Here is a 144,179-nt window from a genome sequence, read left to right as displayed (position 1 = left end):
ACTGATGGTATAATCTATGCAGAACGATATTTCCAAATGCAGGTCACCTGCTACAAGACATGACCATCGAACACAGGCAACTGAGAGATCACTGCCTGACCCGTTGCGTTCCACAGGTTTTGGGGGAATCGCGACATTTCTGCAGCGGTCTTCAGATCCAGATGCCACAATCCACAATCCGTGTGTTTACATTCAATTCCTGAAAATTGGAGTATTTGCAAACTGTGGAAACAGTAGAAACCAGCGACAGAAGTAATCACAATATTGGAATTGCTACCACTGCGGCTTACCGGGAATTCCAAAGGCTGAAATAAAAGGATGGTAGACGTCCTCTATCCGCCAGATGACTGGATACACCATTTCAGTGAGAATGTGTGAGCGCTATTGCTCCTGACTCTACAGATCCGGCAGACTCTCTGAGCTGAACCTTTCCAAACGGCCACGATTTATACAGAGGATCGGTCTCCAGAGATACGATTATGACCCTGACTAGCTTCTTTCGTTACTGTCACTTGAAAGAACACTTGAATTCCGCACCGTTGACTCTGATGTAAATACCGGGCTGATTGAAGATAAGCGCATCAAAATTCGTGGGCGTTACCTTGGGCATTTTCCACCCATGTGGTGGAGCTCTAATGCCAAAGGCTGAGTTTTGTCACCGAGCAGCCACGTTCACAGAGTACACGCTTTTGATGTTTGATATTCATCTGTAAGGAGTTCACCAATACTGCCGATCCCTAACGTCTTTCTTTGCGATTTCCCAGTTTAAACCCTCCTTCTGTACTTCACATCCCTCCTGGCCACACACATTGTCCAACACACATACACGTGCACGAAGACAGACAGACACACATCACACACACACACACACACACACACACACACACACACACACACACACACACACACACAGACGAACAGAGATAAAATAGACGGAACAATGTCGTCACAGCAACGGTCAGATGACCATGTTGGAGAAAATCTGCAGATCCTGGAATTGTGGACAACATAAAGACACAGAATGCTGCATAAACTCTGCTGTTCCTCTCGCCCTTTTTGACGTTGCTGATGTCACAGACTTTCATGAGCGTCTCAAATCAGCCAGAGGTCAAACGAAAATTGAAAATACTTCTTTCAACCGGCAGAGAAATTGTAGTCCGATTAATTAACACAAATGGTACTGTGTATTTGGAGATGAAAGTTTCAGGGACAAAAGACAGCGTCAAAGAGACAGACAGGTTGACTCTTGCACTGACTGCACTGGCCACTTCACAGAACCGTCTGACTCTTACTTGCCCCTCGCTGGCCCAGTTTCCTTCTCCTACCCACCTCCGACTTTCCTCCGATCGAGGCACAAAGCACAGAACAGCCACCCCTCTCTCACTGTCAAGGTGTGTTAGAGAACAGAGAAGTGCTGACAGCTCATGGGTTGCACATTCACAGACAGAAGAGATATTTAGTCCCACACTGAGCACAAACACAAGATACATGTTTTTAATACAGCTGTTACACGCCAACAGAGGTGGCAATTATTTCCATTGTATACCATACCAGTGTCCTACAGGAGGAGACACAGACCTGGACTCCATTTACCCACGCGAAGTTTTTTTTTTTTTTGGGTGGTGGGGACAGTAACACAGCTTTCGTAGTGTCAGTGCGGTGCAGGAAAGGACAATCAGATGGGAAATTGGGAAACAATGTATCAGGTGTGAGTGGAAAGATACTGACAAGCACATGGTGTTCTGGATAATGCGTTTGTGTGGACTGACAACTAGCAGCAGTTCAAAGGCAGAAAGGGTCTCATGACAGGGGCTCAAATTGAAATGGGGCACTTTCAATTTGGGATTATGTGGTTAGAACGGAAACTGGTGGATTGGGTCTTGGTCCCCAACTGTTCGCTGTCGACATCGAAGTTTGGATATGGGGCCAAGTTTATTTTATTTGTGTCTCCTGCAGTTACAGAGCTTGGTGTCAGAATCAGTATTGCGATAGGTAGAGAGTGTGTGTGGATGCAGACAGAAGTGATTGAGTGAGCATCTGCAATTTGACAGCATGTGGGAAAACGTGATTCCATCCACTCCGAGAGGAACAAACGAGATTTTTTTTGTTTGTTTTTAACTTTGGGAAAGAGATAACGGTTCAAAGGTACATGGGGTGTTTGGAAACAAGTCATTGAGAGTCAGCGTTCAAGTTAGTGAATAATTAGAGAAAGAAACAGTTCTTTTATCCAATGATGTCAGAGAATTGGAGAAGAGTAAAATAATGGATTTGCGAGCGGTCTCAATCTCCCGGTCCCTGTTATTCTCTCCCGCTCTTTTGTCCCCGGAGCCCTCTGCGAGCACGACTTGCCGCTACAATCAGCCTGACTCTCTGAACATTGAACAGCAAAATCAGAAAGCATGGGACACTAGGGGTTAAAATGCAGTGAAACAGTGTAAATGCCAATCATGATGGAGATTTTCTGTAGCTGGCTATAGCAACACAGTACCAAGGAACACCGTCAATTATTTCTTCAGGCTTGTATGCAAAGCCCCAGGGGACACTCTCCAAACAATCCAGCATACTCACAGTCCCTACAACCACAACCGCCGTTCTCTCGGTGCAATATTTTGTTTTTAGATTCACATAGCATATAGCCACAAATCAATCGACGGGAAAGCGACAGTCAGCCAGACGGTGGCCACAGTGCTGACAAAACTTAACCATAAGCGGTCTACACACAGCTGTGATCCGCAGTGATCCGCAGGAATCATCTGGGAAAGTAAATTCCAGCAGTCCACTTCAACAGCGGATTCGAAATAACGGCCAATAGATCGTCCGCGGCCATTCCCACCAGGTAGCGAGTGACACATTTGGAGAGACCGCACTTTCCCCGGGACAGGATCAGAATCGCCACCAGGTTCGTTGGAAAAGTTTAGAAAATATTGAGCAGCAGCGAATGCAACGGTTTGAGTGGATTGTGTAATATTTCCGCTTTATTGTTGCATTTAGCGGTGGTGGATCGATACAGAATGCAGAGCGGGCGGTGACACGGAAGTTTATCAGTAAAGTAAAATCAGAACAGTCTGATTGCAGATTTCTCACTGATGACGGAAATGTGAAGTGGCAAGGACAGTGAAAACTGGGAAACTACTTTCTCTGAGTCAATGCTAAATGAACCACTTCATGTCGGCACCTTCCGAATCTCGTGTGCATGAAATCAATAAATCCGAAGATGATGGTGAGAGTTTTCTATTTCACATCCTTCATTTTACTTGACGCTCCCTGTCAGCAACAGAACAGCCGAAGGAATGAACAGAAAAACAGGAAATGCTGGGAACATTCATCCAGAAAAAACAGAATATGTGGAAAACCAGGTAAAGAGTCCTTTCTCAGAATTGTTCTGGGACAGAAAGCTGACCCGAGTGTTAACTGGTTTCTCTTTCCATACGGGCTGTCTGGAGCGTAGTGCTTTTCGAATTCCCCGTGTGTGTTTCCTATTCCCCAATTTGCCGTCTCACACATTTTGCAAACAAACATTGACTGATTCCAACAGAGACAGCGCAGTCTGACCCAGCCGCACAGACAGACATGACTCATCCCATAGAATCCATCACCAGGGGAATTCTGCGTCCTGCAGCGATCTCGGTGCCACAGTCCCGTGTATGTCACAGTGTCAGATATAGACATATTAGAATAAATTTCACAGTGTTCATAACCATGAAGCGACAAACATAGAAACATAGAAAACCTACAGCACAACCGACAGGCAAATCAGCCCTCAAAGCTGTGCCGAACATATCCTTAACTTAGTAATTGCCTAGGCTTACCCATAGCTCTCTATTTTTCTAAGTTCCATGTACCTATCCAGGAAACTCTTAAAAGACCCTATCGTTTCCGCCTCCACCACCGCCGCTGGCAGCCCATTCCCCGCAATCGCCGCTTTTTGCATAAAAAACAACTAACATCTCATCTGTACCTCCTTCCAAGCACCAGCAAGCTATGCCTTCTGGTTCAGACATTTCCGCCCTGGGAAAGAAAAAAAAGTTTCGCAACAGTTCTACACTATCCAATTATGTAACTGTGGTCGTAGTAGTTGAAACAACAACGGAATGCAAAGTGAAGTATAACCGCTGTAGAGAAAGGTAGATGAGAAGGTGCAACTTCATAGTTAGGTAGATTGTGAAGCCAACAGCACATCATAAAATACTAATCCTATAATAGTGCAAGAAATATTGTAATTAAGCTCCGTAATACGTGTTTTCAAGGTGATGTTATATTCACTTCTATATCTTTGATTTCCCCCCACAAAATAGAGAAAAGAGCGTTGATTTGAGTATTTTCAGACAGCTGTCAGCAGATATTTCACAAATAAAGTGTTAAACGTTTTCAGAAGGTAAATCGGGATATCGAGTTTGGATTCTTGTGAATTCATGCCTGACATTGAAAGTAGAAGTGCGCTTGCACATCACATCCTCCTAATTTTAATGTTTCTATGTCTGTATGTCCCTTTGGCGTAATGGACAGGACTGCGCACAACACTTTATGCAGATTATGCAGGCAAGTGTTTCTATACAGCCTGCAGAGCTACCTCTCTGGCATTCAGTACCGTCAGTCAACAGAACCAGATCTCCATTCGTCTGCTGAGTTTCCTACCGAACTAGGCTCCTATCTTCAGAGATCTGTCCACGTGCTTTCCGGGATCCCTCCAGTCCACCTTCTTTCTTCATATTCCACAATTTGATATGGATCTCCTGGCCTAACGTAGACATTTTGCCTGCATTGCCTCACTTTTTCATTGTCATATATCCTCCCGATTCAATGGAAAAAGTTTCCCGTTTTTCTTCTATCTGTGACCTTCATGACTTTTTAAAATTTCAAACATCGACCATACACTCCTCCTCTCCAAGAAAAACAAGTTATCACTTGGCGAATAATACTCAAATATTAAATTTCATATCATATCAGAATACTAACTCTAAAAGATTACCGTTTGGCGGGAATGTAATTCAGCCCCTCTACATTGCCCTATATAGATGGTGTTTGCAAGATGGCTGAATTCTGTCATAGTGCTTGGCGAGTAGGCAAAAGCTGCGAGCTCCCGTGACGGTAGGCAAAAGGACCCTGCGATCAGAAAAGCAGCGAGTTGTTGTAAGTTGTACATAGTGAGTGGGAGATCTGAACATCTCTTTCCAATGTAACATAATCTCACAGGACTCTCGATAACGAAGCTACTGTTCCTACAGGATTGATTAGATATGAGGAATAGTTTTCGTTCTACGGAGAGCTCCTTTCCACACAGGTGGCGGAATGTCAGAACAACCCACTGTGAATGAATCGCATTCCCAGTACACCAGTCCCATTCAGCCACAGTGGAGCAATTCACCTGGTCCCGGAATTGGAGAAAGTTGTTCCTGCAATCTGGCACCGGCTCTTGCTGCTCCGCATCCAAGAGAAAAGGTTCGATTCTGACCATGAAGAGGGTCTCAGTCTCAGAAGGACATAACTGCCACGGATATGGCTCTGACGCTGAACACGGTAATTTCCCTATCACCCGTCGCCACTTTCCTTCTTCTGTCACCTATCAGGGACCATCAGGGCACAAGTGTGAATACGTGTGAGATTATCCACTTTGGGTGTCAGAACAGGAAGGCAGATTATTATCTGAACGGTGTAAAGTTAGGTAATGGAGAAATACAAAGAGATCCGGGAGTCCTTGTTCATCAGTCACTGAAGGTGAATGAGAAAATGCAGCAGGCTGTGCAGAAGGCTGATGGAATGTTGGCCTTTATTAAAAAGGGAATTGAGTACAAGAGCAAGGAAATCCTGTTGCATTTGTACAGGGCCCTAGTGAGACCACACCTGGAGTATTGTGTACAGTTTTGTTTTTCAGGGTTAAGGAAGGACATCCTGGTGTAGAGGAAGTGCAACGTAGATTCAAAAGGCTAATTCCTGGGATATCAGGACAGTCTTACGCGGTAAGGTTAGAGAGACTGGGCTTGTACACGCTGGAATTAAGAAGATTGAGAGGGGATCTGATTGCAACATTTGAGATTATTAAGGGACTGGACAAGATAGAGGTAGGAAATATGTTACAGATACTGGGAGAGTCCACTACCAGAGGGCATGGTTTGAGAATAAGGGGCAGGTCATTTAGGACAGAGTTAATGAAAAACTTCTTCTCCCAGAGACTTGTGGGGATCTGGAATGCACTGCCTCGGAAGGCAGTGGAGGCCAATTCTCTGCATGCTTTCAAGAAGGAGCTGGATAGGTATCCATTGGATAAGGGAATCAAGGGATATGTGGACAAGGCAGGAACCGGGTCTTTATAGCAGATGATCAGCCATGATCTCAAAATTGCGGTGCAGGCTCGAAGGGCCGAATGGTCTACTTCTTCAACTATTGTCTATTGTCTATAAGTGCATTGGAGTAGCTCAAGGGTATTTTCAAGATGAAGGCTGAACAGTTGGCATGAGTGGTATACAGGCAAAATGAGGAAGAGCTTCACGCAGTGAGTATATAGAGTTAGGAAAGTGACTGAAGAGAAGGACCACCAAGGAACTTATCTCCGGATTACTTCCGCTAGCACGAGCTAGCGCAAGTAGGGGTGGTATGGATGGGTGGCTGAGGAGATGATGGTGCCGGCTGCAGGGTTTCAAATCCTTGGGTCATTGGAGCACTTTCTCTTCGGGGAATGAGTGATTCGTGCAAGAGGGACGGGTTGCATCTGAACGGGAGGGGAACTAATATCCTGGCCGGAAGCTTAGATAGTACTTATTGAGGGAGGGTTTAAACTAATTTTCCCGTGGGCTACGAACCAGAGCACCAGATCAAAAAAAAAATGAAGAAAGATAGATGTAAGGGAAATTCTCAGAGGGCAAAGTTCAATTGGGATGCAAATTTGTTTTAAATATGCAATTTAAAGCGATTACATTACAGAACCCAGGTTGAGAGGAGGGCTAGAATGTATGATGACTGTAACAGGTTTTTCTATGTTTAGAAAACACAGAGGTCAAGGTAAAAGAACGAGGAGCGGGACTTTTAATAAGGGACAATATTGCAAGCTGTCTTCAGGGGATACATCTGTGAGGTTCGGGATTTAGTGGCACTGGAGACGGGGAATCGGAGGTCGGTGTCCAGGCCGGAGACTGTTTTGCAGTGGGAGATAGAAGTTACAAGTCTGTGTGCCCAGAGAGACCCGAGTTCTTTGGGCGCAGAGCTCGTGGGAAAAAAAAAAAACAAACCAACAAACGACGCAACTGACTTTTGTCTCGTAAAAGTTATATCCCCCCCTCTCACTGCGGAACGGAGACACCCTTCTCCTTTCTTGGGGGAGAGAGAGAAACTGATACGTTGAATACCGGGTGAACGAGCATCGTTGGTGTACTGCAAGTCTGTGTCTTTGCTGTCGCTTTGCTCACGATTGAGTGCTCGGTGGCCGGTGCGATGAATGTTTTACTGGTGTGGAGGAGGGTGGTCGTTGTTTGCTGCCGATTACACGTGGAGACTTTGGGAATCTAACATTTAAATGTCTTATTCTTTGGGGCTTCCATTTTTCGTGAATGTTTGCGAAGAAAAAGGATTTCAGTATGTATATTATATGAAATACTCAATCATTACATTTTCCTTTGAAGAAGTTTTTGAAACATAGGAACAGGCCATATCGATTTAGCCCATCGAGTCCGCTCATCCATTCCATCATGGTTGATTCCAAACCTCGCTCCTTCCAAACTCCTGGCTTCTCTCCATGAAATTTGATGCCCTGACGAGTCAGTAAACTGCCGGCTTATTGCTTTAAATTTACCTACAGACTTGGGCTATGCACCTATCTGTGACGGAGTATTCCACACATTTAGTACTATCTCAATAAAAAATGTCCTCCTTACGTCCTTTGTAAATGTTAGCCCCTCGATTCTGAGGTTGTCCCGTTTAGTTCTGGACACACCCACCACTAGAAATATCCTCTGTACATCCTCCTTATCCGCGGCCGTGCAGGTCATTTTCCGTCTACATGTTGTAAAGGTCCGTCTCCTCAGAACATGCTGCCAACCGTTGCAACGATCTCTCACCTTACCGTCCAGTGCCAGCTGTTGCCGTGGTCTCTTGCCCTAGGGGCATGGTGCTGGTTGTAGTAAGGTCTCTACTCTTATATTACGATGCCGCTGTCGTAAAGATCTCTATCCTTACAGAACGTTGTCATTTGCTGTAAACGTGTGTACTTCACAGTGCGGGGCAAACTGTTGTGAAGACCAATGGACTTACAGAATTTTGCCGACTATTGCAGAGATGTCTGTCTTTAGTCTGGTGCCAGCTCTTTTAGATGTCTGGGTTCTTACCACATCGTGCATGATGTTGCAAAGGCTTGTGCCATTTAAACACAATACTGATGGTTTTTCTTTTTTTAATCCTAGTTGCAGTGCAAAACAGGGATTGTCCAGATATTGGTATTCAGTGTTACGCTTTGAAAAAATTCTCCTCTTGTATTGGAGTCTTGTACTGGTCCGTGCCCTTACTGACCAGGGCATCCTCTGGCCGCTGGGTAAGCTTCGAATACAGTGTAAGAACATTTACAGAGGTGTGCCCTTATTTAATAAACTGATCTTGCAGGCACAGATAGTTTACAATTCTCCTGGAGATCGGACTAAGTGTTGATATCATTGGTAGCCACGTGAACACTGCGGGGTGGGGGGTAGATCATCCATACTAGCTCCTGCTACAACATTCCTACCGTCCAGTCCCCCACTTTCTTCGGACGGCATGACAGGTTTATTTTCCTGAAGAACGTGCACAGTTCCTCTTTGAGCACTCTGATTGTTTGTTCACCCAACCCTGCAGCCACTGTGTCCCAGTCGAAACCACTGTCACAGGTACCATTGTTCCTTTGCCCACTGGGCTGCAATTCATTGAGCAATAAACTGTGAACAGTACAGCACAGGGACAAATCCCTTCTGCGCACTGTCTGTGTGCAGACCATGATGAACATTTATGCAGCATGCTTGCCTGGATGTGGCCTGAGTCCCTAGTGGACTGAATCCCCCACAGGATTTGCACATCTTAATGCACAGCACCATCTCCTCCACAGAATCTGTCCGTCTGAAAATATCACCACATCACATCCCTGATCTCGCTTTCCTCCATGTCATTCTCCTTAGTGAACATCAACGAGTGCAAATGAATATTTTTTTTACATCACATGTTAACCCTGTCAGCAGGCATAGACTCCATTTTTGTTCTTGCTTTGTCCTGTGTTCTCCCAGTAAACTGTTGTTTTCACTGTAAACATACGGTGCTTTGGGACTCAAGTTAATCCTCTTCACGGTGATCATAGAACATAGATACTTTCCGCCTACAATGTAGTGCCAACCATGTAACCTGATCTACAGCCTGCGTAGAATTTCCCTAGCGCACACCATCTAGTTTCCCAAACTCGATGAACTACTGAATAGGTTCTTAAAAAGCCGGATTGTATCCGCTTTCACCACCGCTGCCGGCAGTGCATTCCACGTACCCACGACTCTCTGTGACATCTCCTGCTGACTGCTCAGTCTCCTGATTCACAGTGTGACTTCTTTCTGGGTTCCAAAATGTTCCTACAAAAACCTATACAGTGTCAGCTTCCAAAGCTTGGATATGGCTCGGCTTAATTGTTGACCTGAATACCATATCATCCTAAGTTCCTGAATGACCCATCATTCTCCAATTTCTTCAAAGCAACGGGCAAGTACTGAAGTCTGAGCGGCTTGACGGTAAGTGTCTCTCACATGTCTGACATAACACCGGCACCCAGAGTACTCTCTGCGATTCCAAACTATTTCTTCTGTAATTAGTCTTCTCCAAATTTTCATTTGTTCCACTCCATGTCTATCTATTCCTTATCAAAAAACCTTTGAATATCTCCAGAATTCCCAACGAAAGTCCAATCAAGTCGCTAATCTTTTTTTTCCCGATACCAGATCGTGTCTCTCCCTCCGTTGTGGTTCATTTACATGCTTTTTCCGGAAAACTTCCTGAAAACATCGAACTCATAAAGCCCCATCCAGGCCTCAGTAGACGGGGATTCCTATTCATTCACCGAAGATTATTCACGTACTAAATTATTCTTAAATCAGCCCATAATCTGCTGACTAATCGGTTCCTCTCTCTTAAAGGATATTGGGAGGGCTACTAGTATAATCCCATAATAGCGACTTCATCTTTCTTATTTTTGAGCTCTACTCACCTAGGCATTCTGCTTGAGCCTGTGGGATGACCTCGCCCCTGTGTCGTACTGCCCGATCAGCAGGGGAGCTGCCCAAACTGCTATACCTCAGTGTGAACTGTCCGAATCATCTCAATCTCGCAATGTTTAGCTACCAGTCCTGCCCTTCTTAGCACCGGATATATGTAATTGATCTAAATGTGTCTGCCTTAACTGTGATCCACACTGCTGTGAAATAAACACACTTCTGGCCTGCGGGACCACAGTGGTCATAAACGCACGGCCCCACTTCGACTTCATTTTGGCATTCCGCGTCCACGTCTCTATTTTCCGCTCAACGACATTTGCTGAAATGTAGCATTGGTCTCCCTGCACACCACACACTCCCTTCTCCCGGCATGCCACATATTAAGCTTCATGCAACGCAACTCCCGCAAACATCCCTGTGAGAGAATTATCTCCCCTTCAGTACAGTTTTCACTCATCCTCCATCTATCCTGGTAGAAAGAACCGTGATCTGTGTGCCTGATACCCTCTCTATTGCTTCAGATAGTTAGCCACATATTTAACTGTGGTAACTCACTATCTCTTACTTTGGCAATCTTGTGACGTCGGAGGTAATCCGAGGTCAAAGCCCCGGTCTTCCTACTGCTCAGCCTATAAAACGTCTTGAACATTCAGTTGATTGCATGGTAATTTTGAGGGATCTCGGGTTGGCACAGCACAAGACCCTTGTTCCTCCACATTGCGATGAAATGTTCCATTTATACTCAGTAATGTAGTTAGATTTTTTATTGTGGATCACCTCACTCTTTTCCGGGTGGAAAATCCATCTGCCGCTATTCATACCTCCTCTGCACCGTGTCGATATCCGATTGTAATCTATGAACAGACTCTACACTATCCACACAAAAACACCCCTTTCGTGTAATTTACTTATTTAGAGATGCAGCAGTGACAAGGAGCGGCGGCGCCCTTCGTCAATTTAACCTTAGCCCAATGAGATTACAATTTATAATAAACGATTAATTCCCCGTGGTCGGACTTGGGAGAAACCCGCAGGTGTCAGGAGGAGGATGAACGAACTCTGTACAGATGAAACCGTAACTGAACTCCAGCGTCCCGAGCTGGAATAGTGCCGCTGTCACTGCTACGTCACCTGGCATCCAAACCTGCAATTTACCGACACACATATACAGTTCCTCTTTCAAGTCGTTTACAAAAATCAGGAAGAGCACGGTTACAGAACAGATCGCATTTAGCGTTAGTCCCTTATTCTCTGGGCAAGATAATTCCAGATTCAGTAGGTCAAGTTTCCATCAATCCCAGGGCTCCAGTCTTGCTGCCTGAGTCTATTAATGGGACTCTTGCCGCACTCAATTCCAATTGTGTGTCTGTGGCATGCGGGGGTGGGGAGTGTGTGGTGTGCAGGGAAACCAATGCTACAATTCAGCAAGGAGAATTGAGAGGAAAGTAGAGACGCGGACGAGGAATGGCAAAATGAATTCGATGTGGGGCCACGCGCTTATGAGCACGGTGGTCCCACGGGCCAGAAGCGTATTTATTTTACAGCAGGGTGGATACAGTTAAGGCAGACACATTTAGAGCCATTACAGATATCCGGTTGAAAGAAGAGCAGGACTGATAGCTAAACATTGCGGGACTGAGATGATTCAGGCAGATAGCTAACGTTTCGTCGTTACATCGGGAGTTCAGGGAACCACTGCCAGATGAGCTTTATAGCGGGGAGGGAACCGATGGGATTCGCATGAGCAGAATTTACTTGCAGAAACAAGCGGCGTCGGTGGCAGGCGGTCAGTTGGACAGTGGTCGGGTATATAGGGGTGTGGGAAGGGCTTTGGAAGGAAGGATTACTGCGCAGAAAAGTTTCTAAAATAAGAAATAAGAGATTTAAATGAACATGAGTCCGTGTAATGGATATACTGAATGCCAGCATGCAGATCAATTCGGTAGTAAAAGAGATAAATTCAATAGTGGCATTCATTTCCCGATTGCTCGAATTCGATGACTGAGATTGGCTGGAGGACAAGTCATTGGGTGTAGATAAGAAGATAGTTAACAGGTTCTTTATTGGTGAGGGGGTTAACAGTTTCTTGGGTAAGGAAGGAAATAAGGGTTGAGAAACAAAATAACGGCAGAAGAGCGCGATGGAACGAATAGCCCAATTTTATATCCTGTGTTTTAGTGGCATGTCATTCGACAGTCTGAATGAAGTATCGGGCCTTCTCCCAGAGCCTTCATAAAATGTCTTTCGGCAGCTTCTGCAATGTTGCGTTCACTAAGTTTCTTTGCTACTTCATGAAAAAAAAAACCGTCATGACAAACAGGAAGTCATGCAAAACACCTTTAAAATAGACTTCATGCAGACGTTGATTGAACGTTGTCGACGCACTCTCTGTGCATCTGAACTTCCGACTAACTTGATACCAACATAACACAACACACAAATAACGCTGGAGGGGCCTAGCGGGCCAAACAACTTCCATTGAAAAAAATAAACAGATGGCGTTTCGTGCTGAGACTCATTTTCCAGAAATGCTGTCTGGCCTACTGAGTTTCTCCAGCAGTTTGTGTGTGTTGCTTTGCATTTCCTGGATCTGCAAATTTTTCGTGTTAGTGTTGATACCAACTTAGAGAAACAGGTACACGTACAATTAAAGTCAACATCTCCGTACACAGGGAAATGAGGAAGATAGACTCCTTCCTCGCAATGTCATAAAAGCCACCTTTAGAAATTGACTTTCCACAGAAGATAATTGAAAATCATTGAGACATTCCCTGTGCTGGTACACATCTCACAAAACTGATACCAACTCATTTGAAACAAGTACACTCACCGTTAAAGTTAAGGTCTCTGAACACGTGGGTGTTTGCTGCACATAGCGTGTTGAGAGACGTGTAGATGTTGGATGCTATCAGCTGAATCTTTTTGCGGTCCTGCCAACGGTCTCGGAGATGGACCAGGTCAGATGTGATCTCCGGCGAGCTCACTGTTAATTCCGACCGCTCTAGCAGTCCGCGCAGTATTTCCACGAGCTCTTCCATTTCTTCTCCGTTCACCAGAAGCGACGGCGTTGTCTGTCACTTGACTGGTGAGCGTTTACTCTGAGGTTCGGAATTCATTGTTGAACGCTGTGACGGGAGAGATCAGCTGATGAAAGCGTAGAAATAAAAGGCAGGACGAGTTTGATAATTGGCAGGAGGTAGATTTCCTGGAAGGCTGCGGGTGATGAACGGTCTGTTCCCCTGTTGCAACTGTCTCGTCTATAAACCTGTTTTATTACCGCTGCTGCCACGTTCTCTGAAGGCAGCCAGTTCCGTAGTGCCAGGATGAAAAACACTGCGACAGCGTCTAACAAGCACTAGATATTGTGTTTATTAATTATTTGAATAATTAATATGATCGGATGCTTCGCTGCGCGGATGAACTGCTCTCTGAACTTGGGCTGAGTTACCCCATAAATAAAAGTGTTTGTGCAACAACTTAATATCAACAGCATGTCGCCACAATGTTCAAATATGTATTCAGAATCGTTGTAAGTAATTTTGTCCAGTCCGGCATTTCTGTAATAAACAATGTCAGCAAATACTAGCGACCACAGGATGATGAAGCTCCCAGAGATGGTGACAAGCAGGATCACAGACCTCCTCCTGCTCTCTGTCTCTGGGTCACTGCTGTTTTTCGCCTTCCTCTGTCCCTTCAGCCCCTTACGGACGCGACTAGTTTCTAAAATGTGTCTGACTGTCAAAGCATTGAGCAGTAATATTAACACGAACGGGAGCAATGGCGTTAGAGCGCAAGTAAGCCACTCATATCCCACCCACCCAGGATCCGTATAGTAAACGGCTTTTGTGAGACAATCCCAGGGTATGTTGTCAATCCCTCTCAAAGGATGATACATAAAAAAAAATATGGGGACATTTTTAAAACAGAGTAGAACACCGGTTATTGACAGAACCACAACAGCAGTTTTCCTCGTCCGATACTTTGCTTTCCACTTCTGAGAACAGATGGTGACAAACCGGTCAAACGTAAAAGTGACGGTGAACCAGACAGAACAATCCGTGGCTGCCAGTCCCAGCGCAGAGATCACACTGCACACTGGGGTGATGTCCAGGAACGTCCCTGGGAAGTAATAATAACTAATCCGCCACAATACGACTCCACAAATAATGGTCAATAGATCAGTGGTTGCCATGGCCACCAGGTAGAGAGTGGTGCAGGTGGAGAGGCCGCACTTTCCCCGGGACAGGATCACAATCGCCGATAAATTCACTAGGCGACAGTAATAAGGATGAATTAATTACTATCTCTGCGCTCCGTGGTTCTTAGTGCAGAGATAATCTGAGAATTAAGAACAATAAAACACTGCAGACAATTCAGTTCTGGAGCTTTAAAATATGTATAGCCGTTGTCGCTGTTATATTACATGTACATGCAGGGTGAAGGGGCACGGTACTAGGCACTGGAAGAGGAGCAGCGATTGGGAAGAGGCAGTGTCTGCTGATCACCGAGGTCGCTTTGGAGAAATCAAAATAAATCTCCTTCCATTAGGCTTTCGTCTGATTTCAAAGCAAGGATACCTTTATCAGCGGCGGTGATTGCCAACGAAGTTCTGACACGCTTGACATAGAAGGAAGCCCCGCTCCTACGCCATCTGTCCATTTACAAATTTCATAATCCAAATGAAAAATATCTCCCCTTGTCGCATGTCCTCGTCTCCTCCTCCGCTCCCCGGTAGTCACCTGCCTATATCTGCGCTGCTTGATAAACTTCTTTTAATTTCTGCAACTGTACCTACTCGGGATTCCGTCAAGCTGTGGTAAGGAATTCGATCTGACTTTCTCATTTTCGCGTATAAAAATTCAGCGCAGACCTCTGAACGTTTCAGTTATTTTGCACACTGGTGCTTAACCCATCCAATTTCCAAAGGAAAGTTAGTAAAGAAAGTTTGAAACATCTTTTGAAGTTGCTTCAAATTAATGTAGCATCATTCCGAATATTTCGACCTTATTGTTGGAGGTTGGTCAAGAAGTTTCAGGCATACAGCGTTCAAGATGAGATAGTAAATTGGATGAGACACTGTCTTTGGGAGAAACCAGAGTGTGGTAGCAGATGACTGGAGGCCTGTGACTAGTTGTGTGTCATAGGGATCAGTGTGGGATCTGTTGTTGTTTGACATCTATATCAGTAATCTGGATGATAGTGTGGTTAGATGAATCAGCAAATATGTGGATCACACCAAGTTTAGCGGACTGTGAGCAGGCTATCATGGCTTGCAGTGCGAACTGCAGCAGCTGGAAAGATGGCTTGAGAAATGGAAATTGGAATTTAATGCAGACAAGTGTGAGGTGTTACAGTTTGGTAGGACCTACCAGGGTAGGTCTTACACAGTGACAGGTCGGGCACTGAGGAGTGTTGTAGAGGAAAGGAATCGGGGAATACAGGTCTATATTTCACTGAAAGTGGTGTCACAGTTCAAAAGGTATAGAGAGAAAGATTTTGGCCCATTGGCCTTCATAAACTCAAGTACTGTCAACAATAGACAATGTTATTCTGACGTTGTACAAGACATCTGTGAGGCCTAATTTGTATTGTGTGTAGTTTTGGTCACCAACCTACAGGAATCATGTAAAAGAGGTTCGAAGAGTTCAGGGAAAATTCACAGGGATATTGTCAGGTCTGGAGGACTTGGGTTATAAGGAAACATTGAACTGGATTGACCTTTATTTCTTGGAAAGTAGAAGCGTGTGTCGCGGTCTGATGGAGGTGTACCACAGTTTTGAGGAACATAGATGGGGTAAATGTTAGCTGGGATTTTCTACTGAGATGTGGTGGGACCACAACCAGAGGCCATGGATTAAGGGTGAAAGGTGAAACGTTATGTGGATCAAGAGGGAAAACATGTTCACAGAGATGGTCATCCAGGTGTGGAATGAGCAGCCAGCACAAGTGATGCATGCGAGCACAATGACCACGTGTTAGAGGTTGGTATAGGTACCTGGATGGTAGGGGTCTGGGACTTGAAAGCGTAAATAGCTTGGCACCAACTAGATGTGCCAATGTGTCTGAATCTTTCTATGACTGTGACATGAATCTTAAATAATACCAATATTCACCATAATTCCTTTTATCAGCTGTGCAGACCAACCATACATCAAAGTAGGAAATATTTACATGGCATTAAAATTGTGGCACTTTCAGTTAACAGTACATAAAAAAAATCCCAGCTGCACGTCAACAAAGGGTATTGGTGTGAGAGTGTTTCAGTTCCTGTGGGGCCAGGCACCCATGCAGCTCAGTGGGAACAGGGAATAACACCAATGGAGAGAGTCAAACTGAGCCAGGTCACAGATTGGAGACGGCAGAAATGCCACGTTCTTATAGAGATTCAGATAATTTGATGGTCATTCCAGACACCAACAAGATGATTTCTCTCTGCAACTTGGGTTGGACCTCACTGTAACAGTCTGATGTCAGATCACACATTGGCAACTAATGGGATCTCATCTGAAATGTTGTCCTTCACCCACTGATGGATTTTGTAAATATTTTTACAGGTTAAAAATGACAAGGAAATTGTCTCTGGAAATTCAAACAAAACACGCCAGTTTTGCTGTCTCTGTCCAGATATTTAAGAAGTGGAGTAAGGGATTCTCTCAATCATCCTTCCTGCTCAGACTGTGGGGAGGGATTCACTCTATCATCTGGCTGACTGGCACGCCCATTATTTTACACAGTTAACATTCACCTGCTCAGACTGTGGGAAGGGATTCACTCAGTCATCCTCCCGATTGGCACACGAGTCAGTTCACACTGGAGTTTAGACTGTGGGAAGGGATTCACTCGGTCATGTGATCTGCCGGCACACCAGCGAGTTCACACTAGGGAGAGACCGTTCACCTGCTGTGAATGTGGGAGGGGATTCGCTCGGTCATCTGATATACTGATACACCAGCTAGATCACACTGTGAGAGACCATTCACGTGCTCAGGCTGTGGGAAAGGATTCACTTTATTATTTCACCTACGGAGACACCAGTCAGTTCAAGCAAGGGAGAGGCTGTTCACCTGCTCAGTCTGTGGGAAGACTTTCACTCAGTCATCAACCCTACTGAGTCACCAACGAGTTCACACTGGGGAAAGGCTGTTCACCTGCTCAGACTGTGGGATGGGATTCACTCGGTCATCTCATCTACTGAGACACCAGGAAGTTCACACTGGGTAGAGGCCGTTCCCCTGCTGTGAGTTTGGGAAGTGATTCACTCAGTCAGCTTATCTACTGAGACAGCAACGAGTTCACACTGGGTAGAGACCAATCAGGCTTTGGGAAAAGATCCTCTCAGCAATCTCTACCAAATGTGCATCATTGAGTTCACACTGGGGAGAGGCCGTTCACCTGCTGCGAATGTGGGAAGGGATTCACTCTGTAATCTAACCTTGCGGCACACTACAGGGTTCACGCTGGGTAGAAAGTTTGAATAAGCTGCATGTTGGATATTTGTCCCTCACCATTGCTGAATGCAATTTCGAGAGTGACTGTCGGTGCTGAACTCTGCAATTATTGCTGCTGCTCACTACGTACAGTTCTGCACCCTGGTCACTGGACGTGGGGGGAATTTCTTCCGCTGCACCTTCACCTTTAACGGGACGGGGGTTTAATATTCTGCATCTGAGACAAATGAATCAACTCTATTTTAAACTCTGTCTCCGGTACTTAATCAATTTATAACACACCATGTGTACAGTAGAGAGTCAACTCAGGCCTGCTGGACCCTGCCAGTGATACTGCTCCAGGGCAGTCCTTTTAAATCCTCCCCTGTTGTTCATCTCTCGCTCTCCCTGTTGTGATGGGTTCCAAACAGTCACCACTCTGTGGGTGAAGAGGTTTCCTTTGAATTTTCTGCAGACTGAAGAAGTTGAGCTGACTGCAGTTCTGCTTGACATGTTCCTCACCCCTCAAATCTCTGCGCTGACAGAGAATGACATTGGTAGTTAACCTCCTTATTCCGGGCTTATTCCACATTATGGATCATTTTCCCTGCTTCTACAGGATCGTTATAAAACACCACTGTCCTCTAAAGACTGAAATCAGAATGGAAAACCATTAATTGGATGTTCAACTGAGCAGGGTCAGAATCTGGAGGCGGGTCCGCACAGGGCAGAGTTTGGTGTACTGGAGGATGGTCGGTGTAAGAACGCATGACGAGAAGGGAATCAGCAGCGGGACGTGGCTACAAATGACACAGTGGAAATATTTGGAAGGTAATTGACAGAAAAAATCTTTTGTTTTTCTGACTGATGGCACAAGCAATACCTGTGGTGAGATGCTGTACTGGTCGAACGTGTGTGTTGGGAATGGTTTTATCTATTGAAGGAGTTGTTCCTGCTTGTTTATCTTATAATATTTTATCCAGATGTTTATTATGGATTGTCCTATCTGAAATAATGTATTGATTATCAAATAATGTGTAATATCTTGGCTCTAAAACTGCATCAGGCTGGAATTTATGGTGCCTTTATGAAGTGATGGAGGGTATTCATGAGTTGGTATTTTAAAGCAAGGTTTTGGTGAATGATTTTTGCCACTTGTTTGTAGCTTTGTAAGTAATCAGATTGAGTTAAACTGCTGCAGGATCCTGGAAAGTGTTGGATTGGTGTGGTTTCCCTTGGCATTTTCTGTACTTACTGCCTTGTTTGTTGTATTTAAAGTATTTTTGATTTTTTTTCTTTCTTTTGTTAACCACCTTGTCCTGTATTTCAGCAAGGAACCCCTCTCTTTCTGGGAAGAGGTCTCCAACTCTCAGTCATGTGCTCCATGCTTCCTTGTCACCATCTCATCTGATCAGATCATTGGGATGTCTCCCATGGAGAGTCATTCTCATTCCAGTGGTTAATGTTTCATTCCACAGCGATGATTCATTTTCTCTCAGTGCGCATCGCATTGAAGTTTTCTGTGCTGTATTGCTTATCACAATTGCATATACACACATGGAGTACTGTATCCTGTTCATTTTTGATGAAAATATATACTTAGTTTTATCTGACTCTTGTGTGCTTTTTTTTCATGTGTGTTATTTCTGTTCCTCCTTCTGTCCCAGGTGGTGTTAATCTAAGTGGGTTTGAGAGCAAATAGTCTTTTCTAAAGTTTTCTGTTATTATTTATCTTTGTAAATTTTACTGATTGAGATGGGACCAAAATTTTTATTAAAAAAAACAGTTAATGTCGGTATTGATGGAAGTTCGTATTGCCTCTGTTATACTTGTTAACTATTGAGCTCTATTTTGCAGCTTTTTAAGCCTTGAACTAAATTTTGTTAAAGGGTTTTTCTATAAACCCGATTTCCAGAAAAGTTGGGATATTTTCCAAAATGCAATAAAAACAAAAATCTGTGATATGTTAATTCACGTAAACGTTTATTTAACTGACAAAAGTATAAAGAAAATATTTTCAATAGTTTTACTGACCAACTTAATTTATTTTGGAAATAGATATAAATTTAGAATTTGATGGCTGGAACACTCTCAACAAAAGTTAAGACAGAGGCATGTTTACCATTGTGTTACAGAACCTTTCCTTTTAATAACACCTTTTAATCGTTTTGGAACTTAGGATACTAATTGTAGTAGATTTGCAATGGGAAATTTTGTCTATTCTTGCTTGATATATGACTTCAGCTGCTCAGCAGTCCGTGGTCTCCGTTGTTTGATTCTTCTCTTCATGATGTGCCATACATTTTCAATAGGAGATAGATGTGGACTGGCAGCAGGCCAGTCAAGCACACGCACTCTGTGTCTACAAAGCCACGCTGTTGTAGCCCATGCTGAATGTGTTCTGGCATTGTCCTGCTGAAATAAGCATGGATGTCCCGGGAAGAGAAGCCGCCTTGAGGCAACATATGTCTCTCTAAAATCCTAATATACGCCTCAGAGTCAATGGTACCTTCACATACATGCAATTCACCCATGCCGTGGACACTGATGCACCCCCATACCATCACAGATGCTGGCTTTTGCAGCTTTCGCTGATAACAATCAGGATGGTCGTTTTCATCTTTGGCACGGAGAACTCGATGCCTGTTTTTTTCCGAAAACTAGCTGAAATGTGGACTCATCTGACCACAGCACATGGTTCCATAGTCTGAGATTCGGTCCACCTGAGATTAGCTCGGCCCCAGAGAACTCGACGGCGCTTCTGCATAGAGTTGATATATGGCTTCCTCCTTGCGTAATAAAGTTTCAAGTTGCATTTCTGGATGCAGCGACGGACTGTGTTAAGTGACAAATATTTACCGAAGTACTCCCAAGCCCAGGTGGCTACAATTGTCACAGTAACAAGACGGTTTCTCAGACAGTGCCGCCTGAGGGCTCGAAGTTCACGCGCATTCAACAGTGGTTTCCGACCTTGCCCTTTACGCACTGAGATGTCTCTGAATTCTCTGAATCTTTTCACAATATTATGTAATGTAGATGTTGAAAGACCTAAATTCTCTGTAATCCTGTGTTGGGAAATGTTCCTTTTGAACTGACTAACAATTCTCTCATGAATTTTGGCACAAAGTGGAGAGCCACGACCCATCCTTGCTTGCACAGACTGAGCCTCCGATGGATGCTACTTTTATAACCAGTCATGGTACTTCACTTGCTACCAATTAGCCTGCTTAATGTGGAATCTTACAAACCAGTGTTACTTGAATATTCTGTGCACTTTTCAATCTTATTTTAACTCTGTCTCAACTTTTGCTGAGTGTGTTGCAGCCATCAAATTCTAAATTTGTGTATATTTACAAAATACTCAACCCTCCCGGTTTCACACATAACTTGCCATTTATTCTACCCCTTTCATCCCCACACTTATTCCTCTGACGTCTCATCTTTATTTTTCCCCAATCCTGATGACGGGTCTCGGCCCGAAACGTCAACTGTTTACTATTTCCCTTATATGCTGCCTGGCCTCCTAGTTCCCTCCAGTATTTTGTATATGTGTTGCTTGGATTTCCAACATCCACAGATTTTCTGCTGTTTCTGTTTTTGATATACTATAGCAAGAAAATAGTGGGAAGTTAGAGGATTGGAAAGCTTTTACATGACCAACAGGAGACAACTAGTTAAAAAAAAAACACACAGGAGAGACAAGATGAAAAATTAAGGTAAGTTAGACAATAATATCAGGTATCAAATGTTGTTCAGATATATAAAGAGTGAAAGCGAGGCAAGAGTGTTACACGGGCGTGGCGGTGGATGAACCCAAGTGCAGAGCACGGATGCGGAGGCAGAGTCGGGAGTCGTTATTGACGTAGTCGTTATTAACGTAGTCGTTATTCCAGGACTGATGCTACACCTAGAACTGGCAGTCCTAAGAACCATGAAGTGAGGTTACTTACACCGGAGTCGACCAACGTACTGGCAGCTCCTAGTTGTGCTCACAGGGTATTTAAACTGCATTTGCTGATGGAAAGTAGTTGTTTGCAGTTAGTGGAACCTGGGAATGATTGGGAACTAAACGAGGTGACTGAGGCCCAATTCTTGAGGAAAATAGCCAGGTGGGCGATTGCCAGAAGGGACCATGACAGTACCCCTCCCTCAACGGGAGCTGCCAGGCGAACCTCCAGGCCTGCCTGGATGTTCCCGATAGAAATCTTGGAAAAGGGATGGGTCTAGGATGAAGGAGAGGAGGAACGCTCTTCTGGACCATACCCTTCCCAGTCTACCAGGTATTGGAGACCCCTGCCCCTACGGCGCACATCCAGTTGTCATCGGACAGTGTATGCCAGATGGTCATCGATGATACGGGCAGGTGGGGGAGTCTCAGCCGGTGGACACAAGGGGCTGACGGAAACTCCGTTAACTGGGAAACATGAAAAGTTGGGTGGATGCGCATGGATCTTGGTAATTTTAGGCGGACATACTTTCGCCCTTGAATGGTCCCAGGAAGCAAGGGGCAAGTTTCCTATGCTCGTTCTTCAGCAGGATGTCCCTGGATGAAAGCCACACCATCTGCCCTCGTTGGTACTCGGGCACCGAAGTCCAGTTACGGTCAGTTGTCTTCTTATTACGTCTTGCTGATCTGAGTAGGGCCGTGAGTGTCTCCTCCCACACTTTAAAGCACCGATCGATATGGTCCTGAACCGATGGTACTGCAATATCCTCTACCTGCGCGGGGGACAGCGGGGGTTGTACCACAGGGAACACTCAAATGGGGACCTTCCAATGGCTGAGCTTACTACAGAGTTGTGGACGTACTCAACCCACGGGAGGTGGTCGCTTCCAGTCGATGGGTTGTTTGCAATTACACAATCGTAATTACACAGTGTCTCCTCCAGGTCCTGGTTGACCCGTTCCATCTGCCTGTTCGTCTGGGAGTGGAAGCTGGATGACAGGCTGACCGTTGTACCCAAGGCTTTCAATACCGTGAGATGAACTGAGGACCTCAATCGGAGACGATGTCTGCGGGGATTCCGTGGAGGCGGAAAGGCGTGGTGGTTGAGATTTGCGGTTTCTTAGGAGGAAGGGAGTTTATTGAGGGCTACCAAGTGCCTTGGAGAATCGATCTACCCTGGTGAGTATGGTGGTGATCTCATGTGAAGATGGTAGACCGGTGACCAAGTCTACGGCGATGTGTGACCAGGGATGACCAGGGACAGGTAGAGGACGAAGTAAACCCGTAGGTGGCCGTTCAGAGGCTTTTCGCCAGGCAGAGATAGAACATGCCAAGACATAGGAAGGGGTATACGCCTCCATGGATGGCCACCGAAAGTGTTTTTTCAGGAGCGCTGGGGTCCGATCACTCCTGGGGTGGCAGGCGAACTGAGACGTGTGCCCCCATTGAAGAAGCAGAGGCCATACAGGTGATCGCCGGGTCCATTACCGGGGTCGGGGTCATCCCATTGGGCTTCCTTTACTTTCGACTTGATCTCCCAAGTGAGGGTGGCAACCATGCAGGATGGTGGGAGGATAGTCCGTGGGCTGGAAGTGTCCTCCTTGGAGTTGTATTGGCGGGAGAGCGCGTCCGGCTTACCGTTCCTGGACCCTGGGTGGTATGTGAGAGAAAACTTGAACCGTCGGAAAAATAATGCCCAACAGGCTTGGCGGGTATTCAAACGTTTGGCGGTCTGAATATACCCCCTGGTTCTTATGATCAGTCCATACCACAAACTTTTCTTCTGCCCCCTTCAGCCAGTGCCTCCATTCTTCTTGTACTAGTTTGACTGCCAGGAGCTCCCGATTCCCCACATCGTAATTCCACTCAGTGGGGGACAGTTTGCGAGAATAGAAGGCGCAGGGGAGAAGCTTTTCACCCGAACCTGATCGTTGGGACAGGACTGCGCCTATCCCGGAGTCAGAAGCATCCACGTCGACAATGAATTGACGGGCTGTGTCCGGACGGACCAGGATGAAACGCCTCTTCAGGTTGGTTAATGCCGAGTCAGTTTCAGAGTCCCAACGGAAGGGGGTAGTAGGCGAGGTGAGCCGCGTAAGGGGGTGGCGCCACTCGACTGCAGTCTCTGATAAATCGGCGGTAGAAATTTGCAAAGCCCAGGAATTGTTGACGGCGTTTGCGGGTCGTGGACCTCGACCATTCGTCCACTGCCCAGATCTTCTCGGGGTCTGCTCTCACCTGCCCCCTGTCAATGAAACAACCCAGGAAGCTGACCAAAGGAAGGTGGAACTCACATTTCTTCGCCTTCAAAAATAATTGCTTTTCCCACAGGCTCTGGAGGACTTGACGGACATGGTGAACGTGGTCTTGGGGGGTGCCAGAAAATATCAGGGTATCATTGACGTAAAAGAATACAAAGTGATTAATAAAGTCTCTCAGTACGTCTCAGTCTGGCTCCATTTGGCTATCCTCCCGGTAGATTAGTCGATGTGAGATCTGTGTCAGCCATGGATACCCTAGAACTACCGGAGCTTGAGGTGAACGAATGAGACTGAATAGCACCTCCTCTCGATGGTTACCGGATCGGATCAAGGTCAGGGGAAGAGTACGGTGGGTCACCCGAGCCAGCAGTCTTCCATCCAAGGCCCCGACCTTCAGGGGTGTAGTTAGCAGCTCGCTAGGTACTCCAGCCTGGGAGGCCATGTCCTCATCCAGCAGGTTGTCCTCGGCACCGGAATCCACCAACGCGGATCGGGACAGAGACTGTCGTTGGGAATTCACAGTAGCTGGGATCTGCATCCGAGTCTAAGGGGGCTGAAGGGAGTGTCGTCAGACTCACCGGAACAGTAGGAGCGAGAGCTCTGCGAGGAACGGAAGTGGGAGAGTGGTTAGAGCTGGTTGAAGAAGGTAAGGTGGACCGTGGGATGGACCAAGGAGCGGAGTAACGGGTCTTCTCTCTCAGACGTTCTCAAAGTCGATGATCTAATTGAATGACTAGTGAGATCAGAGAGTCTGGACAGTCCGTGTCGTCCCTCGCGGCAAGCTCATCCGAGAGTTTCGTCCGAGATATCTGGTCCGAGAGGCCCTGTCGGGACACCTCGCGTAGGGCCTTGTCATTCCACCCAGAGTCTGCGGCCAAGGTCCGGAACTCAGTGGAATACCTGGCCACACTTCGCGAAGCCTGATGAAGAGTAAGCAGCCGTTTGGCGGCGTTCTTACTGCGAATGGACTGTTCGAAGACTTTGCTCATTTCAGCGACATAGGAGGAGGAACAAGCCTCTGGTCGGTTGCCCAAGCCAAGCCATCCCCTCATAGCAGCCCCATGATGTACGCAATCTTTGATTTATCTGAAGTGTAGGTACGTGGCTGCGGCTCGAAAACCAGGGAGCATTGTAGCAGGAAGGCCCGGCCCCTAACCAGGTCCCCTGTGTATGGTTCAGGCTCGGGTACATACGGCTCTCGAGGGGATGGTCTTGCTGATTCCGGGGGCGAAGCCATCCCGAGCGGTGCAGTTTGGGTAACCGGGCTTCTCGGAGGGGACGGAGAAAAAGAAGCGGAGACCCGGTTCGCTTGTTCACTGACCTTCAGTACATTCGTGGTCAGCGTCCCAAGGTTTTCCGTGATCTCCCGAAGTAGTTGGTCGTAGTTGCACAATAGTTAGCCCTGGCTGGCCAGGGCCTGTTGTACGGGATCCGTGTCCGCTGGGTTCATCGTAGCCAGTTCGTTCTGTTGCAAGGACGTGGTGCTGGAACGAACCCAAATGCTGAACTCGGGCGCGGAGGCCATGTCGGGAGGCGTTACGGTCGTAGCAAGCGCGGAATTGGTGCCAGGAGAGTATTTAACCGGAGTCGTGGCTTTCGTAGAGTATTCAGAAACGATGCTAGACTTAGAACTGATCGTCCTAAGAACCATGGAATGAGGTTACTCGTACACGAGTCGACCAATAAACTGGCAGCTCCTTATGGTCACAGGAATTTGACACTGCAGGTGCTGATAGAAAACACATGTTTGCAGTTAGCGGAACCTGGGAATGATTGGGAACAAAATGAGGTGATTAAGGCCCAATTCCTGAGGAAGATAGCCAGGTGCCAGAAGGGACACTCCTTGGGCAAGCATTTTTTATCCCCCTTTGAAGTTTGGAAGCCAAATTCTTACCACTGTTTTTGAGTCTGTATACAACTCCCATCACTGTCGTTGTACCCTTGCAGTTCCTCCCCTCTATTCGCAAAGAATCAGCGTCTTCCAACTCTATACCTCCTCTTTCGGATAATTTGATTTATTTTTCACCAACAGAGCAACCCCGCTCACTCTGCCTTCCTGCTTTGTTTTGATATAACGTGTATCCTTGGACTTTAAGCACCAGGCTATTTTTTTCAGCCACTATTCAGTTCAGCCCTGTATCCACCCTTATAGATTACTCAGAGACGCCAATAACATCATTCCGATTGGCAACTGTACTGCAAGTTTATCTGCCTTAGTCTGTATACTGCCCCATTCAAATGTAACATCTTCATTTCTGTATGCACGCTTTTCGATATTGTCCACCATTTGTGTTGCATCTTTTTGACTGCAATTTTGCCCTATCGACAGCCTCTCCTCACTACACGTTGCCTCTGTCTGCCCAACCAGCTCCCTCATCTCCAGCTCGTTACACAACTTTCCTCCATTACTTCCTGTATTGAAATACATGCAGCTCGGGTCAGTAGTCGCACCATGCTCAACTTTTGATTCTTTGCTCTGTCTGCAGTCTTCCCAACATCTGGCATTCTGGTTCCCATCTCCCTGCAATTTAATACAGTGTATTGTGGCTAAGGATACCTTGGACACGCCGCTCATCCGGGTCTTCCACAGGATGCAGTTCTGTTCCGCCTCAGGGGCTGCGTCGAGCACTATGATAGAAAGAATTGAGTTAAATGCTATCACAATGAAATAATAATTAGCTGACACGTGCATCCTCACGAGCGCAACTGCCGTATCTGCTGCGTTGCTGAATCCGTGGTCGTGACAGAGCCCCTGACTAATTATTATTTCAGTGTGATCGCTGCCTGCTTGCTTTCGGCCTTGCCTGAGAAATTGGACTGTTTGAGGAAACTGACTCCCAATATTCATTTTATATTAGTAAACACAAGGAAATCTGCAGATGCAGGAAATACAAACAACAACACACAAAAAATGCAGGTGGAACACAGCAGGCCAGGCAGCATCTATAAGGATGAAGGGTCCTATCCTGACGAAGGTTTTCGGCCCGAACCGCCGACAGTGCTTCTCCTTATAGATGCTGCCTGGCCTGCTGTGTTCCACCAGCATTTTGTGTGTGTTGTTGTTCATTTTACATTAAGTTATTCCTTTCAACCACACTGTAGGCTTCATTTTCCTTTTGATAATTTTAGTTAATGGCCCTGTTTGGCGTAGCGTTTATTCTTTTCTCTAACTCTGTTCGCAATAAAGTGTGTGAACTATCGACCTGCTTCAATGTCTCTTGCTCCGCACTCGGGCCATATCCGAAACTATATATATGTATATATATATTTCACAACCAGGCGGATATGATGCTGATCCCGATTGTTGCAGGATGTTTATTCCCAAATGCCAGCTGACATTCCATGCCCAGCCTGGTTGATTTTGTGACGGTGGGCAAAAACTGGCTTACATGGTCTATCTTCCAGATGGACCTTCACTCAGCCTGTTCGACATTTTACGGGGGCAGTTAAACCCCGCACGACTGAAGGAGAGAGGGGTTTGCATTAGAGATCACTGCCTTCCAGTGTGGACTGATTGCAGGGTTCCTACGTGAGTTCGCAGTCCGGAACGAGAAGGATAGTCTGGATGAAATGATTAACCTGTCTGTTCCACTTAACGACTGGATAACCGACTGGCTCCTCGCTCGACACACAGCATCTAGTCCATGGAGGGCCTTATGCAAGTAGAGCGCGTGTGCCTGTCTCAAGAGGAATCAGAGTGGAGCAGGAGAAAGGTTTCCTGACTCTATTGTGGTGATCAGGACAATTCCGGGCGCATGTTCCAAGCGTACTGTAAAAAGAGAATACCCGTCAGCAGGGAGGGGAATCCTGACGGATTGGTTCTCTCTGCAGTCAGCTTCCTCGTTGTGTAATGCTGTCTGTTTCCTTTTCACCCATCGACTGTGGTGCAGATCGGAATCTCATAGACATCTGTCCAGCTCAAAGATGGGAAGTTCCGATTCAGGAACGAAGAGAAAAAAATTAACGTCGAGGCTCTGTACGGTTGATCTCTCTGCACCGGCCATATCCACTCGTCCACCCAACCCCTCCAACTGAGAGGTAATTCACAAACACGGCAAAATCTGCAGATGCTGGAAACCACACAAAATGCTGGCGGAACTCAGGCAGCATCTATCGAAAAGAGTCAATAGTCGACGTTTCTAATTGAACCCTCCTTCAGGACTGAGATGGAATGAGGGAAATATCTCAATAAAATCGAGGGAACGGCTGGCAGGATGGTGACAGGTGAAGCCAGGTAGATGGGAAAGCTCAAGTGCAGAAGAAAATTGAATCCATTAGGAGAGGAGAGTGGAGAATAGGAGCAGTGGACCCAGACAGACGTGCTAAGCACGTGAGAGGACGTGAGAAGTCAGAGAAGAAGAGACGGAGTGGGAGGGAGGGAGATTTGTTCACCGGAAGGAGAAATTGATATTCGTGCCATCAGGTTTGGGGAGGGCTACCCAGACGGAATATAAGGTGCAGATCCTGGACGCTGAGGGTGGCAAACTGGCACAAGAGGAGGCGATGGGTTAACACGTCGGAACGGGAACGGTAATGGGTATCGGAATGAAAATGTTTGGACACCGGGAAGTCCCGCTGGGAGCGGATAGTTCAAAGGTCAATTTATTATCAAAACAGGTATCCCCGAACAACTCTTGCGTTTATTTTTCTCCAGGGAACCACAAAACAAAGAAAGAGCATGAGTCTTTCAGAGAGAAAAATCAAACTACCACCCCACCCCCGCATCAAAAAGAACGCCATCCCGATCATCAACCCCCAAACCCCACCCTTCCCGCACAAAAGGGAACAATAACATCGATCCACCCCCCAAAAAAACAATCCTACCCTGCACAACTGCAGAGGCGTTGGTGTAACCAGTGTAGAGGCGGCCGCATCGGGAGCAGTGCACACAACGGGCGACCCCGGAAGATTCACAGGTAAAATGTCGCCTCACCTGGAAGGATGTTTGGAGAACGGAGAGAGGTCGGCCGTCCGGCCCTTTCACTGTGACACCCTGAACTCCACATCAAATCCGTCCAATCGAATCTGGGGGAACTTTAATGACCAATAAATATAATTCCTCTCAGCGATCAGCTGTCTGAGTGATTCCCTGACTCTGGGAGGAAGGGGTATCTATGGTCCACAGTGTCCGGGTGTTGAGTTTACCGGGAGACAAAGACTGCAGGGACGAGAGGTTTTCTGTTGACTAATACAGTGTGTGTGGACCCCGCTGGCAATTCTGGTGTTGTGACCCGAATCGAGACAAACACCACGCTGCCCACTCCACCAACAAGACGGCACAGCCGGACACATAACAGGGGACTTTACATCTCACAACACTGGATTCAGTGATGAAACCCGTGATTAATGTTGCTGTCCCACTGAAATAATCAGAAACGTCCATTAAGGTGTTTTTAATTACAAGAATTCCCCCACAGGTGACGTCACACAGGCGAATCCACGCGCCTTACGTCACACATGGGTTCCCCACCCCGGGACTTGCCTTCGCGTGCGTGGTGTCTTACGTCACCCACGCGCTGGAGAGCTCGAGCTTTATCGGTTTAACGGCTGAGCTACCCATCCCGTGACCACCCCTCCCCCACCGCGGAAAACCAAAGCTTCAGGGGCTGCGCTTTTCCCATTGGTGCGAATCGATGTCAATCACTGGTCACAACCAGTAACGAAGATGGACAAGCCGAGTGGGCGTTACCCCGCTGAAACCGTTTCCTGCTCAAGCGTCGATATCCCGTCAGGGCGGAACAAATCCCAAAGTAAATGTCCGCTTTCTGATTTATTTCCATTTCCGAGGGAAGTCGGGGGCGTTTGTGACGCGTCTCCTGCTGCCGGAGTCTGATGTATCACTGAGAGGTAGGAGGAGACCGCTCGGCCCGTCAGTTTGATGCCGGTTCCCCGGGAAGGGAGCGAGAGGGGTATTTAATTGAAAGGATGAAGCTGGTGTGAGAGGGGGCGGACATGATGTTTGTCCCGGTGGGGGCAGGAGGGGCTCATCTGTGGAAATGTCTCAGCAGAAGGTGGTGGCGAGCAAAGGGATTCACCACAATGGAGGGCAAACTCTGGCGGACTGTTGCCCGGCAAGCGGGGCCAGTGGTCCGGGCAAAGTGACAACTATTTGAGATTTGTTGAGATTGTACCTGGAATACGGTGTAAAATCCCTCTGCCCATACTAGCACGGGTTATACAGACCAAAGAACAAAATGGAGTGGTTGAGGCAACACGGGGCTGCAGAAGATGGAAATTAATTCCATACAGGATTAGCAAAGTGTTCAGACAGTATTTGTTATAGAGAGTGCAATGAAGATTCACCAGACTGACCCCTGGAGTGGTGGATAATCATATGAAGAATGATTTGTTTTTGAAAATCGAAGTCTGAGAGGTGAACACATTGAAAAGCACAACATCATTACCGGTTGAACCAGGGATCCCAGTCTCTTAAAATTGTGGTGGACTGACCGGGACTGTGATGAGGGGAATTGTCTCCACTCTGAGGGTGGTAAATGTCTGTCAATCCCCACCGCAGAGGGCGCTCAATACTCAGTGATCGTCCTCACATAAAACAGAGGCCGGCAGATGTGTGGAGACCTAAGAGATCGATGAAATGAGGATCGCGCAGAAACATGTGGCTGAGATGGAAGACCAGCCGCCATCTTGTTGAGGGTTAGAGGGTCGGAATGGCCCACCTGTTTCTCACTTGATGTTTCAGTGTTCCTGTCCAGTGAGGCCAGAGGAATGTGAACAGTAATTAGTGTTTATAAACATAGACTGATTTAAATGAAACCTGCACATTTCCTGTGTGGGTCTGAATTGTGTGTTTGACCCGGATGGGAATCGAAACTCTAACTCTGAGACCTCTGTGACCTGGGGGTGGTGGGAAAGGGATCGGGGAAATATGGAGGGAAAAACTAAATACGTATCTGGTGTAAATATGAAAATAATATAAGGAAATAATGTGAGAAATGTGGCAGTGGGTCGGGCAGCGTGTGAGGACTGAGAAGCAGAGATAGGGTCACGTGGGAGACATAAAGTCACGTGATCCCGTTTTACCGCGGATCGGCAGCACCAGCGGGTTTGTTTCCGAGGCCCCGCCCACCACCCGATGACGCGTTATACACATCGCGCATGCTCTGTCCGGGATTGGCTCTGTTTTTTCGTCCTTTGTGGAAGCGAGTCGGCGGAGGGATCGGGATCGGGATCGGGATCGGGAGGTGTCTTCCCTCCTGGGGCGGCGAGCCGGGACGGATTATTCTCTGCGGGGCAACACCAGCAATTTCCCTTCGGTGAGTACTGAAGCCGGTCCCGAGCGGAGGGGTCTGACGGTGGGTAGTGAGTTAAACTCAAACAGGAGAAAATCAGCTGATGCGGGAAATACGAGCAACGGGCACAAAATGCTGGAGGAACTCAGCCAGCCGGGTAACAGCTAGGAAAAGAGTACAGTCAACGTTACCGGCCGAAACCCTTCGGCAGGACTGGAGAATAAAAGGTGGTGGGGGGCGGAGAGAAGCACAAGGCGATCGGTGAAACCTGAAGGGGGAGGGGATGAACCTTCCCGAACTGGCGGCATCGCCTCGCTTCCTTCACAGAATCTGCCGGGGTCGGTCCGGGTTGTGAGACCTTCACACCGAACCGTCTGAGATGATCCGCCGCTCAGCTCCTGTTGTTCTGGCCCAATTAGCAGGATGACGTAAAACATGTTTCTATATTGTTACTGACAGAGAATTACATGATTTATGTTCCCTGTGTTATCTGAATGTTCTTGCTTGTGATGCTACTACAAGTCAGTGTTTCTCCGTACGTGCACTTGACATCAAATTCAGCAGGATCTGAGAAATCTCACTGAGATTTGATCAGTGATGATCATCTCGGCAGCTCGGTAGGTCGAATGTATGGGACAGTACACTGTTTAATGTAAAACCCTGAACAGTGTTGAGGATCAGAGGGATCTCAGACTCGAAGTTCATCGCTCCCTGAAAGAGACTGCACAGATTGATCCGGTGGTTAAGAAGGCAAATGGCGTGGTTGTCTTTGTTAGTTGAAGCATTGAGTTCAAAAGTCGGGAAGTTGTTTTTCAGCTTTATAAAACTAGTTAGACCACACCTAGAGTGCCCTCATTTTCGGAAGGATGTCAGGGCTTTGGAGAGGATGTGGAAGAGGTTTACCAGGATATTGCCTGGATTAGAGGGCATGAGATATAACGAGAGGTTGGACAACATTGTTTTGTTTTCTCTGGAGCCGTGCCGGCAGGGGTGACACTGGGTAGACGTTTATAAGATTACCAGAGGATGAGAAAGGCAGCGTCCATTATTAAGGCCCTCCAGCACCCAGGGTTTGCCCTTTTGTCAATGTTACTATCAGATAGAGAGGTACAGAAGCTTGAAGGCACACACTCAGTGATACAGGAACAGTTTCTTCTCCTCTGCCATCCAATAGCTAAATGGGCATTGAACCCCTAAACACTACCTCACTTTTAAAATATATAGTTTTTCTGTTTCTTGCATGATTTTAATCTATTCACCGAAACATAGAAAACCTACAGCACAATACAGGCACTTTGGCCCACAAAGTTGTGCCGACATGTCCTGACCTTGGAAATTTCTAAGGTTACCAATAGCCCTCTAGTTTTCTAAGCCAGTTTTTTTCTTTTTTTCTCTGATGTCTCCAGGTACCTATCCAAAAGTCTCTTAATAAAGACCCTATCGTATCCGCCTCCACCACCGTTGCCGGCAGCCCATTCCACACACTCACCACTCTCTGAGTAAAAGACTTGTCCCTGACATCTCCTCTGTACCTACTCCCCAACATCTTAAACCTGTGCCCTCTTGTGGCAACAATTTCAGCCCTAGGTAAAAGCCCTTGAATTGCCACACGATCAATACCACTCATTATCTTATGCACTTCTGACAGGTCACCTCTCATCCTCTGTTGCTCCAAGGAGAAAAGGTCGAGTTTACTCAACATTTTTCCATCAGGCATGCTCCCAATCCAGGCAACATCCTTGTAAATCTCTGCACCCTTTCTAAGGCTTCCACATCATTCCTGTAGTGAGGCGACCAGAACTGAGCACAGTGGGGTGTGACAAGGGTCCTATATAGTTGCGACTTTACCTCTCAGCTCCTGAATTCAATCCCACAATTGATGAAGGTTGACACACTGTATACCGCCTTAACCACAGTGTCAACCTGCGTAGCAGCTTTGAGTGTCCTATGGACTCAGACCCCAAGATCCCTCTGATCCTCTGCACTGCCAAGTCTTACCATTGATGCTATATTCTGCTATCATGTTTGACTTAACAAAATGAATCACTTTTCATTTAACTGGGTTGAACTCCATTTGCCAGTTCTCAGCCCTGCTGTAAACTCTGACAGCCCTCAACACTGTCCACAACACCCCCAACCTTTGTGTCGTCAGCAGATTTACTAACCATTCCTCACTTCCTCATCTAGGTAATTTATAAAAATAACGATGAGCAAGTGTCCCAGATATACGTATACTGTAACTGATTTAGCTGTTTATTTTTATTGTTTTATTTTGCGTTCTCTTCTGTATTATGCTTTGCATTGAACTGCTGCTGCAAAGTTAACACATTTCATGACACATGCTGGTGATAATAAACCTGATTCTGATTCTGAGAGGCACATTCAGACAGTTCAGAGGTAATCTACTGTAAACAGAGTACAATTTGTCTGTAGATGTTTAAAAATGATTTTTATTTTCTGTGAACTTCTCTCACTGAATAATCTCCTGCAGGTTCTAATCTGTGATTAAGACAGTGCCAAATCGTCACATCACGGTAATGTTCCTTGAGAGTTGTAGCAACACCAGATTTGACACCAAGCATTACGCTCACCTCATCACTAGCAAAAGCGACAGGTATCAGTCATCAAACCCATGGTTATTGAGACAGTTCAATCGATGCTTAGCAATACTTGCAGCTTTCTGATCAGGCAATTCAATTAGATCTAAAAACATAAAATGGGGATCACCTGCCTTATCACTTTCACAATTCAAATAAACTATTAGGGCGGTCTTAATGCTTGTTGATTCATCAATGAGAACAGAAAATTTGCCAATTATCTGCTTGATACACTGGCAAATTTTCTTTTTCATGTTAATGGCTACAGTTGAAGTCTGAAGTTTACACACACTGTAGCCAATTACATTTAAACTCAGTTTTTCACAATTCCTGACATTTAATCCTGGAAAACATTCCCTGTCTTAGGTTAGTTAGGGTCACTATTTTAAGAATGTGAAATGTCATAATAATAGTAGAGGGTGTAAAAGAGGTTTACAGGATAATGTCTAGATTAGAGGGCATGAACTATAACGAGAGGTTGGACAAACGTGTTGCTTTCTCCAGAGCAGCACAGGCTGTGGTGAGACTGGTTGGACATTTATAAGATTATGAGAGGAATAGATAGACAGATGTTATGTTTTTCTTGGGGGTTGAAATGTCTGTTACAATTAAGGTGAGAGGGAATGTGAGGGGCAACTTTGTTTCTTTCCACAGAGTTCTGGGTAGCTGGAGTGCTCTGTCGGGTGATGGTAGACGTGATCCCATTTCCCCTCCCATTTAATCGCAGATGTAACAATCTCTTTGCGCATGATCACTGCCTCTGGATTGGTGTTGTTTTCCTTTCTGGTCAGTGCTGAAGTAGATTATTTTATTGGATCGGGAAAGTGTCCTCACCTCCTTGGTCGGGATCACTGTCTGCGGGCAAAAGACATCAATTTCCCATCGGTGAGTATTGAGACCGATCTGGAGCGAGGAGATCTGTTGTTGGCCGTGAGTCCCGAACTGAGGGCCAATTACTCATTTAGTACCCAGTTACCCGGGCTCGTCAAAAATGTGTAGACTTCTCTTCATCTGCATTCAATGATCCAAACCAGGAGTCCGGGCTGTCTATTTCCACAGAATTGAAAAGGAAGTCCCGTCAGCAGGTCACTTGAGGCTTCTTACTGCAGATCTGGTGCAAGATCACGTGGTGTGTTCGTACTGTCCCCGGATGAGTGGTGATGCTTCCTCTGAGTTTTGTTGGGACATCTGATGTTGGCCATTGAGTCCCGTTAACTTCCCTCAACTCCCCTCGCTTCCTTCAGCTTTATGGCTGTTGTTTCTCCCCAATTGTGGTGGGAGAGAAGGAAGAACGTCCCAGGTTGTGGGGATCTTTGATTTCACTGCCTGCTTTACCTAGGGACTGGGAGGCCTAGGGGGGAGAATGGTTTCTGTGATGTGCTGATCTGTATCCAAAGGTCTCTGCAGTTCCTCACAGTCACGAGCAGAGCAGTTACCATGCAAAACTTGAACTGTCTAGATAGGAAAGTTGCTATGGTTTGTTGATAAAAATGTGGTGAGGATCAAAGTATATATGGCAAAGTTCTTGTTGTTTGTTCTAACTTGGTCATTTTAGAATCATCTATATGGTAGTGTATGCTGTTAATTCAGTATCTGTGTATTGCTGAAGGCTCATCAGTGATTATCCTTGATCCCTTCTCCCACCTGGTTCCATCTGCTCATTCCCTGCCCATCTTGTTCAACCTCTGTCCAGCCTCCTCACTCCCACTTCAGTGATATACATCAACCATCTGGGTCAACCTCAGTCCACCCTGTATCCCACCTCTGCAATGTTATATATCAGCAATCTTTCTTTTAAACCTTTGTCTTCATTGTGAAGAGTTCTTTTGCATCTTTGGCCTTGCTGAGTTATTTCCAGAATCAGTTTTTGTTAGCTGGAATGCCAGAGGGTCATCCGGTACCAGTTGTGTTGTGCATTGGTGTGGAGGTACTAGTTTATGAACAGTGACTGGCTGACACACTGTAGCATTTTACTGGCAGCAAGGAGTACTGGGAGAGTTGGTGCTTGGGCTCTAATCCTGCGATCGACATTCCAGGCATATGGAACTGTTGGTGTTTTGGCTTTGACTTTGGTTAGTGTTTCTACAGATGGGGCTGGTTGCTTGTCCTTCTGCAATGAAGAAGATATCTCGAGAAGCTGGACATTGGTTGTGGGGAAATCCCGGATTGCACTACCCAGTCTGAGACGTGGGGATGATGTGTGAGACTCTCAGGGTGGGTAAGTGGCAGGTGCAGCTCTGTGACTGTGTGAGGTTGGATATCACAGTATTAGATCCAAGTAAAATGCCCTTGGGGATCAAGCTGTCGGGCAGTGGGAAACCACGACTGAAGATGAGGGAACAGCAACAAGTGAACCAACCCAAGGATTGAGAGCATCAACTGGAGAGAACCCATCTGACTTGGAGATTCCAGTGATTCAGTCAGGAGAAAGTTTCGTGAGTCTCATTTACTCAATCACTGGTCCTTTAGAGATTGCATACCTGTAAAAGGGAAGGTAGGGAATAGATGGAGGGAGACTGAATGTGCCCAGCAGAACCAGTTTTGCCTCTGTCAGATCCAGTTGTAATCACTGCAGGTCTGGTAATGTGCTTCCAGCAGTCCAGCCCTTTAAAAACAGTCTCATTCTGTGGAAGTCGAATCCGGATAAAGTCACTCAGACACTGTATATGTACAAACTCTTCATTCCAATTACCCGGGGCTTACAGCGCCTAAAGACAATTTACAAAATAGTCATAATGGCTTACACACACAGACCAGACTGCTGTGTCCTATCTCTGTGCATGAGTACACAAGGAGATAAGCATCTTGAAGCCCTATTGAGAAGAAATACGGCTCAGCATGGCTTAGCACATCTGTTGATCATCAGCAGTTTCTTTCAGAAAAACAGGCTGCTCCTGCTTAGCAAAGTGTTAACCCTTTTACATACATTATCATTCCTTCCTTTTGATCATTATGTACAACTATTGAGCCATAATGCAATATCATGCCCGACATATTACCTAACAGGTCTTCAACCCTTCGGTGAACCCATGTAAATCCTGCCCTACTTACTTGATGCTGTCAATCTCCTTGGCAGTGTGCTTGGAGAGGGATGTAATGTTAGTAGACTCATTAGGGATATAAGTGCAGCATTCTATGTCACTAATAGCACAGGTTCCCCCTTTCTCAGTGAGGATAAAATCTAAAGCCAAATGATTCTGTACGACTGTTTGCTGGATTGCAATCATTTCAGTGGATATTTCTGTTACTTGGGCCTGTGTTTCTGTCAGAGCCCCTGCAGTATTGTGGCCAGCTCCTCAAGTGCTGTAGCCAAATTGATTATCTCTGGTGAATTCCTGGCTACTCCACAGGAATGAAAAGTGATCTTCCAAAATCACTCAGTCTCAGTTATTCCTCTCCGCTGCTGGGCACCTGCAAGTCTGGCTAGGATGCATGTTTCCCAGTCTAGGAAGTTCTGTTTCGTCAACCCTTGTTTTGTCAACGTTTAAGCGAGGAATCCGAGGCTCTTTGGCTTGAACCTGGGACGAACCCAAACGGTGGTATGGGGAACCACAAGTCCTCTCTGTCGCCAAAGGAAATCCGGAACTTTGGCCAGAAATGCACTGCCCTCTCTTCCTCTAGCCTCTCCTATCACTGTGACTGATATCTAATGGTCCTCGAGGGGTGCATAGTATTGGCTTACCTCAGTTGTGCACCCCATAGGGTCGTACCACAGAGTCACATGATAGTTGGCCACTGCCAGAAGGGGTGCAAACGCAGTTGAGTCCAGATTAAGTGCCACCATTGGGTGGTCAGAAACTGGGGAAGATGTCGTCTGTTCACTAGTTCCAGGGTGATACCCTTGTCCATGCACAGAATCTCTTGTTTCAAAGGATAGGGCATGCTTTTTTCCTGGAAGATTACACCCCCGACTGGTGGTGACTGTAAATGAAACTTCACACCGGATCCCCCCGGAATTCCACCTGCAGTGGCTGGGTACGTGAATACGTACGTTCTGTGCCTTCGAACCCAGACAGAGGGATTGTGGTGGCTGATGGCTGGAATCCCTGTTCGGATACCATTTCCTGATTGAGAGTGTTTGTGGTTGCCCCCATATCAATCAGAAACAGAATTGGAATTCCAGCAACTTGCAATACTACATTGGGCTCTTCCTGAGGGGTGATACTCATGGTTGGAAGCATCCTTGCTTGTCAATTTCTAAGCGGGCTGTTGTCCCCACCGGTCCCTTGGTGGGTTTTTGTTCCCATTTCTGATCTCCAGATGTAGCCCCTTCGCGTCCTTCTTCCCGCTGAACCTATTCACTTTTAGTATGAGTTCCCTTCAGGATTGATCGGGATTCGAAGGTTGGGTCCCAATAATTTGTCAAAGCTCATCGCATTCGATTTCGGTCATTGTCAGCACAATCCATATTATTTGTTTTAATCACGTTGGCTAACTTAGTTGTTAAGCATCGGAGCAGTAAGGCTTTAAACTGGGGGGACGGATTTCCACAATGACAGGCTTGATCTCCTGCGAAAGTGCCATAGCAGGCCCTAAGTCGCTCCTAATGGTCCTGATTCCCCAGGCTAAGGTTTGGATTCAAGTATTTTAGTGATGTTTACGGGTTGCTGGAGAGCCCTTTCGGAGGCTTGAATAATCTGGTCTGTCTGTTCATTCTCATTATGGTTTCCCGTCTGTAACTCCTGATAGGTTTGGTATCTCAATTCTGCCTTCCAGTTCCACCCCTCATCAGCTGGGAGAATCGTGCAGCAGAGACCGAATAAATCTTGTGGAGTGGCATTACACATTTGTATAGTACTGTGGACACACTGAACAAACTGTGTTGGTTTTTCTTTTCTACCTGGGGCCTGATTCATGATCATTATCATTTCTTGAGGCTTCCAGGGTGCAAACACGGGAATCACTGAGGGCTGTTCCTTTTCCTGCTCATGGATTGGGCAGCATTCAGGTGGGCAATTGTCTTTGTAGAGCCATTAACTCTGGAGTTTTTTTGGATTCTTCCCTTCCTGTCTCGGAATAATCCTTGGTATTCCCTTTCTGGATCTCAGGGTGTAGAGACATGCCGCTATTTTACCCGGGCAGCCACCGTATCTGAGTACTGGGAGGATTATGTTTCGGGGCACTGGCTGCACTTGGCTACTGGCAAGGTGGAGGAGAACGGTGGGTGCCCACTCCTCATCATGGTCACTGTCCTCAAACAGTGTTGGGATGCCAGACACGAGGAAATCTGCAGATGCTGGAAATTCAAGCAACACACACAAAATGCTGGTGGAACACAACAGGCCAGGCAGCATCTATTGGGAGAGGCACTGTTGACTTTTCAGGCCGAGACCCTTCGTCAGGACAGCCAGATATGGGTTCAGGATCCCTTGTTTCCCTATCAGTTCAAACTTCAAACTGACTTTCCAGCCCTGCTGTCCTATCTAGAATGGCTTTGGTTTGTTTATATTGTTTTTTCCTGCTCTTGTTTTCGGCGCCCATCCACCCGTTCACGTTCCGCTGTTAGCCTCTCCCAACCTTTGGCGTTCTTTCTGCAGTACGTACCTCTATCACTTCGTCACATGCATTATTCCACCAACTTGCGAATAATATACTATTCCACTTTGCATCTGCCTTTCCTTCCATTCCCTTTTCAACAATTTCCATTTCTGTTCACAGTTCTTTTTCCATATCAAATTTACTGCTTGTTCTCATGAGGTAATATCCCAGGTTCCCCCCCAGTGGCCAGATTTTGTTCCTCAATTTCTTATTCAGCGCTGCAAACTTTTTCCTTGTCTGGAAAACTCTCACACATTGTGTCGGGCTGCTCCTGGCCCACTCATATCAATCAACTGCAATTGACCAATGTTCCCTAACTATTTTACCCGGCACAAAGCCTCCTGCTCAATTAACAATCGGATAAATTTACTAGACTGGCACTTCCTGCCCACTTAATAAATTTACCTGGCTGGAACCTCCTGCACAATTGATAAATTTACCTGGCACATCTGCCTCTTGCCCACGTCATAAAATTTACCCGGTACCGCCTGCTGCCCATTTAGCAAAATTTAACTGATACTGCCTCCTTTCCACTTCGTAAAATTTTGTCTAACTTATACGAGTCTTCCAACAGATTCTACCCAATCCCGTCAAGATATTTGATCAGCCTTGGGCAAGCGACTAACGGAGAGAGACAAAAGGTAAAATGCTTATTGGGTGCTAGACAGATGTTCATTCCTGTCCTTAACAGTGAGTCCTCCTCTCTTTATTCAAACAAGGATACAATGTATAATGTAATCAACTCTCAGTGTGTCTCTCTGCAAGCCGCAGAGAGCTGCTAGTGAGCCTGACGTGTTGTTCGTCCATCGTCATCGTCAATGAAGACCTCGATGCCATTATGATGATGATGGTGTCGAGACTAGAGCATGATTTGGATTTAAATGAGGGAGAGCTGTGCAGCATCAACCTCACTCTGACTTCCCAATTCCCATCTGGATCTAGTGGCAAGACAAGAGTCGAGACGTCCGGAGATGAGACTAGGCACAGTGGTTGACCAGGATGTCTTCTGTGTCTTGTCCTAGTCTGCACGTTCCACAATGCTTGCAGAGACCGCCTTTTTGACCGTTAGACCTTCCATTGGTCTCGTACGCTCTATCCGCTGGAGTCTGTCTTCTCGTGCTGGGATAGACAACTCCCTATCTCACTGCGCGTTTGAGACCCGTCGGCTACCCTCACCTGGTTTAGCCGGCTTGTCGTAGCCATTGCCCGGGGTGTGGCTGCTGTTGCTTTCAAACAGCTACTAAAGTCAATGAAAAGCATTCTGACGTGAGAGTTGGGGTTGTCCAGGTGGGTCAGGGCAGAGTGAAGTGCCGTGGAGATGGCGTCCTCTGTTGAGCTGTTGATGATAGAGTAGTAGAGAGAAGGAAAGAGCGAGGACAGGGGTGGAAGAGAGTGGGAGACTGGTCGAGTAGGGGTGTAACTGAGAGGGATAGGGAAGGGGGAGGGAGAGAGAGGCGGTGAGGAAGCACAGATAATTGAGAGAGGCGATGATGAAGGGATTAGGGAGAGGCGTGACGTTCAGGGAGACAGTGAGCAAGAAGGGAAGTCTGGAGTAGAGGGCCGGAAGATGAAGAGGGACTGGGAGGAGGGAGTGGTGAGGGAGACAGTGTAAGTAGTCAGGAGTGAGGGAGAAATGCAAGTAGATGGTGTGACTGATTAGAATTGTTAGACCAACTATTTATTCAGTCCCCATTTGCAATGTCATTAATCATGTCTGTTCACAGTCACTGACAAAATCCACCGTGGGATTACGTTTCCAGGCCAGGAGTTTTACCGCGTGCGGTTCTGGTCTCCATATCCAACAGCGGGGAATTTTACCGCATACGATTCTCAGTCTCTGTATTCCACACCGGTTATTTGTGTACTGCTTCCCGTCTCCGTGTTAAATTATTATTGTGCTGATTGCCACTGACCTGCTCTCCATACCCCTCCCATCCACGTACATATCCAAGTTTCTCAAACAGATGTTAAGCCCTCAGGCAAAGTCAAGAATCAAGAAGTAAAGAATGTTGAGATTAATGTCCAGTTCTTCATATATTTCAATGCAAGAAGTATTGAAGAAAAGGCATTTAAGGTCAGAACATAAATCGACAGGTTTTACAATATTGTAGCCATTAGAGAGACAGGGGCAGGATTGACAGATCTATATTCCGGGGTTCCGTTGTTTTAGACACCACAGAGCGAAGGGGGGGGGGTGGTTAAAGGAGAAGTGGTCGCGTTACCGGCACGGGAAAATACCGTGGCAGTGCTCCATCAGAACAGACTGGAGAATTCCTCTAGTGAGGCGTTAAGGGTGAAAAGGTCGGACCACGTTACTGGGGCTATATTACGGACCACCCAGCAGTCCGAGCCATTTCGAGGAACGTATTTATAGCGAGATCCCAGATTGTATAATGAAACATAACTTTGTGAAAGTAGCTGATTTTAACTTTCCACACATTCACTGGGCCTCCCATGCTCAAAATTCCTAGGTTGGATAGTGTTTGTTAAATATGTTCAGAAAAGTTTCCTTCATTAGATACTGAGACACGGCTGGTGACAGAAGATTGTGTAGGCGAAATCTTAACACCTAGCGATCACAATGCCGTTATTTTAAAAGTAAATATTGTTAAGCAACGGTCTGGCTTGTGGGGTCAAAATTGGCATCAAAATGCCAATTTTGATGGTATCTAAGAAGGCTTTGAGAACTGTGCTTTGCAACACGCTGTTATCAGGCAGTGGTGTACTTGGCGAAAGCGATGCCTTCAAAAGTGACATTTTGAGAGTTGCGAGCTTGTATGTGCCTGTCAGAATAAAACGTAAAGTAACAGGTTTAGAGAACTTTGTTTTTCAAGAGATATTGTTGCAGACATTGAAGAAATACATGAAGTAGCTTAACAGGTATTGGCAGGTAGGGACAAGTGAGGTACTTCTGGGGTATGGGAGATGCAAGAGAACACTAAAGAAAAGATCAGGAAGGTTAAAGAAGACACGGGGTTGCCCAAGGAGACGATATGACTAGAATCCGAAGGGGATTTCAGAAAAGGAAAACGCGAAATAATTGCAAGAGACAAAATTTGTATCCTGAACGGTCATCAGTGCATGAAGCCAATTGTTATCGGGAGCTGTGGGTGTTACCAGTTTCATTCGGGAGACGGAGGCAGAATCTGAAGAGGCGAAGCAGCTCATTGACCATATACTTATCACAGAGACGGACATGTTCCTGCCTTGAGGCAAATTCAGTTGACAAACTCCCAGGTCCTGCCAAGATGCTCCCTCTGAAAAGGCAGATGCAGAAACTGCTCGGGCTCCAGCAGAAATGTTTCAATCACCATTAGCGGCGGGTGAGGAAACGGGAAACTGGAGAATAGCGAATAAGGTGATAAGGTATAAGGGCAGATTTGAGGAATTTGCCCCATGGAGTCGGCACTGCCATTTCATTCTGGCTGATTTAATTACCCTCTCTGACTCAAGAACACGACCATACTATAATTGATCAGAATTAGGTCACTTGCCCCATCGTGTCGATGAGTAATGTGTAATGTTGTTCCGCTGTTTAAGAAAGCTGCTGTGAGCTTGACATCAGTGGTGGGAAAGATAGTGGACGGTATTCTAAACTATCAGCTTTGTGAGTATTTGCATGGACAGGGGCTGATTACGGATAGTCAGAACAGTTTTGCGTCCTGTAGGTCAAGTCGAATGAATATGATAGCTTTTTAAGGGCAATTTACTAGGAACGTTGATGAAGGCAAAGAAGTGGATGTTATGTGCATGGATTTTATCAAGATATTTGACAAGGTCCCGCATGGGATGCTGGTCAATAAAGTTCAGTGGCTTGGCATTCAATGAGAGGTAGTAAATTGTATTAAGTATTAGCTTTGTGGGAGAAGCGAGGAAGTAATTGCCTCTCTGACTGGAGGCCTGTGACTAGTGGAGTGCCAAAGTGATCGTGCCGGTTCCGCTGTTGCTTGACATCTATACCATTGATATGGATGACAATGTGGCTAACTGGATCCGCACATTTGCGGATGACTCCAATATTAGGGGTCCAGTGGTCAACAAGGAAGTCTATTAAATTCCAGTGGGATTTGGACCAGCTGTACAACTGGTGGATGGATTTTAATGCAGACAAGTGCGAGGTGCTGCATTTCGGTAGGACCCCCCAGGGTAGGATTTACACAGTGAACAGTACGCTGGGGTGTGCGGTGGAACAAACGGATCTGGCAATACGGGTCCTTAGTTCATTTAAATGTTGGCAGAGGTATAGGGGTTGAAATGAAAGCCTTTTGCGTACTGGCTTTCATAAATCAAAGTACTGATTACAGGAGACAGGACGTAATGTTGAAGTTGAATAAGACGCCATTGAGGCCTGACTGGGAGTACTGTGCGCAGGTTTGGTCATCTGCTAACAAGAAGGATATAAATCAGGTTGAAGCAGTCCAGAGGAAATTTCAAAAGACCTTGTCGGATCTGGAGGACCTGAGTTGTAAGGAAGGAAGGGTAGGTTGGCATTTTAATTCTCGAAGCTTAGAGGGGGATTTAACAGAGGTATAATAAATACTGAGGCATACGTATAGGACAAATGCAAGCAGGATTTTTCCACTGAGCAACACCAAATTCTGGAGGAACTCCTCAGGCCAGGCAGCATCTATGCACAATGTAAGCTGTCGACGTTTCGGGCCGAGATCCTTCATCAAGACTGATCCTGAAATGTTCACTCTTTTCAATAAATGCGACCTGGCCTGTTGAGTTCCAGTGTGTGGAATTCACATTGGAATTGCATTGTGTGCCTGTTGGTTTGACTTCCAGCATCTGCTGATTTGTCCACCGAGGTTGGGCGAGACTAAAATGAGTAGTCTTGATATATATTGACTTGACCTCTTGGTGGGGGAGCATTTTGGAGAGAGAGCCCACAACTCACTTAGCTTCAGCATAGGTGTGGAAAGGGATAAAATCAGACAAAATGGTAAAGTGCTTAACTGGGGAAGGGCTAACTTTGAAGGGATGAGGCAGGAGCTAGCGAGAGTAAATTGGAAACAGATGTTCAAAGGGGAAAGCACAGAAGTAACGTGGGAGAAGTTTAGGGAACACTTGTGCTGGGTTCAGGATAGATTTGTCCCACTGAGGCAAGGAAAAATGGTAGGAAAAGGGAACCGTGGCTGACGAAACATGTGAGGCAACTCGTCAAGAGGAAAACAGAAGCATATGTTAGATATAAGAAACAGGAAGTAGGAGGAGCATATGAGAAATATAGGGTAGCCAGGCAGGAGCCAAAGAAAGGACTTAGGAGAGCTCGAAGGGGGCATGAGAAGGCCTTGGCATGTAGAATTAAGGAGAACCCCAAGGCGTTCTCTGCGTATGCGAAGAATAGGAGGATGACGAGAACGAAGGTGGGAACATGGACAACATGCACCTGGAGGCGGACGAGGTTGGAGAGGTCCTAAGTGAATACTTTGCTTCAGTATTCACAAGTGAAAAGGATCTTGATCTGGATGAGGTCGAAGTAGAGCAGGCCTGTGTGCTGGACAATGTGGAGATTAAGGAAGAAGTAGTGCTGGATCTTCTTAAAAACATTAAGATTGATAAATCCCCAGGGCCGGATATGATACACCCCAGGTTGTTGTGGGAATTAAGAGAAGAGATCGCAGGAGCATTAGCTATGATCTTTGTATCCTCTTTGACTGCAGGGGAATTGCCAGAAGATTGGAAATGGCAGAAGTAGTTGTCTTGTTTAAAAAGGTTATAAGGAGAAACCTGGGAACTATAGACTGGTGAGTCTTATGTCGGTGGTCTGCAAACTACTGGAAAGTATTCTTAAGGATAGGATCTACGAGCATTTGGAGAAGTACAGTCTACTCATGGATAGTCAACATGGCTTTGTGAAAGGAAGATCATGCCTCACGAGCCTGATTGAATTTTTTGAAGATTAACAAAAGAAATGGATGAGGGTAGGACAGTGTTTGTGGTCTACATGGACTATAGCAAAGCATTTGACAAGGTCCCTGATGAGAGACTCATCCAGAAAGTCATGAGGCGTGGGATAAGTAGAACCTTGGCTGCTTAGATAAAAAATTGACTTAAAGGAAGAAAGCAGAGTGTAGTTGTGGAAGGAAAGTATTCTGCCTGGAGGTCGATGACTAGTGTAGTGCCGCAGGGATATGTCCTGGGACCCATGCTATTTGTGATTTTTATAAATAACCTGGATGTCGAGGTGGAAGGATGGATGAGTAAGTTTGCGGCTGAATCGAAGATTGGAGGAGTTGTGGATGGAGCTGTAGGTGATCGAAGGTTACAAGAGGATATAGACAGGCTGCAGAGTTGGGCAAAAAATGGCAGATGGAATTCAATTCGGGCAAGTGTGAGGTGATGCATTTTGGAAGGACTAACCAGAAGACTGAGTACAGGATTAATGGTGTGAATGAACAAAGGGACCTTGGGGTTCAAATCCATATATCCCTCAAGGTCGCTGTACAGGTTGATAGGGGCGGTTAAGAAGGCCTATGGGTTGCTAGGCTTCATCAACAGGGGGATTGAGTTCAAGAGTAGAGTGGTCATGTTGAAACTCTACAAATCTCTGGTGAGACCGCACTTAGACTATTGTGTTCAATTCTGGTCACCTCATTATAGGAAGTATGTGGAAACTATGGAGAGAGTGCAGAGGAGATTTACCAGGATGTTGCCTGGATTGGAGAACAAGTCATATGAAGCAATGTTAGCAGAGCTGGAACTTTTCTCTTTGGAGTGTAGAAGGATGAGAGGGGACTTGATAGAGGTCTATAAGATTATGAGAGGCATAGACAGGGTGGATAGTCAGTACCTGTTTCCCAGGGCACCAATAGCAAACACCAGAGGGCATATGTAAAAAAATTAAGAAATGGAAGTTTAGGGGAGACATCAGGGGTAAGCTTCTTTCCGCAGAGGATGTGCCTGGAATGAATTACCAGGGATGGTGGTGGAGGCTAAAACATTAAGGGTATTTAAGAGCCTCTTGGACAGGCATATGGATAAAAGAAAAATGGAGGGTTATGGGTAGTGTGGGTTTACTGTTTTGTTTAAGGATTATATGGGTCGGCACACCATGGAGGGCTGAAGGGCCTGTACTGTGTTGTAGTGTTCAGGGGCGACGGATGAACGTTGAAAAGCTGAAGAGGAAAATGAGCTCGTTTTCAACGTTTCAGAGAAGGTTGGATAGACACATGGATGGCAGGGGCATGGACGGCTGTGGTCCGGGACAGGTCGATGCGAATAGGCAGTCCTGTTCACAGAATAGATGGGCCGAAGTCTGTTTCTGTGTTGTACGTCTCTATGAATCCGTACATTTGCATCTCGTTATTGGAAGTCAAACCCACATCCAACTTCCATCAGTTCCCACTCTCACCACCCTCTGATCGAAGAGTTTCCCCTTATATTCACCTTATATATTTCAGCTTGCATGTCACACTTAACCCATGACCTATAGGTCCAATGACACCCAACTTAAGTGGAAAAAGCCTGCTTGCATTTACCTTGCCTACACCCCACAGAGTTGTATGTACCTCTGCACTGTTCCCTACGCCCAGTCCAGGTCTCAGTAGCCCACGCTGCAAACACTTTCCTTGAAGCTAACTGTTTCGCAATCTCTTGCACCCTCTCCCCCAGCTTTCTGTTCCTCTCTGCCTCCACCTGTAACCACCCTCTCCCACTTTCACTCACCCTCTTCAACATGTTCCCTTTCACTCTCTCACCGTCTATCTCCTCTTTCCCTCCACCCTCTCCCTCTTCCACTCACCAATCTCCACTCATTTCTGTTTTCTCTCTTCCTTTTCAAATCTCTCTCCTCTCTGTCTCTATTTCTCTTTCCTCCCCAACTCTCTCCATTCACTACAGTCTCTGTCTTCTCCACTCACTCTTCCTGCCGTAGATCATTGTCAGTTTGCGAATGTCATCAGCGCTTTGGCCTGCACTCCCTTAAATATTTTTAAATTGGAAATCATTCCCTTCCTGGGTCCCATTTTCCCTACCACATAACTCCCTGACTGGTTCCAATTTTCAGTCACTCCATCATTCCCCCCTGACAGCCAGGTTAACTGCAGTGAAGATTGTCAGTTTCCCTGTCTCTCCCTCCCCGATGGCCACTCCAATAACAGTGAGGACATCCATCTCAAGGTCGTGCGTCACCCCCTCGATAGCGCCCATTTCCAAACAACCTCTCACTCCTTACATTTGCACATTTTCTGTCCATTTGGAATGGGTGTCTGTTAAGAAAGATAAATTTCTCAAATCTTTCAGGCGCAGTGTAAATCAACAACCCGCTCGTTAACCAAAGCCAAAGGTGTTTCTTGTGGCAATAAACTCTTCACAATACTAAAAGTGATGCCTCACCCGGGCCTTGTTAAGCACATCCTTGTTCTTGTATTCTAGACCTTTTGAAATAAATGCTAACATTGTACCTTCTTCAATACCGGCTGAACATGCAAAGTAAACTTCTGGGGGTTCTGCACAAGTCCAGCTGCATTTCAGATTCCTTGATTTTCTCCCCTCGGCGTTATAAAAATATAGTACGCACATATATTTCTACTACTAAATTGCACGACCATGCATTTTCAAACATTTCCCACTTACTTGCCCATTCTCCTAATATTTCTAAGTCCTTCTGCATCAGACCTGTTTCCTGAACTCTACCTGCCGCTCCATCAACCTTCGTATCATCTGCAAACCATCTATTCTACCATCTAAATCGTTAATGTACATCAGAAAAAGAAAAGCTGCCAACACCGACGCCCTGCGGAACACCACTGGTCACTGGCAGCCAACCAGAAAAGGACCCTTTTATTCCCACTCCTTGCCTCCTACCAATCAGTCAATGCTCTAACTGTGTTAGTACCTTTCCTGTTATACTAGGGCAGGGGTCGGCAACGTTTACCACTAAAAGAGCCAATATGGACCCATTTCCCACAGAAAAGAAAACACTGGGAGCCACAAAATGAAATAACACTGCATACAACGGGTTTTTTTTGCCTTTATGCTATGTATAAACAAACTATAATGTGTTGCATTTTTGAAATTGATGAACTCCTGCAGAGAAAACGAAATTACATTTCTGCATGCAACAAAAACATTTTGAACTCCGAAAAAAAGACGTTGGGTTGAAGGTTACTACATAGGTAGCCTACCTTGGATCGAAGAATTAAAAGAAAGCGCGCACTGGCGGGTGTCAGGCATTGGCAGTTGTGATGTATATTAATAGCGATAAAAAACACGTTGTAGCGGTGTAGCGCTACACGCAGCGCTAAAATAAAGACTGCAGCCAAAGGTAACTTTATTCGAACTAAACAGCCTTGCTTTAAAGCCTCCCTCAACCCGTCCCCGTGGGCGCGGATGCTCCAAAAGACACATACTCACAAACCCCCGTAGGCTATCTCCCTTAGTCGGAACGGTGGCTAATTGTAAGCCGGTTCGGATGTGCCAGGAAACGGTGTCTCAGCAAAGTTTTCATATTGTACAAGATCACCATAATCTTCAAATTTCGAATTACATTTCAAAAGCTAACAAACCACGGGGAGCCGCATCACAGAGATCAAAGAGCCGCATGTGGCTCTGGAGCCGCAGGTTGCCGACCTCTGTACTAGGGGCTCTTAACTGGGTAAGCAGCCTCATGTGTGGCACCTTGTCAAAGTTCTTCTGAAAGTCCAAATATACAACATCCACTGCATCCCCTTTATCCATCCTACTTGTTATCTTCTCAAAGAATTCCACCAGGTTCGTCAGGCAGGATTATCGTGTACTGTGTCACCAACTACATTATCATTTCTCTTTTATTTTTAACATACTTAAGAAAAGTTTTTACTATCTACTTTGATATTATTTGCTGGCTCGCTTTCATATTTTGTCCCTTCTAAAGATTTTTTTCGTCGCTTTCTGTAAGTTTTTAAAAAACCTCCCAATATTTTGCTCTGTTGTGAGCCCTTTCTCTTGATTTTGCAATAGCTTTGACTTCCCTTCGCAGCCACGGCTGTATTAGTTTGCCATTTGAATATTTATTCATTTTTGGAATGCACATGTCCTGCGCCTTCCTCACTTTTCTCCAGAAACGCACATTTTGCCATTCTGCTGACACCCCTGTCAGCAGCTCCTTCCAATTTACTTTGGCCAGCTCCTTTCTCATAACACGGTAATATATCTTACTCCACTGAAATACTGCTACATCAGATTATCATTCTGCTCTTCCAGTTGCATCCCTTGCAATCCTTTTGTTCTGATCATGTTTGTGGAATCCTCAATAATTCTCCTTCACCTCGCCTATTAGAGGAACTTCATGCCTTCTAGCCTCCCTTATTTCTTTCTTCAGCGTTCTCCTGCACGTATTACACTGCATAAAGGCCTCATTCTATCCAACTTGCCAATCTCTGCCATGCACCACCTTTCTTCTTTTAACCGGCACTTCAGGAACACTTGCATATCAAGGTTTCTACACTTGTTATCCTGACCTTTCATTCTGCCAGACACTTGCAAGCTTGTAGTCTCAATATTTCGTTTTTGAAGGCCTCACACCTTCCAAGTACACTTTTGCCACAAAGCAGCAGCGTGTCTCAATCCACACTTGCCAGATCCATTCCGATACCATCAAAATTGTGCCTTCTTGAATTTAGAATCTCAACCCACGGGTCAGGCCTAACTTTCTGTACATTTACGTGGACATTACGGGCATCGCGCTCACTGTATGCAAAGTGTTCCCATACGCAAACTTCTGCCCCCTGCCCTGCCCCATTCCTCAATGGAAGAGTCAGTATTGCACGCTGACTGTTGGAACTTCTGCGTACTGATGAAGGAGAAGTTCTTCGACACACATGACAAACTCTATCCCACCTAGTCCATTTACAGTATGAGATTCCTAAGTCATTATGTGGAAAGTTAAAATCACCAAGTGTTAACAACCTTAAGTTTCTTACAACAATCTGCGATCTTACAAATTTGTTCCTCGAAATCGCTAGGGCTGTTGGACTGTCTTTTATATAGCCGCATTAATGTGGCCATACCTTTCTTATTTCTCAGTTTCACACATATTGCTTCGCTAGCTGAGTTCTACCGTCTGTTTTGACAGAGCACTGCCTGGTAACGCCACTTCTCCTTCATTAATCCTGCTCCGTCATGTCTTAAATAATTGCCCTCGAAATAGCTGTGACGGGTGTGGAGTGTTTGAGTTGAAACTCGCCCTGCAGCGGATATCCCCGTTGACAAAGGGGGTGGAGCCCGAACCTGGCTGGATCAAATTCACAGCTGGGACAGGCTGAATTAAATGGAGAAGCTGGTTGCAACAGGAGAATAAGGAGGAAAAGTAAGATCTGTATGGAAAGTCCAGACAGAAACTACTTGCGACGGCGAGGGAAGGTTCACACATCCTCTGTAATTCTGTCTGTGTTTGCTGCATTTGTCCGAGTCCCCTCTCCTCCCGCTGACCGACTTGTACCAGACCGGTGAGGAGCTGTGCAACCAGAACTGCGGACTGCCTCATTAACCCCGGATCATCCGGACCTGTCTATCTGTAATCAGCGACTGACTCTCCATAACCGAATAGTCCCGGGAGCAGCAGCACCGGCTGAATTCTCGGTGCATGGTCGGCAGATTTGTCATCCAGACAGCACTGAACTCCGACTGGTTTCAACATCAGAGGTAAATTCTGTCTCCGATTCTGCAAATCACTGAGAGTTTACAGCGGGGCTCGGCTTTTGTTGGGACTGGAAATCCACACAGAACTAAACTCCGACCGGTTTCAACATCAGAGGTAAATTCTGTCTCCGATTCTGCAAATCACTGAGAGTTTACAGCGGGGCTCGGCTTTTGTCGGGACTGGAAATCCACACAGAACTAAATTCCGACCGGTTTCAACATCAGAGGTAAATTCTGTCTCCGATTCTGCAAATCAGTGAGCGTTCACAGCGGGGCTCGGCTTTTGTTGGGACTGGGAGGAGTTCTGGCAAGATCAATGAACTAATTATTGACCAAATGCATTAAAGGAAGCGACCTTGTTACCTTCAATCATACACATTTTCTAGGGCGGTTTCCACTGAGTCAGTGCAGATGAACCTTGTGCACGGTTAGTGATATCCAAAATATTCCCTGCGACAAGGCTGGGTCCCCTCTCCGATTTCTCTCTCTCTCTCTCTCTCTCTCTCTCTCTCTCTCTCTCTCTCTCTCTCTCTCACTCACTCTCACTCTCACTCTCACTCTCACTCTCACTCTCACTCTCACTCTCACTCACACACACAAAAACTAACTACTCAGAATAACAGAGCGACTGTGAGATTTTACTGTTCGGGACGTCGCAGTGGAGAATGCCACAGAGCAACATTTAATTAAATTGCTAATTATGATATTAAAGCTACACATGATAGGTGTTTGAGGTAAAATTAAATGCTAGAATCTCACAAAGTCTATTAGCAATTGTAACAAGTAGTCATTCAGATTGCAGACACTGTGGAACTTTCTTTTCCCTACCATCGGGTATTTATTGCTTTATTTTCTGTAACAGAATTAATTTAGTACAATATCAAGCCAACTTGGTGCAGTTTAAGGGGAGTGTCGAACTGTTCTGTTTAGTTTCAGCAGAGGATCTGCCCTGTGGACAGGCTGCAGCTTGCACACAGAAATATACCACGGGTCAGTGACCCGTCACCGATCTCTCTCAAACAAGAGAAAATCAGCAGATGCTGGAAATCCCAGAAACACACACAAAATGCTGGAGGAACTCTACAGGCCAGGCATCATCAATAGAAGCAAGTAGCGTCGACCTTCGAGACCCCAGCTAATGTACTTCACATCGCGTCTTTTACCTGTAGTGGAAAGGCTTAAACTTTCTTCACATTTTAATGACAGTGTTTTGCTGCACCGGTTTCGATTTGATTTCAGCAGAACGGCCGCTCCCTGTTCTGAGGAATGTGCGTGGACAGGCTGCTGCTTGCTCGCAGACCCTGAGCACCGAGTCTCACAGAACAACAAGCCGCACTTTCCAAATCAGTCGATGCTCTGCCCTCTTCCCCTTTCCATTCTAGTCCTGATGAAGGGACTCGGTCCGTGACGTCGATTGTTTATACCCATCCATAAATGCTGCCTGACCTGCTGAATTCCCCCGGCACCCCGTGTGTTGCCATGGTTACGAGAGATCCGTACGGGGAGGTGGGCGGAGCTATTTGTAAGAAACGACACACAGTATTCTTGGGGAATTAATGTGAGAATAATTCCGCTTCTGATATTTATTGCAGAACTTTATTTTCAGTCAACCATTTGTCTGTGCATTGGATCAGCAATCAAGGAGATATTTGTTTCTTTTTAAGCCACTGGCTGTGGTGCCTTTTGCGTTCCAACTGTTTCCTGCTGGCATGATTTACGTTTTCCACAGGTTAGGTAAAAATCATGATCAGCTCTAGAACAACGGCCACCTGTTTCAAAGCAAGGGTGCGAGCTCTGTACAGCAAACGCCTGTCCCCTTTCCATAGTTTCTGATTTCAGACGAATACATCTATTGTTCCTGTGTTGATTGTGTTCAATTTGAACTCTTCTTCTGAATGGCCAGTGGAAGAAAAAACTGTAATTCTGTTTCAGCCCGGGATTCTTGATAAACAGTGGGTTTGATGTGTTACAGGGATGGATATGAGGGAATAAGTAATGACACTTTAGATTTGATCACCCATGATTCAATGATCTGTAGCAATCACAAGGGTTCGTGTGGTCCATTAAGCGTATGGATATCTTGACTAGAGAAGGTCTGAGGATTTATTTAATGTTAGCCGTTGTAATGACTGTATGCGAAGGAAGGTACTATTTTATTTATGTATTTGAACTGAAATCAAACATTAATTATTTACGTCCAGCTTTGTGCGTTATTTATGTGCCCCAGCTGCGTTAGGGGATCGAACTGTTGACTAACTTGGAGTGCTGGACAGCACGGTATCGGACAGAGAGAGTTCCCTGTTAACCCCATTGCAAGCTCCCTGGGGCTGTCGTGGCTCCGGCTCACCGCCCCCCCCCCCCACTGCCCGACACGCGCTCTCTCGCAGAGCTCGTAACGCTCGCGCCCCCAGGCTCACACTGAGACGATTTGGGAAATCTTGCGCACCCGTCATCTGCCAGACATCTGTCATCAGGTGATGTGCGAGTTATTTGGTTCCCATTGGTGCCGGAAAATGTCAATTCATGCCTTATCTCAGTCTGAACTGTCCGTGCAGGTTAAGCACACCGGGCCAGATCCATTGTCGCTCACCCGGGAAGTCAGACTGTGGTTACCCGGGACCGCACTGAACGCCATCCGGTTACAGCATCCTATATCAGTTTATGGGCTTTATCGTTTTCCTTGCAAGAGAAAGGGTCAAAGCGAATTTGCCCATTCCCGAATGAGAGTGAGTTGGTGGATAAATTGGATTTAATTTCAGTAGAAAGACCACTCTTTTGTGAGGAATGAGCGCGGACAGGCAGCTGCAGAAACACAACCCCGAGTCCATCAGAACCACGACCGACGCCTCCCTAATCAATCAATCATCTGGCCCTTCCCCCTTCCTTTCCTGATTAAGTTTCCGACCCGGTACGTCGACTGTTTCTATCCACGGATGCTACCAGGACTGCTGAGTTCTTCTTGCAATTCACGCATTGCCATGGTTACGAAAGAACAGGGAGGTACCGCGTGTGGGGCAGAGTGCAGAATAAGATGAAATTAGGAGAAAGGAACGATGGATATTGAAATCATACCCACACTGTCAGAATATTCCTGGGAAATTAAGAAGAGATCTCCGCGGAGCCCCCAGTGGCCGGATGTCCCCACATTGGTCGGAAGCCGGAGAGACAAGATGTGGGCTCGGCTGTCCGGCCCTTTCTCTGCGACACTCCCGGCTTCTACATCAACTCCATCCATCCGACTTTGGGAAAACTTTAACAATCAAGAAGCGTAATTCCTCTCAGCGATCAGCTGACTGAATGCTCCCCTGGATTTTAGGACTTAAACGCTGCAGGACTGAGAAGTCTTCTGTTGTCTAATACACGATGTGCAGACCTGGCTGGCGTTTCTGGTTTGCATTGGTAAACAGTTGTTTTTCAAAATACTGAACAACAAGATACTGCACCAGTTAAAACGATAGGAAACAGCATCAGCCTGGAAGATCCTCCCCCAAAAAACTGGGATTTTGTGACCCAACTCGAGACAAACAGCACACTGCCCACTCAACAAGTAAGATAGTTCAGCCGGGCGATTCCCATGATTGATTTTGTTTTCCTTTGGAAATCAAATTAAACATCCATTCAAGTATTTTAAAGCACAAGTGTCCCTCCCCCCACACCGAGATCTGTCGTCAAATGTGCGGTATCATACACTCGCTCCCCAGCTCGCGCAGAGACGACTTAATGGCTGAAGTACTAATCAGTAACTTCTCCTCCAATGGCACTCTCACGGAGTATTCACAAGCCGTGTAATTCACCTTGACGCAAAGAGAGGTCATTACTGGTTACACCCAAGCGGAGGCGGAGTAGCCAAAGGAGCGTTATCTCTGCTGATCAATATCTCCTCCCCCCACCAACTCCCCGTCAAAGCGGAACAAACCTCATAGTGAATGTCCCGATTTTTGACTTATTTTCATTTCCCTCCGAGGGAAGTGGGGGAGTTTGCGAAGCGTCTCCTGTGGCCGGAGTTTGATGTATCACTGAGAGGTAGGAGGAGACCATTCGGCCCATCAGCCTGATTTTGTCTCCACGGGGAGGGAGGTATCCCGGAAGAACAAGGAGGGAGACAGGGGGGATTTTATTGAAAGAATAAAGATGGTGTGAGAGGGGGCAGATGGGACTCATCTGTGGAAATGTCTGAGCCCATGGTGGTGGCGAGCAGAGGGATTCACCTCATTGGGGACAAAAACCGGCACACTGTTGACCTGCAAACGGGGCCAATGGTCCAGGAAACGTGGGGATTGGAGTAGTGTTGGGGTGGGGCAAGGGTGGACTGGACTAGCGTCTTATTGAATGACAGGGCAAGCTAGAAGGGCCGAGTGGCCTGCTCCTGTTCCTGTTGTCTGTGTGTTTAAAGAGAAGGAATAACCAGACCTTTGTTGGCCTTCAGGATGTCAAAAAATGTGTGTTGTAGGGACAGTTCGGATCCAGTCAACTGTGTCAACAATTTGGCTGAGAGAGGAAATTGAACATTTCCAGTCTGTTAGACTACACCTGGAGCATTTCATACTGTTCTGATCGCCCGAGTCTGGGGTTTGGAGAGGGTGAGAAGAGGATTACCAGGATATTGCCTGGATTAGAGGGCATGAGCTATATTGAGAGGTTGGACAAACTTGTGTTGTTTTCTCTGGAGCAGTGCAGAAAGTGTCAGGTTACTTCAAGTAACACAGTGTAGTGAGCTTTCCATCTTATCACACTGGGGGCATTCAGTTTGCTTATAACAGCAGAATGGAAACCGTCCTTGAGCCTGGTGGTACATGCTTTAAGGGTTTTGTAGTTCACCCCCGATGGGGAATGTGTGAGGTGAGAATGTCCCAGGTTGTGGTGATTTTTGAGTACAAGGCCTGTTTTACTGAGGCGGTGGGAAGTGTCGCCAGAGGCCGTGGAGGGTTGGTTGGTTTCTATGATATACTCAGCTGTGTCCACAGCTCTCCACTGTTCCTTGCAGTCATGGGCAGAGCAGTAGCCAGATGGAGGTGTCAGGTATTTGGACGGGATACTTTCCATGGTGCGTTAATAACATTTGGTTGAGGGAGAAGGGTATTTGCCAAATCCCCTGTTGTTCTATCTTGGTCATTTTAGAATGACCAAGTACCTACTATTAATGTAGTCTCTGTGTATTACTGGGGGAGCATCAGTGACCATCCTTGATTGCTTTCCCATCTGCTTCCATCTGCTTATCCCCTTCCCATCTTGTTCAATCTCTGTCCAGCCTGTATCTCACCACCTCAGTGGTATTTAGCAGTCATCTGTTCAACCTCAGTCCAGCCCGTATCCCATCACCACAATGAAAAACATCAACAGTCTCTCTTCTACCGTTGTCTTAATTGTGAAGTATTTTGTCTCTCTGAGTTATTTCTGAAATCAGTGTTTGTTACCTGAAATTACCAGATGATTTATTCAATACAGCACGAGGCAGGGTAAAGACAGCCATTACAATTTTAGTTTCAATGTTAACAAATGACCGCTGTGTTAATCTTTGTCAGACGGAGACTCTCAGCGTTTAAAGTTGAGTCTGTTATTTTCTGTTTTGGTCATGTTTGGAGAGTCACGTTCTCCGTGGCCAGGAACAACCACAGGATCAGCAAAGAGTGGTGCGCATTTTCCTCTCTGTGTTCAATTCCCCTCAGGGGGAGTTAGTGGCCTCGGGAGTAGAAGTAACAGATTGATAGTGGATTGGGGAGAATGTAGGGAGGACTGTATTAACCCTGTATTGGATTGAAGTGAAAACTAATGAATGTGGGACTTACATTCGTGCGACTTTGTTCATCACAAACATCGTGTACTCAATCAATAGTTGTGCATCATTTAAAGTAAAAAGAGAAAATGCTGGAAACGTTCAGCAGATCGGGCAACATCTTGGACAGTTCCAGTTCTAACACAGGGTCTTCTACAGTTTCTTTTTCCACACATCCAATCTGATGTACTGTGTTTCCAGCAGTTTGCATTCAATTTTGTGTTAAAAACATTTTATTCCTGTTAGCCTGCAGGAAATGTGATCATTGCGTAGGACAAGATCCCATTTTCTTCAACTCCAGATATGCTGAACCCACTGTGAGGACATTTATATCTCACACGAGGCTGTAATTCTCCGTGTCCTGACACCTACTAGCCCTTCCCAATCTGCACTCGCTGACAATGACGGTGACAGATGTCCCAGACTCTGGGGCTCAGTAACAAACACAAAATTAACAACTAGATTAGACAGTAACTAATATGAAGAAAGTAGTGTTGCTTCCTGAAAGGACACACGAGCTGAGCTGTCTGATCCAATGGACCAAATCCTCCCTTGTTCACAACTTAATTGGCCAAGTGCCCATTCTGCCCGAGTCACGCAGCATCTGATACGCCCAGTATCCCACCCTCCCTCTACCCTGCCAATCGCCCCACATCCTTCCCACCATTCAGCCCAGACCCATACACGTAGACTTATCCCCTTCACCCACATCCACCTTCCCAGCGAGGGGACACAGAACTAACTGATCCCACAATCCCGGCTCAGGCGCAAAACTAAAATCGGGGCTACAAGACTGGAGAGCCCGAAACTTCTAGCTGTCCAGCAGAGCTCGATCCGGATCATTTCTCTTTGCAAACGGCCCTCGATTTACACATACTCGAGATAAGCCCCTTCCTCACCGGCACCCGAACAAGAGTACTGTACCGCCGGTGACACCGCGCATGGGTTTTGCAGGAGGTTCGCCGCGGCATCATCCGTGGCCAGAGCGTTCGGCTGTACGGTTCCTTCACTGTGGCACCCCGAACTCCACATCAACTCCATCCATACCACCCTGGGCAAACTTTAATGGCCAACAAACATAATTCCTCTCAGTGATCAGCGTTCTGGATGATTCACTCACTTTTAGAGGAAGGGCTACCTACAGTCGACATTGTCAAAGTGTTCTGCTTCTCAGGAGACAAAGACCAAGGACGAGAGGTGTTCTGTTACCTGATGCAATCTGTGATTTCCCTGCTGGCAATTCCAGTTTACATCAATAAAACTGTCGTTTATGAAAATCCTGAACAATGAGACACTGCAGCCAGTCCATCCAAAAGCAGACTACCCTGGGCAGTCCCTAGACCACTCTGATGACGCATTGATCACATTGCCATGCTCATATTCCCAGATGGACGGGGGTTTCTATTGCATTCATTGTTGCAGCGGCTCGGCGGCCGATGATCTGCAGTTTCGGGATCGCGACAAGCCCCTCGGTCCTGGGTGAAGGAGCCGGGGGTTGGATCACTGACTGCATGGCAAAGGCATAAAGTTCACATCGTTGAGTATTGAGACCAGTCCCGAGTGAGGAGGTCTGATGCTGGGCAGGGAGTCCCGTTAACTCACTCGAACTGGGGGCCTTCGCCCCGCTTCCTGGACGGAACCTGCCGGGGTCCCGGGTCCTTCACACCTAACCGCCTGGGATGAGCTGCCGTTCAGCCCCTTTTGTTCTGCTATTCGGGAGGGGTGGAGATGAGGCGTTGATGCTGGAAGCACACCCTTCTCTCGCCCGTTTGGACAAGGCAGTGAGATCTACATCCGTCACGTCCTTTCGTTGTGGGTGGGGAATATGCTTTTCTTGACTCCATTCCACTCTTATAGCCTGCCGAAATGCAGCCAATGTTTCTGGGTGTATTACCCATTTATGTGAGAATTTAGCCTTTTCTATTTTTCTGAGATTCTCAGAAAGGTGTACACATCTGAGTATTGAGACAAGTCCCGAGTGAGGAGGTCCGATGCTGGGCAGTCCCAGGATCCTGTGTCCCACGGTGGGTTTGATTTCACTCCTGCTCACCCCACCCCCACCCCAGCACTGATGATATAACAACCAATGTCCGCATGCTCACTGTTCCTCGTTGGACTGCAGCTTCCTTTCCATTCTGCGTTGGGATTGTCTGCGAAGTCGGGATTGGGAGAGGACCCTCGGCCCCGGGGGCAGTGAGCCGGGAGAAGCATTACCAGCACAGGTTGAATTAAATGCAGCACGAAGCAGGGTAACAGGAGCCATTACAACTTTATTTTCATTGTTATGAATTCAGCCGCATTACTCTTGGTAATGATTAAACTCACAGTTTACAATGAAGAGCTTTGATATCTGCCTTTTTTTTTGTTTTTGGTGAGCCACGTGTTCATTGACAGCCGACGAAGGACAGTTGCATGTTTTTTTTTGCTCTCTGATCACTGTCCCTCTGTGAAGAGACAAGTGAGCTCAGGAGCAGATGAAACAGATTGGCAGTGAGGTGGGGAGGGGGAGTATGTGGTGAACTCTGACTGTATGGAATGAAGAAAAGACTAATGAACATGGGCATTGCAAAATCTGTTCAGGACGTCACAAACAGCTTGAAATCAGTCAGTGTTTGTGCATTAATTAAAATAAAAAAGAGAAATTGTTGAAGATTGTGGCAGACCTCCAACCTCCTAGATAACCACGTCTGCACCAGGTGCACCAAGCTGCAACTCCTCAGAGAATGCGTTAAGGAACTGGAGCTGCAGCTCGATGTCATTTACCTCATAAGGGATGCTGAGGAAGTTCAAAGTAAAATTTATTAGAGTACCTTTAAAATGATCATCCCCTCAAAACTAATCGGTAACTCCAAGATCTGACCTCAACAACTCCTTGTGCAGCTGGATCCTGGATTTCCTCCCTTGTAGACCCCACTCAGTTCAGATCCGCAAAAACATCTCCAACACAAACTCCATCAGTACCAGAGTACCACAGGAATGTGTACTTAGTCCCCTGCTCTACTCGCTTTACACCTGTGACTGTGCCCAGCTCAACTACTATATATGTTTGCTGATTATACCTCTGTTGTGGACTCTGTCAAAAGGGGTGATACTGCACTGACTGAACCACCTCAGATCAGATCACACTGGTAAGTCCTCACCAGAAACATCTGAGGTTTGGGGACCCAACTCAAAAAAGAGGCCACACTGCCCACTCCATCAACAACATGGGGAAGCCGGGCACATAGCAGGGACTTTCCCTAACACAACACTGGCTTCAGTGATGAATCCTGTTAATTCTCCTTCTTTTTTTACCCTGAAATCTTTAAAAAAAAAGTTCATTGAACAGCTTTTGAAAACAAGCTCTCACTCACACGAGACGTCTCTCCGCGACACCACACTGGGATCTGGCAACAGTTTGCAGCCTCATATGCCTAATGTCACGTATGGGTTCCCCACAACTGGATCTGACGCCCGTCTGCGCCCCCACATGCCTGACGTCCCGTCTTCAGTTCCTTCGTTCACACTGGCGCTGAGACAGTTGAACTTTACCTGCTAAGCTAACAATTACCTGACCAACCCATCCCACTCCATAGTCAACAGAGGAATTGCATTCTTCCCATTGGTGCGAAGAGATGTCAATCACTAGTTACACTCAATAGTAGAGGCAGACCAGCCGAGAGGGCATTACCCCCGCTGATATCGACTCCCGCTCCCGAGTGGTACTCACCGTCAAAGCCGATGTCCAGCATTTTGAATTATATCCATTTTCCTCCAAGGGAAGTTGGGGGTGATTCTGAAGTATCTCCTGTGGCCAGTGTCTGATGTATCGCTGAGAATTGTGAGGAGACTGCTCAGCCCATCGGTTGATGATGGTTCCCCCGGGGAGGGAGTGATCCCAGCAGGAGGAGGCAAAGGGAATAAATGTGGTGTGAGAGATTGGATAGGATGGAGTCTGAGAGGTGATCAAGGAGTAGGATGGGGGAAGGAGCCCATTAACAATGGGGAAGGGCCATGAGGGGCTCGTCTGAGCCCAGGGTGGTGATGAGCAAAGATATTCACCACTTAGGGGGCAAACTCTGGCAGACTGTATTTTCATATTGTTAGTGACACAGAATTGTATAGTTGCTGTTCTGTGTGTTATCTGAATGTACTTGCTTGCAATCCTGCTACACACCAGCGTTTCTCTGTACCTGTACTTACTGTACTTGCTCACTTGGCAATAAATTCAACAGGACCCGAGATTAGATTAGTGATGGCCATCTTTGGCACCTCGGTAGGTCAAATGTAAAGAACATAGGAATAGAAATCTACAGCACATAACAGGCCCTTCAGCCCGCATTGTTGTGCTGACCATGTAACACAAAGTATACTGCAGATGCTGTGGTCAAATCAACACGTACAAACAAGCTACAGGAACTCAGCAGGTCGAACAGCTGTTGAAACGTACTCCTGTTTCTGACTTGTGGGTGATATAAAAAAATGCAGGACTTGCACGTTCCACCCCACCACAAGAAGACCAATGCTATTCTACCCTTTATACGAAAAAATAATTTGTCAGCGGAGGCAGTGGAAAGTTTCAAATCTGTTGTAAAAGCACTTTTCGATCAGGATTGGTTTTCCACCTTCCCCCCACGTTTTTTTACAAGGTGAGGGCAAGGGTGCTGGGAGAGGACCCACAAGCTGGACACAAACACGTCTCTTTTGGTTCAATAAAATAGCGTTTATTGCTCGCTACACAGAGAAACGGGAAATCGAGTAGGTCAAAGGGAACACGAACTTTGGGCTAGGAAGCTAGAGACCGCGGACCTGGAAACTGGGAACGTGGATCGTCGCGGCTATGACTGGGACCCTGGGCTTGGAGTCAGGGAACTTGGATCGCCGCGGACCTTGGGCCTGGAAACTAGGGCCTTGAATCGCCCCAGCCAGAGACGTGGAAACTTGGACCTGACACACCGAGCCAGGACTCCGCTTTCAGGTCAGGTATCGAGCCGGGACTCTTCTTCGAGGGCTGGACACGGAACATCGAACCAGGACTCCCACCTTCAAACTCACCCCTGGCAGTTGAGCTTGCCCGGACCCACCCTGGCGAAGGAAGGCGAATTTCCGGCACTGCAATGTGGGGGTGGATAACCCTGACCTGTGGTGGTGGTGGCGACGGCGACTTGCTAATGCTTCATAACGCTCTCGCCCCGAACAGCTAAAACGAGGGGCTTATAAGCTGCCGGTTTGGGTCAAATGTAAATTACCCTAATGGCCAAGCTCAAGGGACACGTGAAACGGGATTAGAAGCGAATGAGGAGTCAATGGTCCAGATTATAATGCAACCAAACTAAATTTAAAGGGGAACGGATCCGGACCATGCCCTTTATTTTGATACGTGCTATGTACCTGTCTAAGAGTCTCTTAAAAGACCCTATTGTATCCGCCTCTCCAATCGTCACTGCCAGTGCTTCCCACATACCCACCACTCAATGTTAAAAACCTTACCCCTGACATCTTCCTTGCACTTACCTCCAAGCACATTAATACTATGCTCCCTCTTTTTATCCATTTCAACACTGGGAAAAAGCCTCTGGCTATCGATGCAACAAATCCCTCATCTTATGCATCTCTGTCAGGCCACATCTCATCCTGCGTTGCTTCAAGGAGAAAAGGCGAAGTTCACTCAAACTATTCTTATCAGACATGCTCCCCAATCCAGTCAACATCCTTGTAAATATCCTCTATACGCTCACTATAGCATCCATATTGTTTCCTATAGAGAGGTGACCAGAAGTGAACACAGTACCCCCCAAAAGGAGTGTAATCAAGGTCATATATAGCTGTAACATTACCTCACGCTCTTGAACTCAATCCCATGGCTGATGAATGTCAACACACCATATGATTTCTTAACAACACTGTCACCGTGGGCAGCAGCTTTAGGTGTTCTATCGACACAGAACCCAAGATCTTACTGATCCTTCACTTTGCCAAGCGTCTTACCATTAATATTTACTGTCTTCAAATTTTAACTACCGAACTGACCCACTTCACGCTTCTCAGTATTGAACTCCATCTGCCACTTCTCTGCCCAGTTCTGCATCCTATCGAAATTGCACTGTAATATCTGACAACCCTGCAGACGATCCACAACACTCCCAACTTTTGTGTCATCAGCAAACTTACTAACCCATCCTTCAACTTTCTCATCCAAGTCATTTGTAAAAATCACAAAGAGAATGGGTGAACACTATTTGTCACCATCATTCATGCAGAATACAAACCATCTACAACCGTCCTTTGCCTTCTGTGTGCATGCCTGTTCTGGATTCACAAAGCAATGTCTCCTTGGATTACATACTCATTATTTTCTGAATGAGCTTTCAATGGGAAACCTCAGCTAACCTCTTAATGAAATCCATATACAGTACTTTCACTGCTCTACCTTCATCAATGTGTTTTTTTACATCCTCAAAGAACTCAATCAGGTTCATAAAGCATGACCTGCCCTCGGCAAAGCTATGCTGACTATCCCTAATCAGATTATGCCTGTCCAAATGTTCATAAACCCTCTCAGGATCTTCTCCAAAACTTGTCCACAACTGAAGTAAGACTCACTGGTCTATAATTTCCTGGGTTATCTCTATTCCACGTCTTGAACAAGGGGACAAGATTTGCAACCTTCAATCCTCTGGTAATTCTCCCATCCCTATTGATGATGAAAAGATCATCACCAGAGGCTCAGTAATCTCCTCCCTTGGTTCCCGTAGTAGCCTGGCGTATATCTCATCCAGTCCCGGCAACTTATCAAACTTGATGAATTTCAAAAGCCCCAGCACATCCTCTTTCTTAAAGTCTATGTACTCAAGTGTTTCAGTCCACTGTAAGTCATCCCCACAACGTCCAAGGTCCTTTTCACCTGTGAATAATGAAGCAAAGTATTCATTAATTACATCAGAATATTTTAAATGATCGGCTGATTGAGAAACATCTGTTGAGGATGCGGCAGTGAATTCTAACCAAACTAATGTGCGTTGCCTGGTACGCCACGGATTTGTTATGGCGTCCTCTCAGCTCCAGCGATGATTGTTGCAAATGTCGGTGATATGTACTCAATCCTTTCTTAGCAATCAGCAAACATACAATCTTGAAGCGATGAAACGGAAGTATACCCAAGTATAAGTCCAGCGTGTTTGTGATAATAATAACAACAGAGATGACTTCCGTCAGTCCCCAGCTGTGTACCGCACAGAATAAAGAACAAATGTATAACTGATTCCCTTTGCGTTTCTGATACAGGGGCTTCCACCTGAAATATTCACATACTGTATGTCTTGTTGAATAATTCCAGCATTTTGTTTTATATATGTCAAATATTCTTTTCCAAACTTGCTGTTTCGGATATATTGTGGGTCTACATTGTGCTTAACAAGGTGCCATGTAATTGTCTGATAATAGGTGATATGGTCAAAGAAATCGTGACCGAGTTTATGTGATAATAATGGTCTTAAAGTCCTGCCAGAGAAAATGTGGTGGTTCAGGACAAGATGTTGTAATGGTATATGTGGCATTACATTGTTTGGGATGTCAGAGTGTCTCTGTATAGACTCAACCCGTGTATTGCCATAGGTGTCAATGCCAGGGGATGTTAAACTGAAAGGGTGAGAATCAGGTATGACTGAGAAATCTGTATAATTCAGTGACGAGAGGAGTAGATGTCCCTTTGGTCAGCAGAAATGATTCACCCCACACTGCTGTAACAGCTGTCCATTACTCTCCATAGCGCCACCAGTGGTAGGAGGACCAAAGCAGTGGGCGCTCTCTGCTCAGTCTGGCTTGTCATTCCATTGACACATCACTGCCAGTCCAGGATACAAGACTGGTTCCTAAAAGCGAATTGCCTGCAATATAGCGAGAAGATACCCTGGAGAAACCTGGTCCAGTGTACAGTCCATGGAGGGAGTGGAAATGGACATTGTGAGACTGTGGGTGGATGGGCGCAGGTGGACCAGGCCCTGTCAAGGCTTCAGTGGACAGGTCCAAGATGTTTGGAGGTGTTTGACTCTGTTTAAAAACAAAACGGGGTACTCCTTTAAACCCCAATTAATATCTGACCCACTTTTTGTTTGTTACAGAGCATCAAAAACTGATCACACCTGTCCTCAAAATGAGTCAAGCTCCGAGCAGTGGAGGAGATCCAGTGAAGTCACCATCGGGAAAGGACACGGGCATGTTGTCGAATTATTTTAATTTATAAATACTCTGCTGAGTCTGCGTCTGGGTTTAATTCATAGCGGCATTTCACAAAACTGAGCAGAGAGATGGGAGAGAAGTTAACATCTCCGGGGGAATCACAGACACATGTGGAAGGACTACAGTTACCGTCTGCTCCTGCTCCTCTAGCAGATTGTGATGCCCATTAAAATAGCGGGTTACTCCAGAAGACAAGACATTCTCCAGATGCTGAAAGATTTGGGCAATGAGAAGACACATAATATATTCGCAAAACTCAGTAGGTCAGGCAGCATCCGTGGAGAAGAATAAACATTTGAAGTTTTGGATTAGGACCGCAAGGAATAGAAAGTAATGTGGCAATACCTAGAATTTCTGTCCCCTTATTTCCAGTCCGATGAAGGGCCTTGGCCTGCAATTTTGACCGTTTATTCTCCACCATAGATGCTGCATGACATGCTGAGTACCTCCAGCATTTTGTGAGTTTCTCCAGAGATTTTCCAAGGAAGGGCTTGACCAGGCAGGCAGACAGCAAACCAGAGCAAAGCGGTGGTGATGGGCAATACCAGGAGAGCGATGGTGATGGCTTACTATATTCTCAGGAATAAGCAGATTCCTTTCCAAACAGAGCGGTATATTCCCGGGGACACGAAAGAGCAGCTTCAACACATGGAACTATACCCTCTCCTACGCCCCTGGCACCACCACAAGCCCATTCCTCCTACCACCTCCCCACCTGCATATGCATATTTTGGACTGAGTTTGGTGATCTTTAGTTACTGCCCAATATGGCGTCAGTAATTTATTTAATTTCCCCATTGTGCTTCACAGTCTCGAGCTCAGTGATCACTGAGCTCCTGGCAAGCTGGGACGATTTCCAGCTGCTGCAGTTGACGGACTTCTACCGGGACAGGCTGGAGCTGGCGATGGAAGGAGGGGTGCACGGAGTGAGCCTGGCGTTAACGGCCGAGAATCAGTTCAGCGGAGAGGAACATCGGGTGAGTGGAAGGGAGAATGGGTTTGAATTTTCACACATCACAGGACTGATGGTGTTGGAGCTCTGACTCATCGGATATTAAATTAGACAAAAGAACAACTGGGAAACAAATACTGTACATGCAATCGCACACATGTGAATCTGAACCAGTGATAGAAAGGGGTGAAAAGACCACGTGGACTGCTGGGTAGCTGCTCAGTGTTCAGAGTGGGTTGAGCAAGTAACAGTTGTGTGTGCTTACAGTATGAAATGGAAGTATGACGGGAGGTTTCGGTTTGGGAATAACATGCAGCATGGCGGCAGGATGTCAGTGAGAACCAGGGCATCACCTGTGGGTGCCAGAGGAGCTCGAGTGTGCCCTGTTCTGGGTGGAGATGATTGTGTTACGATCTGCAACTCCAAACTGTGTGGATCGGGGAATACTGCCATGTTGTAATGTGTAATCACTGAATAACCCTCCACTGGAAAAGGCAAAGGAAGGGTGTCAAGTGTCAGCCAGTAATCCGCTATCACTGGCAGATTGAGGAGATGAATCATATCACCTTTTGTGCAACTTCCCTGCGATTGTCCACTCCGTTGTAAAAACCCTCCTGTTTTTATTTCTTCATCTGTGATCGTTATTTTATGATTTCTGTTTTACACCGTCAAATCCAGTGAGGAATTATTTATGGATTTGGAGCCACGTCAATGAAGCGGTCACAGACCAGCCAGGATCTCATTGACTGGTGGACCAGGTTCACGGTGAATGTCCATCCCTGTGCTCTGTACTCAGAATGTACAGTCCATGTCCAGACAGGTTCAGCACCCGTCCGGGTGACTGCTCAGTGTGATCCCGTTACACAGCACATCATTTACTTCTCATTCTCTGTGTGAATCTGTCAGTCCCCAATATGTTCACCATTACTCTTCACAGAAAATCTCTGATCTCGCTGATAAGGGAGAGCGGGCGGACAGTTCTAAACTCCTCCTGAGCCTGGTGATGGAGAAAGGCTCCCGTGCCCAGAGGGTGATGTGGGAAACCTTTGTGAAAATGCGGATTGGTGTCCCAAATTTGGACAAAATACTGAAGGAAATACAGATATATGGTGAGATAATATCAGACATTAATTTAAATTTGGATCGCAACACAGCTCACTTTACAATTTTACAAAAATGATTTCCTCAATTTGTTTAAATTCAATCAGGTTGTGATCCCTCCCATCGACCAAATCCCGGTCAACTTTTACAAGAGGTTCTCAGTGAGCTGAAAGGTAAGTGAATGTGCTTTGAACATTGAAGATTATAACACTGGAATAAGCCATAAGGCAAATAATATTGTGCCGAAAGAGCTAAGATGTAAATCAAACATATCAATCACTAACCTATCCCTCCTACACCATGTCCCTATGCCTCCATCCTTCTTACATCCATGTGCCAGTCCAAACGTCTCTTAAAAGCTTTTAATAATTTGCCTCTATCATCTTACAGGGCAATGTGTTCCAGGCAACCACGACTCTCTGATTATCCCTGACATCCCCATTCATTCTGCACACTCTCAACTTCAAAGTATTCCCTCTGGTATTAGACATTTCAACCGCGACAAACCAATTCTCTCTGTCTACTCTATCTATGCCTCCCATTATGTTGTCAACCTGTGTCTGAGCTTCCCTCAGCCTCTGATGATCCAGGGAAAACAAACTAATTTTATCCTGCCTCTCATGATAGCACATGCCCTCTGAACCAGGCAGTATCCTGGTAAACCACTTCTGCTCCCTCTCTAAAGCCTCACAATCCCTCCGGTAGTGGGGTGATCAGAGCGTTACGCACTGGTCCAGACAAGGCCGAAGCAGAGTTCATCAAGTTGAAACTTGACCTCTGTTTCCACCAGCGGTTGTACTTTGGGCAGGGCCTCTAAGTTGTTCCGCCATGCGGATCTGACCATGTAAATGTTGGCACTGTGACAGGGAGCACAGGGAGACACAGGGAAACGTGTTTGGTAGAGGGAGAGTTTTTAAAGGACATTTGAGCAAAGGGACAAAGATCTGCCGAGTTTGAGGAAAGTGGTCAGACCGCTCTGGGGCCTGCAAATACAGATCTCTCCACCGGAGTCTGAGTGGAGAAGGGGATGATCTGGAGAAAGGAAAAAAACAAAAACAACTTATATTTCCTCACACCAAAAAGTCAAAACCTTCCCTTGTCAGCCAGTGCCCCCTCCTGAACAGCCTCACCCTTAACCAGTTTCTAAAATCCCCCGGTTCCTGCAGATTATCATTTCTTAGAGTTGGGCGTCACTGAAGTTCCAGTCACAGAATAGTAATAATAGCATCACTTTAATTAGAAAACCGGGTAACATCCCAACTGGTCTGTTCAACCACAGAGTAGCATATGAACACACTGTGTTCACATATACACTCCCTAGTACAATCACTGCTACAGTATTACAGAGGGTGAGACTGGGGGACATATTCCTCAGCTCAGTCCACAGAAGCTGAAATTCCTGTCTGCCTGTGTTGTGTGATGGACACTGTGGGAGGGTGAGAGATGGGAATTAGGACAGGGAAACCCAGGGGTGTGGGATTGCGGCAAGAAAATTGCAAAGGACTGAAAATATCTATAAATAGTATTGCAATTAGTTATATTGTGACCATCTGGATTGGAAACTTCACTACATCCATAAGCCCGTCTTGTCTGTGAAAACGGAGCCCGGGGCAGTGCATGGGCTCAGAGATTGTGAGGCTTCATCACTGCAGACTGAGTTAGATCACCCAACTGCACATTTAACAGAGGAAAGAGCATAGGAAAGACAAATATCACAAAACATATTAATATTGCATCAGCTCATGTTTTATCTGATTATTAGAAACTTTTAATAGAAATATAAGGAATCCTGGTCAGAACCCTGGTTCAGTCTCTCTCATTTACACGAACAAATCGCAAAGACGATAATTTAAATATGGGTCCATTGATAGAAGCTTACAAACTACTCAAGTCCCTGTCACCACTGTTAATGTTGTTCCAGTTCAGTTCCGGTCAATGAAACCCCTCAGTTTCCCTGCACCATGGATTTGGTAAATTGCTGCAAGCCTGTTCTTCACTTTTCCTTATGTTGTTTGCCGAGAGAGCAGACTCAACTGTGAAATATGGACTATTCCAGAGAGATGTTGAATATATCTGTTAGCAACTCAGTTAGCTGGGCTGCCCAGTCTTTCAGAACCCCACCTGGTATATTATCGGGCCCTGCAGATCTGGATGGGTTGACTCTGGCCAGGGTCGTCCTCACCTCAGCTTCAGCCAGACAGAGGATCTACTGATTATTGAAGAACATAATTTCTGCCACTGTCACATTCTCTAAAGTAAGTATGTCCACAATCACTGTTTTCCTACGCTCCCCATCACAGCCGAATACATTGAATGGAGACCCCACACATACACAGGGTCAGGAGCCCACACAGGGTCCTGACACACTGTGAGATCCCACACACCTCTGTTATGGTCCTGACAGACTGTGAGATCAGATTTATTAGGGAGATGAATGTAAATGAACCCCTAGGAGGAATCTAGGGACTGCATAAATGAAAAGGAAATACAATATAATGTAGCGAAAGTGAGTGGGAAGTTAGTTGATTGGGAAACTTTTAAAATCTAACAAAAGGCAACAAAAAATATGAAGAAAGCGAAAGAATTGAAATTATCAGCAAACACACAGAAAATGCTGGAGAAACTCAACAGACCAGACAGCATCTATGGAGAAAATACAGTCAACGTTTCGGCCTGAGAAAATCCGGTGGGACTGGAGATAAAACGCTGAGGAGTCGGTTTGAAAGGTGGAGGTCGGGGGTGGGAGGGGAGAGAGAAACGCCAGGTGGTAGGTGAAACTTTGAAGGGGAGGGATGAGCGAAGAGCTGGGAAGTTGTTTAATGAAAGAGACAGAAGGCCATGGAGAAAAGGAAAAAAAGGGTGTGGGGAGAACACCAGAGGGAGGGGTAGATGATCTCGGTGTGGCCTCTTGTACATCGGTGAGACACGACGTAGACTGGGAGACCGAGCATCTACGCTGTGTCCGCCAGAACAAGCGGGATCTCTAGAGGCCACCCATTTTATTTCCACTTCCCATTCCCATTCCAATATGTCAATCAATGGCCTCTTCTAATCTCGGGATAAGGTCACACTCAGGTTGGAGGAACAACACCTTATGTTCCGTTTGTGTAGCCTCCAACCTGATGGCATGAATATCGATTTCTCAATCTTCCAGTGAAGCTTCCGCTCCCCCTTCACCGTTCCCCATGCCCTCGTACTTCTCTCGTGTTATCTCCTTGCCACCTTCCTCTGGTGCACCCATTATCATTCTTCCAGGGCCTTCAGTCTCTATCAAGAATCAACTTCCTAGCGCTTTGCTTCATCCCTTCCCATCCAAGTTTCACCTATTGCCTGACATTTCTCTCCTCCCCCCACCCCAGCTTTCAAATCTTCTCCTCAGCCTTTTACCTCCAGTCCCGCCGACGGATCTCGGCCCAAAATGTCAACTGTCCCATAGATGCTGCCTGGCCTGCTGAGTTCCTCCAACAGTTTGTGTGTGTTGCTTGGATTTCCAGCATCTGCAGATATTCTCTTGTTTGTGAAACTATAGGCCAGTTAGCCTAACCGAAGTGATTGGGAAACTGTTGGAGACTATAAATTATTTTAAATTTCTGGGATTGCACATACGGATTGCTATGTTTACTCTGATTGCAAATTTAGATGGAGACGTAACGTAACGATTTTTACTCCTCATGTATGTGAAGGATGTAAGAAATAAAGTCAATTCAATTCAATTATTAATGTTCAGGTTTCAAGGTATTTAGAGCCTAATGATAAAATAAGTCAAAATCAAGATAATTTATATGAAGGCAAATCTTGCTTTACGAATTTGCTAGAGTTCATTGAATAAATACGAAGCAGGGTGTACAAAGGAGAGACAGAGGATGTCATTTACTTGGATTTCAGAAGGCGTTTGATATGTTGCCATACATGAGGCTGCTTAACAAGATAAACTCCAACGGCGTTACAGGAAAGATACTGGCATGGACAGCGGAATGGCCGACAGGCAGGGGGCAGCAAGTGGGAGTAAAAGGAATCTTTTCTGGTTGGCTGCCGGCTTTCCTCAGGGGTCAGTATTGGGTCCGCTACTTTTCAGATGGTTTGTTAATGATTTAGATCATGGAATTGATGGTTTTGTGGCAAAGGTTACAGATCATATGAAGATAGGTGGAGGGATCGGTAGTTCTGAGGGAGCAATGCGATTGCAGCAAGACTTAGACAAATTAGAAGAATGGACAAAACCTGGCAGATGGACTACATTGTTGGAAAACATATGATAATGCATTTTGGTAAAAGGAACGATACTACAGACTGTAATCTAAATGGGTTGAATGTTTAAACATCCGAGTTTAATGTGGCATTATGCTGGCATCAATGTTGTGGGCCGAAGGGCCTATTCCTGTGCTGTTCTATGTTCTACGCAGGAACTGTGACAGTTGAAATCCTGAACCACCTGCTACCGAAGTTCCTCTGTCTCTGCTCTCTTCTACACCACCCGACCTGTAATCGGCATGGTTTTCAAACTTGTATTTCAAGTCACAGACCGGTAGCATCTCCCCTTTCTCCCCTTTCCACAGACGTTGTCTGATCTGTACTCACATCTACACTCCCGTCCTTCTACAGCTGTGCTGCAGAGGACAGGCCAACATGCTGCATATCTGTGGCGGACTGAAAGGCCCTACAACGGGTTATCAAAACTGCCCAGTGCATCACCGGCACCCCCAGCCTACCTTCTATCAGGGACGTACATACAGAAAGGCTCCGGAAAAGGGCCAGCAGCATCAGGAGGGTTACCACCTATCCTGGTATGGGCTGTTTGCCCCTCTCCGGTGAGGGGGCAGACTACATAGCATGCACAGAAGGGCAACCAGACTCAAATTCAGTAACTTTTCCCAAGCAGTAAGACTGAACAACACCTCCAACTGTCAAAGGCGGATCGACCCGATGCAATAACGCAAGGTACCATGAATTCAATAAAACCATAATATGGGGGGAGTTACAGATGTTCTCCCAAAGAGACACTGACCTCCCCCGAACACAATTCCACACAATTTATAACAGCAATCATTACAGGAAATATTATAATTACGTGAGTTAATACAGTTTTAGAATAATTTCAATCACATGCTAAGATACAATTAGATGTAAAATCATTATTGGTTAGTTATAATTATTCCTGCCAAGGCCAGCCTGGATGCAGCCAAACTTGCTCATATTGGTACCTCCCCCTGACATTTCCCCCTGCTCTCGAACATGATGTCCCATATTTAGTTATGCCTTAAGATGTCCATTCAATCATACCATACCCATATTTAGTTATGCTAAGCACTTTGACCGAACATGCCTTGTGCGTCACCTGTTGCTGGGTGGAGTTCCTTTCTGACTGATCAGTAACATAAGGTACCTATAAGACTATTGTTCATAAGCTAATCATACCCCTTAATCCATTCCCCCATCTACCTATCCTTCTACCTAAGTTTACCTTTCCCTTCATCACACAGACTAAGCCTCCCCTCCATAACTGACAACCCCCACTCCACCACCACCACCTGAGTTCAGAGTGACTCCTGTACCGTATATATTTATATTTATTGTGTTTTCCATTGTGTTCTTTATCTGAGTTTCCTGTGCTACATCAGATCCAGAATAACAATTATTTCCTTCCCCTTTTCACTTGTGTATCTTCAATCTTGAATCTTTTGAGTATTTGCAACATGGACACTTTCGGAGACACCAGACTGCAGATCTGCGTCTCGAACCATTTTCTGGAGGAACTCAGTAAGCTGAGCAGCATCTGTGATGATAGGGGGTGGGGGGGGATTGTCTGCATTCTCTGTCAAGATGCTGACTATCTCAATCCCCTGAGCAAGACAGTGACATTTTCTCCCCCAACAACTCCCACCCACAGTGCAGGAGCTAATCAACAAATATACTTTGTGCTTTGAATCAGTGACGGTATGAGGGGGAGCTGTGGTTACCAGTCCTGTTCCTTTGACGGAATGCCCACAACCCTTTTCTCCATCTCCATATCAAACATCGGGCTTTCAAAGTTCCTCTACAGGAACGAAGCTAGCTCTGGGTAATCGTTGTTTTCCAGTACAGGACAGTCGGGGGTCAGTAAACTACCAGGGCAATACGCATCTTCACACCACAATTAATCTGGAAATGTGATGATCTGGTGTTTATCTGGACCAGGCCTCTCTATCCAGTCAGGAGTCTGTTAATAGAATTTACTGTACGAGCCTCCATTGATGAATCCAATTAATGAAATAGCTTTGAACTAATTCTTGAGTACTTAAATACTGAGTTCTGAATTGAGGCATCTAAAAGTTTGTCCACTGTCTGTTCCCATTGAAGATGTTCAACAGAAACACAAGGAGACTCTGCGGGCAAAAACTGAAACACTGAGAGTGAACACAATCCTGATGAGGGAGAAGGTGAAGGTTTTCCAACTGGTTGATCGATACGCTGAGCTCACGGTCATTTCTACTGTTCGAGATCGGACACTGGTGGAACATGAGCTGCTGGCAAGAGGCAGAGACCACGAGGAGTGGAGAGAGAAATATCTCCGTGGAGAGCTGGAAAAATTCGGGACTGAAACATTGTTCCAGAGCAGTAACTCCAAATCTGGGAGCTCGGCAGCAGTGGCTGGAGCCCCGGGGATCGGGAAAACAACGATGGTACAAAAGATTGTTTACGACTGGGCCACAGGGAAAATATACCAACAATTCCAGTTTGTGTTCAGTTTCAAATTCCGGGATTTAAACTCCATTAACCGTCAAACAAGCCTGATGGAACTGATTCTGGATCAGTATCCTTACTTTGGGAATATCCTGAGAGAGGTCTGGAAGAACCCAAAGAGATTGCTGTTTATATTTGATGGTTTGGATGAATTCAAGCACAGAATCGATTTTGCTGACAGTCAGAGAGACACAGAACGCAAGCACCAGTGCCCAGATCCCGAGTGCTGGTGTGAAGTGTCTGACATTGTGTACAGTTTAATCCAGGGCAAGCTGCTCCCAGGGTGTTCAGTGCTGGTGACCACCCGCCCCACTGCGTTACATTTATTGGAAAAGGCTGAGATCAGTGTCTGGGCTGAAATCCTGGGATTTGTTGGTGAGGAACGGAAGCAATATTTCATCAGGCATTTTGAAGATCAGACGGTGGCTGCAGCTGTTTTCAAATACATGCAGGAGAACGAGATCCTGTACACCATGAGCTACAACCCCTCCTACTGCTGGATCCTCGCTCTGGCATTGAGCCCCTTCTTCACACAAAATGTCAGGGACCCGCAGAAAGTACCCAAGACCATCACCCAACTGTACTCCTACTATATTTACAACATCCTGAAAAACCACGGCCGAGAGATCGAGAACCCCCGTGAAGTGTTACTCAGGGTTGGTCAGATGGCCTTCAGAGGAGTGTCCGAGAAGAAGATTGTGTTTACGGATGGAGATTTGATCAAGTACAATCTGCAGCCTTCCCAGTTCCTGTCCGGGTTCTTGATGGAGCTTTTGGAGAGGGAGGATTCTGGCCGGTGCGTGGTGTACACATTCCCACACCTCACCATCCAAGAGTTTATAGCTGCAGTTGCACAATTCCTGACTATACATCCCGGGGATATCCTGAAATTTCTCACTGAAGCCCACAAGACGACAGATGGGCGATTTGAGGTATTTCTCCGTTTTATTGCTGGTCTCTCCTCCCCACTGACAGCTCGGGGCCTGGAGGAGCTTCTGGGTCCATTTCCTCATCAAACAACCTGCCGGGTGATTGACTGGGTGAGGGAGGAGGTTAAACGCCAGAGTGGTAACACGAGGAGCGAAGCTGGTAAAAGGAGCCTCCTGAACACATTACACTACCTGTTTGAGTCTCAAAATCGTGGGCTGGCTCAGGCCACACTGGGATCTGTGGAAACACTTTCATTCAGTCGAATGTTACTGACCCCGATTGACTGCGCGGTCCTGTCTCATGCCATCGGAATCTGTGATACAATAAAACATCTCGACCTTTTGGACTGCCACATTCAGTGTGAAGGAATCCAGCGGCTGGGGCCCGGGCTGCACAAGTGCCAGGAGTTGAGGTAACTTCATTTGTCTCTCACTCTGTACTGTGATACTGTTCCAATTCAAGGTTATTTCAATGTTAAGGAATTTGGATGAAACTGTAGTGAATCAGATAGTAAAGAACTCTGTCGAATGAGCAGGGGATCTGTCAGTAATTCCCCAAAGTCAGGAAGGTTCTGTGGTTTCTTTGTGAGGGGATGTTAGACTTCATCAGATCAGTGAACAATGGCCATTAGTTTAATGGTCGTAAATGACAGGGATGGCAGTGTTTTTGCTGCCTGTGACACGTCCATTGACAATGCCCATGTCACTGTTTCTGACACCCAGGCCAACACTGATTGCAGCAGGTGGTTTGGAGATTTACACCCACTTCCCCTGAAGGTCAGTGTGCTGTCCCAGTGAAAGCGATTGTCTCCCCCTTCCCATGTGTGACCGTCACCATAACTCCACCTGCGTCATTTTGCTCTTTACCACCATATACCCAGACTTCACGTGGCCATCTCCTCTCCGATTGTGGGCCTCAGTTCAGGACAACCTTTCCCGTGCAATATACGTCCAGGTCACCTCCCTAGTGGGACAGAGAGACAGATACTTCATTGATCTAAAAGGGAATTACAGTGTTACAGTGGCATTAGAAGTGCACAAACATGTAAGTATACAAATATGAGAAGAGAAGCTGAAAAGAATAAAAATTAAGCAACTGAAACAGAGTAATCACATCCCCGGCTATAGATTGACTTTTTATAGAGTCTAATGACCGAGGGTAAAGATGACCTCATATAGCGCTTTTTGGAACAGCATAGTTGTCTTAGTCTAGTACTCAGAGTACCCCTATATTCAGCCAAGGTGACATGCAGAGATGGAGAAACATTGCCCAGAACTGCCAGGATTTTCGGAAGGGTCCTTTGTTCTACCACAGCCTCCATGTGTCTAGTCTGACTCCTATAACACTGTCAGCATTTCTGTTCAGTTTATTGATCCTGTTGGCATCACCCGTGATGATGCCATTCTCCAGAACACCATATATAAGAGATTATAATGGTGACAACAGACTGGTAGAACATGTGAAGGAGAGACCTGCATGCGAAAAATGAACGCTATCTCCTCAGGAAGTCGAGGCAACTCTTTCTTTGCTTGTACCCAGCCATGTGTTGGCTCTCCACTCGAGTCTGTCATCCAGGCTCTTGCCCTCACCACATCCACGTTCTCACCATCAGTAGTAACAGGGAGCCGTGAAGGTCTGGTCTTCCTAAGATATGTCAACATCTCCTTTGTCTTACTGAGTTGAACTGCTGATTATCTTTTCTGATTTCTATCCTCCTAAGGGATCTCCCTACCCCATCTCCCATCCTCCTGTGGGATATCACTTCCCTCGTCACGTTCTTCCTGTTAGGATCTCTCTTCCCCATCCGCCTTACTTCTGTGTGATCTATTTCTCTACCTCTTCTTCCTGTTGGGATCTCTCAGCCTTATCCCCCATTCCTTTTAAGAGATCTCCCTCCCCATCCCACTTCCTCCTGAGAGATATCTCTCCCCATCCCCTTTTCCTCCTGAGGGATCTCCCTCCAAATACCCCTTTCTCCTGAGGGATCTCCCTCCCGATCCTCCTTCCTGCTGAGGGATTTCTTTCCCCATTCCCTTCCACCTCTGGGATCTCTCTCCCTCACCCCTTCTGCTAGAGGATTCTTCCCAATCCCCCTTCATCCTGAGTGATCTCTGTCCCAATCCCCCTTCCTCCTGAGGGATCTCACGCCCCCCAACCCCTTTTCTCCCATGGGGATCTCACTTTCCCCATACCCTTTCACTCCTGTTGAATCTCTTCCTCGATCATCCCGTATCCTTTGTTATCTATCTGTTCCAGTGCTTTTACTCTGGTGGAGTCACTTTCACCATCACCTCTGGACATTTTCCCACCCACAACTCCTCGTTGTGGGAAACAAAATGTGGTAAGTTTACAGGGACAGAACGACAGACTAAATTACTAACATTCGGTGACTAACCTGGAGCTGAGCAATTCCGATCAGTGATTTATCAGAGGTTTTAATGTTTCCTCATATCTCCAAGTGATGAAAATCCCTCAGACCCACCGTTGGAATCACTTGATTCATCAAATTGTCTGTTTGAGTTTAGACTTGGGTGGAATGAACTGGGAGATTCAGGAGTGGAACTGGTGTCTGCGGCTCTGATGAACCCGGAGTGTAAAATACAGAAACTGTGGTAAGTACCAGACTGTGGGAGATTGTGTTTACTGTCACTGGGTGTCTGACACTGAACATTAATATGATCAGTTGTCAGTCCCATCTCCTGTCTCTCTGTGTCCTGCCCCTCATTCTCTCTCATCTCCAGGCTAAACCACGTGGGTATCACCGATTCTGGTGCTGAGGGTCTCATCTCCGCACTCAGTACAAACCGGTCACTGACAGTTCTGAACCTCAGTGGTAATGAACTGGGAGATTCAGGAGTGAAACTGGTGTCTGCGGCTCTGAGGAACCCAGAATGTAAAACACAGAAACTGGGGTAAGTACCAGACCGTGGGAGATTGTGGTTATAGTCACAGGGTGTCTGACACTGACCATGAATGTGATCAGTAAATGTGTTTTGATAAACACTGGGGATTTGTACCGTCTCCTTTCTCTCTGTGTCTGTCACTCTCACTCTCTCTCATCTGAAGGCTAAGGGAGGTCAGTCTCACAGATTCTGGTGCCGAGGATCTCTCCTCTTCCCTCAGTACTAACCGATCACTGACGGAACTGGACCTGAGTCGGAATGAACTGGGAGATTCTGGAGTGAAACTGGTGTCTGCGGCTCTGGGAAATGCAGAGTGTAAGATACAGAAACTGGAGTAAGTATCAGACTGGGAGGTAGTGACACCAGAGATACCACACATCCCGGCCCCTCCCTGTTTGACCAGCTGCCTTCCAGAAAAAGGTCCAGAACACTAAAAGCCAGAATAAATAGACTGAGGAACAGCTTCTACCCCGGAGCAGTGGCCTCCATCACACCACTCCCACAGAATAATGACTGAAACTGTGAGCACGCACATGCACGCACAAGGACTCAAATACTTGCAATAGAGGCACTTTGGGCATTATTGTGATATTCCGGTGCTGCAGCAACTTATTTACTGCTACTTATCTAGTTAATACTGTTTTTCTATTACTGTCTTGTTTTTATCTACCGCTTTACTTAATTGCCTGAGAGGAAGCCAAACAGAGATTCATTGTATCTATGTATAATGACAATAAAGATCATTCATTCATTCATAGTCACTGGTTGCCTGACACTGAATATTAATGTGATCAGTGATTGTGTTGCTGATAAACACTAGGGATCTGTACCGTCCACTATCTCTCTACATCCTTCACCCTCACTCACTCTCATCTCCAGCCTGGACGATGTTGGTCTCGGAGACGCTGGTGCGGAATATCTCGCCTCCGCTCTCAATACAAACAGGTCACTGACGCAGCTGAACCTGAATGGAAATAAACTGGGAGATTCAGGAGTGAAACTGGTGTCTGCAGCTCTGAGGAACCCGGAATGTAAAATACAGACACTGCAGTAAGTACCAAACTGTGGGAGATTGTGCTTACATTCTCCGGGTGTTTGACACTGAACATTAATGTGATCAGTAATAGTGTTACTGATATCGTCTCTTGTCGCTGTGTCCTTCTCATTCTCTCATCTCCAGGCTGTGGGGTGTTGGTCTCACAGATTCCGGTGCTGAAGATCTCGTCTCCGCTCTCAGTATGAACCGGTCACTGACAGGGCTAAACCTCGGATGGAACTCACTCAAAGACCGATCTGCTCCCGCTCTCTGCCGCCTCATAGAGACCCTCCCGAATCTGGAGCGGATCGAGTGAGTGTTTGTGTTAATATTCAGTGTGGTAAAATATCTGCAGATCCGCGAGATATCTGCCGATACTTGTCTATGAGTGTTGTTGAAAAACTTTTTAAAAATTGATACATTTACGGGATGTGGAATGTGGGCGTCACCAGCTGAGCCAGGATTTATTGCTCACCCGCAGTTGCCTTTGAGAAGGTGGTGAGGACTTCTTGAAGCACTGCGGTCCCTATGGTGCGGGTATACCCACAGTAGATTAACCCCAGTCCCAGTTAAAGAATACTGTTTTATAAGCTGTTTATTTCGCTGATTGTTCCATCTGTTTCAGGCTGCGGTACAATCAGTTCAGTTGGAATGGAAAGGAGGAACTGAGGTCTCTGCAGGAACGCAGACCTGGACTGGACGTGATCCTGTGAACATCTGCTTGTGGGATGGGAAGATTTTACCCTCCCTTTTAATGGCAGCCCTGTAGATTTAACTCCCAATGGTTGTAATAGACCCTGGCTCCGGAGAAGACCTCGGCGATGACTGAAGTGATCTGCAGACACGTAGTCCCACATTCCGTGCGGCGGCACAGCTTTCGCTGGATGTCCGGGTGCAGGTTTCGCCAGGGGGACCCTTGGGAATTACACACCGAGGGTTGGGAGTCTGGCCGATATAATACCTCGACAGTGACCCTGGATCTGCAGCAATCTCAGACGCTGCCCTGATGTGTGATTTTATAATCATCAGTTCCCCGATGCAGAATGACGGTGAGAAACGGGAGTGATTATTCAACCTGTCACTCGTTGTCACTGGTCAGTTTATTGTGAGTGACTCTCAGTAAATCGCCAGCAGCTTATTTATTCCCCCAAACCGGTAGGACACATGTTGTTTAATACATATTTGACATGATAAAATAAATTAATCTTCCTGTCTTGATGTCTGACCTGAGTTGTATTTGATACATAGTGACCTGAGGTTACTGCTGCCCCATGAACCACATGCACTGCAACAGTTGTCCTGAGCTCCTCACAGTGGCACAGCACAGTCTCACCTCCAGGCTGAGGGAGGTCAGTCTCACAGTATCGCGTCCCTCTCCCCGTCTCAGAAACTCCTTTCTGAAGAGGAAGGATGAGTGTAAGCGGTTTTTAGTTTCTGTACCCCTCTCACTGGAAGTTTTACCACACGTGGTTCCTGGTCTTCATATGGCAAACAGTGAAATTTACCGGGGTGGTTCCTCATCTGTCTACACACCTGGAGTTTTACTGAGCATGTTTCCCAGCCTCTGGATTCTCCCTCCACAACGCTTGGAGTAATAACTCACAGAATCTGGAGGTGATTTATATTTATATGAAGTATATTTATTATTTCTGATAAACAGTCCTTGAATTCCAGTGGAGGGTGGTCAAGAGAGTCTTTCATTTCAGAGACCCCCGATTGAAAATGGTCTCTAGGGAGAAAACAAAGCAAGGATATAAAACGTTCACCTGGGAGGGAGTGAAAAAACTGTCTGAAGAAGGCTGCCAGGGAGAGGGTGCTGGGCTAATTGAAAATGTTGGTCATGGAAGAATCGATGGGCTGATTGACAATGGGCATCATTGCCAATCGATGACTTACAAAGTAGCCGAACAAATAGTGGATGTATTAGTGATAATTTTTCAAAACTTTAGATTCTGGATTAGTTTCTGAGAATTGGAGGGCAAACGTAACCCCACTTTTTAAGGAAGGAAGGAGAGAGAAACCCGGGAATTATAGACCGGTTAGTCTGACTTCGGTGGTGGGGAAAATGCTAGAGTCAGTTATCAAAGATGTGATAACAGCACATTTGGAAAGCGGTGAAATCATCGGGCAAAGTCAGCATGGATTTGTGAAAGGAAAATCATGTCTGACGAATCTATAGAATTTTTTGAGGATGTAACTAGTAGAGTGGATAGGGGAGAGCCAGTGGATGCTGTATATTTGTATTTTCAAAAGGCTTTTGACAAGGTCCCACACAGGAGATTCGTGTGCAAGCTTAAAGCACACCGTATTGGGTGTATGGTATTCATATGGATAGAGAATTGGTTGGCAGACAGGAAGCAAAGCGTGGGAATAAACGGAACCCTTTCAGAATGTCAAGCAGTGACTAGTGGGGTACCGCAAGGCTCAGTGCGGGGACCCCAGTTGTTTGCAATATACATTAATGATTTAGACGAGGGAATTAAATGCAGCATCTCCATGTTTGTGGATGACACAAAGCTCACACCAGCCTGCGCCGCTCTGGAGAAAACAACACAAGTTTGTCCAGCCTCTCGTTATAGTTCATGCCCTCTAATCCAGGCAGTATCCTGGTAAGCCTCTTCTGCGCCCTGTCCAAAGCCCCGATATCATTCCGAAAATGGGGGCAACAAGAACTGTATGAAACACTCCAGATGTGGTCTAACTAGTTTTATGAAACCGTGTCACGAACTGTAACGTTTTAGAAACGAACCAGCAGCAATAGAGTTCGCACCAGAGTCTGGTTTTGATGTTAAAATCACTCTCTTTATTAGTATCTACTTATAATATAGTAACTTAATGAAATAAATGAAAGTTAACAGTGTTATGTGTAGATACGTGTAAATGTATCTCACAGACTATCGAGCGTGAGGGAACAAAGCTTAGAGTCTTGAGATGGTAAAGTAGGAAAGTTCAGTAATCCACGGAATAAATGATGGGACAGAGATATTTGTAATCCAGGGTGAAACGTAGAGAAAAGGCCGTTACTTCGACATAACCGTCGACGAAGTTCTTATCCGCTGAATCCGTCCAGATACGAGTTATCAGCGAAAGTGACCTGTCACAGGAATACCGTCTTCCCGGGGTTACCACACAACATACCCAGGCGAGGGTTAATACAATATATTCCCAAATCCACTGTTATGGATTATACGAAGTGACAGCCACACACATTCGTTGTGGTTCCGTGTACCGATGATCAACGCTCTCTTGCGGGCATAGCAGAGTTCCAAGCCTCAGCTGCGACTAACTGAAGCGATCAGCTTTTCCGGTCTCTCTCTCTCTCTAAGTCTGACTGACTGCCTGTCTGCAGATCGCTCTCTCTCTCATGGTTAATCCACAGTCAGCGCTGTCAGCCTGTGACTGACGTCATAGTCCCGCCTCCTCACGCCGGCGCTCTTAAAGAAACAGTCACAGTACGACCGCAGGCTCGGAACGGCTGCAACACAACTTCCCGACTTTTGAACTCAATGCTTCAACTAATAAAGACAACCACGTCATTTGCCTTCATAACCACCCGATCAATCTGTGCAGTCTCTCTCAGGGAGCGATGAACTTGGAGTCTGAAATCCCTCTGATCATCAACACTTCTGGATTTTGCATTTAACAGTGTACTGTCTCATACATTCGACCTACCGAGCTGCCGAGATGATCATCACTAATCAAATCTCACTGAGATTTCTCAGGTCCTCTTGAATTTATTGCCAAGTGCACAAGTACGGGAAGGTACAGGGACAGAGAAATACTGACTTGTGGCAGCATCACAGGCAAGTACATTCGGATAACACACGGAACAGAAATATACGATTCTCTGTCAGTAAAACTCTATAAATATGCAATATGTCATTAACAATATAAAAATACATTGTGTCATGATCAATATTAAAATGTGCATTTGTGTCAATAACAGACTTGGAAATGTTGAATTTGGTCCCTGTCTCCATTCCCCCTGTAATCCACAGCCAGCTCCTTTGTTTTTGTCACAATGAGGGAGAGGTTGTTTTCTTGACACCACTGTGTCGGGGTGATGTCTTCTTCTCTATACGCTGCCTCGTTATTTGGATTCAATGTAGTGCAGCCAGCAAATGTAATTAGCAGATTGGAACCCGCCACTGCAGTCCCACAGTGCACTGAACTCTGGGGAACTCCAAACGCTACCTCCTTCCAGTCTGAAAACGACCCACTCATCCAGACACACACTACCGGCAGTTTATCGATCTCCAACGAAAAAGCCTAATCACCTACTCCCGATGTTCAATACCATTGCTGTCTCTGAGTTTACTACTGTCAAATGCCGGGAGGGACATAATAATCAGAAAGTCTCCAGTCACAGCCGTGTATATAAAATGTGATCTGAGTAGGTGTGTGGCGCATGCTCAGAATGCGAAGGAGACAGACAAACAGCCAAGTCACAGACTAATGAAGGGGAGGAATGATTCATTTTGATACAGAGAGAGAAGCAGAGAGTTTGATATTGTGCCTGATGCCGGAACTGTGGCCAGTTAGAGGATGAAGTCTTTTTCCTCCGCAACAAGGAGGGAACGACCACGTGTCCATGTCCGTGATCTGACTTGATCCATTGCCATGACGTTGATAGCCGTTTGACGTCATTCATCGCAGTTACACCAACAACTTCGCCCTGGGAAGCGGCCGTTCAACTGCTCCGTGTGTGTGAAGAGACTCATTCAGTTAACCCACCTTGTCATGCTCCGGTGAGTTCGCAATAAATAGAAGCCACATTTCTGTCCGGAGTGAGCAAAGAGATTTACTCAATCATCCCAGCTGCTGCAACACCAGCAACTGCACGTCAGGGAGGAAGTTCAAATCATCTGTGTGTTAAACGTTTAACCATCACGGTGACTAAAGGCAGCTGCAGGTTCATAAGGGACTGTTACTGTCAAATTCTGCAGTTCTTGCGACTGCTCATCGCCCCCAGGACTGAACCCTGGTCATTGAGCATTGCAGGGGTCCGTTCTGCTGATGTTAGACTTAAACTAGACTGGTGTTTAATATTCTGAATCTGTGAAAGATAAATCACTTGTATCAAATTCCATGTCTCACTGGAGAGGCCTCTTGGCCCATCTTGCTCCTGCTCATGTTTCTGTTCCATATCAGTATATGAAAATCTACCCCTGCCGTTCCCCTCTCACCCTCCCTGAGATGACAGGTTGCAACTAGTCACCACTCTATGGGATAGAAGATTTGTTACGTACCCCGTAACTGGGTGTTTAAACAGCAGAGGAAGAAGAATTCGTTGGAGCCTGGTGGTACCAAACTAAAGATGTTTATTTATAAAAATAAGCAAAACCATAACAATAATGCAAAGATACATATAAAACAAGTTAGCAGTAATAAGCCTCAAAGTGTAGGAATAATAATAAGCAATAATAAACAAACTCTATTGATGTCTAGGGGCAAATGTATTGTCATAGAAAAGTATGAAGTTCAGTTCAGTTCATGAGTACTGATGTAGTTATGGTTGTTGTATTGTAATCGTTGGAGAGAGAGAGAGAGAGAGAGAGAGAGAGAGAGAGAGAGAGAGTACTGTTGTGAACTACAGAACGAAGGAGGGATAGAAACTAATGTATTCATATCCTGTTCAGTATCAACACGGCGCTGCCAACACGGATCCGCCGCAGGACAGAGAATATTCGAATAAAGAATACCGTCAAACACCTGATGTGTAGAAAAACATATCCAAGGTGCAGACAACAAAAGTAAGCAAATATCATTCATAAGTGAAGCTCCTGAAAGTGATTCCACAACCACGAAGCCACTCATCACAGCAGCCGATTCAGGAGTCCATTAGATGCAGGCCAGCGCCGATATCAGTAAACCTGATCGAGCGGTGAGTTGAACCAGCCCTTCCCTTGCTCCCAGCCCCGACACCACGACGGGTTCAATCTGACACGGCAGTTAAATTGTTCAAATTGCCGATCGTTCTTCGCTTACAGCCCAGGGCCCTGCCACTTGCACATTTTGTCTACAAAGTTAACCCGGAATGCAACAAAAAAAAAACGAGGTACAGATATAAAAGATGATATATCAGGGTAATCCAGTCAGTTACATTAAGGAATAAACCAAAAGTCTTTGTCAAGTATTCAGTATGAGAGAGGCAAGGATGGATATTGGCAGTGCTGAGAGAATGACAATGAGAATGGGAATGACAGTGCTGAGTGTGTAATGCAGTTCAAAGAAATGTCGGATGAAAATAACTATTATGCCTCAGCCTTCACTGTTAAACACACCAGCAATATACTTAAAAGTCGCGAATGTCAGAGCGCAGGGGTGGGTGTATTTGCTCTTGGTAACGAGTAGGTACTTGGGATGCTGAAAGGTTTGACGGTAGATAGGTCACCTGGACAAGATCGAGGAAACACCAGGGTTCGAAAAGGGATTTCTGAGGAGATGCTGAAGCGATTCGTAATGATATTTCAAGAATCACTAAATTCGGGAATTGTTCCAGCGGAATGGGAAATGTCAAATGTCCGTCCGCTATAAGAATGTGCTCGAGGCAGTAAATAGGAGACTATAGGTGAGTTATCCTGTTCTTCAATGACCCAGTCAGTGTCCTGACCTTAACCCAGTCGAACAGACCTGGGAAGTCCATAGGAGTGTTAAACACTGGCGCTCCACAACCAACCTGGCATAGCTTGAACAATTTTGCGAGGTGTAGTGGGGCATATCTTCCTTCATTCTGCTGTGTAAAGTTCATAGAGAATTATCCCAAGCAATATACTGGCTGTAATATCATTAAAATGATTGAACTAGGTACTGAGAAAGGTGCTATGAATACTTTCTATCTGCTAACACTTCAGTTGTTGAGGTTTTTTTTTATGTCTTTTACATTTACAATAATCTCCGCTTTTAGGTGATTCTGTGGAAAAGAAAAACAGAAAATTCACAAATAAAGACTCTCAGTTCAATTGATCAAACTCTCTGTATGCAATACGCAAAAATGTGAAAGCCGTTTTGTTTTTAATCACCTCTTTCCGAGGGAAGCAACTATGCTTTCATCTTATCTATGTCAGTCATGAGCTGTTAAACCTGCATCAGCTCACCCTTCAAACTTCTACGGTCCATGGAATTTGCAAAGTTCTTGTATTTCAGACCCGAAAGTAAGGAATATCCTGGTAAACCCTTTATGTTTTAATGAAATCTTAACTTCAGCACAATGATCAACTCTGTACCGAAAAGTCAAAGTGCGCCACATCCACGTATTGCATAAAAGCAACAAAACTTCCTAATTCCTACCAACAGACAATCTGCAAATGCTGCAAATCCTAACAACACCACAAACTGCTGGAGGAACTCAGCAGGCCAGGCAGCAGCGATGGAAAATGTAGAGTCCATTTTTCGTAGCCGAGGTCGTTCATCAGGAATACAAACACCTCAGTTTTTTTTTTTCCTTCCTGTCCTAATGAAGGGTCTCGATCTGAAACATCGACTGTAACCTTTTAGATAGATGTTCCCTGGACTGCTGAGATCCCTCAGCATTTTGTGTGTATGTCTCGAATCCTATATTTATTAGTCCTCTGAATGAAAAAAAGTATTTCATCACTCTAACTAGCTGTGCCATTGTTTTCAGTAAACGATGCTTTTGCATCCTCGGCCCCTCCCTTTCCCTGGATTCCATTCTTCACTGTGTACATCCTACACTGGTTTTAAGTTCCACGATGCAATGCTTCACATGTAGTTGTCTGAACTCTATTTGCCAATCCACAGCCCACGTTGCTAAATAATCCCCTTATGTTTTTTTTTTCATTGTCAGCTAAACTAGTATAACAACAGCAACTTTAGTATCATTTGAAAACTAAGCATGCCTCACATATCCACACTCAAATAATTAATATAATGTTTAAAGCACAGATGTCCTGGAACTAGCCCCTGTGATACAACATTACAGACAAGTCTCATTTCTGAGAAACAAACTTCAATTATCATCCTCTGCTTCCTCCCGCTGAGGTAATTGTGAACCCAATCGGCTCAGTCTTTCAACTATCATCCTCTGCTTCTTCCCAGTGAGGTAATTGTGAACCCAATCTGCTCAATCTTTCAACTATCATCCTCTGCTTCCTCCCACTGAGGTAATTGTAAACCCAATCCGCTCAGACTTTCAACTATCATCCTCTGCTTCCTCCCACGGAGGTAATTGTGAACCCAATCCGCTCAGTCTTTCAACTATCATCCTCTGCTTCCTCCCACTGAGGTAATTGTAAACCCAATCCGCTCAGACTTTCAACTATCATCCTCTGCTTCCTCCCACTGAGGTAATTGTGAATCCAGTCCGCTCAGTCTTTCAACTATCATCCTCTGCTTCCTCCCACTGATGTCATTGTGAACCCAATCCGCTCAGTCTTTCTCGATCCCACGCTATCTAACCTGTTAGACTAATGTGAACACAGGAATACGTTAACCCTTTCCCATAATCAGAGAAGAACGGAATTATTGCAGTTACATCGACACAGGAGGTGCAACATATGAAACATCCGGTGCCCGTTCTGCCCAGAGTCTGCACCGCTGCGGCGCCGACAACCCAGGCGGTCAGACAGAAGTGGCCTGTGGCCTTCATCTTCCCCAGTGTGTCCACCGAGGAAACACAGACATCCCCTCGAACTCCAACCATCAATTTGCGTTGCCCGGGGTTTTCGATGTGTTCCTGATCTCACTCGTGCATCAGGAATGAAAAAAGACTTGGTGGCAGGACAGCTCTGTCTGTTCACCGTGGCGCGGATCCCCAGGCCAAGAGGAGTACGGTCTTCTCAGGGCACTATCACCGTGGTCCGATATTCCTGGGTCGGTGGAGGACCATGGTGGCCGGATGTCCCCAGAACTGGGATCCTAATATAACCGCATGGATCTCATTGTGAGAGTGGGTGATGATCCCACACTTGTCGGTAATTGGGTGCCGATGCCAGGCTGGGAGAAATGGCCAGTGCTTTGATACTGAGAGTCGATGTTGGGAGCGGTGTGTAACATGAAGCAAGGCGACGGGTCCAAACCATGTTCTTCATTCTCACTGGACCGGGCAGTTGAATACCCTCGTGGCCATAAACAGGAGCTCCAGATTGAAATGGTAAGAGAGAAACTTGAGTGAAATGTCTCTGAGAGTGGACTAACACTGAAGAGATAGTTTTGATCAGCAGTGAACCGGCTCCACGGAACCGGCTGGGAATGGCAAAGAGACTGTGGAAATGTGGCGGCACAGATGCGCCGGGTAACTTGCTCCTAGTGTTATCGAGCACAGAATCCCAGGCATCAGCACCTGTCTTCCTTCTGAACCATGATTCTTCACTGCGTTCTCCCAAGCTTGATCATATCCTTCTACAAATGGGTGCAGCGGAGGTGGTAAGAGAAGTCATAACAACATCGCAGATAATTACAGACCAGTCAGTCTTACGTCAGTGTGGGCTCAGTGTTGGAAAATGTTCTTGGAGGGTATTTCTGACTATGTGGAGGAGGGACTGATATGCGATAGTTATAAAGGGTCGGTCATGATTCACGAATGTGATTTAATTATTAAGCACACCGAAGAAGATACAACAGTGGATGCTGTGTACAGGAATTTTAGTAAAACGCTTGATAAGATTCCCAATTGTAGGCTCATTCGGAAAATAATAAGTTACGTGATAGAAAAAAATGGCTGTGGTGATTCACAGCTGGTTTTGTCTGCCCATTGAAGGTTGTCTGCAATATTAGATGGAGAGTCTCTACCTGGAGATCGGTGACGAGTGGGGTTCCGCAGAGTTCTGATCTACGACTCCAACTCTTTTGAATTTTACCAACTAATTTGGTGAGGAAGTGGATCCTTGCGCTGGTACCATTGCAGAACACGTTAATGTTGGTATTGTTGTGGATGGAGTGGTCGGTTCTTGTTGGTTACCAAAGGGTACTGATAAGTGCGGAGCTGGTCTGAGAATTGGCAAATTATGTTCAATGTGGAAAGGTGTGGCCTCATTTAGAAGGGATAATTACTGCCTAAATACTGCGCGCAGGACTAGGAGCATCTCAGAGTCCACATCCATCGATCCAGCAAAGTGGCCACGCAAGTTCATAGGGCTGTCAAGAAGGTGTGAGAAGTGTTGGTCTCAATCGTCAGGGGACTGAATTAAAGATATATGTAGAAAGTACCTGAATGGTATAGATCATTGCGACATCACATCATATGTGATTTCTTCACTAACAGAAAGCTAAGTTGATAAATCATCTCGGACAACTGTGTTCCCCTTCCGATTAATTTATAGAGTTACAGCACATAACGACACTAGGACAGGTAGGGGTCAAGCACTGTACAGAGAGGACGGGGTCTCCCGGGTCATATTAAACAGGGCAAAAGTGTGTGGATATTTCCCGTGTTATACCGACCGGGATTTGAAGAGGTGGCTGCAATGAGCAGGTGAGATCTCAGCTCTGCACATTGTGCGGACCAGGGGGACTACAAAGGAACCAAGAAGATCAGGGTTTTAGGTAAAGGAAGAACAAACAAGAGGCCAGGTGGAATATTGGACTAATTGAAATTGAAAATTGAAGTGATTGAAATAGGGAAAATGCGAGGAGCGGAATATGTTTTTGCAGCTGCCTTTCCGCTGGAAGACACCAGCAATATGCCTGAAATTGACGAGATTCAGCGATAGAGGTGAGTGCCAAAGTCATTGCTGAAGAGACACGGTTGGGCAGGCTGAATTGCCTGGAGATGACTAAATCACATGGGCCACATGGACCACATCCAGGCTTCTGAATGAGAAACCTGAGGACATTGTGCTGGGTTTTGTCGTGGTCTTACAAAAATTACTTACTTCGGGAAATTTTGAAATTCTCAAATGTGACACTACTGTTTAACCGGGTAGGGAGGTAAAGGACGCCAGGATATAACCCAGTTCTCCCACCATGCTGCTGGTAAGATGACATAGAGTTTCCCAAGGGGTTGGCAATTTATTGGATCCCCATGGCAGACTTATTCAGAAAGTCTGTGGACTGCTTGTATTCAGAACTGGAATGTCCACGGAAGGCTGTGGGTGTTAGCGATGGAGTGTATTGTACCTGGGGTTCAGTGACTAGTGGTGTTCCGGAGGAATTTGTTCATGGATCCCTGCACTTTGTAATCTTTATAAATGGCTTATAGGTGGAATGGTGGGTTATACCGTTTGCAGATCACACGAAGGCTGGTTGTGTGGGGGATAAATGATTGTGAAAATTCGGCGTGACATCCAAAGCTTCTACGAAGATTATTTGGTGTTCCGTGGCAAATATGTTGACTGGATGCAAAAAGAGAGGTACCGGAAAAACAATGGTCCTGAACAAACATTCTGGAAAAAGTATCAGATCGACTCCAATCCATCTTGGGTAATGCCCTCGTCACCCACCCAGCGACTGCATTCTTGTCATCTACACCGACTGCGGCCACAGTTAGTCAGCATCGATCGTCATGGATGCCCAGGCCATGATCTCGCCTCATTGCTGCCACCAGAGAGAAGATACAGTAGCCTTCAAGCTGACTTCATCAGTTTGAGGAAGTTATTACCCCTCAGCATCAGGAACCACAGAGGATGACTTCAGTCAGTTTGACTCGACCCATTGCAAAAATGGTTCCACAATCTCTGGACTCACTGTCAATGATCATCTCATTCTCCAGAAAGTAATAGCTTAATCTTTGTTATCATTATTTATATTTTTTCCTTCGTTTGCATCTGTACAGTATGTTATCTTTTGTCTGTTGGTTATTTTGTCTGTTTTGTTGGATGCGGTACTTCATTAACTCTATTTGGTTTCACGGTTACACTGAGTCTGCCCGGAAGCAAACGAAACTCTTGAATATGTAGAGATGTGCATGTACTTTCTTAAACAGAAAGGATAAGTACCTTGCAATTTGAACTTTGTTGTTACCATAGATAGCAAAATACGTTGACGTGATGCACAGTGGAAATCAAACCATTGGGAATTCAACCCAGAAAACTGGCCAATGCAAAGCCAGCCAATTATATAATACAAGACTAAAAGTTTATTCAGATATTCTACATGAAATATAAAATTCAGGCGACAGTAGACAGTGAATGACTAGAAATGTTATTGGATGGGCAGTGATGGGAGAAGAAGGAAATGGAGGACGAACTGAATAAGTACGTTGCATTAGTTTTCACTCTGGAAGACACCACGGGTACACCTTAAGTTCGGGACCGTCTGCAAACAGAGCAGGTGAAGCCAACATTGCAACAGGGAAGGTTCTGTGGAAACTGGAAGGTCTGATGTTAGTGTAATTCCCTGGACAGTACTTCTGCTGTTGTGCTGTAGGTATTTCTCTTTTCATCACATCACGTTGTTAGGGAATAAAGGAGAACACAACGACTGTAATAATTACGGAGGCATATTCCTGCTCAACGCCATTCGGAGGACATTTTCCCGAGTAGTTCTTAAGCGGCTGCAGACTCTGGCAAAACACATCTGCCCTGAGTCTCAGCGTGGCTGCAAAGCAGAAAGATCCAACATTGACAAGATCTTCTCCCTTGGGCAGCGACAGGAGAATAGCCGGGAGCAGAGACAGCCTTTGTACATTCCCTTTATCGATCTACCATGGCTACCGAGCTGGTCAGCAGAAAGGGCTTCTTCACACTCCTGCCGAAGATCGGCTGCCCATCGAAGCTGCTGAATCTCATCGCGACTTTCCACGACGGCATGCAGGGGACAGTACAATTCGATGGATCATCCTCTGAGCCCTTCCCCATCCAGAGCAGGGGTGAAGCATGGTTGTGTCCTTGTCGCAATGGTCTTCGAGATCTTCTTCTGCCTCGTACTGCTGTACGCTTTCAGGACATCTGATAACGGAGTGCACCGACACACGAGGGCCGACGGCAAGCTCTTCAACCTTTCACGCCTCAGCGAGAAGTCCAAAGTGCGTCAGGTCCTGATCCGGGAGATAGTCGTCACTGATGCTGCCGCCCTGACGTCACACACACAGTCTGCTCTCCAGAGGCTAGTCAGATCCCTGTCTCATGCTTGCCAAGAGTTTGGTCTCACCATCAGTCTGAAGAATGCAAGATCATGGGCCAGGACGTCAGTGATCTCCCGAGCAGCAGCATCTGCGAGCACACCCTGCAAGGGGTAGATGAATTCACCGCCAAATGCTACTGTAATTTGAGGAAGTCCAGTGTAAATCCATCAGCGGTCCAGAGAACCAGCAACATATGAGGACTTGTTTCTGCAGATTCTCAGTCCCTATTATTACACGATATCTAATCTTCATGACAACCCAATTATCTAGCAGCATTTGGAAGTAAGTAACTGCCCCATTTCATTTGTTACGCAACTTATGTTTCATTGAAATATTATTAAGAAGCGATTTGTATTTAACAATCCCGTTCTAACATATCGCCACTTCCAAGTGAGTGCCAATCGAGCCCCTTGCCTGCATTTCCATCCTCGGTGTAGAATGTGTTTTCATTCTCGGTTAGATTCTACGAGACACATTCAATGTATTCTTCCGGTACTGACTGTCCACAGTCCTAACACCTAATTTGACTCTACCTTCCAAATGCTCTTGCCATCCTGGCAGATTCTCCACATCTTCTCTCATCCAAGGCTAATTTAATGTAAGTGCTATCTCTTGCCAAATCTTCCATATAACTGAAAACCAACGTTATTAACATTTGACTCTGTCCTTCAGGCTTTTTTATCATCCTGGCAGATTCCATCACAGCCTCTCATCTTCCAAGGATAATCTAACCCCTCTTCCAAATCAACCATATAACTGACAGCAAACACTCTGAGCATTTATGTTACAAGCTTATCGTTTGATTCTCAGGATAGGAAGACAACATAAATAATAAAATTTAATACTGTTATTGACCTTTCTGAAGCAAAATTGCCGGGCGCACGTTAGTCCTACTGAAGATAATGTCGAAGATGAAAACCAGGCAGCTTCATAGGAATAAATTACTCAAGAATGCCGCCTTCCGGAATAGTTGGTGCAACGCATGCTCAGTTTGTCCAGTGTGATCACAGGTCACGGGCACGATTTATCTCATGCAGTTAATGCCTTATTCCTCCGCAATCCGACAAGAGGTTCGACTCGATGCGTTAACTGTACTCTTTTCATAGATGCTGCCCGGCCTGCTGAGCTCTTGCAGTATTTTGTGTGTGGAACATGTTATTGTACAAGAAGTGAATCAGCTGCATGAACTTCCTTCTAAAACCTTAACTCGGCTGAATATAAACATCTATAAATCGCCATTGACCGCGGTAATCATGAATTATCGTGGGAGTGCTTTCCCGTCGTGCAGTCAGCATTGAGCATTGGGAATGATTTCATAACCTGACAACTTTACTGCAAATTTGAATTCAATTGAACAAATCAATTCAATATAATCCCTCCTCCCACTTTATCTGGAAAATTAGTCCTATAGCGACATGAGGTTGTATATTACATTCGGTTCACTCGGGAAGTTCACGTTCGTAAAACTACGGTCCGGCCTGCTGCAGACCAACAACAACGTGACCACTTTCACTGCTGACTGATATGTGCAAGCAACTGATTCAGTTCATTTACAATTGATATTTGTGTTTGTTGCCGACTGTGTCAGCGATCCTGCACCACGTGATAGGAGAAACGTCTTAAGGGGTTGAACAATGACTGGAGAGCGAGGAACTTGAAACGGAACTGCAGGACAGCGAACAACTCCGGAAAATCTTGATTTAACTCATTTCATTTGTCCACAATGTCGCTTATGTGGTCTCATCTCCATTGCTATTAATTATTCTTTTACATTCTTGAGATTTTACCTTCCAGCAGTCTCAATCTCGGAAAAGACTAATGAAATGTGATTACATTTATCAGAGTCGCTCTGACACTACCTAATTTCAAACGCTACACCTGCGGATAAAGTCAGAGAGCAGGAATGCATCACCACTGAATGATCTTTTGCTCGAAGTATTTAATACTTAACGCGCTTTCTTCACTAAAAGACATTTAACCCCACTGGGCCATTACAATGCACCATAATCGAATGTGTCGAACCTTTTACCGTCCGATAATGCAAGTAGAATTAGAAAAGGCGCAGCGGGAGACCCAACATCTTTCAGGAGCTTCAGCATTTTAGAATTATTTTCCTAGCCGATACACATATGGGACACGACTTAGTCAATCAGAGACAGATTACTTACGATAGGAACAAAGTACGCAGATGAATCTGTCTGAATTTTAAATCATCATCAGACTCTGATGGTAAATGCAAGTCGAAGTGAATTCAGGATTTTGCTCCATATCAAGTTTAAAACATTTTCATGGGGATCACTAAACTGAACATATAGCAAACCAGCTCTTTCAGCGGCTTATCCTCGGAAAACGTACGTGGAAACAAAGTGGCACAGCTTGTGCAGGAATTACAAGACAATTCTGATGTTTCAGCAATTAGAAACAACTTCTTAATGACTTCACATACAAAATGCTGCCTAGCCTGCTGTGTTCTACCATCATTTTTTTGTGTGTTGTTGTTTAAATTTCCAGCATCTGCAGATTTCTCGTGTTTGATTCTTAATGACTTAACGTTTGTCAAGTGATACACCAACTTGGATTGCGCAATATATTTCCGAAAATCCGATATATGATGTTGCTTCACTGATTGGAACGTTTCTCCGTTCAGTGTTTTGAATGCTGAAAACCGGGCAGAGTTCACAGTCAGCTCTTCAGCTCCATATTGAGTTTATTCTGGGTAGGTAGAGTCAAAAAAGGTAATTGAATGCTCTTTTTTAGATAACCTGTACTGTTCATGCTGATTTTAGTATAACGGCTGTGAACGTGTTACTGGGACTGGGACAGACGTCCGGATTTCCAGACGTATCGCGCTCTTTGGAAATTGGAGAATGATTAAGGCTACATTTAGTCCAGCATGAAAACCAGATAGAAAGTCTCCAGCTGATTCTGATTTTGTATTTACATTTTAAAATCTAAGAACAGGCGTTGAAAACATGAGAAAATGGTGTCGTTGAATCAGAATAAATGCAATGAGACCATAAAAGCCTTGGAAAGAATTAGGCCATTCCGCAATTGCATTTCGCTCCGCCATTCCATTATGATTGATTTATTGTTAACTTTGTACCTTCATGCCCTGATTAACTGAGAAGATATAAAAATCCGCCTTAAATCCATCCAGTGACTGGACCTGCACCGCCGACTGTGACAATCGGTTCACAAATTTACCGTGCGTGGCTAAAGGAAAAATTCCTCATCTATGTGCCTCATCGATGTCTCTCAATTCTGTGCTATCCCCTCCTAATTTCTCCCACTATCGGAAAATGTCTCTCCAACTCCACTCTATCCAGGCATTGCAGCATTCGAAAGGTTTCAAACAGATCCCTCCTCATTCTTCTGAACTCCCGTGAATACAGACTCGGTATAATCAATTCACTGTAATTGATTACAACCAAGTAGCTTGCCACATGTGTCACTGCAAAGAGATCACAGCTCAATACCATCACAATACAAAACCCCTGGAAACAAAATGAATCCAGGAATATATAAAGCAGGACATTAGCTTGAATGAGCGGGACAGTGTTCGGATCGGGTTTTTCCGAAAGCGGCCTGTTCTAGGGAAGTGCCTGGGGTGAGAAGTGCTAGTCCTTGGCTCGAGAGATTCTGGCAGTTTTGGCAGTTGGATAGTGCGATCAAGAATTGATTAGCAGTTGTTTGGCAATTAAGATTTGAATAGCTCAGACTCAGCAGAAAACAGCTGATTGGGCAATCGAGGTCAGGTGTCCTTGCAGCTCGCAAAGCTCAAGCAAATAAAAAGAGGGAAACCTCTAGCAGTGCGGCTTGGTTGAGGGAATTGCCTGTTGTGAAAAGTGCTAGTCTTTGGCTCGAGAGTCTCAGGCGAGGAGGTTTGAGGCTTGTGGGAGGAGACTACGCCAGGCACAATTGGAGAGGGTGAAGGCATGATCGATAAGCTGATTCAATGTGCTACGTACATGATGTGGGAGGCCAGGGACACTGCTGGTGCCCCCGGCTACTACAGCTGTGGAAAGTGTGTCCAGATTCAGATTCTGAAGGAGCATGTTGCAGCACTGAAGAAAGAACTGGATGACCACAGTTTTATCCGCGAACATAAGAGTTTTCTGGACAGGACCTACAGTGAGGTTGTCACACCGAGGATACCAGAAGAGAGAAAGCGGGCGACGATGAGGACGGAAAAAATGCTTGAAATACAGGAGACACCAGGCATGTACCTCTCGTAATCAGGTTCACCCTCTTGGAAGCTGTCAGGACAGAAGATACAGCAGTCTGAGAGGCGGACAGGTCTCCGAGCCGAAAATTGTTGCAGAAGCAGAACCGAGGAGACAGACATCAGGAAGAGCCGTGGTAGTACGGGACTCCATAGTGAGAGGTACGGAAAGGGGTTTCTGCGGCAACAGGCGAGATTTAAGGATGGTGTTTTGCCTCCCTGGTGCTAGGATCCAGGACATCACGGATCGATTGCAGGGAATCCCCAAGGGTGAAGGTGAACAGCCGGAAGTGGTAGAGCAGGTCGGCACAAATGACATCGGGAAGGACATTCTGCAGCGGGACTTCAGAGAACTGGGAAGAAAGCTGAAAAGCAGGACTTCCAGGGTGGTTATCGGTTTGCTTCCAGTTCCTCGTGCTGGGGAGGACAGGAACAGAGATATAATGGATTTGAATGTGTGGCTGAGGATCTGGTGCAACAAGAAAGGATTGGACCACTGGGATCTGTTTTGGGGTAGGGATGAATTTTACAAAAGGGACGGGTTGCACCTTAATAGGCGGGGGACCAGCATACTGGCAGACAAGTTTGCCTCTGCAACACGGATGTCTTTAAATTAAGTAGTGGGGGAGCGGGAGGGGATGAACTGGAAATATAAGGATGGAGTTAAAGTGAAGGTGAAAATAAGAAAAGTTAAAAAGGACAACAGAATCAATGGAATAGAAAGCTCAAGAAGAGATCATACAGTATGGCCAAGTGAAATAGGATTTGATATGAAAGGAGAGGGGAGTAACGAATTAAACGTATTATATATGAATGCACGAAGGATAAGAAATAAAGTAGATGAGCTTGAGGCTCAGTTGGAAATTGGCATGTACGATATTGTGGGAATAACAGAGACATGGCTTCAAGCGGACAGGGCGTGGGAAATGAATTTTCTAGGATATATATCTTATCGAAAGGACAGACTGACTGGCAGAGGGGCTCTGTCGGTGAGGAATGATATGGTCCCTTGCGAGGGGGGACATAGAATCTGGAGATGTAGAGTCAGTATGGATAGAACTGAGAAATTCAAAGGGTAGAAAGACCCTAATATATATTACCTACAGGCCCCCAAACAGCAGTCTAGATGCAGGGTGTAAGTTGAATGAAGAGTTAAAATTGGCATGTCGCAAAGCTCATGATACAGTTTTCATGAGGGATATCAACGCAGGTAGACTGGGAGAATCAGAATGGCACTGGATCCCAAGAAAGGGAGATTCTGGAGTGCCTCCGAGATGGATTTTTAGAACAACTTGTACTCGAGCCTACCAGGGAGAAAGCAATTCTAGATTCAGTGCTGTGCAATGAACGGGATTTCATCAGGAACCTGGAGGTAAAGGAACCATTAGGAGGTAGTGACCATAATATGGTATGTTTTAACCTACAATTTGAGAAGGAGAAGGGAAAATTGGATGTGTCGGTATTATAGTTGAACCAATGGAACTATAGACCTATGAGGGAGGACCTGGCCAAAGTTTAGTGGAAAAATACCCTAGCAGGGAAGACAGTGGAACAACAATGACCTGTATTTCTGTGAATAATGCAGAAGGTGCAGGATCGGTTCTTTCCAAAGAAGAAGAAAGATCCTGAGGGGAGTAAAGGGCGGCCGTGGCTGACCAGGGAAGTAAAGGGCAGTATAGAAATAAAGGAAATTAAGTATAACATAGCAAAGATGAGCGGGAAACCAGAGGACTGGGAAGCTCTTAAAGAGCAACAGAAGTTAACAAAAAAGGCAATACGCCAAGAAGAAATGAGGTACGAAGGTAAACTAGCAAATATAAAGAAGGATGGTAAAAGCTTCTTTAGGTATGTGAACAGAAGAAAAACTTTGTTAGGACCAGAATTGGAGCACTGAAGACACCAGAAACGGGTGAATTTATTCTGGGGAACAAGGAAATGGCAGATGAGTTGAACAAGTACTTTGGATATGTCTTCACTAGGAAAGACACAAAGAATCTCCCAGATATAATAGTGGCCAAAGGAACTAGGGTAAAGGATGAACTGAAGGGAATCTACATTAGGCAAGAAACGGTGTTGGATAGACTGTTGAATCTGAATGCTGATAATTCCCCAGCACCTGATGGTATGCATCACAGGGTACTTAAAGAGGTGACTCAAGAAATTGTGGACGTATTGTTAATCATTTTCCAATGTTCTATAAATTAAGGAACAGTTCCTGCTGATTGGCGGGCGGCTAATGTTGTCCCACTTTTCAAGAAAGGAGGAAGAAAGAAAACAGGGAATTATAGACCAGTTAGCCTGACGTCAGTGGTGGGAAAGATGCTGGAGTCAATTATCAAAGATAAAATGACGACACATTTGGATAGCAGTAGAAACATCAGTCCGAGTCAGCATGGATTTATGAAGGGAAAATCATGCTTGACTACTCTTCTGGAGTTTTTTGAGGATGTAACTATGAAAATGGACAAGGGAGAGCCAGTGAATGTAGTGTACCTGGACTTCCAGAAAGCTTTTGATAAAGTCCCACTTAGGAGATTAGTGAGCAAAATCAGGGCACATGGTATTGGGGGCAGAGTATTGACATGGATTGAAAATTGGCTGCCTGACAGGAAACAAAGAGTAGCGATTAAAGGGTCCCTTTCGGAATGCCAGGCTGTGACCAGTGGGGTATCGGAAGGTTCAGTGCTAGGACCGCTGTTTACAATACACATTAATGATTTAGATGAAACGATTAAAAGTAATATTAGCAAATTTGTGATCACACAAAGCTGGGTGGCAGTGTGGAATGTCAGGAAAAGGTTATGAGAATGCAGGGTGACTTGGACAGATAGGGTCCGTGGGCAAATGTATGGCAGACGGAGTTTAATGTGGATAAACGTGAGGTTATTCACTTTGGTGGCAAAAGCAGGAAGACAGATTACTCTCTAAATGGAGTAAAGTTATGAAAAGTGGAAGTACAACGAGATCTAAGTGTTCTTGTACATCAGTCAATGAAAGCAAACATGCAGGTACAGCAGGCAGTGAAGAAAGCTAATGGCATGCTGGCCTTTATAACAAGAGGAATTGAGTATAGTCGTAAAGAGGTCCTTCTGCAGCTGTACAGAACCCTGGTGAGACCCCACCTAGAGTATTGTGTGCAGTTCTGGTCTCCAAATTTGAAGAAGGACATTCATGCTATTGAGGGAGTGCAGCATAGGTTCACAAGGTTAATTCCCGGAATGGCGGGACTATCATATGTTGAAAGATTGGAGCGACTGGGCTTTTATACACTGGAACTTAGAAGGATGAGAGTGGATCTCATTGAGACATATAAGATTATTAAGGGATTGGACACTCTGGAGGCAGGAGGCATGTTCCCGCTGATGGGTGAGTCCAGAACTAGAGGCCACAGTTTAAGAATAAGGGGTAGGCCATTTAGAACTGAGATGCGGTAAAACAGTTTCACCCTGAGAGTGGTGGATATGTGGAATGCTCCACCCCAGAGGGAGTGGAAGCCAAGTCTCTGGATGCATTCAAGAGAGAGTTAGATAGAGCTCTTATAGATAGCTGGATCAAGGGATATGGGGAGAGGGCAGGAACGGGGTATTAATTGTGTATGATCTGCCATGATCACAGTGAATAGCGGTGCAGGCTGGAAGGGCCGAATGGCCTACTCCTGCCCCTTTTGTCTATTGTCTATTGTATTCGTTCGAACTCAATATGAATGTATACATTTCAGAATTAGTGTACGGGAACATAACGTAAGGTCTTTAAACGTGTTTCTTGTCGTTCCCCATGTTCGACATCATTACTGTTAAGGGCCAGTGCTGCAAACCTGCTCTAGCAAGGGCAACCTATATTTACTGTATGGAAATACTGTCAGGCCGATAGGAAATGTGTCCCAATGTGTTGTCAAATTAGAGCGAAGTTGTGCCGAAGCGGAACTATTTCTCATTCATACTGTGGACTTCGACGTGCTGAAATTAGAGAGCTTCAGCCAGACAGAAAAAATACAACAGCCTCGCAGAAATATGCCACGTAAATGCGAACATTAAATTAAGGGAAAACACCGTACAAGGGAGAAAGTGAATGGAATTTGAATGCCCGGTTCGGCAGCCACGACCAGCACACCGCAAAAGTTTAGGAATTACGTACTTCGAGAATGGATACACGTGCTTTCACAATTGGATACCCGGGTGATTTAATCTGCAAGGTAAACTACATTGCTACGGGAGGGAATTAATCAAACGCCGTAATCAATAACGGGAAAGGAGAATCTTTTGCTGAATGAAAGGCAATGCAGTCCTGCTGGGAACAGATGTAATGACTGAGAACAACAGTTTCAGGCAGTTTAATTTACTACAATCGTTGTGGTTCAGGTGTGAGATTACCTTGATTTTGGAACATTATTTGACGCGTTCATCGGAGCTGTACAGACTTCTAAAAAAAAACAAAACGAAGGTAGCGGTAGAGAGCAGAAGAACTTTAAACTTTAATCGTTTGTGTCACTGCATAGATAAATGCATTTGTGTAGCTGCGAAAATTCTGAATCACAGAACCCGCAAAATGTGCCTGGAAAAGCCGAATAGACATTTCCAGGTCTGTGTAGAGGCATCGCATGAGAATGAAGACCAGAGTGGATGTCGCCCAACAGAGAAGGAAACAAGCCGACAGGGTGAAGAGCAGAATGATGGATTGTCTCCGACTCTCCATCTCCGGATCTCGATGTTTCCCGAAATGTTCAGTCCATTGAGTCCGCTGCGGACTCTGCTCGCCGCCAGTATCTGTCTGACGGTCAAAGCATTGAGGGTCAATATGAGGAAGAGAGGAAGTAGCGGATTCAACAGACGATCCACCCAATAAAACACTTCAAACGATTCTGAGAAAGGAAGTCCGAGTCTTCCGAAACTGACCCAATTATCTGCTACCATCAACTTTTTTCTTTCTATATAAATAAAATACAATGGGAATTTTTACACACAATTTGATGGATACTGTGCCAATCCATAAAATCCCTAGTTTTTGAGGATTCATAATTTTGTTTTAAATTTAGAGATGCATATGGCCGCAAAGTGATCGATTATAAACGCGACAGTAAACCAGACGGAACAGTCAACAGCCACGTTACACCGGACGTCGTGGAGAAGGCAGAACGGAGCCTCGTCCTGGACACTGTAAAGTCCGTGTGCTGGACCCATCTTGTAGAACAGGACTTCAATAATCACCACCTGTAGATCCGCCGCAGCCATCGCCACCAGGTAACGCGTAACACTTTTGGAAAGACCGCAGTTTCCTCGGCAGAGAATTACTATTGCCACAAAGTTAATTGCAGTGTGACATGAAAATACCAAACACAAGACTTTAAAAAGAAAATATCAAATCGCATTTTTGTAGAAATACAAGCATCTCTTGTTCGTTTGAAAGAAAATGCATCGTTCATCTCTATCACTGGAAGTGAAAATATGCCTCAGCAAATAAAAGACGGTTGTTTAAGAGATGTGTTAGCTAGGGACGGAGTAGCGTTCGACTGAGGGAGAAAGTGATAGTGGAGAGGTGGGCTAGGGACGGGCTGAGGTAACAGTGAAAGGGGGATAGAGACTGGGGTTATGGCTTGGGGCGTGGATTGAGAAAATTGAGGGCGAGGGGTGTAGGAGGGAGACTGCTGTCAGTAAGTGATAAGAGAAAGGCTGAGAGAAGAGACATTCGGTCAGAGAGACTGGGTAACGTGAGTTTGACAGGGGTAGGAGAAAGTCAGTGTAGGAGGGAGATAATAGGGTGAAGGTCGGGTTAGTAAGGGTCTAGGGAGAGAGGGAGTGAGGGGGTGAGAGAGTCTGGTGTATGAGAGAGACAAGGACTGAAACAAGTACTGAGGTAAGAGGCAGGTACTGGAAAGAGAGTCTGGGCTAGGGAAAATGGGAAGAGACTGACAATGGAAGAAAAGTACAGGAAGGGAGATTGTTGAGGGAGCGAGACAGGCAATAAGACCAAGGGAAGCGAAGAAAAGCTTGAGAGGGAGATGAAGGCGAGAGGAAGATTGGTGGAGGGTACATCAGAGACACCAAACGGAGCGATACAGCGATACATTGGGGTGGTGAGACAGAGAGGGAGGGAGGGAGGGAGGGAGGGAGAGAGAGACGGAGAGAGACGAGGGACAGTGCAAGAAATGAGTAAGTGATTGGTCGAGCACTGAGGTTGGGGGAGAGAGAGAGAGAGACTGGGTAGAAAACGAGTGTGGAAAGAGGGAGATTTGGGGAAAGAAAGACGAGGGAGAGTCAGAATCTGGGTGAGAAAGACTGCAGAGGAGAGTGGAGAAGAAAGTCGGGACAGAGGCCGGTGCGATACGAACTACCAATGGGGAAAAAAAGATCAGGCGAGTGGGAGCTTGGGAGGAGAGAGAAGCCGGGGTGATGAGAGAGATTTCGGAGGTGTAGAGAGTGGAACAGCATAGAGACGGACAGAGAGAGAGGAGCTGGGAAAGAAAGCCTGTGAAGAGAGGCAGTGCATTTTTTGTGCAGCAGGATGGTGGAGAGGGAAACTGGGCTGTACGGAGAGACATTGGGAAGAGAAAGAGACCGGGGCTGGGCAGAGAGAGTCGCGGTACAGCACAATGTCGGGGCGGGTACGTCAGGGATGAGGGCTTGTAGGGAAGTCTCTGTCAAAATGCAGAAATATATACCGTGTGGAGCTTGAGGGCTTTCCTCACGAATAGCGTTCTGGGACTGCAGTGCCACCATTGTAAAGTTCTGCTGAAATAACCAATCTGTGCCGTCTTGGTGCCTTCTCCCCTTGACCCCACTCCGTCCAAACGGCATTCACGGTCTCCCTCCCTCCCTCCGAACATTATTCGCCACCATCACACTCCCTCTGTTTGATATCCAACCTCCCTCCCTGTGGATGAATTTTCAGAATATAAAGTTTGCAGGGCTGCATGTTGCTTTAGATTTTTGACATTCTGGATTTCTGTGTTTTGCACTTAATAATATCGTTCTTGTCAGTTCTACTCCTCAGAACAATAACACGGCGGCAGAAATAAGTGTAAACCGAGGAACAGCAAATCATGAAAGTAGACGTTGTGAACAAATCCCATTGTTCTGCTGAAGGTTAACACATTCCCTGCTAGTCGGTTCAACGAGAAGCATTATACCCGAACATCAGAGTTCAACACATGTGGACTCTCCGTCACGTCATTCTGAAATTTAAAAAAATCCAATTAAACTTTATTTTTAACGTTTCTGACAATTTACCTTAGTCGAGCGGGATCCCAACAAAACGGAGACGAACGATGGAGTACAATACTTCCTTCGTCATCGTTAAAACAAAGTTTGACTTGTTTACTTCCCCTGCTTTGCCTGATCACATCGTAATATAGTTGCTTTCCCAGGTACCTTCTTCCTTGTGGGCGGTACACAAAAATCACGTGTTCGTGTACATTCGGCCCCACCAGACGAAGACCGATGCTATTCTACCCTCCATATGCCAACAGATTGTTTTTACCGGATGCAGTGTAAGGCATCAAGCTTGTCATAAAATAACTTCTGGATCAGGAAGTGCTGCTACCAACCTGTAGATTCTGTAATTCCCCTATTTTACCAGTTCTGAAACCAGGTCGTGATAATGAGTAACGATTTTTACAAGAGCTAAGGGCTATTCACAACATATTTGCACCTCTTCCTCCCGTCTTTGACAATACTGACGTTAACCTCTCGGTATTCCTGCCACATCTGAATGTTATTCTCTTATAGACCCTGTTCTGCCCTTTTCTCCATCCCAGTGCATAAGGATAGTCAGTATTTGTTCGTTTTTGCTTACAGTGGTAGACAGTGAACTTGGTCCAGGTTGAATCTTGAGTATACTGAGAGACCCTCGTTTTATGCCGCAGCAGTCATACGGGATTTAAGCGCTGTCCAGTTGCCAGAGTAAAGTATAATTTTATAAAGTGCCGATTATCTACTTATTGTCTCTCCCAGCCGACATAATTGTGAAAAAAGACTTTGCGGCTTTATGGGCAAACCATGCTGAAAATGGACAAAATAAAAACATCAATAAACATCAGCTTTTTCTGCCCGCTCTACAGTATTTGGGACACATGGTTTCTGAAGGCACTGAACCACTTTCCAAAGAACAAATTGCAGCTTTTATTAATGAGCCACCTCCCCGCACACGAACTGAAATGCTGCCCGTTTTGGAACGGTCGGTTACTGTAGTCATTGGATTTCTGAATATCGAATGATGGAGGCTCCTCTTCGACAAGCCTCATTACCGAGCATGTCCACCGGAATACAGTGAACTCAGGAAATGAACACAGCTTTTAATGCTCTCAACACCGCTTTGTCAGCTTCCCCTGCTTTGGGCATATCTGACTATCCAGATCCTTTCCAATTATTCGTCAATGTTCAGCAAGGGTTTGCTAGTGGCAATGTATCACAACGGCCTGGGGGCCTCAGACGACCCAATGTATAATATTATAATTAAAATCAGGTGTAAAAGTCGTGCCTGTTTGTCTAAGATATGTCGCCAACAACAGTACAACAGTCAACAACAGAAGGACATGTGCTGTTTTCAGACAACAAAGTTAATCCCTGGTCATTAACATCTCCGGAATGCAATAGTTTGTCATTTAATCATGCCAGACAGTGATGGCGTAGTTATTAAGCCACTCAATCTGATTGGGTGTGCAAGTGGCCAAGACTGGAATGAAGTATCGTGGGATTCAGACTGTTATTGTGTTCACGGGGTGGCCGAAGGTGGGCATAATCCTTACATATCATCGGAGATATTATTTAGGACAAAACATTGAGTTACTAAAAACTGACGTAAATCTATTCTGCGGTCGAAACGCTACAGGTCGTGTTACCGATTATATGCGTCAAACCCCGGTCCAGAATAATCACCGGTGTTGCATAACGCTGATCGTTTGCTGGACAGATATCAGTGAGACGGAACTGGAACTGCAACAGAGAGAGTAATGATCGGTCAGAAAGCTGTACCACAGCTCCGAAAGTAATTCTGCGATATTTCTATTTGTGGCTTGGCGCATCAGATAATCAATGTAAAAGATACAGTGTTCAATGATTATACAGACACGAAGTATTTACTTTATTAAGGAGAATACGGTAACATACAGCGATGAATGGTAAGCACAGATGCCTCAATTATTAATTAAAATTTTAACCAAACCATCCTTATCAGCTGAGTGTTTCCAGTAAGTACTGATTTTAATTCGGATTGCTAGTGTTTTTTTTTATATCGATTTAAGATTACGGAGAGCTTAATTAGTTTCAGAGAAGGTTCAGAGAAAGACAGAAAAACAGAGAGAGAGATTGAGAGAGAGAGAGAGAGAGAGAGAGAGAGAGAGAGAGAGAGAGAGAGAGAGAGAGAGAGAGAGAGAGAGAGAGAGAGAGAGAGAGTAAAAAAAGGCCGATATTTTTTTTTTCCGTTGCTCCAGAAGTTCTTTATGTTTCTGCCTACTTTTTTGTTATCAGTGTAAATATTTTTTTTGCGAAGTACTGCAGTGAGACTGGTTTCTGGTTTCTGTCAGAACGGGACTGGACGTGCAGATTGAGAGAGAGACAGAGAACAGAATTTGATGTAAGGAAACACAGGACCTTGAGATGCGATCGAGGGAAAAGATGCGCACGGACAAAAAAAGGAGCATTCTGGAGACGGAGCCGGAGCTGAAAAAAAAAAACACACATATGACCCCAGAACGCTTCAATCCGCTAATATTTCCTCTTACGGTGAAACTGACCAATCTAAACTGGTGTTTGGCGGAGGAGAAGAGAATAGCGGGAGGTTCTGGTGGAATCGAGGGCATCGTGCGAGTGTTTGGGAGTAAAACACAGTGAGCACTAAAAGGAAGAGTAACAAGCAGCGGACATGGTGGAGAAAAGGGAGCGGATCCATCCTGACTGAACAATCCCTGAGTGAAACGCTGCCAGCATCACCAGAACCAAGAATGAAATCTCATGGAGAGAATGAAAATAAAACGGGCGGGACCTTACTGGACCGTCCGTGGTTGTTCAAGTGTTGTACAAGGTCTGGGTGAATTGAGAGGAATCTGAGGAAGGACAACTTTTATCTGTACGTGGTAGACAGCGAGGAAAATATATTACCGCTATATCAATTGCTCGGTTGTCAGCCGTGTATACAATATATATATCGGCAGTATATATAGGCAAGTGGATAGCTTATGGAGGAAACATGGCCCTTGGCTTAATTCTACTGCAGAAATAAGCTGGTCGCTCTATGATTTAACGAATGTGTTTAACAGTTTCAGCGGGTATTTCACCGCGTTTTTCAGCTCCTCTCTGAACTTGCTCTGAGTCACGGCGTAAATACATGTGTTGGTGCAGGAACTGAGGATCTGCAGCATCGTCGCCGTGGATTCTGCGATATAAATCGAATCCCCGTCCGTGTAACGATTGATGATTGCAATCCGTCGATAGATATCGAACACCAGTCGTGTCACCCACAGAAATATAAAACTACCGGTTATGCTGAAGAGTAAAACGACCGATTTCCTTCGGTTCTCCATCTCCGGGTCCTTGTCAATCTTTCCGTTGCTGCGGCCCCGGAGCCCCATCCGGACTCTATTGGCGGAAAAGATCCGTCTCACTGTCAGAGCATTGAACAATAAAATCAGAACAAACGGGAGACCCGGCATGAAAATGCGATGAATCGTCTCAAATGCGGCCCACGAGGGGGACGTAAAAAAACTCTCTTTTGTAAAACAGCCATAGAAAACTCCGTTAATTATCTCCGAAGGCTCTAATGTAAAGTAAAAAGGGATACATTCCAAACAGCCCAGAACACTCACTGCCCCGGTAACCACACCCGCTGTTCTTTCGGTGCAATATTTTGTTTTCAGCGTTTCACAACAAATGGCCACAAATCTGTCACAGGTGAACGCGACTGTCAGCCAGACAGAGACCCCGGTGCTGGCTAAAAGCAGGCAACGAACTCCCCTGCAAACGGGTGTCCAATAGAGGAAAGAAAATCTAAAATATATCAAAACCGTCCACTTCAGCAGAGGGTCAGAGACAACGACGAGGAGATCGGCCGCTGCCATTCCCAGCAGGTAGCGAGTGACACATTTGGAGAGACCGCACTTTCCTCGGGAAAGGATCACAATCGCCACTAGGTTTACTGAAAGAGAGAGGGAAGAGAACAGAGAAATTCCTGACTAGTAAGTGGAATAGAGCCGCAGTGTGATAGAATCAAATTAGGTCTTGTGTTTTTGTTTCTGCCTCGAAGGGTGAATACTGGACCCAGTTTATATGAAGCAACTGACAATGTGCATTCTCCGCGTAACTGAGTTGCCAAGATTTGCCAAGAGTTTTGTAAATGGTTTAATTCTCGGTGCATTCTCAAACCGGCGAGAGGACAGCTGCTTAAATACTTCCTCGGCCGCAGTACGGGATGTGCATTCATTATCAGCATAACTGGCTCTGAACAGCACAGGAATGAAATGAAATCCACATCTGCAGTTCCCTCTGCTCACCCAGTCATGCAATTCCTGTGGACAGAAAGAAAGACAACTGGTTCCCTCAGAAGCAATAGAGCCCGGTCTCCTCCTTACAGACATTTCAATTCACAATTACCTCATGACATCGAGGCAGCGAAAAGGCAGCATCTAGGCTTCAATACGCTACGCCTCCCGCTACGAAAGCAATGCGATTAACATTATCAGCGCCTTCCGCTGTGGAAAGAATTACCGAGCGAATCGCTTCAGGACTTCAGAATTAACTCTCAGTTTCTGCCGTTTGCTGGTGTGTCAGTGGCTTACCGGGAATTCCAGCGGCTGAAATAACAGGGTAGTAAATGTCTTCTATCCGCCAGATTACTGGATATCCCATTTGGGTGACACAGTGAACGCTTTTGCTCTGAATTCCACAGCTCGCAAGACACTCTGGACTGACGCACTGCAACAGGCTCTGATTTATACAGGAGATCGATCTCCAGTGACAAGGTCCCAAACTCTCCCATTGTTACTGAACAAATTAATTACATCACCGGTAGTGTCTCAGGTGCAAATGCTGTGGGCATGTAACATGATCACGTCAATGTCATTGGTATTACCTCAGTCAGATCCCTCTGTGTAATGCGACCGAAACGGGCAATGAGACCAGTGAGTGAGCAATGAGCGGCTCTATTCACACCGTTCCACAGTTGTATTGGCAGCGGTCACGACTGTTCCTGTTTTCCAACCTCAAACTTACTCTGTGGCTCTCTTTCAACAAGCAATCCGGAATCGATGTGTCCAGCATTTCCGGCAATTTTCGCTGTCACGCCTGCTGTTTCATCTGCAAATAGATCCGGTTTCCCCTCAGTGTGCTCTGCATCCGGGGACATATGAATACTCTCTGTCTCCTCCTGCAAGCTTTCAATTAATGTCATTCTTTTTTTAAAATTCAGCAGCTGCACTTTGGCCGCACAGGCACCAAATGCATCCGAACCCGCTCCACTACGTGCCACCAAATATAAAACATACCCTTTGTGCACACAGACACGCTGTGCAGTTCTCTGTCAGCCCTGGACGGCATCGAAGTTTAAGTCATTTTGTTCAGCTTCCCGGTATAATGTTTATTTCCGATTCCTTCATCTTCAGATCTGTCCAGGGTATCCTACATCTCAAATTATCTTCTCCACATCTGTAGTATCTGTGTGCGTGTGTGTGTGTATGTGTGTGTGTGTGTGTGTGTGTGTGTGTGTGTGTGTGTGTGTGTGTGTGTGTGTGTGTGTGTGTGTGTGTGTGTGTGTGTGTGTGTGTGTGTGTGTGTGTGTAAATTTGTATGTATGTCTGTCTGTCTGGTTGTATGTGTAAGAGTGTGCGTGTAGATGACATGATTGTGTATGTATGTTTCTACGTGTTTGTGTGTGTGAGTGTGCATATATACAGTATGTGTGGGAATGTTGGTTTGTATATATCTGTATGTGTGCATGTTTGTGTTTGTGAGTGTGATGAGTGTGTGTGTGTGCGTGTGTACGGGTATATACTGTATGTGTTTGTGTTAGTGAGTATGATGAGTGTGTGTGTGGGTTTGTGTATGTGTCTGTCTGTGTGTGGATGTGTGTATATGCGTGCATGTGTTTGTGTGTTTGTGTATGTATGTACGTACAGTGTACATTTACGTAATATATATGTATAATATTTCCTATGCGTGCTGTGGGTTTTAAAACGGTGCTGCCGACAAGTCCGCTGTTTAATCCACCTAGGGATCAGTTCGATGCTGAAATACTGTGCCGTTCAATTAGCTATAGAGATATATTGGGCTGATCAGACTCCCATTCTCTGCCCTGTGATTTACGAGCACACCCATCAACACGTTTGTCTGGTGTAAATAGCGGCATGATTTAATAGAGTATTTTCTGCCATGTACAGATTGCATTGCGATTTCATTTCATGGTTTAACATAACAATGCCCGCGACCTTTGTATTACTTAGGCAATGCCCTGCAGAAATGCACGCAGGACTGCCAAATAAGACCTCATCATCACATAAAACCATGTTAAAAACCATTAAACACACACTCACACACACACACACACACACACACACACACACACACACACACACACACACACACAGACACACACACACACACACACACACACACACACACACACACACACACACACACACACACACACACACAGGTGCAGGCAAATAAACGCGAGTGTATGTGTTAAATTATCTGCCGATCATCCTGTACATGCTTTCCCGTCCCACTCCGACCGCATTAAACAAAGTACTGTACGGTTGAGTCAACGCGACGATGACGGGAGAGGAGAAACAAAAGGGTCATTGAAACAGCCGCAGAGCAAAGTTGCCGAAACAAAAGATATTCGTAGCAGAATGACACAAAAAAACAGTAAATTGAGTTAACAGAGAGCAATAGCTGAATCTGCCGGACAGCAAAGGATGAATCATGCAATACGTTTCAAGGTGAAAATGAAGAGAGCGTTGATATTCAGTTCACATGAAATGCAGAATTAGTGAGAGAGAGAGCGACAGCAGAGGAGGGACAATCGACAATCGGGAGACATTCAGTTGGATAATATGAGAGCGTGTGCTTCATTCTCCAACTGCTGGTCGAGGGCACAGTGTGCGAGGGGTGGCTCATTCTGCACTCACCGGTCTGCGGTCCACTGTAGGAATGCGGGGTTCATTTCGTAGATATCAGTCCCTGGTACAGTCTGAGAGTGGGGGTGAGGTTCTTAAGATCTCACTCTCTGGTTCAGTTTAAGAGTGTGCATTTCATTTTGTACATCGTACTTTTTCAATCGTAGTAAGGGTCTGGGAGTGAAAGCAACGCGGAAGGCAGGTCGTTTTTCTTTTCTTTAACTGATCGGGTAAAAGAGGCTGTACTGTGCAGGCGCGGGACGCAGCGCGCCAAGGTTGAAAAGGAAGAACGCCATATACAGCGACCATCGTCGTAGCGGCCATTGTTTCTATGGTTAAAGGCAAAACGAATAAGAATAAGGAAACTTGGTTCTCGAGGGATATTGGAACTCTGATAAGAATTAGAAGAGAGAGATGCATAAAATATATAGGCGATAAGGAGGAAACAAGATGCTTGCGGAGTATAAGAGAGTACGAAAATACTTAAGAAAGAAATCAGGAGGGCAAAAAAAAATAGACATGAGGTTGCTTTGGCAGTCAGGCTGAAGGATAATCCTAAGAGCTTCTGCAGGTATGTTAAGAGCAAAAGAATAGTCAGGGAGAAAGTTAATCCTCTTGAAGTTCAGAGTGGTCGGCTATGTACGGAACCAAAACAAATGGGAGAGATATTATGTGGGTTTTTTGCATCTGTATTTACTAAGGAAACTTTTATGGAGTCTATGGAAACAATGCAAACCAGTAGGGAGTCATAGAACTTATACAGATTAAAGAGGAGGATGTGCTTGCTGACTTGTGGCAAATCAGAGTAGATAAATCCCCAGGACCTGACAAGGTATTCCCTCGGACCTTGACGGAGACGAGCGTTGAAATTTCAGGGGCCCTCGCATAAATATTTAAAATCCTGATATCCACGTGTCAGTTTCCGGAGGATTGGAGGATAGCTCATCTAGTTCCGTTGTTTAAAAAAGGCTCAAAAAGAAAGCCGGGAAGTTATAGGCTGGTATGTTTGACATCGGTAGTAGGTAAATTATTGGAAAAAAATACTAAGGGATAAGATCTACAATTATTTGATTAGACAGAGACTTAATAGAAACAGTCAGCATGGCGTTGTGCGTGGTAGATCATGTTTAACCAGCCTATTAGAGTTTTTCGAGGAAGTTAGCAAAAAAGTGGATAAAGGGAAGGCAGTGGATGTTGTATACGTGTACCAGTAAGGCCTTTGACAAGGTGGGGCATGGGAGATTAGTTAGGAAGATTGAGTCGCTAGGTATAAATGGAGAGGTAGTAAATTGGATTAGACATTGGCTCAATGGAAGAAACCAGAGAGTGGTAGTGGAGGATTGCTACTCTGAGTGGAGGCCTGTGACTAGTGGTGTGCCACTAGTCAGTGCTGGGTCCATTGTTATTTCTCATCTATATCAATGATCTGGATGACAATGTGGGAAATTGGATCAGCAAATTTGCCGATGATACAAAGACTGGAGGTGTAGTGGACAGTGAGGAATGTTTTCAAAGCTTGCAGAGGGACTTGGACCAGTTGGAGGAATGGACAGAAAAGTGGCAGATGGAGTTGAATGCGGACAAGTGTGAGGTATTGCACTTCGGAAGATCAAACCGAGGTAGAACATACAAGTTAAGTGGCAGGACAGAGAGGAGTGCAGTAGAACAGTCGAATCTGAGAATACAGATACATAATTCCCTAAAAATGGCGCCACAAGTAGATAGGGTTGTCAAGAGAGCATGAGGAATATTGGCCTTTATAAATCAAATTAATGAGGGTCAGAGTTGGAATGTAATTATGAGGTTGTATAAGACATTGGTGAGACCAAATTTGGAGTACTGTGTGCAGTTTTGGTCACCTAATTACAAGAAGGATATTAATAAGGTTGAAAGCGTGCAGAGAATGTTTAAAAGGATGTTGCCAGGACATGAGAAACTGAGTTACAGAGAAAGGTTGAAAAGGTAAGGACTATTTTTTTCCCTGGAGCGTAGGAGAATGAATGGTGATTTGATAGAGGTGTATAAAATTATGCTGGGTACAGATAGAGTGAATGCAAGCAGGCTTTTTCCACTGAGGCCAGGGGAGAAAAAAAGAAACAGAGGTCATGCGTTAAAGGTGAATGGGGAAAAGTTTAAAGGGAACAATGGGGGGGGGGCTTCTTCACACAGAGAGTGGTGGGAGGGGGAATGAACTGCCAGAAGAAGTGGTGAATGTGTGCTCACTTTCAACATTTAAGAAACATTTGGACATATACATGAATGTCATGGGTTTGGAGGGATATGGTCCAGGTGCAAGTCAGTGTGACTAGGCAAAAAAAAAGTTTCGGCAGTTGCAAGAAGGGCATAAAGGCCTGTTTCTGTGCTATAATGTCATGTGGTTCAATGGTTCTATACCAGTCATTGTTAAACTCTGAGAGTGTGGAATTCATTCTGTATCTGTCGGTCTCTGCTTCAGTGTGAGGGTGTGGGTTTCATTCTGTATCTGTCCGTCTCTGCTTCAGTGTGAGAGTGTGCTTTTTATTCTGTATTGTCAGTCTCTGCTACAGTGTGAGAGTGTGGGTTTCATTCTGTATCTGTCAGTCTCTGCTTCAGTGTGAGAGTGTGGGTTTCATTCCGTTTCTGTCAGTCTCTGCTACAGTGTGAGAGTGTGGGTTTCATTCTGTATCTGTCAGTCTCTGCTACAGTGTGAGAGTGTGGGTTTCATTCTGTATCTGTCTGTCTGCTACAGTGTGAGAGTGTGGGATTCATTCTGTATCTGTCAGTCTCTGAAAATTTAAAATTATAATTTAAATAACTAAGTGCGTAAGTACATTCATAACATTGTAGAAATAAAACACACAGCGGCAGCACGGTTCACGTTCCAGTAGCATTTATATGCATACATATCCCCAAAAATTTCTAAATTGCTCCCTTCACCGTGTATCTCTGCACTCTTACGTCTGCCGATTCTGTTATCCGTTTCTAAATGTGCCCCAGGGTATGAGTTTATTCGAGGGATGTCCCTCCCGTCAATAATATCACATGAATTACAATTTTCTTCTGATAGATTCAGACGTCTGTGTCGCGCCATCTATGTTTCATAGAAAAATATTGACAACCTATTTTCTGTGCTGCACTGAGTCTTTGGGTGCAGGATTATAAGGCAGGCTTAAGTTTCACATTTGGAGTAATGGCAACAATGGGCTGCTGGTGAATTGCTGAAAAGCTGGCGTAACAGCTCAGGGAACCAACACACCCCACAAGATCCCCGTATGTGACAACGGATAGAAATCGTACCTGCTGTGTTCACAGACGCTCTGTCCAGTTCCCCATCAGCCCTGGACCAAATCGATGTTTATTTAATTTTGATTAGTCTCCCCTGTAAAATATTTATTTTCTACACCTTGAAGTCCAGAGTTGTCCACATTTTCCTTCAGCTCTTAAGCAATCTTATTCACATCTATACTATCTGAAATTCTATGTGTGAGCGTGTTTATGTGTGTGTGTGTGTGTGTGTGTGTGTGTGTGTGTGTGTGTGTGTGCGCCTGTGTGTCTGTCTGTCTTTATGTGTGTGTATGTGTGTATGTATACGTATGCGTGTATGTGTGACTAAATGAGTGTTTGTGTGTAGGAATGCATTGTATATATCTTTTAAATCATATGAATAAAATTTCCGATTCCAGCCGTGGATTTTAAAACGGTACGGTAACCCAGACAGCCGCTATTGAATCCACTTGAGGAACGGTTACATGCTGAAATACTGTAGTGTTCAATTCTCTGTAGGAATATATTGGGCTGATAAGGCTGTCATTTACTCTTCTGTGTGTAACGAGCACAACCAAGTACACGATTGTCTCTGGTGTTAATACCGGCATGATATTTTTTATCATTTGTGAGTTCAACTCCATAAAAAGATGTCTTCATCTCCTGCTTTAACATAAAACACCGGTGGACTTGGCATTAGCTCTGCAGTGCCCTGGTGTAAATAGCCGCTGGACAGCCAAACCAGGTTACACATTAAATCAATTCAAATTAGAAACCATTTCCACCACACACACACACACATTTTCTCCATTTTCCGCTAGCACACGCACACCCTCTCACACTCACACACTCAATTCATCCATCTCTCTCTCTCTCTCTCTCTCTCTCTCTCTCTCTCTCTCTCTCTCTCTCTCTCTCTCTCTCACACACACACACACACACTCATATCTCTCGCCAATTCGTGTATTAAGCGATTTGCCGATGTCCCTGTTCATACTTTCCTCTCTGATGGCATTACAGAGAATGTCACTGATGGAATTAAACAAGATATTTTACGCTTGAGATTGCAAATAGATTCAGGGACTTGAAAAAAAAAACAGAAAATACATTGAAAGGGTTGCATGGCTGTGTTGCAGAAAGAATGCAACAGCTGCAACATGAATGGAAATGTCGCGGGTAGAGTGTGAAGAGGGGTGGGTAATTCTGTACACATCGGTCTTCGGTGCAACGTCAGAGTGCACGGTTCATTTTGTAGATATCAGCCCCTTGTATGGACTGAGAGTGTGGGGTTCTGTCGGTGTCACTCTCTGGTTCAGTGAATTCATTCTGTACATGTCAGTCACTGCTAAAGTGTGACAGTGTGGGTTTCATTCTGTATCTGTCAGTCTCTACTCGAGCATTAAGTGTGTCGCCTCTGTCCAGTACCTGCGAATCTCTGATTCAGTGTGAGCTGGCGTATATTTTTCTCATTATTTCCAGCTGTTCCTCAAATGAAGTAAATCAAGTAAACCTAGTAAAAAATTAAAATAGATTCTGTACTCCCTGCTCTATTTTTAGATCAGGAGTCTTCTGCAGTTGATGACGTTAAAATTGTGCAATGGACAGAGCCCTTACGAATGATGACGTTTGTGTGGAGCAGTACATCCTGTATAATCGAGTAATTTGGTAAACAGACAGTTCGGCCCGACTTAATACTGCACGCTATTTGTTGTACATCCAGACAGAGTCAATTAAGCAGCGCCTGATCTGTAACTTTCTATGGCTTGAAAACGCAACTTCTTAAATGTTGAATGAAATTAAATAAAATATTGAAATTAATTAATTTAACAAGGACGTGAATAAATTCATAATTTGAAAGGAGCAAACCTCGCAGAGGCAGCGCATTTCATGTTCCAGCGACATTTATGTGAATATATTTCTCTCAGCAACTCTAAATTGCCCCCTTCACTGTGTATCTCTGCACTCTTATGTTTCGCGTTTCTGTTACACATTGCACTGTGGGCACCAGAACATCAATTCATTCCAGCGATGTCCTATTCATAAACAATGTAATAAACATTTCGACTTTCTAATGACAGCGTCAAGCTGGTCTGTAATATGTGTTTCATAATTTTTCATGGATTGCGATGGGACGGTGCTGAAGGAGTTGCACTCTGGGTCTGACCCCGTGGGAGTGTGTGAAGTGACAGTGTCGAGGGAGCTTCACTATTTTTCGGACATCCGCGATATACTGTATTTAATGAAGCAACTAATGCTGTCGAACCGCTGACATGCTACCGCGACTGCGTTACTGTGCTGCAGCTGTGCTGGATCCTCGGAGATATTGTCGCCCGAGAATTTGACTCTGCTCTCCGTGTCCACTGCTGAGCCATAAACGAGGGTCGTTGTGTTCTGCTGAATTCTCCCTCCGGAATGCTGCCATCAGTCCCTCAGTCATTCTGATGCTCTTGTGGGGGGTATGTGTTTCCGCAGCATTTAAGTGGCCGGACTGGTCTTGGACAATTGCGCTGAGTATCTCTAAAATGCTGATGGGATCACTTTCTGTGTTAGCCAAGGGAACGGCAAGGGAAATGGAACAAGTTCTCAGTAAAGAATGGAGATATGTATGATGCGGCATGACTGTGGAAAATAGAAACACTGAAACACAGAAAGTCTACAGTACAGTACAGGCCCTTCGGCCCACAATTCTGTGATATCAGCTATGGTTACCCAAAGCTCTCTATTATTCCAGGAGCCCGTCAAAATGGGGTGGAATAAATTTACATTTGAAATCTCTTGGAAATAGATTCCGTTTACGCTTCAGGATCTCAGCGCAGTGTATGATTCCACAATCGTCATGCATGTGAGATGTCGACTTTTCTGGAAAGGTTTGAGTACGGGATAGGGTGATGAACATATATGACCGATTTATTCAGTACAATTTATTGCTTCGCTTTGTTTTAAATCCTGTGTCGTAACACTCGGTACTTTTGCGCAGAACTATCAGCCTGAGGCCTTGATGTAATTGCGGATGCTTCAAGTTATTCGTTGCCATATCGTCAAGTTCAGGTTATTCTCATCTATTTGAAAGGGCCGTCCTGTTCTGCTACTCTGGGAGGAATTCCCTCATTCATTGATTTGTATAGATCAGGCAGATCCACTATTTGAACTCATCTGGATATGCTGAGATGTGTTATTCCTGGATTATTCTAGGTTCAGAAGGCTGAATGACGTGGAAATATCGGGAGATTACACATAGAAGCTGTTGTTGGCTTTGTAAGGTTCTTCTATTCTCTGTCATTCGGATATATTTCAGACATAGATTATCTGCATTCGGCACTGTGTTACTGCAGAGTGTTTTCTCTGACAGAAGTGTCAATATTAAATTTGTTTTCAATAGTTTGGCAGTTTAGGATATCATCCAGTCATCCCGATTTACAAAGCTGTGGTTTTGAATTTCATATAGTTTGCTGACGTATTTCTTTCTACGGTTTGATGAGTAACCAGGCTGTGCCTCGTGCCGAGAAGAATTTGGTTCAGCGTTGCGATATTATCACCAGCGCGTCATCATTGTGAGGAATTTCCTCACGTTTTAGGATTTTAAAATTGCAGCTGAACTGCTATTTGTATGAGTCGTGTCCCTGTGCGGTTGGTTCTTGTGCGGGAATTTTCTCCTTTCTTTATTCACTATATTTTCCGGTTTTAAGATTGCATTGGACATTGAAAACTGAGAAAATAAAGAATGTCATTGTACTGTTGAAATAGACTCTGCATCCGTTAAGCTAAAGCATATTTCTGTGCGGTGTTACAAGTACAATGGGGCAAGGCCCTGATATACTGGATGTTTTTCATTTCTATTCTGAGTCTCCTATATTATTTGGCGCTATGAGATTGAAGTATCAATGTCACGGTTTATTAGGCGGAGGTCACTAATAATGCTGGGCTGTGAGATTTTCATATTCTTTGGCCCAAACAATTGTACAATATCTACTATCGTGTTCCATCTGAGACCATGCATTTTTGTATCATGTTCCGTGATGTTTTATTATTGTCGTGGATCAAAGCCAGACTGAAATGTTGCATACCCACATACGCTTTTTCACCCACGGTGCTGGAGACATGTGTAACACCCTGCTATTTTACTATCATTACTTTCATCTTCCTTCAATTTACTTATCTGGTTTTCATCTTTATCTTTACAAGGAAATCTCTCGCCTGCATCCTTGATCAACTTAAATGTTACTGCTTCTCATCCTCCTTTAATCTGCTTACTTGGTCCTGCAACGGAAAGACAATCAGACGCAAGCACAAGCGCGAACGAAATTTCATTCAGTTTGCCTCTTTAAGTTTTATTTATATCTATTGGTTGTATTTATCATTCGGAGAACACCTTGGGTGCATACCCAAAACACCCTGGACTGTCTGTAGACGCACTGCTAATGCAATGGTTTTCTGTGGCAGCAGTGTTTGGGTTATGGTTGGAGATAACGGGGACTTTGAAATGTGCGCCGTTCAGTGAGGCGAGTTTTTTTTTTGTTTTTCTCGTTTTGTGCTTGAGTCGCTCTATAAGCCGGCGGTGCTCTACGCCGAAGGTGCTGAAAGCATCTTCCGCATTGCTCTGGATGATCGCAATTCCTTTGTCGGGGTGCAATGCTGTTTCGTCTTTCGTTTTTTTCCTCATTTGTCCGCATTTGGATCTGACGTCCCTGCCGTGTGAGACCATGATTTTAAATTTCAGCAAATTTGCTCCCATTCACTGTTCTCTATTTGTATTTTATTGGGACTTCAGAAGCTGAAGTGGTCTGAACAAAGTATAACAGGTTATCTTTTATCTTGAGGTAGACTGCCGGTGTGGGATGATGTACTACTATAGGGTGTCGTTCGGATAAATTCCATCTCTATCAGGAACAGGAAAACGACGTGAAATATTTTTAATTTATTTTTGTGAACCATAGAACGATAGAAAACTACGGCACAGTACAGGCCCTTTTCCCTCCATGTTATGCTGACGCATATAATCCTTTAAAGACGTACTAAACGCACACTACCCCATAACCCTCCATTTTTCATTCATCCCTGTGCCTGTCCAAGAGTCTCCTAAACACCCCAATGTTTTAACCTCCAGCACCATCCCAGTCAAGTCATTCCAGGCACTCACAACCCTCTGTGTAAAAAACATACCACTGATGTCTCTCCCAAAACTACCCCCTCCCAAGCCCGTAACCATTCCGTCTAGTGATTGCCACTGCTGCCCTGAGAAACAGGCACTGAACATCGAACCCATCCATGCCTCTCACAATCCTGCAAACCTCCATCAGGTCCCCTCCCATTCTTCCAATCTCCAAAGAGAAAAGTCCCAGCTCCGCCAGTCCCGCTCCACACGACTTGTTCTCCAATCCAGACAACATCTCGGCAAATCTCCTCTGCACCCTCTCCATAGCATCCGCATCCTTCCGATAATGATATGACCAGAATTGAACGCAATAATATAAGTGCGCTCTCACCAGAGATTTGTAGAGTAGCAACAAGACCTTTCCACTCTTGACCTCAAACGGGGAGTTTGAGGGGGGTTAATGAAGCCTAGCATCCAATAGGCCCTCTTAACTACCCTGTCAACCTGTGCAGCGACCTTGAGGGACGTGTGGATTTGAAACCCAAGATCCTTTTGTTCATACACACTCCTAAGTAACTCACCATTAATCCTGTACTCAGTTTTCTGGTCTGTCCTTCCAAAATACATCACCTCACACTTGTCGGGATTGAACTCCATCCGCCATTCTTCTGCCCAACTCTGCTGCCCGTCCACATCCTCTCGTAACCGTCGACCACCTACAGCTCCATCCACAACTCCTCCAATCTTCGTGTCATCAGCAACATCGCTCACCCATCCTTCCAGCTCCACATGCAGGTCACCCAAAAAATCACAAATAGCAGGGATCCCAGGACAGATCTATGAGTCACCCCACCAGTCACCGAACTCCAGGCAGAACACCTTCCACCCCACAACCACCCTCTGCCTTCTTCCCTCAATCCAACCCCCTATCCAAAGAGCCAAGTTTCCAATTATCCCATACCCATGACTCCACAGATGAGACTCTCATGACGGACAAATTGTCAAATGCCTTGCCAAAGTCCATGCAGACCACATCCACTGCCTCGCCCACATAGCCTCCCTCGTCATCCCTTCAAAAAACTCAATTAGGGTTGTGAGGGACGTTCCTCCCTCCACAAAGCCATGCCGACCACCCATGAATAGACTGCACCTTCATATTCTCGTAGATCCCATCCTCAAGAATCCCCTCCAGTAGTTTGCAGACCACAGACGCAAGATCCATCTGTCTACAGTTCCCAGGCTTCTCCCCACCACCTTCTATAAACAAGGGAACTACACTTGCCATGCTCCAGTCCTCTGGTCCTTCCCCTGCAGCCAAGGAGGACCCAAAGATCATAACCAATGCTCCCGCGATCTCCCCTCTCAACCCCCACAACAACCTGCGGTGTATCACATCCGGCCCTGGGGATCCACCAATCTCAACGTCTCTAAGAAGATCCAGCACCTCCTCCTCCCCAATCGCCGCACTGTCCAGCCCACAGGCCCACTCTACATCGACCTCATCCTGTCAGGGTCCGGTCCGGAAACCACGTTTCGGGTCTCGATCTAGTCCGCGTGCTCCGGGCTCCGGGTCTTGCAGCTGTCCCTCCCGGACCCTTTGAGCCTGTTATGATCATTCTGGATCAAGGAGGCACACCTTTGGCCAATTCGGCTAGCTGGTGTTTATAAGGGGCCGTGGGACGGAAAACGCCCTTTTTCTTTTTTTTCTCCGCTGGCTCCGATCTCTGCTCTACATTCTGTTATCCAGCCCGGGCTCAGATCTACTCCTCATCATGATAGTCTGTCCCGTACCCGTGCTGCCAGGTTGGTCCTCTCCCCCCACCTTTTTTCCCATGAACTGGTTCCGTTTCTCTGTTCGTTTGTTTTGCTCGCTCAGTCGCGCTGTCTGCCGGCTTTTCCAAATTTTCATTTTAGAAGGGCTGTTGTGCTGGTCACCCTGGACCTATACCCGTTCCTACCCCTTGCCGACGTCGGGCGGAAGCGGCCGACCCGCGGCTGCCCGGCGGTGGTTCTGCCCGTTCCTATCCATTGCCTCCGTCGGCAAGGCCCGGCCGGACTGCCGCTGCCCGGCATGGTTTCTGCCCCGACCTCCTCGTCCGCCCGAACTCTGGGATTGTGCCCTGCACGGACCTAGGGGTCCGCGTGGTGCCCAGGCCCCGGCGTTTCCACCTGGGAGGCAGCCCTGCCCAGGATATATGCTGCCAGCCCAGGGAGGACTCTCCGCCAGTCTATCTAGCCACCTGGGCCTGTCTGCCTGCCTGAACTCAGGGATCCTCCTGCCTGCCCCGAACTGTGGGATCTGCCTGCCTAACTTTTCCACCTATTGTTCCCTCAGGGTTGTGCCCCGCACATGCCCAGGTGGCCGCGACTGGCCCAGGCCTCTGTGTTTTCCGCCTGGGAGGCGGCCCTGCCCGAGATGCATGCGGCCCGCCATGAGGAATCTGCCTGCCTACCTGCCCCGAACTGTGGGATCGGTTTGCCTGCCTGCCTTCCCCGAACTGTGGGATCGGCCTACCTGCCTGCCTGCCCCGAACTGTGAGATCTGCCTGCCTGCCTGCCCCGAACTGTGGGATCGGCCTGCCTGCCTGCCTGCCCCGAACTGTGGGAATTGCCTGCCTCGACTGAACTCTTGGATCCAGCCCCGCCTGCAGTAACCCTTAAATGCCATGGCATCCCCATCCTGTCCTCCCCCTAGTACTTCAGTGTCTGCGTCCTGCGTTTGGGTCCCTGTTCCTGACAGTTACTTTGCAACCGAGTAATTAACACTAGATTTGGAGTAGCAACAGAGAGATTAATGTCGGTGGGTTCGACAGCTGTCTGGATACGGAGCACCGCACTTCGTTCACCCACGTACTTCCTTCAGCTAGACTGTCGAAGATTTATCGCACTGAGCAGAATTCCTGAAACCAAATCAGCAGTAACTTTGGAATTTTAAGAATTAATAGCACAAACCTCTTGTTAATTGTCTTTATAATTGACAAAACTGGGAGAAGAAGCATTAATGAGTATACCATAGCGCCCTCGCTCGCTCCCTCTGTTGAACGGCCATGTGTAAACTCATGAACAATTTCTCCTGCTCCGTCCGAACGGTGACAATACTTACGAGCCCTCCGGATTCAGAGTTTAGATGAAGGGACTTAAAGATCCGCTTTGATTTCTCGCTGGGGTGAAATATTCTGATGGTCAAGAAAACACTATGAGGAAAACGTGGCATAAAGTGAACATGAAATTGGTAAATTGCCGTCTAATTCTCTCTCTCCCGCTGACTTTCAAACTCCCCCGTTTATCTCTCTTGCCCTGTCTACGATGTGACACCCTCCCCTGCTTCTCATCTCTCTCTCCCTCCCCACATACTCTTTTGCTCCTCACTACCACACTTTCCTCAAGGCTGAAACAAGCGTTTGCAATTAATTTTCAATGTTTATGTTCAGTAAAATGACTGCTGATTGGGGTGTGAAGTTTATAGATATTCCTTTACAACACGGCTGGTGTGAAATATAGGGGAGGAGATATGAACTGGAGCTGAAACTTAGGGGCGAACAACATAACATGAAGTAGTGATTTTCCAATAAATTTGTTTCCTTTACTGTGTTTCAGTGCTACGTTAAGATAAGAACATCATGTGAAATTTAGCTGAAAAAGGATTGAAGTTTGAACCAATAAAATATTTATGTATTTCCATAAGAAATATTCTCCAGCCGAGGGTGGGAGGGGGTTGAGATTACGATTCATTTGCTGAACAGGGCAGACGGGTCCATGAAAGGGAAACGCTTTCGCAGTTTCATGTCACTCACTCTACAGACTCCCCATTGAACTGTTGGCCGGCGAGCCACCGTATATTGCCGTAAATAAGCATGTTCGCTGATCTTCCGACAATATCACGCTCGCCGGTTGTGACTGGTGTGGTGGAGCGACTGTGCACACACCCGTCATCTATCAACAATCCACAAACCAACCCTCGTCAAAGACAGGCAACATACCTAGCTTCCATTGGTGTGTGCATGTGTCAATCTAAAGAGCCTGTATTAATTCATAATTACTTCACCAATCGTGTTAATGGGATATGTCAGATATCATTGGACAGAGATGATGTGGATGTTACAGTGGGACGACAGGGAAGCGCACCCAAGTGCAGGACACAGGTACGGAAACTGACTTGGACTTGACCTGGACTCGGTCTAAGCCAGCACTTAGATTAGACTTGATCACAGAGACTGGACTTGGACTGGGACACGAAGAGACAGGATTCCCAACTAGGAGTAGCGGTAAACAGCCGGATCTACTCAACTGGAAACGAGACGATCGAAACCAAACAACAACAAACAATTGGTATCTTGACATGGAGACGCTCATGAAGCGGCAAACGGCCGGCAGTGACTTGACTGGACACGAAGCACTGACAGGACTCGGAGCCTTAACTTGGACTGGGACTCGAGGCCTTGAATTGGACTGGTACGTGGAGCCTTGACATGGACTGGTACTCGAGGCTTTGACTTTGACGGATTCGAGGCCTTGAATTGGACTGGAACTGGAGGCCTTGACTTGGACTTGGACTCGAGGCCTTGATTTGGAATGGTACTCGAGGCCTTAACTGGACACAAATCCTTGACTGAGACTGGGACTCGAGGACTTGACTTGGACTGGGACTCGACGCCTTGACTTTGACGGATTCGAGCCTTGACTTGGACTTGGACTCGAGGCCTTGACTTATACTGGGACTCGAGGCCTTGACTTGGACTGGGACTCGACGCCTTGACTTTGACGGATTCGAGGCCTTGACGGACTTGGACTCGAGGCCTTGAATTGGACTGGAACTGGAGGCCTTGACTTGGAATTGGACTCGATGCCTTGATTTGGAATGGTACTCGAGGCCTTAACTGGACACGAATCCTTGACTGAGACTGGGACTTGAGGCCTTGACTTGGACTGGGACTCGAGGTCTTGACTTTGACGGATTCGAGGCCTTGACTTGGACTTGGACTCGAGGCCTTGAATTGGACTGGAACTGGAGGCCTTGACTTGGAATTGGACTCGAGGCCTTGATTTGGAATGGTCCTCGAGGCCTTAACTGGACACGAATCCTTGACTGAGGCTGGAACTCGAGGCCTTGACTTGGACTGGGACTCGAGGCCTTGATTTGGAATGGTACTCCAGGCCTTAACTGGACACGAATCCTTGACTGAGACTGGGACTCGAGGCCTTGACTTGGACTGGGACTCGAGGCCTTGAATTGGACTGGAACTGGAGGCCTTGACTTTGACGGATTCGAGCCTTGACTTGGACTTGGACTCGAGGCCTTGAATTGGACTGGAACTGGAGGCCTTGACTTGGACTGGGACTCGAGGCCTTGATTTGGACTGGGACTCGAGGCCTTGACTTTGACGGATTCGAGGCCTTGACTTGGACTTGGACTCGAGGCCTTGAATTGGACTGGAACTGGAGGCCTTGACTTGGAATTGGACTCGAGGCCTTGACTTGGACTGGGACTCGAGGCCTTGACTTGGACTGGGACTCGAGGCCTTGACTTCGACTGGGACTCGAGGCCTTGACTGAGACTGGGTCGTGGAGCCTTGACTGAGACTGGGGCCCGAGGCCTTGACTTAGACTGGGACTCGAGGCCTTGACTTGTACTGGGACTCGAGGCCTTGACTGAGACTGGGACGTGGAGCCTTGACTGAGACTGGGGTCCGAGGCCTTGACTTAGACTGGGACTAGAGGCATTGACTTAGATTCGAACACGAAGCCATCAAAAAAAAAAGCAACAACAACAGAGCACTCTCATCCCGGCTCGGAGCAGCGGCAAAACGGCCGGCAACACACAGTTGGACACAAAACCACACAAACAAGCAACAGGCAAGGCAAATCTTGACACAGAGAAGCTCCTGAAGACAGTCCCTTATTCTTGGCAGCACGGAACATTCATCGCCGCCCTGGCTGAGCTGATGAACCAGCAGCGAGTAGATGTAAGCTGGAGTTTTTTTATGCTGCCAGTTCGAATCAGGTACCCTAATCAAGGAGCCCAGTCGAACACGGAGAAAAAGGAAATTAACTGAAATAAGTGGATAACGGTCCGGACCTGACAATGAAAAGCAATGACAAAAAGGAATGTTTGGTTACTAAGCCCGCTACCGCTATGATCAGGCGATGGAGATGCTGCCATATTGCTGAGCAATATTGTCTCTGATTCACTTTCTGCCTCTAGCGATCAATGAGGAACAATGGAATCCCGTGATGCTAAGTCAGCTAAGTTTGCCATGCATTTCAGAAATGACTGCTGACCTTTATTTTAAAATCCATTTGATGTCATTCACATATTCTGCGTCCCCTCTTAAATATCAGCTCCCCACTTTCTTCAGTGATTACGAATGGAAGAGAGAGGCGGGCAGTACAGAAGAAGACTGCACGGGCGGTCTGTCAATAGGCGTCATACGTCTGCCTTGGTATTCGTTTAAGAAATGACTGATCTTTGCCAGCATGCAGAGCACTTCAATGCCAGTTTCGAAACGCTCGCTATTGCTCTAATTTCAGTGTTTTTTTTTCTAATGTGCATGGGCTGTTTCTGACGATCTGCCTCTCAGAGAATGCATTGACAATGCAATTCAATTAAAAGCAGATTTTAGTTAAAGTGTATGTTGTTCACGAGTGGCAGACAATTGGAAACATTCAACATATTTTCCGCTGAATTCAAACCTCCATTTTTACATATATCACCTTGACTTCTCAAAACCCAAGCAAAATGAAGATGTAAAGGGATTATCCTTTATAGGAAGAACTTATAGGCTGGGGTATCAATTACATCCTAGCAAGGTGTTTGTGTTCTGCAAAGACTTCTGTACTGCCGGGTCAGTTCCCTGGTAAGAGGCTAACAGTGCTATTTAAGTACAGGTATAGTCTAATAGGCATTTAGTTCATCCCGGAGTCAGAGAATAACCCCCGGACGGAGAAAGCCGCAAACCCATGCGCTTGAAGTGGCCACTCTCAGTGAGAAATGATTGCTTACAGCATGCTAAAAATAAATATACAATTATGATGCCGATTATATCTCCAATATAAGAGACTTCATGCGTAACGGAGATTTAGAGAAACTCTCGTAAAATGTTAGAGGTGATTAAGCAATTAATGTTTCTGACTGAGCCCCATCTTTAGGATTCTTCTGGGCTCTTTATGGCCGGTTCTTTGTTCGAATATGGAAAAACACTTTGCTGAAACACAATACTTGCTCGAGTTTCAATTTCAGAAGAATTCGGGAAAATACTCATGATGTTCTCTTCTGGTCCTCAGTAAAACGACCATGTGCGGAAAAGCTACAGCGGTCACACAGGCAATGAAAGAATACTTCCATCCCTTGCTCACGAAATTGTAAAAAAACAAAATGTTCTGCTTTGAAATTTAGTAAACATCATGCAAGATTCAACAAGAATGTTTTCTTTTGTAATAGAGGTCTCTATTCTGGGGTCCACGGACCTCTCTGTTAATGGTGGGAATCCATGGCATAAAAAGGTTCGGGTACCCACGGACTACAACATTGTCAAATCTGATTGACAGAAGGAAGCTAAATTGCACAGTAACATATTCCCAAAGAGTTTGTGTAAACGCAGGAAAAGAGGACACGTAATATAGCACATGGGTAACGAAGGGCATTAGGTAGCGATCCTGCAGGTGCCTGAAACCCACACATAGTCATGAATTCCATTCATCCTTATTACGTGTTTGCGAAGGGATTGGGATGCCCCCAATCACACCCCACACGCAACAAAGAAAACCTGTTGACGTCACAACCCTGTAGAATATCACGTGACAAAGATATCATTGATACATGCACATGCGTGAGAATCCCTGACGTACAGCACGCATTTTAGATTTAGCCGAGTCTTTAAACAGGCAACAAAAAGCTAAGCAAGTGACAGAGAATCTACCAAGGGGAATTTACAGTTGTGGCTCCCGTCCTCATTCCGAATAGAAAAGAAGTTAAGAAGCGATTAGAGCAACAATTCCAAACCACAAGGTTGTATTGCAAGTATATTCATATAGGTTTCCCCAGATTCAGCATTTACACTTTTACAACCTTCTACAGACTCACATTTTGTCTGTTTTTGCATGTTGATTGTCGCATCTCGTGTCATCTGCTTAATTATTTCATAAAACTACTTTGATATTCTTAGTTTTGAGTTTCAGCTCTTCACCTACCACAGCGGAATATAATCTGATGCTTTACATATGAATAGTCATGAGGTGCACAAAGATAATAATCACTCTGTTGCTGCTTAATCTGCTGGTTACGTTTTTACGCGAAGCACCGAGTTATAGAGTGAGAGCTGAAATCAAAACGCCACTGAACAGCGATACAAACAAATTCTACATATTTATGAAATGTGTGCAGGATAGTTTTTTGCAACAATACATAGAAGTACCGACTAGAGATGGGGCAGTGTTGGATCTCCTGTTAGGGAATGCGATAGGTCAGCTGACAGATGTATGTGTTGGGGAGCACTTCGGGTCCAGTGATCACAATAGCATTAGCTTCAATATAATTATGGAATATGACAGGACAGGACCTAGAGTTGAGATTTTGATTGGAGAATGGCTAACTTTGAGGAAATGCGAAGGGATTTAGAGAGAGTGGATTGGGTCAAGTAGTTTTATGGGAAGGATGTAATAGAGCAATGGAGGTCATTTAAGGGTGAAATTATGAGGGTACAGAATCTTCATGTTGCTGTTAGGTTGAAAGGAAAGGTTAAAGGTTTGAAAGCACCATGGTTTTCAAGGGATATTAGAAATTTGGTTCGGAAAAAGGGGGATGTCTACAATAGATATAGGCAGCATGGAGTAAAGGAATTGCTCGAGGAATATAAAGAATGTAAAAGGAATCTTAAGAAAGAGATTAGAAAAAAATAAAAGTGGTTACGAGGTTGTTTTGGCAAATAAGGTGAAAGTAAATCCCAAAGGTTTCTACAGTTATATAAAAAGCAAGAGGATAGTAAGGGGTAAAATTGGCCCCTTAGAGAATGAGAGTGGTCAGCTATGTGTGGAGCCGAGGGAGATGGGAAAGATTTTGAACGATTTCTTCTCTTCGCTATTCACTAAGAAGAAGGATATTGAATTGTGTAAGGTGTGGGAAACAAGTAAGGAAGCTATGGAACCTATGACAATTAAAGAGGTGGAAGTATTGGCGCTTTTAAGAAATTTAGAAGTGGATAACTCTCCGGGTCCTGACAGGATATTCCGCATGACCTTGAGGGAAGTTTGTGTAGAAATAGCAGGAGCTCTGACGGAGTCCTTTAAGATGTCATTAGAAACGGGGATTGTGCCGGAGGATTGGCGTATTGCTCATGTGGTTCCATTGTTTAAAAAGGGTTCTAGAAGTAAGCCTAGCAATTATAGACCTGTCAGTTTGACATCAGTGGTGGGTAAATTAATGGAAAGTCTACTTAGAGATAGTATTAATAATTATCTGGATAGACAGGATCTGATTAGGAGTAGCCAGCATGGATTTGTGCGTGGAAGGTCATGTTTGACAAACCTTATTGAATTTTTTGAAGACGTTACGAGGAATGTTGATGAGGGTAAGGCAGTAGATGTAGTCTATATGGACTTCAGCAAAGCCTTTGACAAAGTTCCACATGGAAGGTTAGTTAAGAAGGTTCAGTCGTTAGGTATTAATTCTGGAGTTTTAAAATGGATTCAACAGTGGCTAGATGGGAGATTCCAGAGAGTAGTGGTGCATAATTGTTTATCAGGATGGAGGCCGGTGACTAGCGGGGTGCCTCAGGGATCTGTTTTGGGCCCAATGCTGTTTGTAATATACATAAATGATCTGGATGATGGGGTGGTAAATTGGATTAGTAAGTATGCCGATGACACTAAGGTAGGAGGTGTTGTGGATAATGAGGTGGGTTTTCAAAGCTGGCAGGGAGATTTATGCAGGTTAGAAGAATGGGCTGAACGTTGGCAGATGGAGTTTAATTCGGGGAAGTGTGAGGTTCTACATTTTGGCAGGAATAATCCAAATAGAAAATACAGGGTAAATGGTAGGGCATTGAGGAATGCAGAGGAACAGAGAGATCTAAGAATAACAGTACATAGTTCCCTGAAGGTGGAGTCTCATGTCGATAGGGTGGTGAAGAAGGCTTTTGGTTCGCTGGCCTTTATAATTCAAAGCATTGAGAACAGAAGTTGGGATGTAATGTTAAAATTGTACAAGGCATTGGTAAGACCAAATTTGGAATATTGTGTACAGTTCTGGTCACCGAATTATAGGAAAGATATCAATAAATTAGAGAGTGCAGAGACGATTTACTAGGATGTTACCTGGGTTTCAGCACTTAAGTTACAGAGAAAGGTTGAACAAGTTAGATCTCTATTCCTTGGAGCGTAGAAGGTTGAGGGGGGATTTGATCGAGGTATTTAAAATTTTGAGAGGGATAGATAGAGTTGACGTGAATAGGCTGTTTCCATTGAGAGTAGGGTAGATTCAAACGAGAGGACATGATTTGAGAGTTAGGGGGCAGAAGTTTAAGGGAGACACGAGGGGATATTTATTTACTCAGAGAGAGATAGTTGTATGGAATGAGCTTCCTGTAGAAGTGATAGAGGCCAGTTCAGTTGTTTCATTTAAGGTAAAATTGGTTAGGTTATGGACAGGAAAGGAGTGGAGGATTATGGGCTGAGTGCGGGTAGGTGGGACTAGGTGAGATTAAGAGTTCGTCACGGACTAGGAGGGCCGAGATGGCCTGTTTCCGTGCTGTGATTGTTATATGTTTATGGTTATATGGCAAATCACAATTAGGGATAATTTCATTTACATTTTATTTACAGAGCTTCCCATTTAGTGTAAACAGGTACTTCGCCCCGATCTTCAGCTCCTCCCTGAATTTCCTCTGTGTCAGTCCATAGATACACGTGTTGGTGCAGGAACTGAGCAACATCAACATATCCCCGGACACTTGTAGGATAAATGTAGGTGTGTTGTAATATTTGTCTGTGAAATAAAGGTTTACCGCTGGCCAGGTCATGGAGTGTACAATATTGGTTATCCACAATAATATGAAATTGCCAGATAGAGCGAACAACAAAACCATTGACTTTCTCCGGTTCTTAACCTCTGGATCACTTTTGTTGTCAGTATTTCTCCGAAGTCCACGGCGAACTATATTCGCTGCTACAATATATCTGGTGGTCAACGTATTGATCAACACAATTAAACCAAATGGTAATAAAGGGGTCACGATGGTATCAAATACCTCGTAACCTCTCCACAGGGGTGATGTATAGTACTCTGGTTTGGCAATGCACTTCCCTGGTTCTGCTGCAAAGTAAAATGGAAATGACTGAACACAACTACCTATGACCACTGCCACGATCATCACGGTCGCTGTTCTTTCGGTACAATATCGGGCCCGCAGCTTCTGGAGGCAGATCGCGACATAGCGATCGAGAGTGAAAGTGACAGTCAGCCAAACGGAACAATCCATCGTTGCAATCGTCAAAATACTTTCCACACCACACATCGGGGGCTTCACCAAAAAATCAGCATATGGATAGAGAACATTGATTTTACCCAATACAACACCAAATACAACGACCAGCAGATCTGCAGACGCCATGGTCACGAGGTATCGAGTGATAACTTTGGACAGGCCACAATTTCTGCGAGACAGGACCACAATCGCCGCTAAATTAACTGAGAAAAGAGAAATAACATGTAGCAGTCATTCCTTAATGTGTCTGGATTGCTCAGTGTGACATTACTTGCATGGTAAGGCTGGAAGTCCAGATCGCACCGTTTAGGTAACAGTCCACACTATTGATTGTTGTACATAGAACATAGAACATAGATCATAGACAGTACAGCACAGTAAGGCCCTTCGGCACACAATGTTGTGCCGACCCTAATACCCTGTCACCCATATAACCCCTTACCTTAAATTATTCCATATACCTGTCTAGTAGTCTCTTAAACTTCACTAGTGTATATGCCTCCACCACTGACTCAGGCAGTGCATTCCACTCACCAACCACTCTCTAAGTGCAAAACCTTCCTCTAATACCCCCCTTGAACTTCCCTCCACTTACCTTAAAGATATGTCCTCTTGTACTGAGCATTGGTGCCCTGGGGAAGAGGCGATGGCTGTCCACTCTGTCTGTTCCTCTTAAAATCTTGTACACCTCTATCATGTCTCCTCTCATCCTCATTCTGTCCACAGAGTACAGCCCTAGCTCCCTGGATCATTGGTCATAATCCATACTCTCTGAACCATCTTTAAACCAGGCAGTATCCTGGTGAATCTCCTTTGTACCCTTTCCAATGCTTCCACATCCTTCCTATTGTGAGGCGACCAAAACTGGACACAGTACTCCAAATGTGGCCTAAATTGAGTTTTTTTTTTTACCAATTTTACCAAAATGCATCATCGTACATTTCCCAGTACTGTATTCCATCTGCCACTTTTGTGCCCATATGTCTGAGCCCTGTGGCAATAACGTTGCTTCCTCAGCAATACCTGCCTTTCCACCCATCTATCGTCTCATCCACAAACTTTGCCAGAGAGCCATCAGTTCCATAATGGTAATCCTTTACGGTCGGAAGAAGAAAACTATGATGGAAATTTGTTTCTGAGATCGCAAGTCAGCTAATAGTGATTTGCTCAGCGACGTTGCCGGGATAATTGTCATGTGTCATCAATATCGAAGATTTGGAGAACAATGTACAAAACACGGGGAGTAGATTTACAGACGACAATAAAATAGATTGTCTAATGGAGAGCGAGGTCAGCTATCAAACATTAGGTTGCTATCTTCATCAGTTCAGTAAGTTGGTCAAGGAATGGAATGGTGGAGCTTATTTGGGACACATGGAGGGTTTTTTCTTGGAAAGGTAAGCAAGGTAGGAGATTCTTAACGAAAATTAGGGCTCCGCAGAGACTCGAGAATAGAGGGGTCTTGTATTTCAAGAACAGGATTCACTGCAAGTGGAGCCTAAGGTGGACAGGGTAAGTATGAAGACAATAGACAATAGACAATAGGTGCTGAAGTAGACCATTCGGCCCCTCGAGAACTAGGATCGGTAGACTTCATTAGTGAAAGAACTGAGCAGGAAACTTTGGATGGAGGTGCAAATACGCACGTCCTGTTCCGCCTGTACATACAGAACTGTGAGCATCGGGGGCACCTTGCAATTGGAAAGGCTCACATTGACTTAGTCCAGAAACAATTTACCAAAATGTTGCCAGGATTTTAGACACTTCTTTGCAGAGAGAGCTTGACCAGAGCCGGACATTATTCTCAGCAGCTCAGGCAGATGGGTGTTAATCATACAGAGGCACAGAAAACCACAGCGGGCAGAAACAGTGTAAATTTACCCAGTCTCTTTCCACAGGGTTGAGGAATCCGGCGTGGGTATAAATTCAGTGGGAAAGGTTCAATAGGTATTTGAGGGCAAGGGTTATACAAATGGGGCAATGAGGTGAATTGTGCTGCGCGACGTTGTGGCTGCGGTAGACCCAATAATAAGGGGAAGTTGGACGGGTAAATAGCTATGAAGCGTTTGAAAGGTTCTGAGGCGAACGCTGAAACATCGCACGGCATCTTATTTGAAATGGAATCTTTGCAAATAATATCTCTTTTTCCTGCTGCGTAACTCTACCACTCCAAAATAAATTCGGATTTTCGTTAATCCTAAATTCAGGGTATTTCCATCGGACACCTTTCCCCCCTGGTTGTTTTTACTGTTTCCCTGTATCCCCTCTGACCCTTCAGGTATCAATTTCCAATATCCATAGAACATTTCTATCGAACACCCTTCCCCCCGGATTGTTTTTACTGTTTCCCTGCATCAACTATGACCCTACAGATAACAATTTCAAACAGCCTGACGACCAGGACAGCACAGACCCTTTTAACTGTTCCCGGTGCATGACAAGTAATGGATTCGATGTTCATTCAATGTATTTTAGAGGAGTCAGATAAATACTGTAGCACAGCACAAAAAAGCTGGACCCATCCAGTTCGTGTCAAATTCTGCCTCGACCTCCTTACCGTTACATTCACGTACTTAACCAAATTTGTCTAAGTGTCACATCAAACCCACGTCCAGTACTTTCGCTGGCAGCAAGTTTGAGACCCTCCCCAATCTTAGAATGGAGATCCGCATCAGCTTTACCTTAAACGTTTTATTTTCCATCCTTAACATGTGAACGATAATTTCAGTCTCACCCAAATAGTGACACAAGCCTGCATCTCACCTTTCACCTCATAATTTCCATGCTTATAAACATATAGCAATTGCAGCAAGGGAACAGACCATCTCGGCCCTTCCGTGTTGAAGGTTAAGCTCATCTATGAACACAACCTTAATTTTCTTGCAACAATCTGACATTTTTGCAAATTTGCTACTCTCAATTCCGCCGCTCCTCAATGTAGTCTGCAACGTGATCAACGCTCTGCTTTTATTCTCTTGTACTCATGCAGACTCATTAGAGCAGCCCTTCACTCGGTCCTGTCCGAGCTCTGTTTTGACATCTTCCATGAATAGTAATGCCACCTTTTCCTCTTTATTACAATCTTACCTTAATATCGTTTATGAAACAACTGAACCGCGTAACATTGAGCTGTTAGCGCTGGCACCCCGGATGTAATTGTTACTAATGGCTATAATAGCGTACATCCACGTGCTGATCCATTATGAAGCATCACCTGCCCTACTTAAATTACCCATTGTATTGAAATAGACGCAATTCATGTTATTAGTCCCACCATGCCCAACCTTTCAATCACGTTTTTTACTGCAGGTATAATATCTACGTTCCTCACAACTACCTCACTAGATGACCTGACACATTCATTTGCATATCAACACAACTTCATTTTGAACGTCTCCGAACAGTACTCGGAAACCTTGACACAACGAAATTGGTTCCCGTACAGTAGTTGTGCAATTGGTCCCCATTGTGAACATCATTCCTTCAGTGGAATAGAGTTCAATGTCCAAATTCTGCATCCTGTCTCCTTCCCCACGTGCTGAACTGTGTCATGGTCATATTTGAATTGTCAGTGTCATGTGGTTCGGGTAGCAATCTCAAACCCAAGATCCGTCCCTCCCGATCTCCCTTCTCATTGCTCTCGTACCTCACAAGCCTCTAACCAGTCTCCCCTCTAATCTCTATTTTTCCCAGATTATTTCTCACCGAAGTTTTTCTACCTCAAATCTCCCTCTCCAGACACAGTTTCTACTCGATCTCTCTCTCTGCCTCAGCCTCCTATCCTAACATCTCACACACCCGTCTCTTGCTCTCTCCCTCGTCTCTCTCTCTGCCCCAGTATCATTCCCTGGCATGCCTCTTCCCTAAGCATTGTCTTGTCTCCGTCTCTCTCTCACTCCGTCTTCTCTTGCCTTTCCTCTTTTCACTCGTCTTCTCGCCTGTCTCGATCCCTCCCGAATATCCCTTGTGACCCTTTCTTCTCCTGTCACTCTCTCTTTGTTGCCTAGGCCGGTCTCTCTTTCACCAATATGCCTCTTACTCCTCAGTCCCTCTCTTAATTGCGACCCGTTTCACTCCCCGTTCCTATCATTCACCAGTCTCTCCGCCAGAATCTGTCACTCCAGTGTTCCTGAATCCCAAGCGCCGACAACCCAAACTTTTCCCTGTCTCTCGCGTTTCCTGTCTTCTCTCTCGCTCTTCTGGTACCCTCATTACCCCCAATTTCATCCCAATCTCTTTTTACCACACTCTCTATCCTACCCCAGTTACGCCCACGTTCCCCAGTCTCTCTGTGCCTTAATATCGCTTCACCCGGTCTTTCTCTTGTCAGTTGCACACAGCAGTGCCCCTTTTATACCTCTCTCCCCTCAGTTTCTCTTTTCTTATCCCGGACCCCAGGTTTTAAAGTCTCCTGCATGCCTTGTGGCAACTACGGCCGAAATTACAGGTGAACTCTTTGTTTTAACAGTGTCTTTCTCTTTGACACTCTTTCATAAAGATGGGACTGATGAACCAATCAGGAAACTGTTGTTGTATGTGTTCTCTCTCCCATCTCAGCCACTGAAGCCTATTTCTCCTCCAGAGTTGCCATAGGTCTCTTGTGATCTCCCTTCACTAGTCCCCTTCTGACAGATTTTGAGGAATGCCTGCTCAGAGGAGATTTACAATTGTGCCGTATTCTTTCCATTTCTTGAAGATGGACTTAACTGTACTCCAAGGGATATTGAATGGCTTTGAAATTTTCTTATATCCATCTCCTGACTTGTGATTTTCAATAACTTTTTCGCGGAGTTGCGTGGAGTGTTCTTTTGGATTTATGTTGTTTTTTTTTTTGGCCAGGATACAGAGTTACCAACAGTTAGGCGTTCCAGATACAAATGTATTTTTACTACAATCCATTGAAATGCCTTGACTGAACAGATGTGACCTCCATTTAACTATTTGAATTTTGGAGCCAATTGGCTGCACAAGTGATGATTGTGTGCGCCATTTTAACGGGGGTTAATACTTCCGCAAACTATTATTTTGTGTTTTATATTAGTAATTATTTTAGATCACGTCGTAGAGATCTGTTTTTACTTTGAAATGGAAAGGCATTTTTCTCTTCGTCAGTGTTAAAAACAATCCCATTTAAATCCACTGTGATACGATAACGTACAACAATAAAATATTGAAACTTCCAAGGGGGCGAATTATTTTCATAGGCAATGTGTGGCGATTTGAAAGAAAGTTTAAATGCTTAAAATCGATTATTCATTGGCACTACGGCGTAAAAATAGAGATGTTGATCTGAGTAGATACGTTGCTGCTGAGAAGCAAAAATCGATTCATTCTGGGCTGGAAAGCGCTGGAGCGAGCCTGAGCTTATGTATTTGGAGAATGAGAGGTGACATGATAGAGTTCTTACACAATCGTAAGAGGAATAGATAGACTCAGTTCCTTGTCTCTTCTTTTTCCCGGGTGGAAATGACTAATACGAGTGGGAAAAAGAGCGGATGGGTGGTTACAGGTTTTCTATACATAGAGACATTGGTGCGGAGAAAGTGTTACCAAAGATGATGATAGAAGCTGATATACCGGGGCGATAAAACAAACATTGGCACATATCATACTCTCAGTTTGAAGTGTAATTTCTTTGCTTCTGGTTTTCACAGTGAACGTGCTGACGATTGTCATACTATCACGGGGAACTTGCCGAATCTCTAAAACAGTCACCCGCTATCTGCTGGCCATGTCAGCGGCAGACCCAGCGGTCTTTTTCCTGGACGTTATATTGATGAAAATTCGGAAGGCTTTTCCGGATGAGTTCTCCTTCCTGTTTTATGTCCGCGTGTGTAGAACCCACGTCTTCTTAATGCAAGCCGCCACAGATTGTTCTGTTTGGTTCACGGTCGCCTTCACCTTTGATCGATTTGTGGCCATTTGCTACCAGGATCCAAACGCTAAGTATTGCACTGGGAGAACGGTCGCTGTGGTTCTGAGCACAGTGACTGCACTGAGTTGTTTAAAGTACGTTTCACGGTTCTTCGTGGTCCAAGGCATATATCCTTCCTTTATCAAGCCTTTGCATGTAGGGATGAGAATTACTTGCGTCACTATTTTGGACAGTATTGGCTGCCCTTCGTTCTGTCTTTTCAATCTGATCCATTCCTCGTTGCTGTCCTGCTCAATGCTTTCGCCATCACGGAATATTTAGTAGCCAGTCCAGCCCGCAGCAGACACCGGGCTCCAAGTTGTAGTCAGAATTTCAGCCACCCCGAGCATCCCACAGTTTTACCGCTGGTCGTCTCGGGAGATTTCATCCTGTATGGTCATTGTATGGGGTAATGGAGATCTGGAACAGGATGTTTCATGCAGTGGACGTCCCTCATTGTTTGAAGATACCTTCATTTCTCAATGAACTGTGCTACATGTTGCAACATTTGTGCTCTTTACCTCGTCAGTCAGACTGATCTCAGGGAGCAGCTGAAGGATGTGCTGAATTCTCCTCCGTCACTCATTTTGAAAAGGATTCGACACTGATGGTCTTTGGAACCAGAGTTCTTCTCTTCTGTTTTCAAGAAGGCGGTTAGAATGTTGTCCGTTGATTATTTCAATAATTCATGTCCCTCACCGTTCCTTTCCAAGCTCATCCATTGTCTCTGCAGCTTTTTTTTTTTGCATTTCGGTAAGGATGCTGAAACACTCTGTAACCAATCAAGTAGACTAGAACCACAAACATGCTGTGACATAAGCCCAAAAGTTAGCGCCAGAAACATACAATGGTTGCGCCAGACTAACAGAATAAGTATAGACCACATTGAATATCAGCAATGTTGCTGTTCAAGCACATTGAAAGTTTCAGTCTTATAACGCACCACAACCTAATAAACATACTCATAACATTAATGGGATAGTCACAAATCGGAGCCATGAAACTGACAAATAAATTCCACACTGTAGACCTACAAATCTCCTCCTGTATAATTAGGCAAATGACCATCTCAGAATCAGATCATGAGAGCAATGACAGCTTGATGTTTCTGAGAGTAATTCACTCCACATGTATGTAGATGGAAGTATGGAAAGCTCCAGGCCTGTACTTTATCCGAGTACAGGTTTTCAGAGTCATTAATAACCTGAACATTATAGATTACCCTGTTTTAATTCAACTTCATTATTGAATGCAGTTAGGCATCAATGGCTCTAAAATATTGCAATCACACATTTGACTCTCAGCCTCCGTCATGTAACTCACAACAAAAATACTAAAAGCGGCACAAAGAAACCGCGAGAGGAACTCCGCAGGTCAGGCGGCATCTATAGAAATGAATAAACAGCCGAAGGGTTGGGCCGAAAACCTTCTCCAGGACCAGAAACGAAGTGGTGCAACGCCAGAATAAAAAGTTAACGGAGGAGGAGGGAAGCTGGACGGTGATAGGTCAAGCCTGGTGGACGGGAATACTAAAGGGATGGAGAGGAAGGAACCTGATTGCACTGGGGAATGACCATAGGAGAAAGGGAAGCTGGAGAGGACCGACGATGATGTGATAGGCAGGTGAGAAGAGGTAAAAGGCCAGATTGGGGAATTGAATAAAAAGGGAAATATGATCAATCTTTCTACCAGAAGGAGAATCGATATTCACGCCATAAAGATGGAGGCTACCCAGACAACATAGACTATAATTTGTTACTGCTCCACCCTGGGGGTGGTCTCATCATGGAAGAAGAGGAAGCAGTGGGACAGGAATAGGAATCGGAATTGGAAGTTCTGCCTGGGGGAAGACCTGTGTTTGGCGAATGGAGCTGAGCTGCTCAATGAAGTGACCCCCTTTCAGACTCACAGACCTCGCCAGTGGATTTGCAGGTAAATTGTTGCCTCAACTGGATGTGTTGTTGGGACCATCCACATCCTACCTCATCCTGACATCCCTGCAGGTATAAGCGCCAGGAGGGAGATGAATGGTGAGGGATGGAAGGGAAATGGAATCAAAGAGTAAGCGATCCCTGTGGAAAGTGGAGTGTGGTAGTTTGGCGGCGATGGGGACATAAGGATAGTTTTGTTTCTAAAATCACTTTGGTAAAATTGCAAATTGTGATTTGTGGACGCGGAATGTCATGGGGTCGTAGATAAGAGCAAGAGGAACGGTATCGTTGTTAAGGTGGCGGAAGACTTGGTGAGCGCGGACGGGCTGGTTCCACATTTAAAGCGACGTTAACAACAAAATTATCACCATCTCCCGTTCCCATCTCTCCGCTTTCCGAAGGGATGCCTCCTTCCACGATCCCCTGTTTCATTTAGCCCTCCAAACCTATCACCCTCACAGCGCTTATCCCTGCAAGCACCAAAGTGCTACAATGGCACATTCATCTCCTCCCTCTTCATTAGTCCAGGCCCCACACAGTTCCCTCCACGTAAGGCAACATTTCACCAGTGAATCTGCTGTGGTCGTCTTTGTCTGGTGCTCCTGTTGCGGACTTCTCTACATTGGTGAGACCCGTGATGAACTGGAACTCATTCCGTCGAGCACCATCACTGCATCATGAAAAGCGGAGCTTCCCGGCGTCCAAACATTTTAATTCTGTTTCCCATTCCCGATCCGACAATTTCAGTCCCTTGCTTTTCCGCTTGTGCCACGATGCGCCTGCCCTCAAGACGTAGGAGTGACAACTGATCCAGGTAGCCTCCAACCTGGTGTCATGAATGATGATCAAATATATCCCTCCTCTTCTTCTGTTCACCACTCTGGTTTCATGCCTATTTTAACCCGCCTGTCACTTCCTAACTGCTTCTGTTTTTCCTGTTCTCCACTGTCCTCTCTGATCAGCTTCCTTCCGCTTCCATCCAGCGGGGGGTGTGTTGGTGGGTGTGTGTGTGTGTGTGTGTGTGTGTGTGTGTGTGTGTGTGTGTGTGTGTGTGTGTGTGTGTGTGTGTGTGTGTGTGTGTGTGTGTGTGTGAGTGTGTGTGTGTGTGTGTGTGAGTGTGTCTGTGTGTGTTGCCTTTGATTTCCAGCATTTGCTGAATTAGTTATCTTTAAAATATATATTTGAACATTTGAAATGGATGGAGACGCACGGACGGATGAATCATTCAGAAATAATTCACGTCGTACGTGTTTTCGGAGATTCCGTTGTCGGAGAAAATGTGAAAAGAAGCAAATCAACTCTAATCCGAATTTCAGCAGGAAGAAAATTCACCCCAAAAATAAAAAAAAAGTATCACGTCTGATTTTCTGCTCCTAATAGGGGTGGATTTTATACGAACGAGAAACACGCTGTAAAACACATCACCTCACAATGGTGGTGCACCTCAAAATAACGCAGAAGCTGTCACACTTTACTTATTCAAGCAATGTCAGCTTCAGGGATGTTAATAAAATATCAGTAAATGTGTAGAAAGTTATAATCACTGCCTCAAAGTGCAGGAGCATCAGATCCGGATGCAAACAGATGAGACAAGATGAATGGCGTCCAGCACCACGGGCTGATAAAGCATTTGTGATTATGGAACATTTTAGTCGGGCTTTGTCCAGGACAGAAATAAAACTTCACCAAACTGGAAACAAAAATGTGTTATGTTGTATTGCCAACATATTTAAATATGTCTCATTCATCCCCGTGCCGCTGAGCACTTGGATCTGATTCCCACATGGTGGATGGTTCTCTTCCTGCCACTGTTGAGAGTAGCGCTGCACTCAATGTGGATAGCCCACTCAGAAAGTAAATCATTTCGGGAGTGATACCTGGAATACGAGGGAGAGTTTTCCACAATTAGAAATTTCAGCCAATTTTCCAAATAGGGTATAGGGAAATATTTGGCAAGAGTAACAGTGAATTATGTGCAAGTCAGCATTAGTTTCGTATGTAGAGGTTATCATCCGAGGGAGAAAAATTGCGAACTCTCTCCACTTCTGATCTCTCTGTGAGGATTGGTATGTGTTTCTTCGTCTTACTCTTCCGCAAGTTCAAATCAGCTGTTACGTCTTACTGACGTTGAGTGCTAGGTTTTTACTGTGACTCCACTTCACTAGTTGGCATATCTCACTCCTGTACGCCCTCCCATCAGCTCCTGAAATTCTAGCAACAATAGTTGTATCTTCAGAAAACTTGTACATGTTATTTAAGCTATGCATAGCCACACAGTTATGTGCATAAGGAGAATAGAGCAATGAGTTAAACACCTACTCCTGAGGTTCGCCGGTGTTGAACGTCAGTGAGGAGGAGATGGTATCACCAATCCACAAAGATTATGGTCTTCCGGTTAGGAAGAGGGCACAGACTCCAGATAGGGGGGAGTCCATTCACAACGGTGATGCAGAGAACTTTCTTTAGCCAGAGGGTGGTAAAACGATGGAATTTGTTGCCTCATGCGGCTGCAGAGGCCATGTCGTCGGGTGTGTTTAAGGCAGAGATTGTTAGATACTTGACTTGGCATGGCATCAAAGATTCCTCGGGGATGGCGGGGAACTGGGGTTGAGGAGGAGTCAAAAAAAGATCAGCCATAATTGAGTGGCCGAGCAGACACGATCGGCCTGAAGTCCAAATTCTGCTGTGATTCTTTTGGTCTTATGATGGTATTATGTATAATTATGATGTAAAGTACACAGCCGCAAACTTAAATGAGAGGCAACCTCAGAAAAATGAATTATCCCTATGAGGGAAAACGTTGATCAGTAGGTCCCTGATGGAAGCCATCCCAGTGATCTGAGCAGACAATTTGTTGACAAAGAAACATCCAGTGCCCGAATCATCCCCAGAAACCGAGGGAATTACAGGAAAAGGCGGTTAACACTCAAAAGAAATCAACAATACATAAAGTACAAACAAGGTAGTAAATGCAGAAAATGCCAAGGGAAACCAGACACAATCCAAGACTCTCCAGGATCCTGCAGCAACCTTGGCAAATATCATTTAACGAAATCTTGCTTTAAAAGACAAACTGATGAATGACATCCAGCACTTCATGAAGACACCGTCAATTAAAGCCTGATCCAGTTTTAGAGTCAAAATCTTACAAATTATACGATAATCAATACATTATTTCAGATAGGACAATCCATAATAACCACCCGGATAAAATATTACAGGATAAGCAAGCAGTAACAGCTCCTTCAATCGATAAAACCATCCGAACACACACATGTTTCTCGACCAGTGGAGTACCTCACAACAGACAGTATTTATGTCATCAGTCAGATAACGTAATTATTCCCTCTGTCAAACAGCTTCCAAATGTTGCTACTCTGTTGTTTGTTGCCACGCCCCGCGGCTGATTCCCTTCTCCTCATCATGCGTTCTTACCTCGACCAACCTCCAGAGCTCCAAACTCGGCCCTGTGCAGACCCGCCTCTGGTTTCCAACCCTGGTTCAAAAATTCAACTGATGGTTTCTCATTCCGCTTTCAGTCTTTAGAGGACAGTGGTGTTTAAAAACAACCCTGTAGAAGCAGGGAGAATGAACCATAATGTGGAACTGAATCGTGAACAGGGAGATTAACTACAAATGTCATTCTTCCTCAGCCCAGAATTTGAGGGGTGAAGAACACGGCAGACAGAACTACAGTCGGCTCATCTTCTTCACTTTGCAGAAAATTCAAGGGAAACCTCTTCACCCACAGAGTGGTGACTTTGGAACTCATCACCGCAGGGAGAGCGAGAGGGGAACAACAGGGGAGGATTTAAAAGGACTGTCGTGGAACAGAGTCACTGGCAGGATCCAGCTGGCCTGAGTTGACCCTCTATTGTACACTAGTTCTGTTATAACTTCACCAAGTACCGGAGACAGAGTTTAAAATAAAACTGATCTATTTGTCTCAGATCCAGTCCCATTAAAGTTGAATATGCAGCAGAAAAAAAACTCCTCCCATGCTAGTGACCAGGGTGCAGAACTGGATCAGCGCCAGGAAAAATTGCAGAGCTCAACACAGTTTTAAACTTATTGAAACCGTCTCTGAATCGCAAGAGTATGTCATAAGGTTACACAAGTGACTGCATCACTTCCACAGTCACAGCATGTGAACAACATCTCCGTTGCGAACTCGCTGGTGTCCCTTAGGCCAAATAGCTGGTTGAATCCCTTCTCTCAGTGCGAGCGGGTGAATGGCCTCTTTCCAATGTGTACTGACTGCTGTGCCAGTAGGTAGGATGACTGAGTGAATCCCTTCCCGCAGTCTGAGCAGTTGAATGGCTTCTCCCCAGTACGAACCGGCTGATGTGCTTGTAGGCTAGATAACCGTGTGAATCCCTTCCCACACAAAGAACAGGTGAAAGGCCTCTCTCCAGTGTGAACTCTCTGATGGACCTTCAGTTGAAATGACCGAGTGAATACCTTCCCACAGCCTGAGCAGGTGAACGGCCATACTCCAGCGTGAACTGACTGGTGTCTCTGGAGGGTGGATGAGTAATTGAATCCTTTCCCAGAGTCTGGGCAGTTGAAATAGCCATTTCCCTTTGTGGGCTGACTGTTGTGTCTGTAGACTGGAGAACTGAGTGAATCCCTTCCCACAATCTGAGCAGGTAAACGGCTTCACCCTAGTGTGAACTGACTGATGTATCAGTAGGTGAGATGACAAAGTGAATCTTTTCCCTCAGGCTGAGCAAGTGAACGGCCTCTCCCTAGTGTGATCTCGCTGATTTACCTTCAGTTGAGATGACTGAGAAAATCCCTTCCCGCAGTCTGAACAGGTGAACGGCTTCTCCCCAGATTAAACTGACTGATTGCTTGTAGGCTAGTTAACTGTGTGAATCCCTTCCCACAGTCTGAGCAGGTGAACGGCCTCTCCCCAGTGTGAACTCTCCGATGTACCTTCAGTTGAAATCTCCGAGTGAATCCCTTCCCAAAGTCTGAGCAACTGAACGGCCACTCCCTGTGTGAACTGGCTGGTGTCTCTGTAGGTGAGATGACGAAGTAAATCCCTTCCCACAATCTGAGCAGGTGAACGGCCGCTCCCCCGTATGACCTTGCTGGTGACCCATCAGGTCAGATGACCAAGTGAATCCTTCCCCACAAATTCAGCAGGTCACCGGCATCTCCTCAGTGGGATCTGACTGGTGTGTCCACAGTTGCGATGACCAACTACATCATTTCCCACATATAGAACAGTTGAGTGGTCTTGCCCCAGTGTGGAATTGCTGATGGACTTTCAGTTGAGATGACCGAGTGAATCCAATCCCACAGTCTGTGCAGGAAGGGTGATTGGGTGAATCCCTTTCTCCTCTGCTTAATGGAGATGATCGGAAAAACTGGCGTGTTGTGTTAAAGGTTCTGTTAGACAAATTCTAGTCCTTTTTGACCTGAAAAAACAAATATAAAATACATCAGTGTGTGAAGGACAACATTGCAGATGAGATCACTTTAGTCACCAAGATATGGTCCGACATCACACTGTTAAAGTGATTTTCAACCCAAGTGGGCAAGAGAAATCATTATGGAACTGGGCACATTGCTGGCAGCTCACTCTACACCCTGACGACGCTCTGAGTGAAGGTGCTTCCACTCATGTTCCCTTAACATTTTACCTTTCACACCTAAACCATGACCCCTAGTTGTAGCCCCACCCAAAGTCAAATGAAAAAGAGTGCTTGCCTTTACCCAATCTAAACCCTCATTATTTTGGTATACCTCCATCAAATCTCCCCTCAAACTTCTACAGAAGATTTACAGAAGAGATATATAAGTGTGTTGCCTGGAGTGGGGAGCCTCCCTTATGAGAATAGGTTGACTGAACTCAGACTTTTCTTCTTGGAGCGACGGAGGATGAGAGGGGACCTGATAGAGGTGTATAAGATGATGAGAGGCATTGATCGTGTGGATAGTCAGAGGTTTTTTCCCAGGTCCGAAATGGTTGCCACAGGTGGACACAGATTTAAGATGCTGTGAAGTAGGTACAGAGGAGATGCCAGGTGTAAGTCTTTTACTCAGAGAGTGGTGAGTGTGTGGAACGGGCTGCCGGTAACGGTGGAGGAGGCGGACACGATAGGGTCTTTTAAGAGACTTTTGAATCGGTACACGGAGCACAGAAAAATAGAGGGCTACAGGTAAGCCTAGTAATTTCTAAAGTAGGGTCATGTTCGACACAACTTTGTGGGCCGAAGTGCCTGTATTGTGTTGTAAGTTTTCTATGTTTCAATATAACTGAAATAAAAGTCAGATGAGCTCAGGGCCTGGAATTATTATACTGTAGTCATTAGTGAGTCTGGGTAGCATTTAGAGGAACAAAATATTCGGGGTCTTGATAACGCTTGAAAACCAAGGCTCCCTTTCAAATTCTATTTTGGCAGGTACATACAAACTCCACACACTCAATATTTCACTTCTGAAGGCCTCCCACTTGCCAGAAGACAGCCTGTCCCAAACCACACTTGTCACACACAGCGAATCCACAGTCACTTCCAGGTCTGCAGCGACACACGGCGCATGTGGAAGGGCATCCAGGACATCACCAACTATAGGACAACATCACCTGACTGTGCGGGTGCTGCCTCCCTCCCAGATGCGCTGAACAACTTCTACGCCCGGTTTGAGGCGGAAAATGACGTGGCGGCGTGGTCACTCCTACAAGTGA

The 144,179-nt window shown here is 45.5% G+C and overlaps 1 protein-coding gene across 1 annotated transcript; it reads left to right on the top strand.

Annotated features, from left to right (window-relative positions):
* The first annotated feature begins 31,008 nt into the window (after window positions 1-31,008).
* LOC132386132 (NACHT, LRR and PYD domains-containing protein 12-like) lies at window positions 31,009-79,696 on the top strand. The gene is made up of 12 exons (XM_059958427.1): window positions 31,009-31,113; window positions 64,722-64,814; window positions 65,650-65,816; window positions 66,729-66,900; window positions 67,000-67,065; window positions 73,229-74,954; window positions 77,068-77,154; window positions 77,284-77,454; window positions 77,609-77,779; window positions 78,325-78,495; window positions 78,626-78,793; window positions 79,107-79,696. Exons 2-12 carry the CDS (start codon window positions 64,754-64,756, stop codon window positions 79,192-79,194), a joined length of 3,048 nt encoding a protein of 1,015 aa, XP_059814410.1. The 5' UTR covers window positions 31,009-31,113; window positions 64,722-64,753; the 3' UTR covers window positions 79,195-79,696.
* Window positions 79,697-144,179: the final 64,483 nt, after the last annotated feature.

The sequence above is a fragment of the Hypanus sabinus genome, unplaced genomic scaffold (assembly GCF_030144855.1).
Source record: "Hypanus sabinus isolate sHypSab1 unplaced genomic scaffold, sHypSab1.hap1 scaffold_1020, whole genome shotgun sequence".
Classification (NCBI taxonomy): Eukaryota; Metazoa; Chordata; class Chondrichthyes; order Myliobatiformes; family Dasyatidae; genus Hypanus; species Hypanus sabinus.
This window is presented reverse-complemented; position numbering and strand designations above follow the sequence as displayed.

Bases quoted from the DNA above. Each gene is read 5' to 3' on its own strand.
- LOC132386132 (XM_059958427.1), top strand. From the start codon at position 64,754: ATGAGTCAAGCTCCGAGCAGTGGAGGAGATCCAGTGAAGTCACCATCG. The intron at 65,817-66,728 runs GTGAGTGGAAGG...TACTCTTCACAG, and splicing joins TCAGCGGAGAGGAACATCGG to AAAATCTCTGATCTCGCTGA. The intron at 66,901-66,999 runs GTGAGATAATAT...AAATTCAATCAG, and splicing joins GAAGGAAATACAGATATATG to GTTGTGATCCCTCCCATCGA.